The sequence below is a fragment of the Spermophilus citellus genome (assembly GCF_964194105.1).
Source record: "Spermophilus citellus genome assembly, chromosome: 11".
Taxonomy (NCBI): domain Eukaryota; kingdom Metazoa; phylum Chordata; class Mammalia; order Rodentia; family Sciuridae; genus Spermophilus; species Spermophilus citellus.
This window is the reverse complement of record NC_138192.1, coordinates 116,011,511-116,155,689: the sequence shown is the minus strand read 5'-3', so window position 1 is coordinate 116,155,689 and position 144,179 is coordinate 116,011,511. Positions and strand designations below refer to the sequence as shown.

Here is a 144,179-nt window from a genome sequence, read left to right as displayed (position 1 = left end):
CCAAAACTTTCTCTATCATGCTAGGATTAGATTATGCTGGATTTACAGTTTTTGTTTTTCTAGGCTTTGTTTCATACAAATTTTTGTGGATTTTAAACATTAGAAGTCTTAAATATTTTAGGGAAAAAAATACCTCTAGCTAATAAACATCATTAAATCTACTGGGATACTGTTGAAGAAAAAGATCCACTTTGAGCTTTGGTTCTCAAAACAGCTCTTTGAGATATTAGGTGCCCTGCTCAGTACAGAATCAAACTGATTGCATTGATTCAGGTTTCCTCAATGAAACTTTCCATCAACAATGTGCTTAAAATAAAAGTTAAAAGGAAATTCCAACCCTTGATTGTAAACTAAGCAGATTTCATGTTTAGAAACACACAAAAAAAGGGTTTCATTTGTAAAGACAAAAAGAACAATAATTTCTGGTTTTGATGCAGAACCAGAAATTATTACCAAAAAAAAAATTGTGAGGACAACAAATATAAAATTTAGTTGACCATTGTTCTCTCAGTGGAGAAAATTCCACAGTATTTCCAAATGTAGCTTAAAAAGGTCAACTTTAGAAAGCCTGCATTACTCAACATTTCCCATTGAATATTTTGGAACCCTTTATGTTGTGTTTTATGTATTCATTCTTTCATATATTCTGCTTCATGGTGTATATCTGAACAACCTGGACAGTTCTCATTCTGGACAGTCATTTATTTGATCCTGTGAATGGCACAGTGAAAGGAGACCATAGTTAAAGGGACAGATGAAATCAGAACACTCCCATGTGTCCTATGATCAGAAGATGGGAAAACCTTGGCTTCTGCCTTGAGCAACAGTTGACAGTACATTACTAATGGGAATTTGTAGAAATGGCTGCTAAAGTCAAAGTTAAAGCAAATGATCCACGCTGGCCTGGCTTACTGAATCCAGTACAACTTTTATGCTAGATTTCCTTCCTAATAAGTTTAGTGATAAACATTCCTTTTATATGATTCCCTACTTAGCAAGTTCATAAAGGTATGGTACTCTTTAGAAGTTCTCTCATTTGCTGAGGAGCCCAGAGCAGCACATGGTTACCATAGAGTTCAGTCAGTTCCCTAATCTCAGTTTATGACTCTTCTGGATCATCCCTGCTAATCCACACTGGGGAAAATTGTTTTTGTCACTGTCTTCCAAAAGAGTCCATGCCACTGAAAAGGAGGCCAAATCTCCATGCCCTTAAAGAAAATTAAGCCAGGAAGCATCCCCTGCACTTCTCTGCCTAGGCATGAGATTATTGCATGAACCCAAGTGCAACAGTGTATTGCTTTATTTGGGGGACCAGAAATCAATTAAAGGACTACAAATGTGGGAGTAGTGATGTTTAAATAATGGTGCACAAAATGAATAACTGGAATCTTTTCTTCATTTTGTTTTCGGTTTTGTTGCAGTATTATGAATGGAACCCAAGGCCTTGCACATGCTAGACAATGCTCTACCACTGAGCTACATTTACTTCTCTAGCCTTTATAATCAATTAGACTTGTTGGGCATGATGGTGCATGCCTGTAATCCCAGGAAGGAGGATCCCAAATTCAAGGTCAGCCTGGGCCATTTAGCAAGACCCTCTCTCAAAATTAAAAATGAAAAGATGGGGATATAGATCAGTAGTAGAGTACCTGGATTCAGTCTCCAGGATCACACACACACACACAAAGGAATATTTGACTTGTGGGGGAAAAAAAAACAAACTTTAATTACTGTTGTAAAAACTATCTTTATAATACAGAAATTGGTTTTTATAACATGAATATGAAATATATTCTAGGAAGTGGAGGTAACCAGATATAAGATTCTGGCAGCAGCTTCTTTGTTTATTTATTTACTGGGAGTTGAACTCATGGATGAGCTACATCACCATCCTTTTTATTTTCTAAGACAGGGCCTCACTAAGTTGCCAAGACTTGCCTCAAACTTCTGATCCTCCTGCCTCAACCTCCCAAGTCACTGGGATTACAGGTATTGCGTCACATACACCCAACTCTGACAGCGATTTAATAGAACAATCCCGGCTGAGGCCAATGCCTAATAAGGATGAAAATTCATCTGTGGAGGAATTTAGATGATACTGGGAGAAACTGTATGCTGTGCACAAGCCAAATAGACCATTTTCACAACTATGGTAAAGTGTCACATAGTAAAATGTGTTTTTCTATGTGCACTTCAATTTCACGTCAAGAATAGCACAGAATGCTGTGCTAGTCAGCTTTCTGTCACCATAATAAATACCTGAGATAGTCAACTTATTCAGAGAAAAAGGTTATTTTGGCTCACAGTTTCAGAGGTTTCAATCCATGACCAGTCAGCTCCCTTGCCTTGGGCCTCTGGTGGCACATCACCGTGGAAATGTGTGGCAGAGCGAAAACACTCCTCTGATGACTGGGAAGTAGGAAAATAAAAAGAAGCTGGGGTCCAAATATCCCCTCCAAGGGCACCGCCCCCTCAGAGACCATAATACCCCTCCACCAAGCCCCACCTCTTAAAGGTACTACCTACCTCCTAGTAGTGTCATGCGTGGGGACTAGGCCTTTACCACCTAGACCTTTGGAAGACACTTAAGATATAAACTATAGCAAATACCGACACACAGAAGGGAGAATTCATGCAAGATATCTAAGTCCTTGATAGAATAATGCATTCAATTCAGAATGATTACACTATCATTACTTGGGCTCTTATCATTATGAAGGCTTTTCTGCAACTACAAGGTTGTGGTTATGTAAAGCAAGGACCCCAACATTGACATCTAGAAAGCAGCCATCACTTTCGATGTGTGTTCTCTCTTGGTGTTTTTTCTTCATTTTTCTTCATCAACGCTGCTATTGTTGCTGCTTCTTAGCAAGATTAGTAAAAGCAAAATTGTAATCATTGAACAGCACTCTGGCAATCAAGGCATTTAAAATCTTCAGTCTTGGGGGCTGAAGAAAACACTGTGCAGCATTTAGAACTCTGATTAACAAACACAGATTTTCCTGACTTGAAGACGTCTACAATTTCCCGATCAGGTCATCACAGGAGGTCTGACATGTGTTTGTTTCAAAGCTAACAAGAAAATTCTGGTTCTGGAGTGATGTGAATAGTCCAGTGCATTCTGTCCACTTTCATTCCACTCGATCAAATTACCCACAAGGATTGAACAAACACTGTGGCCTCAATGACAGAACCTGGCATCAGGTCATGAATTCCATTCTCATGAAGACATCCTTCATGGCAATACCACCTTTCATGCAGGACTTGTTCATAACTGTAGGTCGGCCTCATTTGTCAAAATTTCCAGGATTTGATCAGGTCCACTGATTACCCAACTCTGGGAAATTCAGAGTATACTAGTACCAACATTCAGAAATCATATGTCCCATACAATGCACTGCTTCATTTGGAAAAAGTGCATATAAACCCCTATTTCTTCCTGAAAATCCCTGTGTGGTGTGGGTACTCTTGGTGAGAAGGCTTTATGAAATTCTTTTCCTTGGCAGGAGATGGGGTAATGGGGATTGAATCCAAGGGTGCTTAACCACTGAGTCACATCCCCAGCCCTTTTTATGTTGTATTTTGAGACAGGGTCCCACTAAGTTGCTGAGGCTGGCTTTGAATTGGAGATCCTCCTGCCTCAGCCTCCCAGACTCCTGGGATAACAGGCATGCACCACCGTGCCCAGTGGCTTCACGAAATTCTCAAGAGAATAAGAGAAGTGCTGAATTGAGTCAAGCCACTGAAGTCCCAAGCATGTTTCAGCAGGGGAATGAGTATCAGCAAGAGGGTTGTACCTTATGTCTTCAGAAGGAAAAATGTTTTTTGAACCCAGGGGTACTTTACCACTGAGCTACATCCCTAACCCTTTTTATTATTTTTATTTTGAGGCGAGTCTCGCTAAATTGCCTCGTTAAATTGCTGAAGCTAGCCCAGAACTTGTGTTCATCCTACCTCAGCCTTCCAAGTGACTGGGATTACAGGCGTGCGCCACCACACCCAGCTCTAGAAAACATCTTTGAATAGTCACACAGAGGACTGAACGTTACACACCCTTCAAAAGTATGTTCTACTCAGATCTTGGAAGATGCAAAGGTCCCCAGCTCCTTGGTTCGTGTTGGGTCACTGCTGTGGAAACCAAGCCTCTAGCAGCTTCTCAGTCCCTTTAAAAACATGTGTAGCTTCCATTACTGCGGAGACAAGTGGATAACCAACAACCACAGAAGACCAACTGAATTAAATCTCTCACTGTTGCCACAGCCATCTCTGCAAGTTATTCCAGCTGTGCTACTAAAGATCAGGTTCCTTTTTTTTTTGCTATAATTTTATATTGACCTTTAAAAAAATAAGGATTAATGAAATCTTCTCAGCTTTTTTTTTCCCCACCATGACCAAAAGTTGAACATGAGTCTGTTTGAAAATAGAGGCAGATAAGTTTAGCTCTTGCACTTGGCTGCCTTCTGGGTGGCGACAACAGAGTCGGGACTACCGTCGCCAGCCACGCTGTGTAAGCAGCCTCTCTGTGTTGTACATTCTACGGTTTTTGACAAGTGCATAATGTCCTATATCCATCTCTACAGTATCGTATGGAATAGTTCACTGCTCTAAAAATCCACTGTGCTTCACCTACTCATTCCTGTCCTTTTCCCCTTCCCCCACACTGTTGGTGACCACTGATCTTTTTCCCTGACTCTATGGTGTTGCCTATCTTAGAATATCAGATAGTTGGAATCATACAATATATAGTCTTTTCAGACTGGCTTCTTTCACTAAGCAATATGTATTTAAGGTTTGATATCTCATTTTTTCATGGCTTGATATCTTATTTCTTTTTGTTGCTAAATAATATTCCATTGCCTAGATATACCACAACTTATTTACCCATTCACAAATAGATGTTGAAAAACATCTCATTCACTTCTAAATTTTAGCAATTATAACTAATGATCCTATAACATTCATATGCAGGTTTTTGTGTGTATACAAGTTTTTTACTCATTTGGGTAAAGGACTGTGATTGCTGACAATGTTTAGCATTGTAAGAAACTGCTAAACTGTCTTCCAAAGTGGCCATACCATTTTGCATTCTTGCTGTCACAGTGTTTTTATTTACTATTAGATATCATCTAAGTAAACAAAAATTAAACCTTCAGATTATTAGCATGAAATTGCTGTTTATATTGCTTTATATTGTGCAACACCAGTTTTAAATGCAAATATAAGAATATTAACTTAGAATCACTGAAATTATGCAATTTGCATTTTGTAGCTCAGACATGCAAATTTATTTCATTCTTGCCAGAAGAGTAAAAATCATGGGCTGGGGTTGTGGCTCAGTGGTAGAGCATTTGCCTAGCATGTGTGAGGCACCGGATTAGATACTCAGCACTGCATATAAAAAAATAAAGGTAAATCGACTACTAAAAAAATTAAAGCAAACAAAAAAAAAAACACTGCACAAAACTAACGCAACTGTTCCTGAGTTACGTGCATCCAGCCAACACTCTCTACCTGAAGGAAACTGTGTTGCCTGGTAGCTCCCTTCCCTTCTGGGTCATCATTTTCATGGGTCAATCATTTCATGGTTAGCTAAAATGACTAAGAATTCTTCCCTAGTCGTGTTGTGTCTCAGAACACTTTCTTTCTGCATTTGAAACAAGTTCTGATTTGAATAGCAAGCATGGTTTTTCAGGGCCATCAGTGCCCCACTCACAGTCGTGTTTACAGGGGACAGGAGTGGGGAATCCCAGTGTTCAGTGAGACTAAAAGCCACCAGAAGTACAATCAGAAGTACAATCTTGTACCCATCTGAGTCTCTGAACTTCCATGCCCAAGGTGTCCACTGAGATTTAGTGCTCATGGGCATCCTGAATGTTTTAAGTGAGGGTGCAGAAAGGAACAGAAGACACATTTGTACATATCTCCTCTGCTCATAATCGTACTCCATTGTCCCATCAGTCTCTGCTTACAACACATGAGTTTAAAGATAAGATTATTGCAGATTTCAAGATGGCCATCAGAGCTTTCAATCAAGCACAAGATCCTTCCTTGTATGAGCCTGTGAGAGCTCACAGGTTGATCACCCATGAAGATGGCCCCAGGTTTCCTTGAACGTTATCTGTTCTGCTCCCCTGCAGATTATAGCTCTGTCCTGACACAGGGGAAGAGAACTTCTTCCTATCAATTTCCTAATGCTCAAGCCAGAACTCAGAACACTATCCCTCTCTCTCATGAAAGCCCATATCAGACATCAAGCCCTACCAAGCTTCCTGCCGAAACAGCTGAGCATCTCCACGACAGCCACCTGGGTCCTCCTATAATCACACATAAGCCACCTGATGGATTTCCCTGACTGCCGTTTCTCTCCCTAATGTCTCCTCAGTCAGCACATACTAAGTTTTCTGGAAAGAAAATCCGAACAGGTTCTTGCACAATACCCTTCAGAGTCCTCCAGATTGAGGCTTCTTCTGACCACGGCTTACAGGATTGTTTCTGAGCTGGCTCCTACCTGATTTACCAGGAACATTTCTTGATGTTCCCCTCTCATTTTGGTGATCCATAAAAATGGAACAACACATATTTCTTTTTATGATTCCCTCGGCTACTCTTAGTCCTCTTAAGTCTTGGTTCTTAAGTCTCCCATTATTGTGTTGATACGACAGCCGTCCTCTAGCACTTACAAAGCTATATCATAACAGCTTCTCTGCATTTCATGCTAGATTCTAAGCTCCAGGCATCAGGACTCTGGAGTACTCAGTGTCTCTAGCACATTGTGTACATTGACTGTCTCACGGTCATCAAAGAAAGAGTGTTGAAAGAACAGGCTCTCCCTGGGCCAGATGTGTCCTCAAGTCACAGGTCATTGAGATAAAAGTTTCTGGGTGAATGATACAGTGAAGCTGAGTGGTACTCAGCCCATCTCCTCATTGCCCTGGGGCCAGCCTTTGCTAACTCACTCACATTCTTTAGCAGACGGTTCAGATTCTTTATTAAAGATTCTTGGGCAAATGCTTCCCAACTTCCCATTTTTCAACAGTCGCTTAGAAGACTGGAGGCTACATAAAAATACCAATCTGCATATGAAATCATAGTTATCAGAGAAATTCCCCAGACCCAGAGAATACACGTGTTTGGTGCTGCCTGGGAGGGGATCCAGTTAGGATCAGTCTAATCTGACCAAGTAATAAAGAGTGAAAAGGAAGTAGGATAATTTATTCCATTTCCATCAGAAAATGTCAACACTGCACATAGAATTGTTCATCAAGAGTGAAAGAGCAGGGCTGGGGATGTGGCTCAAGCGGTAGCGCGCTCGCCTGGCATGCGTGCGGCCCGGGTTCGATCCTCAGCACCACATACCAACAAAGATGTTGTGTCCGCCGAGAACTAAAAAAAAAAAAAAAAAATATTAAAAAAAATTCTCTCTCTCACTCTCTCTCCTCTCTCACTCTCTCTTTAAAAAAAAAAAGAGTGAAAGAGCAAAGCATTTGCTCAAAACTGATTTAACACTTTTCTCAAAGCACCTCAGATGGTTGCAAAACCTTTCTGTGCTGTTAGAAAAGAAACAAGGGGTGGGGGTTTGGGGGGAGCAAGACAAAACAAATCAGCAGCTTGGAGTTGAGAACAAAAAGTCCCAGAATAGGTTCATTTCCACACCACAGTCACTGCAAAACAATTCTTTGGAAAATTCTTTTAGTTAACAAGTCTATTTATCTTGTCTCATTTTATCCTTGCAACAATGCTCCTAGAACCCTTCTGTACCAAGTCTGTCTTCTGCCTGCTTTTGAAGCCTCCGACCAACCATGTCACATTTAATTCACTGTAGGACACTTGTGCTGGCTCCATTCTCAGGCCGTGAGTCCCAGCTGGCGCTCCCATTCACATGTCCTTCTTGGCTCCCTCAGCTGTGAGGGATCTCACTCTTTCCTCTCTGGTCTCTTTGATGAAGTTTCTCTTTGTCTTTGGTGTTCTGCAATTTCATTATGGTGTATCTAAAGATGAGTGGGTTTTATTTATTGAGTTTAGGGTTTATTGTAGTTTCTGAATTGAAAATTTCTCATCTTTCATCAATTCTCAGTCAACTTCTCTTCAAACATTTCCTCACCCCCCATTACCTTTCTCTATTTTCTCTTCTGGAATGCCTCCTCGATATGTGGTAGACTTTTTCATTTTCTCCTAATATCTCTTTCAGTTTTCATCTCTGGTCTCACCATCCAGATAATTTCTTAGCTTTATCCCCAAGTTTTCCAATTCTTTCTCAACCAAGTAGTCCATGGACTACTTAGCCTATTCATGGGGTTTCGATTTTTAATGATTGTTTCTTTTTATTTCTGAGAAAAAGTACTATTTGTTTTATGTTTAAGATCTGTTTAATTTTATTCATTTTCTAGAACTTTTTGTTTTTAAAGGTTCACTGTATGTTATTAGCTATTTTAACATACCTAGTTTATGATCTCCTATGACAGCTCTGTAATCTAAGGTTCTAGAAGTTCTAATCCTGTTGTTTTTTGGACCTGCAGACTCTGGCTCCTATTTTTTCTTTTGTGTTGCATGATTTCAGATTGTGAGCTCATCTTCAGCAGGGCTTTAATCTGGAGAAATCAGTGTAATCAAAGTGTTTGCTTCTAACAGAGTATAATTGGCTCAGACCAAATTTTATGTTATTTCTTAGCCTAGGGATTTCTAGATTGTACAGGAACTATTTATTCAAACCCAAACCCACCAAAAGCTCATGCCAGTGGTTTTGAATTCTTAAGGGAGACATTTTCCCCTTCTGAGCTAGAGCTCAGTTCAAGATAAACAAGTTTTCTTCTCATTTATCCACACTAGAGATTGACTTTTTATGCCCTACAATTTTTAAAAACATGTTGTTCTTCAAGGGTCCTGGCTTTATGTGGAAGTTTCAGTGCCAACATGTCATCTCCCTCTGGCTCAAGACTGCTTCCTATCCCTGGACAGTATTAAAACCCAACCCTCTAACACGAGCTCCAGTACCCCTTGTCCGTGGGAACTTCGAGGGACAACCATTCTCTTGCTTTGCTCATCTCAGCTCCCTCTTGGTATTTAGTTCCTGGATATTTTTTGTGCACTCAGCTTTGTCAATAACAGGTAGTATTTCTTCTTTATAAGTGCTAAGTGCTTATCCTTCATGTTAACTCATTTAATTCCTGCAACATCCCTTGAGGGCTATTCCCAGTTACATTTTCATATAAGGAAATCAAGGTTTGGAGAGGTGAAGTTGTCCAATGTCTCAAAGCCAGTAAGTGAAAAAGCTCAGATTGCAAACTTGGGCATACTGGCTTCAGAGCCCAGGCTGTTCACCAATACTTTTCATTAGTGTCTTATTTAGGACATTTATGGAATTTTCTAGCAGGAAACTATTTTATATTTCATATTGCAGTTGTTCCTCTGCAAGCATCTGAATGAAGAATAGCTGCGTGAATAGGCATGATTTCTGACAAACCAACAGCCTGCGATTATTACTAACTGGTCCTATAGCAAAAAAGTCAAAGCCCATACCAAAGCCCATACCATACATGCGAGAGAAGCCAAAATCCAGGCCCTCTCAGGAACATCTGCTAACTCCAAGTATAGGTACATAGTCAGGGACATTTGACAACATTAGAGTTGTCTGGGACTTTAGAGACAATCTTTTTTGAAGCATGGCCCATGAACCAACTGCATCAGAATCAACCCAAGGTACTTCTTATGAGGCCCTACCCCAATCCAATCAATCAGAACTTGTAGAATCAGGTCCAAGAATATACCTTCATAAACAAGCTCTCTACCACATCCTAATTTGAATGCATCTAATTCTAATGCACCTGTTAGAGAAGCACTCTTCAGTGTTTGCTTTGAGTCCAAGTTCCTTCTCAAGGCATGACCTTGCCAGATATGTCAAAGTCTCACCTTCTTTTAATGATGTATTGTCACACAGTTAATGCACAGACAGGGAAGGAAGATCACAGAAGGGGGTCCTCTTCTACAACCCCATGAAATCTGAGTTCCTCCTATATCTATCACCCTATGGTGTCATTAATTATACTGGCTGCCTGTCTCCCCATAGGCCTGTGAAGGAAGAAAATATTCCCTGGTCAGCTTTGAATCCTTGATACACAGCATAGTACTTAGCCCATAGTTCTCACTGGGTATTCACTGAATGAATAAATTAATTTGAACTGCTCAGTAGCCCTCATGCTAATAAGTGGAACTGGGAGGGTCACAATCCAGGTCTTTAATTATCTAAAGAAGCTGGGAGGGGAAGGGAGGGGGCATGGGGTTATTAATGATGGTGGAATGTGATGATCATTATTATCCAAAGTACAGGTATAAAGACATGAATTGGTGTCAATATACTGTGTATACAACCAGAGATATAAAAAATTGTGCTCTATATGTGTAATAAGAATTGTAATGCATTCTGCTGTCATACATAAATTTTAAAAAATTATCCAAAGAAGGCTTTAAGGGCTGGGGATATAGCTTAGTTAGTAGGGTGCTTGCCTTGCATATAAGGCCCTGGGTTCAATCCCCAGCACCACAAAAAAAAAATTATAATCAAAGAAGACTTTAAATCTTCCAACCACTCCAGTAGTCATTTTTTTCTCCTACTCTTAAAAATCAGATTTTCTTTTTGCCCAAAGGAAGTCTGAGGTATGAGGTGGCAACACACAGCTTCTTTGCCCAATGAGTCCAGCTGAGACACAGGGACTTCTGCACAGGTGCTTAATTGGGAAGGGAGTGAGGACAGAATATGGCAGATCATTTAGAAGCTGTCACAGAATCATCTAGAAGTTAATAGCTTGGAAAGTGATTAAAGGGCCAGCCTCCTCGAAACACAGTACATCATCTTTGGTCCTTAAAGGCAGGGGAGCTGGGTTGCAAAGCCTGAAGCTCTGGGCTGTCTTTCTCCCAAATAGAGCCTTTAACTTGCAGGCTCACACCCTTGAGCCTGCAGGTCCAGTGAAGCAGGGCAAGGAAACCTGATGTCAGGGCAACCAACCCCAATCCCCATAACATCCCTCAGGGAAAGGAACAGCCCAAAGACTGACATCTTTCTGAGGGGCTCAGGCCCATACTGCTTTCTAAATTCACAACAGGGTTTGCCCAGCTCCTCTGTCCCCAGTTTTGAGCACGTGTTTAGGGTTGCCACTCTAGGAAGAAGAGTCCATAGAAGTCTTCTAGTTTGTTTCTTGCAAAACACGTTGTATTCTAGTTTTTTCAGCTGGTTCCTCTGAAGGGTACTGAGATGAGTGCAACTTGAAGCCCACCCTGACCATTCCAATGAAAGACAGACAAGTCTTGCCAGGTGGTAGTTCAGGGCACAGTGCTGGCCAGCAGGGAGGCCTCACAGTCTCCCATCTGAACACCATCAGCCCTTTGATGTTTCTCTGCAGGTGCCCCATGCCAGAGTTGTTGTTTTAGTGCTCACAGGGGCTACGTGATGTGGGGCAGCGAGGCGCTGGCAGTGACCCACTCAATTCAGTGCTATGCAATCCCAGGGCCCTGCACAGAGCTTCACACCCAGGAATCCAGATGCAGCATCAGTTTCCACCTCAGCCCTCCAGTCTTGCCCCTGCCCGTCTGTCTCCAGCCCTTTGTCTCCTTCTCTTTCACCTTTGGCTCACACCTCAGGATGTTTTCACTAATCTGGAAACCTCCTACAATGCCACCACACGGCTGTGGCAGGTGTGCACCAAGACTTCTCAGCCGTCTCACTACCTCCCACCCCACAGGGTTTCCAAGGAACTTAGGAAGCTGGGGTGTCTCAAGATGCCAGGACACCAGACACCAAGTGGCCTGTGTTCTGTCTGTGGATACCTGTGCTTGTTTGTTTGCTTAAATACATTTATTCAAGACAACAGGGAAAGTGCTGCCAGCTCAGTTGTAAGCCGAGAGCCATCAGGCTTTGATTTCTTTCTCCTCATGTCTCAGCTCTGTGAACTATGATTGGCTCCACCTCAAACCTGTTCTCTTCCATGGTGGCCACATGGTGGAAGCAGTCCAGGCTCCCACCTCTAACCCCAGTCCAGTTCCAATGGGCTCTGGATGGTCTAGAACTAGTCACATGACCTAGTCATAGGACCACCCCAAATTGGTGCTATTGCCAAGAGAATAAGATCATCCATTGGCCTCTTGGACGCAGAGTGAGCTCCACTAGGACCAGAGACTCTAAAAGGCAATAAGTTCCTTAAACTGGAAATAGGGCCACCAAAAATAGCAAATGTCTGGAACAACTAACATTTTGAGCGGTATGAACATTTGACATGCATTTTTTTTTAGTATCTATCCCATAAGGTAGATACTAACATCTACATTTAATGATTTTTTTTTAAAAAATTGCCCCACATGGTGGAAGAGAAATGAGAATTCAAGTCTCTGAAGTTGCAGCCACTTTCACACCAGGCTGTATATTAATCACTCTACCACAAACCACTCAAGCTCCAACTCAGGGTCTTTGCGCCTTCTTTCTCCGCTGCATCCAGTTGTCGCCTGACTCTGTGTTCTAACCTCCCATCCCCATCTCTCCACCATACACTGTCTCTATCCACTCCATTTGTTCCTGCCCTGGCATCCCATCACCTGCAGGTGGTCTTCATCACCTCTCTCCTAAAAAAAAAAAAACACAGCAGCTTCCTAAGGGGTGCTGGAGACCCTCAAGGATCACACATTGATGGGCTCTAACAGGACACAGTTCTACACCTGCTTCGTGCACCCTGATTTTTTTTATTTGAGCCAACATTTTATACCAAATTCTTCCTCAAACATATTATTTCTGGTTTCTCTTGAAGAACTGGAAAACCTGGCAATATTGAACCTGCATCACCCCCCCCACCACCACCAATAATGGACAAAACTGTGTGATTTTTGCCACCACACAGTCACATGTCATTTTGCCATGTCCCCACCTTTCCCTGTTCTCCTTAAAAGTTAAATTAAAATGTTCAAAGAAGTTCTACATCCACATGTTTAAGAGTCAAAGTGTGAAAAAGAGAATACAGTGAGCAGTCTGATTTCAACTCTTGTCCCATAGCCACGTGGCTCCCCTATCTAGTAGCCTTCCACAGATATTCTGTACAAACACACACAAATGATAACACACTACACTCCCTGTTCTTTACCTTGCTGTTTTCTCTCAGTATTATCTATTAAAGATTACTTCCTGCGTGTCTGTACAAAAATAACTTCCTCATTTTGATTTTTTATAGTGGAAAATAATTCTATTATGTGGATAAACTATACTAATTTGACTAATGCCCTATTAAATGGACTTTTGGGATATTTCTAATCATTTGCTATTATAAGAATTACATTGACAACAATAATGTCATTATAACCAAACATTATATTATTATATTGTTATAACTACATATAAATATTATTTCACACATAAATAAGAATAAATGTTGGAAGTGAAATTGCCAGGTCAAATAGCTTATGCTAAGAAATAAAGGTTTTCATTGCAAAAGTCAAAGTATGTGATATCAGAAAGATTAAAGCCGACTCTTACTAAGCTTGTTCCACAACACTGACTGAGGTATATTTGGGTTTCTGTGTCTCTTTCACTAGACTATAAGTTCCATGAAGGCAAGAATCTTTCTGTCTTATATAATAATCATTGCATTCTTGGCATCTAACACCATGCCTAGATGATAGGAAGTGCCAATAAACAGTTGCTAAAGGAGAGAGGTAGGCAGGATTATTTTGAATGGAGGTTGGGCCCAGGCCCTAGAGGTCATGCCCAACCAATGCTACATATCAGTATTATTTCACACATAAATAAGAATAAATGTTGGAAGTGATCTCATAGAATAAGGCTTTCAGAAAGTTTCCAAAGTATACCATCAGGGGAAAATAAGAGTAATTCCACCCCAAGGCCAGGCCACAGAAGCTAATACATGTTTCTTTCTGAGACAAGCAGCCATATTGGATGAATTCCCCTAGTTGGTCTCTGTAAAGACTCTGTGAGAGAAGTCAGTCTCTCTCTACTCCAGGAAGGGCAAAGTCAAGCTGGAAGTAGAAAAGACAGTCCATCAGAAAAAATAGCCAATGCTGTGGCCTCATTTTCATTTTAACTAGGTCCACATTTGCTCTCCAGCTTGGCAGAAGGATGTTCACAAATGCCTGTCATTTTCATCCAGATATTCCGCAGATGGCTTCCAGAGTCCCTGGATGGTGTATGTCTTAGCATACCTCTACTCACAGGACCTTCAAAAGGTCTATCCCTAAGCAAATTCAATAAAACAAAATGAACAAGTCCTTGGCACTAACTGGAATTGTCTCCAAACTCAATACTGAGACCTGGTGCACTTTTCAAAATGGAATCCACCAGCAGGCCCTAATGTTGGATATGTGGGATCCATTAATGCACGAAGGCAGGGGGTTGGAAGTGTAGAAACATGATTCTAATGGTTTGAGAACCCCTCCCCTCCCAGTCCAGCAAAACCAACCAAGTTTGGGAGGAGGGAGGAGATGAGGAAGAACAAAGGGAAAAGGAAGATGGAGGGAGAGGAGAAAGGAAGGGGAAAGAAGAGAACTCTTCCCACCTGTGGAGAGGTGGATGAGGCTGGAAGGGACCAGGAGAGCCATGAAGACAAGTGTCCTAACATCTGGATCAGGAGATAGAAAGGAAAGAAGGGGGTGGTGTCAGTCAGCTTTTCCTGACTGTGAAAACACACCCGAGAAAAACAACCTAAAAGGAGGCAAGATTTGTTTTGGCTCACAGTTTCATAGATTTCACTTCATGGTCTGCTGACTCCACTGATTGGGCCTGTGGTGAGGCAGAGCATCATGGCAGAGAAGGCATGGTGGAGCAGAGCTGTTTACCTCCTGCAAAGCAGAGAGAGAGCAAGAGAAAGAGAGAGTGTCTTGGAACAAAATGTACCCTTGAAGGGCATGACCCACCTCCTCCACCTAGGCCCCACCTCCTGAAGTTTCTACCACCTACCAACAGTGCCACCAACTGAGGACCAATCCTTGGACACATGAGCCTTTGGGGGACATTCCAGATAACAGGAGGGAAGAGAATGGAAGGGGAAAGGAGAGGAAGGTGGGGACACGGGAAGCCATGCAGGGATGCTAGGGCCCCTCTGCCCTGGTTGGGGGAAGTCATGCTTCAATCCCCCTGAATCTCCTTCACAGAGAAGAAGGCCTTCTCAGGGGAGGACCACAGAGAGTCCACCAGAAGCTGCTGCCTGGGAGGTTATGGAAACAGGGTCTGCGGGTAGGCTGATTGGAGAGGCATTTCGGCGATGGTTTGCCCTGGTATGTGAAATATTTGTCCTGCTTAGATAGTTGGCAAACATTTTAGAGGCAAAATGGAATTTATTAACAGAAAATATTTGTCAAGGACTTCTCTGTCCTCCCCCTCTCTGTTCTTTCCTTCCTTCCTTTTTACTTTCTTTTTTAATCTTTTTTCTTCCCAGGGTAGAGGACTTCATCAACAAGGGTCTTTCATCTTTGCTTGTGGTTTGGATCCTTAAGCCTGGCTGGAAAGAAGAGGGAAAAGGCTTTAGAGGAAATGCTCACCCTCCTCCCCTGCAGGATGGTATCCTTCTCTAAATGCAAGTGTCATCTTTCTGCCCTGGGGAGAGCCTGAATGGACAGGAAACTGTCTTTCCAAAGGAACTCATTTTTTCCCCCCTGGCATAGGCTTTGGCTCTGCCATTTGAACCCATATACCTGTGTCTGATTCCATAATCCACTACCTAGTAGCCATGTGGCTTTATTCTTTTGTAGCCTCTATTTCCTTAGGAGTAAAATAAAGGAAGAATAAAACTGAATGCTTGTCACTGGTGTGAGGATAAGATAGTATATGTTCAGGGTCTGGTACAGCATCTGACCCAGAGTACAACCTCAATGGACAGCAGTTCTCTTACTTCTGATAAGACGTTGGTGGTAACCTGCTTGCAGGTTGCTCAACCAAGGTTTAGAATTTGGCTGCTTTGGGCATTGTTTATAGGAATGAAAGATCCCAGCCTTTATGAAACCTATGGGTTAACTAAAGGCAGCAAAAATAAATGACATTCATTGAGGGTTTACAAAGGATCAAGTGTTCTAAACAATCCCCAGTATGAACTTAATGTATTGAACCTTCCCAAATCTACTACTGTCCCTACCATTCTGCCCAAGGGTGGCATCTACCTGGTCCAGTGCTGAACCCAGACCTACTGGCTCTCCAGTCTACTTTCTTAACCTGAGCAAACACTGTATCATTGTAACAATCAGAGGGGACCACAGAATTAATCATTTGAGAACCAACTTTCCCAAACCTCGTTCTACAGTAGAGGACAGAGAGCCCAGAGAGACCTGCCCTTGGTGGTGGTGGAACCAGCTTCTGGAATCCCAGGTCAGTCTCAGCAGTATGAAAGGGAGGAGTAGTGAAGCCCTTTGGGGAGAGACTGTGTCACCCCAGCCACACTGCCCTTGAGAACTGCAGGCCTTAACTCAAATTCCAATGGAATTCATTCATAATGTAACTGACCCAAAGTTCTATTTTTTTTTCTTTTGCCAGATACATTTGACTGGGTGTCAAGCACCAGGAATTACATATGCACTGGGGGCCTGAAGACTGCGGGCCCCTCATTTTTGGAACTGGAGGCAGGTGTTGGTTAGGCACATCTCTCATGAGCTGGACCATGCCAGCTGTTGGAACATGACTCCAAAACCACCACTAGGCTCTGTGTATGAAGATACAGAGGAAGTGGGGGGGGGGGGGGCTATGCCATGTCTCTAAAAGAGTTAGAAAAGACACACAATGACCTTGAGAAGCAATAGGTAGCTCTCCATTTTTAAAAAATACTTTCTAGTTGTCGATGAATCTTTTATTTATTTATTTATTTATTTATTTTTATGTGGTGCTGAGGATTGAACCCAGGGCCTTACACATGCCAGGCAAGTGCTCTATCACTGAGACACAACCCCAGCCCTCTCCATTTTTACCTATGTGGCAGAGCCCCAACCATATCTGTATGTATTAGCATAGCCATTACCAGTTTTTTTTAAATATTGGAACACTTCTGCAGCTTTGGGAAATAGTCACTCCCCCGAGCCCCATGGGCCTTCCACCACTCTCCTTCCTGGGATCTTCGCACCTCCCTCCAGCACAGCAGCTAATGAGTTAACCCTTGCCTCTGCTTGGGGCCTCTGGGAGCCCACTCCCACCTTCAGAGTCGCTGTCTGTTCAGATTGGTCTAGGACTAGACTCATCTTTACTGTTTTTAAATAACTTGATTGTCACCCCTAAATGAAGCTGCCCACATGGAATGAGGCATGTAAACAGAGCCACATGGGGTCCATCTGGGGTGGCTCCGAAGAGGACAAATCATGCAAAGGAAATCTGAAGGGATAAGAGATGCAATTTAGTGGCTGGAAGAATGGGGGCCGGACAGAAGCTCTGATTAGGGACAGTCCTCCTGTGGCATGCTGTGGTACAAATGCAGTGTTTAGAGTGGCATGAACGTCCCCTGCCTTCCACTGCCCTCTGTGGCCCTTCCTTGCTTCAGACTTTGGGGACAGGCCTCATAGCCAGTAGCCACATTATTAATAGTCCGTCATCTGCTGGACTCCCTGGGGTTTCCCGGCCAGCAGCACCCTCCCTCTCCTCATTGCCCACACTCTGCTCCTAGATGACATGTGCTGCAAGAATGCAGGTCAGAACTGCCACAAAGGGCTCCCAGAAACCCATGCAATCCTCCAGGCCCAGCAGGGACCCAGAGGTCATCCAGGCAGGGTCAGCTTCAGACCCTCAAGGAGGAGGCTTTGCTCAGATTCAAACATCTTGTGGGGAAAGGACCAGGTTAAATAACTTCTGGGGGATGTAGTGATCCTCAGGAAGGGGTTCCTTGTCAGTCAGTCCTATTCAAAAGGACAAAGAGCCACTGAAGGCAAGAAGAGAGGGAGGAAGGGGTAAAGACAAAGCCCATTCACCCCCCCCCCATATTGCTGTGGAAAGGCAGGGCCTCGGAGTGGTTCCTTCTGCTGGTTCTTGAGCCGGAGAGTCCTGGGCCCACATCTGGGCTCCGCCCTTACCAACTGTCTGACCCCTCAAAGCCCAGTTTCTCATTTACAGAATAGGAATAGTCCAAATGCTCAGTCCTTGTGGGGATGAAGTGACATCATTCATGTGACCTTTGTTAGTCCCCATCTTTTCCTTCATCTCATTAGACTGGGAAGATAAAAAACTATCTCACAAGTTATTTGAATATTCATAAGCTAAGTTGATTTTTTTTTGCCATCTGCTTACTCTCTCCCATGACTTTACCTGGTCTTTTCTTCCCTTGGACTCCCCATTCCTGGTTTTTTCTTGAGAATAAAAGGGCAAGAGATGTCCAAATGATAAGGAGATAATGTCCGAAGGCAAACAGACATACAGAAGGTCTGGTTTCTGCCATTTTCTACTATATACCAAGAACCTTCCAAAAGTTCCTAATGTTTAACCTGCAAGGTTCACCTCTAGAAATCAAAGTGAAAAGATCTAAGCATTCAAAGACTTAGAGATTTATGTATAAGGATGTGACATACATGCACATGTGTGTACAACTTTCTCTCTCTCTCTCTCTCTCTCTCTCTCCACATATATGGAGAGAACTGTGGTATGTATACAGGTGTGAGCCACAGTGCTTGGTTGGGCTGATTTTACACACACACACACACACACACATATATGTATATAAAATCATATATATACATGTATATATGTATATATATGCATATAAAATCACAACCTAAATGTCAAATTCTGATAAACAAATTAAATAATTGAGAGTAAATTCTTTTTTTTTTCCAGTACCAGGGATTTGAACTCAGGGGTGCTTAACCAGTGGGCCACATCCCCAGCCCCTTATTTTGTATTTTATTTAGAGACAGGGTCTTGCTGAGTTGCTAAGTGCCTTGCCAAGTTGCTGAGGCTGGCTTTGAACTCACAATCCTCCTGCCTCAGCCTCCTGAGTTGCTTGGATTACAGGCGGGTGTACCACGACACCCACAAGAGAGTAAATTCTTTATGCTATAAAAAACTATATATGCTAGGACACTATAAAATCATTAGAAATCGAGTTTGGAAAATATTAATTGAGAGAGGGACTCCTAAAATATAAAGGAAAGAGAAAAGTCAAGAGCCAAAACTACTTATTGGCATGATCACAAATACTGGCAGACGTTTGAATACAGACAAAAGGCGGGAAGGAAATTCGCCAGAAGGTGAAGTCTGTTCAGCTCTGAACATTGGCATTGGAAGTGAGTTTTATTTTCATCATTACAAAAGTAATCCATGTCCTTTGATGAACACTTGGAAAATGTAGAATGGTTAAAAAGAAAAAGGGTTGGTTTCCAACTGACCCACCAAATACATGAGTAAGCGCAATGATCAGCACCTGCTCCGCGCTATCCACCCACAATCTCTATCAGCATCCTCAGCAGGCACCTGCACACACAGGCGCACTAGCAGAGATACCTCCAAGGCCTGCAGCAAGGTGCCTGGGGTTGAGAAGATGTCTGTGGGTCTCATGAAGAGATACGCAGAGACTGAGTGCCAGAACTAAGAACATGGTGCCATTTTTACATCTGCAGAAAGCTAGGAGAGGAAGAGGGAAGAATAGAAGGGTTGGACTGTAAGAGAGAGTGAGATGAGAAGGCAAGGCTAGTGGACCCCTGCTAATCCCCATTTCCATTCAGAGTAATGGGCTGTTTTTCCGTTTTTCTTTCTTTTTTTCCTTCCCAGTACTGGGGATTGAATCCAGAGTTACTCTACCACTGACCTACACCCCCAGCCCTTTTTATTTCTTTTGAGACAGAGTTTCCCTAAATTGCCCAGGTTGGACTAGACTTGTGATCCTCCTGCCTCAGCCTCCTGAGTAGCTGGAATTACAGGTGGGCATGACAGTGCCTCTGTGGGTTGAGTTTTGTTTGGCCAAAAAAGGGTGGCTTCACGGGATGGCTGGTATGGGTGCTGTTTTAAGAAAAATAACCGTAACCATGTGGCAGCCTGAGGGACTTGCTCTCTAGAGCCAGGTGCTCCAGTTTTCTATTGCTGATAACAAATCACCTCACGACCTAAAGGTGAGAGGGTGGTGGTCCTCTGTTGTACCCATTGATGTACAGCCTGGGCTGGGCTTGCTGGGGCAGCACATCTCTGCTCCTTTGCTCTCATCTGGGCTGGGCTTGACTGGGGGTGTCCAGTATGTCTGCCCCCAGGGCTGGCACACTGATGCAGGTGTTGCCCAGGAGCTAGGCCAGGGCTGTGGGCTCGCAGCTCGGCTCCGCTCCACATGGGCTTTCCCTCCCCCTGGCCGCTCTGGCTTTCTCTCGGCATGGTGGCTGGGTTCCAAGAGCAAGCGTCTCAGGAGACAGGAAGTGAGAGCTGCCAGTTTCTGAAGGCCTGGGCCCAGAAATTGGCACAGCACCTCTTCTACTGTATTCATTTGTCAAGGAGTCCCAAGGCCAATTCAAGGGGAGGGGAGATAGATGCCACCTCTCGGTGGGAGGAGGGCCAAAGAACTGGGGGGCTGTGTTTTAAAACTGCCATGGACTGCAGGATATAAAATCAACACGCATAAATCAAAGGCATTTCTGTATATCAGCGACAAAACTTCTGAAACGGAAATGAGGAAAAACACTCCATTCACAATATCCTCAAAAAAAATAAAATACTTGGGAATCAACCTAACAAAAGAGGTGAAAGATTTATACAATGAAAACTACAGAACCCTAAAGAGAGAAGTAGAAGAAGATCTTAGAAGATGGAAAAATATACCTTGTTCATGGATAGGCAGAACTAACATCATCAAAATGGCGATATTACCAAAAGTTCTCTATAGGTTTAATGCAATGCCAATCAAAATCCCAACAGCATTGCTTGTAGAAATAGATAAAGCAATCATGAAATTCATATGGAAAAATAAAAGACCCAGAATAGCAAAAGCAATTCTAAACAGGAAGTGTGAATCAGGCAGTATAGCGATACCAGATTTCAAACTATATTACAGAGCAATAGTGACAAAAACAGCATGGTACTGGTACCAAAACAGGCGGGTGGACCAATGGTATAGAATAGAGGACACAGAGACTAATCCACAAAGTTACAACTATCTTATATTTGATAAAGGGGCTAAAAGCATGCAATGGAGGAAGGATAGCATCTTCAACAAATGGTGTTGGGAAAACTGGAAATCCATATGCCACAAAATGAAACTAAATCCCTTTCTCTTGCCATGCACAAAAGTTAACTCAAAATGGATCAAGGAGCTTGATATCAAATCAGAGACTCTGCGTCTGATAGAAGAAAAAGTTGGCTCCGATCTACATATCGTGGGGTCGGGCTCCAAATTCCTTAATAGGACACCCATAGCACAAGAGTTAATAACAAGAATCAACAAATGGGACTTACTTAAACTAAAAAGTTTTTTCTCAGCAAGAGAAACAATAAGAGAGGTAAATATGGAGCCTACATCCTGGGAACAAATTTTTACTCCTCACACTTCAGATAGAGCTCTAATATCCAGAGTATACAAAGAACTCAAAAAATTAGACAATAAGATAACAAATAACCCAATCAACAAATGGGCCAAGGACCTGAACAGACACTTCTCAGAAGAGGATATACAATCAATCAACAAGTACATGAAAAAATGCTCACCATCTCTAGCAGTCAGAGAAATGCAAATCAAAACCACCCTAAGATACCATCTCACTCCAGTAAGATTGGCAGCCACTATGAAGTCAAACAACAACAAGTGCTGGCGAGGATGTGGAGAAAAGGGTACACTTGTACATTGCTGGTGGGACTGTAAATTGGTGCGGCCAATTTGGAAAGCAGTTTGGAGATTCCTGGGAAAGCTGGGAATGGAACCACCATTTGACCCTGCTATTGCCCTTCTCGGACTATTCCCTGAAGACCTTAAAAGAGCATGCTACAGGGATACTGCCACATCGATGTTCATAGCAGCACAATTCACAATAGCTAGACTGTGGAACCAACCCAGATGCCCTTCAATAGATGAGTGGATAAAAAAAATGTGGCATCTATACACAATGGAGTACTATGCAGCAATAAAAAATGACAAAATCATAGAATTTGCAGGGAAATGGATGGCACTAGAGCAGATTATGCTTAGTGAAGCTAGCCAATCCCTAAAAAACAAATACCAAATGTCTTCTTTGATATAATGAGAGCAACTATGAACAGAGCAGGGAGGAAGAGCAGGAAGAAAAGATTAACATTAAACAGAGACATGAGATGGGAGGGAAAGGGAGAGAAAAGGGAAATTGCATGGAAATGAAGGGAGACCCTCATTGCTATACAAAATTACATATAAGAGGTTGTGAGGGGAGTGGGAAAATAAACAAGGAGAGAAATGAATTACAGTAGATGGGGTAGAGAGAGAAGATGGGAGGGGAGGGGAGGGGGGATAGTAGGGGATAGGAAAGGTAGCAGAATACAACAATTACTAATAGGGCATTATGTAAAATTGTGGATGTGTAACCGACGTGATTCTGCAATCTGCATTTGGGGTAAAATTGGGGGTTCATAACCCACTTCAATCTAATGTATGAAATATGATATGTCAAGAGCTTTGTAATGTTGTGAACAACCAATAAAAAAAAAAAAACTGCCATGGACCGGCACAGGCAAGATGAGTGCTGGGGAGGCTGCTCCAGATCATAATGTGTACGTTGAGGTGCTCACAAAAGATGGATGGGATGAGCAGGTTGGGGGGAAGAAATGGCCTGCCTTTTCCTGGGAAAGGAAAGCCCAGTTTTGTTTCCTTTCCTTTCTTCCCCCTCCCCATCGCCCACAGCCTGGTTCTCTTCCACGCTTGAGACCCTCCTTCCACCTCCTGTGTCCCTACAACTCTGAATAACCTCCAGTTCCTGAAGATTCCCAAACTCCTCCAACAAGGACTCCAGGAGTCAGCTCTAAAAGCCAGAAGATATGAAGGACCGCTCTGGCACCTATTTTGTTCAGTTCTCAAAACCATCCTTGGGGAGCTGGGACTGTGGCTCAGCGGTAGAGCGCTCGCCTAGCTCGGGCCGGGTTCGATCCTCAGCACCACATAAAAATGAAGGCATTGTGTTGTGTCCATCTACACCTAAAAAATAAATAAATATTAAAAAAACACAACCATTCTTGGTGGCCACACGTGGGCTCAGAAAAAACTACCAGATCACACAATATTTGGTGGCTAAATTAGGATTTGATCCCAGGAATATAGGATTCTTCAGCCCCTCTGTTTCCATTCTGGTATGTCAGCTTCTGTGAAACAGGCTTTTCCTTTTAGGGAGGTGAAGCACTTTTACCTAAGTAGGGACTGTCTGGAGCATTGCCTGACCCATCGTCTGACTATGACAAATGCCTGTCCTTTGGGCATTGGCCTTGATGAAGGCAAACCACAGAGACTCACTGTTACCCACACCTGCCCCTCTTGCCAAGGCCCCAGAAGTCGCTGTGGGTTTTGTGGCCACAAGATATCTAGAGCCAAGAACAGAGAAAAATGTGAATTCTATAATTTTATCTCCTCTGTTTCCTGGGCCTTATGAATTCCCTCAGAACAATTGACTTCGAAGGCTCATGAAGAGACACACAGAGACTGAGTGTCAGAACTAAGAGCTTGGTACCATTTTTACATCTGCAGAAAGCTCTGTGGGAATTCTTTTGTTATTCCCTAGTCATCTTTGTTTTCTAGAGTAAGCATCCTTAGGAATCAAGGTCAAGGGTACTGGTATTGCCTGAGATGAAATTAGTCAACCATATCCTCTCCTTTTTCCTATAGTGGAAGGACCAAGAGACAGGACATGCAGCACAGGGACTGGCCAGGTAGAATCCAGCTTGGTGAGCAGAGAACGCCAGCCAACTTGCTTCAACTCAGCCTAAATCCCAAACCATCAGGCCCTGTATTTCCCTTGCTGGGGGTATGAAAAAAAACTGGGGAGGAAAGGTATTCAAGACACGCTCATCCTCTTAAGAGAAACCTTCTACTAGCCCTCCTTCCAGCCTTCCTCTGTTCCTTTCCTGTACTTTCTTTATCTGTACATCAAAAGGCATGGATTACTTCTGTAATGATGAAAATAAAACTCACTTCCATGTGCACTCACTCTTGCTCTCTCCCCTCCACAATTTAAAATGTGATATTTTCCTTTTGGGATCATGGGGAATTTCTAACATCTGGGAACCTGAATGAGGTATGTATATTTCTGGAATTTGCCCCATGACTTTGTTCATTTTTTTATAATCTATTCCTATGCAAAGGCAGGGACATTTTCTGCTGTGGTACTGTATTAGCCAGCTTTCGGTTACTCTAGCAAATGCCCCAAATAAATCAACTTAGGAAGGGAAAGGGTTATTTTGGCTCACAGTTTTGGAGACTTTAATCAATGGTTGGTTGAGCCATGCTTTTAGGCAGGTGGTGAGGCTATACATCATGATGAGAGTACATGGTGAAATGAGCTGTCATCTTATGGTGGCTAGGACAGGGTGGGGCCAGGATTCCAATATCCCCTTCAAGGCACACCCCAGTGACCTAACTTCCTTCCACTAGCTCCTACCTCCTGAAGGTTCTACCACCTCCCAATAGTACCTTAGGCTGGTTACTAAGCCTTCCACATATGGGCCCTCAGGGGACCTTTATCCAAACCCTAGCAGACACCAGCCTTGAGAGAGACACTCTACCATCTGATCCCTGTCTGTCCAGTTCAGAAGCAGCATCAGACAGCCCTGGGTTTGTTAAAAGAATTCTTTTTACCCAGAAAACAAATAGGATATTTTAAAAGAGGCATCAATCAAAAAATTGCCTTTAAATTCTTTAACTTCTTGGGGTGGGTGGGGGGAAAGCATTAGAGTGGATTAGTCTAGGATGTAAGCTTTCAGGGAATGATAAAAAATAAACATAGACCATTTGCAGTGGTTCTGAAAACACATCAACTTCATATGTCAAACTATTTCTTTCGATTCAATGCATTTCTGAATACCCTACAGCCCACCTTGGAATAGAGACATGGAATAGTGTTGTCAACAAGTCCCAGTTTATATATATATATACATACACACACATATACATAATCTTGGAGTTGAAAGGATACAATGATAAAATTATTTAAAGACTTTTAAAAAATGTTAATTCTCCTATTTCTACATCTTTATGTCAGTGCAGCAAGAGGATGCAAACAGGTCCTACCAGGCCCCTACCATTATGATACAACCTTATTGAAAAGACTCCTTAGAACTATATGATAAACTACCAAATTGGTGCCAGGTTGGAACTAATCAATACAAAAATAGTAAAGGCATCACAGGGATGGCCCTGAGGGGGAAGGCTTCCCAGAGGAGATGGGTTCTGAAGGACTAGGAAGTTAGAGAGGATCCGAGGCTGGCATTTCGGGACCCGAGCTGGAGGGAGGAATAGACCAACATGTTTGTGGAGGTGTAGAAAGACAGACAAGACTGATCAGAGAAAGAAGAGAAGCCTTGGAGAGGAGCATAACAAAATGACAGGGAAAGAGTAGGGCATGGTGTGTGGACACTGAAAAGCCAGGCTGAGGGTGGTTCTGCTCTCCTGGGAAGTGGTCAGTTGCAGGTTTTGATAGGATGAGATCAAGTTGTATGGAGAAGAATGCTAAAGGCTTCTCCTCTCTCCAGGCAAGAGGCAGCTGGAGGGGCCAGTGGGAGAATTCCTCAGCAAGGAGGGAGGGGAGCTTCTCCAAGAGCTTGGCATGAGGACCCAAGGGAAGCGGAAGCGGAGGGCCTCCTGGTTTGAGTCAGGATGGCCAGGGAAGCACACTGACAGCACTGGAAGCTCAGAAGTTAGAAACGAGGTTGCCTGAAGCAAACCATTTGGTCATTTTGAACAAGTTTATGTGAGACACCTGAACGACAGGCCTCCAGGTGGATCTCTTCCAGAGAGTGCATACCCCTGAGGGGGAGGGCCTGGTTCCCCTTCTAGTTAATTCTACCCCCACCTCTCAGTACTCCAGTATCATGTTTCCTAAAAACTCAGCTGAATCCATAACTCCATCTGCCTGGAGGCAGAGAGTTATACAATCTGTCCAGAGGAAGCCAAAGGTGTGCTCAACACCTGTGTTTACTAAGACTTGGTTGGGTCTCTGGAGACACCAGCTAGTGGTTCCCTTCATGCAGTGCTCAGACTCCTCAATCTTTTTTTTTTTTTCTTTTTGTCCTGGGGATTGAACTCAGGGACACTTAACCATTGAGCCATTTCCCCTTCCCTTTTTGTTTTTGAGACAGGGTCTCACTAAGTTGCTTCAGGTCTTGTTAAGTTGCTGAGGCTGGTCAGACACCTCCATCTTTTTGCAGAAGAAATATTTCTGGAAAGGATTCCATACCAGGCAAAGTCTCATGTCTTGGTTGGGGAGTCAATACTACAGAGAATATTAGAATCCTTGGGCCCAAAGGTAACTTGGAGAGGTTCTGTTTATGTTCTTAATAATGTCCTTCCTGGATCATATGTATTCCAAATAGCTTCTTCCAGCTTGCCTTATCCTTCCACTTTCTTTAAGATACACTTTGATGGATTGTCAAAGTGCCACGGATTGGTCTTCTTGCTTATGCACTCTGCCTCCAGGAGAGCCCCCGTTATCTACTGCTGCAGATTAGCATGGCTTTGGCTGGCAAAGCTGTGTGGGTTTCTGGGCACCAGAATAGCAAGCAGGCTCAGAGGCAGCCAGCATCAGGAATTGAGGAAGGAAGTTCCAGATGGAAGCAGCAGAGTGTGAAGATGCTTGACTACAGGCCAGGCCTGGGACTCGGGGAGAGGGGCAGGGGCTTGGAATGCCCTAAAAGGTTTCAGCCCAGTAGAGAAACTGCTAGAAAAGGCTGAGAATATCAGCACATAGACCCAAAGGAACGTCTGGTATTCAGAGCCAAAGTTAATAAGATTTAGAGATTTATAGAGTCCTCAGGATTGAAATCACACTCATCCTAAAAGTATTAGGTCCGCCATCCAGTGTCCTGCCAAGTTTACCAGCACATTGTTCTCGAACAGAGATGACACAACTCTCGTGGGTCATTCGTTCAGACTCCCTAAGATTTCTATTGCTTTCTGTGCAATATTGAGTAGGAAAGGAAGTCCAATTTCAGTTTTTCTGGAAAATTCGAAGCAAAGAGACAAACATAGAGGAAACAGTTTATATCAATGAAATAGATGAAAGTTAGAGAAGATAATTGGGGGAGGTCTGAGAAGTGAGATAAGGACATAGTCTCAACAGAGTGTCAGTGTCCTTTTGTGAAAGAGACAATCACACCGGGCCTCAGTTTTCACATCTATTCAATGGGAAGACCATTCCATGACTGCTTCACTTGACATTGCAGACAATAAAGTCCATCTGAGATGTCAAAGACCCTAGCACATTGACAAGATCCAGGGAGACCTATGAACTAAGAGAGTATCAGCCAAAGAGAGGGGAACATGAGGCTTCTTCACCCTAGATCATCTTCCAGAAGCACTCTATGGATAGGTGAGAAGGGTCATCAGACAGGACTTATCCTTTTGGCTGCCAATACTCCTTCTGCTATCAGAGAATAACTACCTTCTTCCCACCCAAAGAACTATGACTTAACTGCTCTCGTGGCTTGGTGAGCCCAAACACTCCAAGATTACCTCCCCCACCCCTCAGCCTCCATCAGAAGTCCCAAGTAGCAGGTGCTGACTCCTCCTGAAGGCAAGGACCATCCATGTGGCTGAATAGAGGTTAGAAATGCAATACAAGACACTGGCTTACAGCCAGTGTGAGTCCACTGAGGTGTGTTAGTGGGAGACGGTGAGAGATCAGGACTGGTTTTGGATCTCCTATCTATGCCTCAATCACAGTGGCTCCGATGCTGTCGGTCTTAACTGTTGGAATACCATATATGCTTTTTGTTTGCAAAAACAGTTCTGTGGCACTAAAAAAAAAAGTCTATAAAACATTCGGCTGCACTAGTAAATTTTGTAAAGCAATGAAAGCCCAGAGAAGAAAAATTAATTATACTTAAGACTTCTTTGGAATCAGCTATCAAATTCAGCAGAATAATTCTCCCAGGAAAAGTGCCCAAGCTATTGACCCCAAACCAAAGTAACACGCATGTGAAATCCATCTACCTTTATATACTTAGTGCTTCGTCTTCAGCTTTGCCCATTCTCTTGACTGCTAGGTACTTCTAGGACAGGTAAAGATGCTTCTATTCGGGAAAACGTGTATTCTCCTTCTAAGGTATCGAAGACCCTCCTCTCAGTTCTGCTTTACACATCTTCCACATTTGATATTTTGTCCATCTGGTAGAGCTGGACTATGAACACAACATTGAACAACTATGAACAACATTGAGGTCAGAGATCAGGTCTAATTTCATCAATGTTAAATGCAGTGCCAACAATAATTCAAAGAGCTAAACAGACATTTACTTGAAGGAAGGAAGGAAGGAAAGAAGGAAGGAATGAAGAAAGATATATACATAATCCCTTGTTTTCTCTTCTCTAAGTAAGCCAATACTGTCTTAACAGTCTTTAGAGTTTTTTCTTTTAGGTCACAGAGGGCCAATGCTGTAAATTCTCTCTCAGGGGAAAGCTGGGCAGATGTACTTGGGAACATTTAAAAAACTAGGTTGGCATTGGAGAGGAAACAGCCAATATATTTAGCCACCCATGGCCTGCCAAGGCCTTATTGAGACAGAAATAGGCACTGTAGGAGGAATCTCAATTAAATATTTTTCTAAGCAGTCAGCTCTGGGCTTTGCCTGAACATGGATGCAGAGCTGGGGTGAAGTATGGGACAGAAAGCCAAAAGGATTTTGAGTGGGGCTTCTAAATCATCTTGAGGCTCTGCTGCTTGCGGTGCAAAGCTGGCGGCCTCAAGTGGGTGGGGAGTGGTCCCATCTTCCACAATTCATGGGGAAAGAATTCCTCCTCTCAGGCACTTTGCAGGATCCTTTATATTTGAGAGACCTATCCTCTCCCTGAACTCTCTCAAGCAGCAACACAGAGTTGAGATATTCTTTCTACAGACTCTACCCCACTGTTGCCATTAGTCAGCACTCCCTAAGAATCCTGCTTCATCTGGAAAGTGTTCCTGGAATTATCTGAAGGGAACCAGTGATACTTTGGGCATGAAACTCCACCGTGCATCGCTTATCTTTCCTTTCTTAAAATATACAGCACTTAGTCAACTGGCATAGGGACAAGTACCCCCATTGGTGGGGTCCTCAGGCTAGGCAGGGTGAAGTTGGAAGAGGGTACCTGGGCATAGCATAGACAATCTAGCCCAGTTCAGCTGCCAATATCTACACATGTGAATAATAGCAAATATCTTCCTTTTTCATATTTGGGCTCATACTCTTTTGAAAACAGCTTTTCTTACTTAAAAATGGATCATCAACATTTCCCTGTGTCATTGAGTATTTTACAAGATGAGCTTTGACATCTATATAGCATGGCCTCATTTGGAAGTCATATTTTCTTTAGTCAATCTCCAGCTGTTAGGCATTCAGATTATTTCCTGTTATTATAACATCAAAATGAATACCCTCAGGGTGAGAGTTGTGTTCCTTTCTAATCATTTCAAGAGGCTGGACTGCCTGGTGGTTAAGAACATGGGAGCCTTGGAGCTATTCTTCCCATCTCAATCCCCATGTCATAATTCATTGGTTCTTAGACTTTGCTCAAATAATGCAGTTTTTCTGTGTCTCATTTTCTTTATCGTAGAAAGTATTAATGGTACCTACCTTATAGGGTTGTCTTAAAGATTAAGGACGTTAGTCAATGTGAAGTACTTAAAACAATATCATTTTTTAAAAGACACAATGAGAGAGGAAAGAGAGAGAGAGAGAATTTTTTAATATTTATTTTTTAGTTCTCGGCGGACACAACATCTTTGTTGGTATGTGGTGCTGAGGATCGAACCCGGGCCTCACGCATGCCAGGCGAGCGCGCTACCGCTTGAGCCACATCCCCAGCCCCCAATATCATTCTTAATACTGCATCATCTGTTGAGAAAGTGTTCAACAAACTTAGTTATTACAAACTTTTCCTGCCTTACATCCCCTTTCTTGGGACCACGTGGTGCTGGATAGTCCCTGAGGTCTGGGCCTCAGCAGTCTTCTCCCCTTTCTCTGCATCCTGTCTCACAGGTCTCATCCACTGCAGCCATCCCCTACGCCCTAATTGGTACCCCTTATTCTTACGTGTCACCAAGATCTTACTCCTATATCCCACTTACTATTCATTCTGTGTGGATGTGCCATCATTTCACATTTCCAAGTCCAACACAAAATCCACAAGTTTCTGTTCCCTCTTCTCTACTTCCCTCAGACAGATTCTTGGTTCACTTCTTCCTGCCCCAGCTGGAAACTTCGAAGTCACCTTGGACCCCTTACCAGCCTCCAGCATCTAAGTAGTTATCAGGTCCCATGCATTATTTTTTCTGCATCTCTCCTGGACTGTCTCTCTTTTTACATTTCTAATACTATCCTCCTATTCAAACTTTTGTCACAAAGCAGGTCCTCTTGCCAACCAGCTGTCCCCCACATACACCTTCCTTTGATCACCTAGGAGATGGATTTTTCCAAACACCCAACATTTCCCCCCTCAAGGATCCTCTGCAGACCTCACCAGCTGAATAAAGCCGTACGCCTCCCTGTGCCATTCAAGGACTTCAAAGACCTGACCCCATCCTTTATTTCTAGCTCTGCCTTCTGAACCTGGCCTTTTGTGTTTTCTTAGCCTGGAATGTCCCTTTGCTCTAAATCTGTCTATCCTTCAAAGTATTCTCCTCCCTGACGGCTTTTCTGACCACTGCAGTCCACAATGATGACCCACTATAATTAAGAGAGTAGAGCTACAGGTAAGAGTTGGAGAAACTCTCAAAATGGCTTCAACAATACAGATATTTGTTAGCCTGCTCACAAGGAAACCTATAGATGAGAGAGCCAAAGGGGTGCATGGTAGCAAACACTAACCAGCACCCATTTCTCCCTTCTTCTTCTTGACTTGAGTTCAATTCTGTTCCTGTTTGCTCTTCTCCTTTGGTTGAAGTCTGCACAACTTTGGGTTAGAGAAGCAGACCTCATTCCTAATCCTAGTGAATAGTTAAAGACACAGGTGCTGGAGCCAGAGTTCAAAACTTAGCCTGCCACTTCCTAGCCTCATAGTCAGTCCCTGAGCAAGTTATTTGAATTTCACACTTCCATTTCCTCATATATAAAATGAGGCCATTAATGGAACCCCTTGAAGGCTAGGGATGTGGCTCAGTGGTAAACCACTTGCCTAGCATGTGTGAGACCCAGAGTTCAGTCCCCAGCACCGCCACGGGGGAAGAAAACACAGTACTTTTCCTGAAGCATTACTAATGACATTGAGATAATGTGTGTGAAGCACATGGAATAGTGCCTGGCACGTAATAATCAGCGTCATATTTATGGAGCACTTGCTATTTTTACCCTAACTAGATTAAGACAATCATGGAATTCCTTTGCCACTTGTCCTGGCCTGGTTTGGTGTAGCCATGGATCCAGTGCATGTCAAAAAGTCCTGAGGAGGATCCACTGGAGACCATATGGAGATATTGTCTTAACTCTTGAGGAGATGCCAGCCAGGCACGGGGGCTCATGTCTGTGATCCCTGCTGTTCAGGAGGCCGAGGCAGAGGATAGCAAGCCTGAGGTCAGTCAGGGCAACTTGGAGGGAACTTGTCTCAAAATTAAAAGGGCTGGGGAGGTAGCTCAGTATAGAGAACCCCTGAGTTCAGCCCCCAGTATGGGGTGAGGGGGACCAACAGCAGATTCAGGGAACACTTGCAAGCTGAAGACGGCTGTACAAATGTCAAGTGCCGTGGGCCCGAGGGGAAGCAAGAACTCCAAAGCCAGCAGCCAGCCAGAGAAGCGAGTCAGAAACCCTGTCTCCTTCCTCAGGGCTGCCCTCTTTTGAAGCCACTCTTGAATTGACAGCTCCAGCACGGGTCATCTGTCCCTCTCTACCACTATAACCACAAGCCACTTTCGGATTGATGAATCTTCAGGAAGAAAAATGTCCCACCTCCTTCAAATACCCATGCCTGAAGTCCCACTGTGAAGAGGGCTGAGATGCTACATTTCCATCAAGAACTTGGAGGCTATCTTTCTTTTGACCCAGTCTCTTGAGAACTGTAAAGGTCAAGCAGGAAGATTTTAGAAAACAGTTGTTAAAAACTTGAGTTCCAGAGTCAGTCTTTGATTTAGAATCTAGGGGACTCATTTCTCAGTAGGTAATTGATCTAAGGCAAAGCTTTTAGCCTCTGAACCTCAGTTTCCCCATCTTTAAAATGGGGATAAGTATATCTACCTCACATAGCCGCTTTGAGAAGAGATAAAACATGTAAACCACACAACACTGTGCCTGCCAAATAGCAAGAATCCACCAAGCAGAGGGAAAGTTCTCTGTTCTATTTAGAAAACTTGAGGATCCTAATTCTAGCTCCTCTCCAGTACTTGAAAAGACAGAAGTCTTGGAAAGAACATAAGGAGACCTGGGTGCCAGTTCTAGTGACACCACCATGAACCAAAGGCCTTGGTCATCTTCTGAGCTCCTTTTCTCATCTCTACAGAGGCAGTATGGGGTGACCCCAAGTCCCTCCTGATGCTGAATGTTCTGGGTTATCCCACGACAAGACTTCAGAGTTCTTGTTTCTCTGGTCTTCAGAAGTGCTTCTGGTGCTGTCCTTGTCCCGGCCTTACTCCATGGAGCTCTCGCCATTTCAGATGGAGACACTGTGTCTCCAGCTCAGGTAATGCTGTTGCTGCCCTTTCTCTTCCACCCAGGGCTCCTCTGGGTTTCCCGGAAAGTGTCCCTCCCCGGGTCCCACTCCCGAGGCCTCTGTGTTCTCCCACTTTCTTGTCTCCTACTCAAATTCCTGGCTCTCTAAGCCAGGTAGGAAAGCTGTTTCGTTCGACCCAAGCTGGCACTTTCTCAGAACCTCCCCTGCCTCTGGCACATTCCTTGAGTTTGGGCAGGACCCAGAGAGCTAGAGAATTCCTCTCCCTCCTTAGCGTGGGTCCCCGTGTTGGCATGCCAACAGCCCCAAATATTTAAAGCAATCATGAAAATGAGCTCAGAGTCCCATGCCAGAGCCTTGAAAGGAATTAGGCTAAAAACAGGACAAAGGAAGAGGTGAGGCCAAACGGAAAATGCCATGAAAGGCAGTGCCCAGCATGGCCGGGGCCCAGAGCTCTCCTCGCTGGCTTCATTCATCTGCAGCCAGCTCTGTGCTGAGCACTGCAGAGACAAAGATGAATGAATCACTATCCCGGCCCTTAAGGAGCTCCCAGTCCAGTCAGGCCACATAGACAACCACAGTACAGTGGGTGAATGTGGACAAGATGCCCCCAAGGGCACAAAGGAGCCATCGAGGAGGGAGATAGAGGCTCTCCCCAGGGTCAGTGATGCAACTCCCAGAGCCTTGGCCCAGGTGTGACTTAGGACAGGTGTTCCCCCAGGGACAAAGCAGAAGACGTGCTTCCAAGCACAGGAGAACCAGCAGCTGCAAAGTCATAGAAGCACGAAACCGGGTGGAGAAGGGAGAAAGTGCTCATGCATGACTGCTTTGTAAACTGTAGAGACCCAGCCTCTCCTCTGGGCATGTTTATGCACATGTAATGCATAGGACAGAGAATGGAATGAGACCCAGCCTACAAGTTAAGATTTTAAAAAATACTGACAGAGGTGGACACTTGGATGCTTGTTGACAGAGGGAATTTTGAGCAGAAAGCCTTTTTTTTTTTTTTTAAGAGAGAGTGAGGGGGGGGAGAGAAAGAGAGAGAGAGAGAAAGAGAGAGAGAATTTTTTTAATATTTATTTTTTAGTTCTCGGCGGACACAACATCTCTGTTGGTATGTGGTGCTGAGGATTGAACCCGGGCCACACACACACCAGGCGAGCGCGCTACTGCTTGAGCCACATCCCCAGCCCCAGAAAGCCTTTTATCATAAGGGGCTCTAAGCACAAGCCACACATCTGGGTAAGGGAGACTGGCAGCGCCATGTGCCTGAATGTCAGCACCTTCTTGTGATCAATCCAGGGAGACTCCATGCAGGAAGGGAGATGGGATTTCCCACATCATTCAAATGATGGAAGAGAGTTGGCTTGGCAGCCTGGGAGGGCTGGCAAGTGCCCCAGGACCTGGCACAGCTCAGGGGAAGTGCCAAGGTCAAAAGCAGATGCCTGAGTGGAGGAGTTATAAGTCAGGAAGTCTGGAGACCTCCTGCTTACCAAGAGGAGATGGGCAAGGTGGCAGGCCCAGGGCCTCATCCTGCCAGAGCACTGCTCAACCCTCATGTGGGCAGGGCTGGGGGAGCAGGGCTTTGACCTGAATCTGGGGTGCTAGGCAGCCACAGTGAAGACTCCAGGTAAGAAATGAGCAAAATGAAAGCGACAGAAGCCAAATGACCAGCAGATGCTATAAAGAAGGAACGCCATTGTGACCAAGAAATCTGCTAATAATGTGGTATTCCTCAGCAATGTCACCACTTTTATTTCCTTAAATGGTTCTGACATGTACTAAGCAACATGGGCGAGACTATGCTAAGCTTTACATGCATGGACTCCTCAGAACAACCTGAAGACAGCAGAATTCTGACAAATTCCATTTTACGGAGGAAATGTTCCTGAAGAAGGCAAACTTAAAGTCCAGGATGCCCTAAAACCAAGCAGTGTACATTAAGTAAGTAGAGTTTCATGAGCTAAAGAGTGTTCCCCACAAAATTTTTATGTCAACTTTCTAACCCACAGCACCTTGGATTGTGACTGTATTTGGAGAGTCTTTTGAAAAGCAAAGTTAAATTGAGGTTATTGGGGAGAGTTCTAATACGATATGATTAGTGTCCTCAGGAGGAGATGGGGACCCAAACAGGTACAGAAGGAAGGCTGTGTAAAGATAGGAAAAGGCAGCAAGCCAAGGAGACAGAACTCAGGAGAAACCAACCCTGCTGACATCTTGATCTCAGCCTTCCCCTCCCGAACTGTGAAAAATCAACTTCTGTTGTTTGAAAGCCCTATTCTGTGGTGCTCTAATATAGCTGCCTGGGTGTAGATAGCAATGACTCAGGAGAGCCTTCGAGAAACAAGTCTGCAGGGTGTGCAGGGGCCTGTGCAGAAGCGCTGGCCACCTGCATGTCTGTGCCTTGCCCTAGGCTGTGGGGAACCCAGTGCCCCTTACCATCCTCAGCTGAGCTCTGAGTGGCAGGCCCCAGATGGCTCAGAGTTGTGCGACAGCAGCACAATCGCTGCTGTCTTCCTTAATAGGATCAGTCTTGAAAGCAATGAGCTTCAAAATGCATCTAAATCTAAACCTTTCTACTCTACAGACCTTTATTCACCAAACTGCATGCCCAGTTGGGTCAAGGGGCGGGCCAGTATTTCCACCTGGCTTGAGAAGCAAAATCAGTACCCAATGGGAGTCACTTTCTCACAGGAAATAGGCTGAGTCCTGAGGATGAACCCCATGAAAGACATTAGGAGGGGTCAGTAACCAGGTCAGGAGCCACTGTGTCTGGGCTCTCGGATTCCTCGAAGCAAGTTAATCATTAAAGGGGACAGGCAAAAATACAGTCTTGAGGTTTGGATAAACTCAAATTGGTCTATCCAGAGAGTGGGGTGGGGAAGAGGGTTTCGAGAATTCCCATGAGACCTACTGCAGGTACTCTGTGGAGCCACGCTGCATCTGAGTCTGCCATCAATATGGGCAAGCACAGGAGGACAGAGGAGTGAGGCTCCAGGTCCAACACGTGGGAAGAGGCATCCTGTGGCCTTCAGGAAGTTGTATTTGTGTCAAGAGCAGACTTGAAAACAGGTACAAGCTACTAGACAAACAGAAAGCTAGGCAAAGACAAGGACCTGAGTGAAGAACTTTCTGGAAGAGGCACTCCAGGTGCTAGGATCTAAAGAGAAAGGACACAGAGCTCAAGGACAGAGGAGGGTGCTTTGTCCCATAGAAAGTATAAGAAACAAACTCAAGGAGCCAGAGCGGGCAGCAGGAAGGAGGCCCTTGCTGAGGAGGTTAGCACTACTAGGTGGGAATCTGAGCAGCATCTGGAGATATATGTCTGCATGTGTGTAGTGGCCTATGGTGCAATGAGCGGATGGCATGCACGTTCAGTGGGCGTGATATGCATGACGTGTGTGTGTACCTACATATGTGCGGTACGTGGTGCACATGATATGTGTGCATGCATGAACGTGTGTGGTGTGTGTGCATGTGTGGTGTGTGTGTGTGCGTGCATTATGCATGTATATATTCATGGTATGTTTTGCGTCCGTGTGTGCGCATGTGCCTATGCATGCACCCTGGCACTTTAGCGGTGAGGATAATTTGGTCGAATGTTCCTGGTGAGAAGAAGTCAGGCTCACAGAGCCAGAGCTAACAACAGTGGGGTTTGGAGGGAGCTGGGGGAGTCCAGCAGGCGCCTTCCCTAGCAAAGGAAGAGCCAGGACAAAGGGTCATGAGAGAGGCCTGCTAGATTTTCAGTCAGGCCTACAGTGCCAAGTTTCAGCCTAAGTGATACTCAGATGTCTCGTATTTCTATTTATCATTTCCATACCTACTTCCAGTAAGCAGAGCTTGCCATCTGCACAATGTCAGGCCAAAGAAATAAAAACCGAGAGGAAACTGCACTACAGCGCAGCATAATCGGTCTGATCCACCTGGGATATTAGTGGAGACATGTGTGTCTTCACTCATCTGAGGATTAATGTCCTGATTGTTTCTACGCAGGAAGTTTCCCATTTAGTCTGGCTGAGAGGCAGCTCCAAAACGAACCATGCAGGCAGTTTTCCGGTCTCACCGAGCCTCCCTCCCCTGCTCCTAAATCACCTCGCTCCCCAGTCGCTGCAAATGCTTCTCACGTGCTGACAGTTCACACGGTTCAAGACAAGAGTCCGGGTTGGAGCCGGAACCAAACAGTACAGGGAGGAGGCAAGTGAGATGGTCGTTAAGTTAAGTGACAGGGACAGGAGGTGCAACTGCCTGCTCTTCCCAGCCCTTTCTCATCTGGTCCTGTTGATGTGTCCCCTGCAGTGGTTTACCTCAGGTAAGTCATGTGAACTCTGCAAACCTTAGTTTCTTTCTTTCTTTCTTTCTTTCCTTCTATATTTTCCTCCCTTTTCTTCTCTCCCCCACTTTCTCTTCCTCCCTCCCTCCCTTCTTCCCTCTTTCCTTCCCTCCTTTCTTTCTTCCTTTCATCTTATTTATTTGTAATACCAGAGATTAAACCCAGGGAGCTTTACCACTGCGCTACATCCCCAGCAACCCCTCCTTTTTTTTTTTACTTTAAGAAAAGATCTCCGGCTGGAGCTGAGGCTCAGTGGTAGAGTGCTTGTCTTGTGTGTGTGAGTCCCTGGGTTTGATCCTCAGCACCACATAAATAAAATAAAGGTATTACGTCCACCTACAACTAAAAAATTTTTTTAAAAAAAGAAAGAAAGAAAAGGTCTCATTAAGTTTTTGAGGCTGGCTTTGAACTTACAATCCTCCTGTCTCATCCTCCTGATTTTCTGGTATTACAGGCATGAGCCAGCCATATAAAAAGCAGGCTTAGTACTGCCTACCTTAGAGAAGATTAATGAATTATTTAGAAAAAGCTCCTAATATAGTACCAAGCACACAAGAAACGCTTTGAATGATAGTAATAGCAAACGCTTATATTGTACCTCCTGCTTGCCATGAGTGATTTTAAGCACTTAATATATTTAATCAATTCAATCCTCACAACCCTGTTAGGCAGCCTCCACTATTATCCCCATTTTACAGAAGAGGAAACTAAGGCACAGAAAGATTCTGGAAATTTTCAAACATCACAGAGAGCTGGTATAGCTGGAATTCAAACTAAGGCCCCAAGATATCTAGGAACAACAGTTAACCATTAAATGCTGCCACATAGCAGCCTCACCTGTACTAAGCTAGAGGTGGAGGAGGCTTCCCTTACTGAAATGGGCTTTGTGCACCATAATTCGGAACTGAAAAGAGGTCACCTAACTGCTAATTTTACATTTGAAGAAAACAAGTGGAGGGACATGACCAGGCCAGGGTCACACGGCTCCTGCTGGGTGCTTTGCCTTGCGCTGTTTCCACCACACCTCTCTTTACCCCAGGAAGGCTGCCTCTGGAAGCCAGGGAGGAATTAAGGACACAAAAGCACATTTGAAGAATCCACTGCCATGCACAGCAATTGCTTCAAAATGAGAAGGTCTCACTTTGTCCAGAGGAAGATCTATTTACGTGAGCCTCCACTCCCTCCTGAATTCAGGCAGCCACAAGTCCAGTGAAGAGGGAGCAATTGTATGAATCGCACCCCACCCTGCACTTCCCAAACACACCTATTACCTGCCATATTCCCACCAAGGGATAGTTGCTCATGTTGTTCCTGAGCCTGAATCTCCCATCCCTGTCCCTACCTAATGCCTAAAGAAGCTCTCCTTAGGTTTCAGGGGACATCTGGAAAGGTGCTCTCTCTGTGAAGTTTCCAGAACATTCTGGGCCAGATGGATTTTCTGAACTCCAGAGACAGGAAGTTCCAGCCCTGTATCAGCCAGGCCTAGGTTTGTGTTCTCCATTCACAAAGGTCTGGGTCTGTGACCTTTAGCTACTACCTAAATCATTTCCCTGTCTCCATTTCACTACTTCTCAAAGGAAATAATAACAATCCATTTCTCATGGGCTTATAAATAAGATTCACATATATACAGAAAGAATTTAGCACAGGGCCTAGAGTTCAAAAAATGACACACAATGGCTTCCAAAGGTGTCTTATTGCCACATGCTGTTTTGCTAGTTGCTTGGGTTTGCATCTTATCTCCCCCACTAAGATATCTCTCTTTGTCAAGTTCATTTTTCCATTCCTGTGGCACTTGAGCCCCTACAGTCTGCACTCTGTGAGGGTGTGCTAAATCAAAGTGAACTAGAAACAAAAAAGATGAGTTAATTATAGCAAAGAGCAAAAGGCTATAGTTTTGTTGGAAGCCTATGATGATTGTCATTATCCATAGACTTCCCAGATTCTGGGAGGCAAAGAAGAATGGAATATCACTATCCATTCTCATTACTAGTGTGATTAGAGATTAGGCTGAGAAAAATCAATAATAATAATAACCTCTACCTATCAAGGACTTCAAATAATCCATATCAGTCTCGGGTACTCTTTACTTCATTTATTGCTTACTAAAATCCTATGAGGTAAACATTCTTACCCCCATGTAGGGATCGGACAACTGAGGTTCAAGATCAAGTCACCCATCAGAGGTCAGATGCCAAACATGTGGCCGAGCTAGGGTTTAAGCCCAGGTCTGTCTGACTCCCAAGTCCACGCTATATGCTAGAGTCTATAAACTACCTTCTGCACGCTGACCTGGGCCTAATTTTGTATGTCCATCAAACTAAGAAGGGGTTTATATTTTTAATTGTTGAAAAATGGTTAATATTTTACACCACTTGAATATTGTATGAAATGCAAATTTTAGTGTCCATAAAGTTTCATCAGGACTCAGCTACATCTGCTTCTTTCTACAACGTCTGGCTGTTTTTGTGCTTGAACAGACAAGACAGGGTGTTTGCAGGAGAGACTGCATGTCCATCAATGCCTGAAATATGTACTTTCTAGTTTTTTACAGAAAAGTTTCCTGACCCCAGCTCCATGTCATGCTGTCTTACAGATAAACTTACTGCCAAGAAAACGTCCCTTTTCATAAAAAGTCATGCTTCAAAAAGGGCATCCTTCCCTGCAGCAATAAAAGTTGGGGTTTGGATTCTGACTTGATGCATGCCTAGCCAGCCCTGATTCTTGTTGTCACCCAGCTCCTGATGGGATTTGGAAGGCAGAGCCACTAGCCTCCAAGAGGCAGGGACGACAGGCCAGAGCAAGCCTGGAAGCAAAGGGTAAGGGATTTAGACAGAGAAGCCAGCTTGGTTTCATGAATTCCTTTGCCCCCAGGATTCATGGTTTCCTGCCACATCTTGTTCAGCTGTGGATGTGCCCAGGCCCAGACAGGGTGGGCAGGCTGGAAACAATGAAAGCATGGGGGTGCCAGGCCCCATGATCCTGTATTCAGCCTCCACCCTGACCATGGGCAGAGGCCCAGCTCTGCAAATCTGACCCCACACCTACCTGCCTGAGACCTCAGTCTTCTGGTACATAAAATGAGAGGTTGGCTGGGCTACTCTGGGCCCTCTGCCTCCTGCACCTGGCACCTGCCTTCTGCCTGGAGCAGGCTTTCTCTTTTAGCTTCATATACTCCCAGGCCAGTGTCTGCCTGTGGGGGAATTCCAAAGGGCAGATTTTGCTTTGTGGCATTCTTTCATCCAGGGAGTGCTTTTGAGCACCTGCTGTGTCCAGCTTTGTAAAGATACTAAACAAGCAAAAGCAATGGCGCTTCCTTTTTGTTTCCAGGTCCAAGCTGTGCAGGTGAGGAGCTACAGAAGCATCCCAGCACTCAGATTCCTTGAACAAACTCTGAGCACAGGTTACAGACTTGGCACGCTCCAGGTGCCTTCGTCTCCATACTTTTGCTTTAGCTACAGACCAGGCCTGTGACCCAGACCCATTTTTCAGATGAGAAAATTGACTCTGAGAAGTTGCCTACAGATCAAATGGCTATTAAGGATGGAGCTAGGCTTCAATGCAGGTCTCGCTTATTCCAAAACCTGTGCATCTTTGAAAAACTGGGCTGCCCCCTCCACCAGGGTGTCATTGGGTACCCATGTAGGTATAGGATAGAGATGTTAAAATAAATTTATTGGGGGGAAATTATTTAAGCCTTTAACACAACAGAAAGAGCACATATCAGCAATCAAACTTCTTCTAGAACAAACTATTTTAATCACTGCATGATTTTTTTTCTTCCCTAGGTCTCAGTTTCTCCATCCATAAACTAGAATGAAGAAGCTGGACAAAGCAATCTCAAAGCATCACCTACTTCCCTTGCTTCTCCCTGTACCTGCTGCACAGGTGCTATGCTTGGTTACAGGATTCATAGTTCAGCTCTGGTTCTGAATCATAAAACTCAACCCAGTGGATTCTATCAGAAAATTTAAGGAGGGTGGGGGGCAGGCCCTAATAAAACTCAATGGTTAGGCTATATGGATTCAAACATCAAAACTGTTTCAGGAAAAGATGAAGACAAAGATGCTACGTAGATGCTGTCTTTCCTATTTTATTCCATCCTGCTTGATGTTTATGGAATTCTCTTTCCAAAAGTATCTTAGGTTTCTGTTGCATTTGAGTTTTCAGAATTTCCAGAGGCAGGGTCATTGAAGAACCTGGGGAACAGGTGGCAGAAAGAAGAGAGAGGCCCTAAGGATGGGAGGGATTTAGGCAAATGGCAAAGATTTAAATAAAAAAGTAAAAAAAGAAAAAAAAATTGGGGGAATGGTGAGGTTATCAGTTGTTTTTGATGGAAATTATCAGGAAGTTAAGGAGAGATTAGAAATATGGGTATCCTGAGTGCTATTAGCAAATTAAAAATGTGATTTGACACCCCAATAGCAACAAGTACACTGACCACTCAGATCTTGGTTTCTAATACCTTTGTCCTATAAAAGAAGAAGAATTCCCTGAAGAAATGCCTGATTGTAGTAAGACTGTGGCAAATATTCAATAAGCCTGAAGCATCTTGTAATGCCAGAAAGTAATGAAGTGCTCAATATAGAATAAATAAGTAAAACCTACAAGCCAGGCACTGTGGCACATACCTGTAATCCCAGCAGCTCAGTAGGCTGAGGCAGGAGGATTGTGAGTTCAAAGCCAGCCTCAGCAAAAGCGAGGAGCTAAGCACCTCAGTGAGACCTTCTCTCTAAATAAAAGAAAAAAAGGGGGTGCTGGGGATGTGGCTCAGTGGTCAAGTGCCTCTGAATAATTAAATTAAATTAAATCTATAATGATGGGAGAATGTCAAAGGGAAATATGAACCAACTGAAAGAGACTCTAATGGACAAAGCTGGAAAATTTTGATCAGTAAAATAAAGTAGTACATATAAAACAAATATCCACAAGTCCACACTGATATAAATATATGATTGAAAAAATAAATCTCTCATTTATCTCTTATAGGAGAATCCCAAGTAACTTATATGGATACTCTGCCCCCAGAAGAGGGAGCATAACTCCTTAAGGGTGGCCTGTGAAGAATGACCTCCCTCCAAAGAAGAAAGCATGGAAAGAGAGCAAAAAGGGATTGCATGGTGAAGAATCCTGACAAGCACTCTCTCAACCAGGTGATCAAGGTCAACATCGATAGCAATTGCTCACGTTGCTCCGAGGTTATAAAAATGGCACTTAAACTCTGTGGTCTTCCTGTCCTAGAACCCAGAACCCCAATCTACTCATGAAACTAAACATCAGACAAATTCCAAAAGTGGGATATTCTACAAAATACCTGACCAGTGCTCCTTAGAAATGTCAAGGTCATCATGACCATTATGATATATCTTTTTTCTGTTTGTGGTTCCTGGCTCATAACTCCCTCTTAAGAGCAGGCCACAGAAACTAAACTTCTCTTCCCCAAGGCAGGTTTCAAAAATCCTAATCTTCACCTGACCATAAAGAAATTCTCCAGCAGGACACAGTAACACATGCCTGTAATCCCAGCGGCTCAGGAGGCTGAGACAGGAGGATTGCAAGTTCAAAGCCAGCCTCAGCAACATCGAGGTGCTAAGTAACTCAGTGAGACCCTGTCTCTAAATAAAATACAAAATAGGGCTGGAGATGTGGCTCAGTGCTCAAGTGCCCCTGAGTTCAATCCCTGGCGTGGGAAAAAAAAGAAAAAGAAATTCTCTGACCTACCATACCTGATTAAGTAAGTCATAAGACCCTCATTTCAGAAAGGATCCTGCCCCATACCCCAGAGAAAGGGATGCCGCACAAAGAAGCCAAGAAAATCTGAATTGGTAGGGTTTCTCCAGTCAGTCTGTTAGCATTACATTACACCCTTTGTGTCCAATCACATTTATTTATTTATGTTTATTTATTTCTCTCTGTGTGTGCTTGTGGTACTGGAAATTGAACCCAGGATACTTTACCACTCACTACATCCGGGCCCTTTTCATATTTATCTTAAGACAGGGTCTTACTATGTCTCCTAGACAGGCCTCAAACTTGAGATTCTCCTGCTTCAGCCTCCTGAATAGCTAGGATTATAAACAAGGGCCACCATGCCCAGTTCCAATCACATCTCTATAGGGTTGTCTGTGTTTTGATCATGGTTATGTGATGAAGACTACATAAAACCCCCCAAAGACAGGGTTCAGATAATTTCCAGAGAGCGGAAGGATCCTGGAGGGTGAGTGTGTCCAGAGAGTAGAGAACCTCCACCCCTTCCCCCATTCCTTACCCTACGCATCTCTTCATCTGCGTTCTTTGTAATAAACTGGTAAATGTGTTTCTCTAAGTTCTGTGAGCTACTCCACCAAACTTAAAAATTCCGAGGAGGGGGTTGTGAGAACACTAGTTTATAGTTGATTAGCCAGAAGAACAGGTCACAAGCTGAGGCTTGCAACTGGCACCTAAAGTAAGTGGGGCCAGTCTTTGAGACTGAGCCCTCAACCTGTAGGATCTGATGCTACTTCCAGGAAGAGTGTCAGAACAGAAGTGAATTAGAGGACAGCAGCTGGTGTCTGCTGCAGACTCAGTGGCTTTCTTGCTGGTAGGGAGCAGTCTTCACATACCCGCATCACAGAAGTGGCCTGTGTTGAGTAAAAGAAACTGAGCTAGTTCTTCCTCTGGGTCTTGAGAATCATCAAAACAAGGAAAGTCTAAGAAAGTGTCATGGCTGAGAAAAGTCTGAGGAGTCATGACACCTCAATTTAATGCATCCTGGATGCCACAGTCATGCAAAAACCACAATAAAAAAAAACTGATGCCAGAAAAATAACCTGTAGTTCTTTGATAGTTTGGAGAAACACGTTTAACTAGCTTTTTTCCAGGGCAGAAATCCAGTTATTTGTACTTTGCTCAATTGTATATATGTAACAATTATTAACAGTTGGGACCCATGAATAGAAAAAAGCCATTAGGTAAAAACTAAGGAAATCTGAATAAACAATGGGCTTTATTACATGGCCATGTATCAGTACTGGTTCAGTAATTGTAATAAATACAGTATGCTAAGTAAGATGTTAGTAATGGAACACCATGTATATGCTCGCTTAATTCCAGATAGTTTAAGTATCCCTAAATCCCAAACCCGTCAACATCTGAAACTTGTTGAGTGCTGACATGATGCCACAAGGGGAAAATTCCACACCTGACCTCATGCGATGGGTCACAGTCAAAGCACAGATGCACTAAAAATTTTGTGTAAAATGACCTTTAGACTATGTGTTTAAGGTGCATATTAAACATAAATTTCATGCCTAGTCTTGGGCCCCATCCCCAAGAAAACTTCCCCATATATTATGCACAAGTATTAAAGAAATAAAATACAAAAGTCTGAAATCAGAAACACTTCTGGTCCTGAGCATTTAAAATGAGGGACACTTAGCCGCTCAGGCCTCAGCTACACAGTGGCAGCTCTCGCATATCTGGGACCAGAATAAGAACCATGATGTCTGATGCATCAACATGAAGCTTCAGTTTGGGCCTTCTTTTTTTTTTTTTTTTTTTTGGTACCAGAGATTGAACTCAGGGGTACTCAACTACTGAGCCACATCCCCAGCCCTATTTTGTATTTTATTCAGAGACAGGGTCTCACTGAGTTGCTCCGTTCCTCAATTTTGTTGAGGCTGGCTTTGAACTCTAGATCCTCCTGCCTCAGCCTCCCCAGGCGGTGAGATTACCAGCATGCACCACCACTCCTGGCAAGTTTGGGCCTATTCTTTAATATCCCTTCCAGCTTCCTCATTCTGGTTGGGGCTGTACTCAGGGGTAGAGAGCTTACCTAACATGTTCAATTCTCAGGTACCATAAAAAGAAAAAAAAAAAATCACAGACTTCTTTACCTCTCCTTTTAACAGATCTCAGCCTCAGACCATTCTGTAGACAACAGCATCCAGGACAAATATAACAGTATTTTTTGTTTTACTTTCTTTTATTTTGACAGTCACATTTTATTTATGAAAAAATATGCTAGTTTTTCATTTATAATAACAATAGAATGTTTCCTTGGTAAATAAATTTGGTTAAGCTGGGCATGGTAGTACAAACTTGTAATCCCAGTGACTCAAGAGGATGAGGCAAAAGAATCGCATGTTCATAGCCAGCCTCAGCAACTTAGGTAGACCCTGTCTCAAGATAAAAAAAAAATAAAAGGGGCTGGGGATGTGACTCAGTGGTTAAGCACCCCTGGGTTCAAATCCCAATACCCCTACACCCCAATTTTTAAAAATTTTGTTAATAATATTAAATGATCACTTTCACCCTGATATAGAAAAAAAAAGCCATAACTTTGCATACAGTTTGATGTTGCATGATGGTGAACACATTGTTGCTGGTAGGAATAAAAGTGGGTACCCTCTACCGAATTTGTAAATACATATACTCTTTTACTGCATGATTCTGTGTTTCAATTTCTGTTGATTTAACCTTCAGATGTACTTACTGTAGTACTCAGCTCAGGCTGCCAGAACAAAATACCACAGATTAGTATTTTTGGCCTGAACAACAAAAATTTCTCACAATTGGAGGCTTTAGAAGCACAAAATTAAGGTGCTGGCAGTGGTGGTTAATTTTAGTGTCAACTTGACTGGATTAGGGAGTACTTGGAGAACTGGTAAAGCATCATCTCTGTGTTGTCAGTAAGGGTATGAGAGGAGACTGGCATATGAGTTGGTGAACCGAATGGGAAACAATATGAATGGTCATCACCCAGTGGGCTGGGGGCCCAGATGAACAAAAAAGACAAAAGGGATGGCAATATCCTCCCTCTCTCTTTTCTTCTCTTTCCCTGTCCTGAAAACCGGATACCCATCTTCTCCTGCCCTTGGACATCAGAACTCCATGCTCTAGGACCTTTAGACTCTATGACTTACATATGAACTCCCAGGTTCTCAGGCTTTTGGTCTTGGACTGAGAGTTACACGGAGCTTCCATGGTTCTCAGTCCTGTGCCTGAACTCGGCTACTAGTATTCCATGGTCTGCAGACAGCCTGTATAGGATCTTCAGGCTCCCAAATCACAACAGCCAATTTCTCTAACAAATCCATTCTTACTAATCTAGCTAGCTATTACCTATTTGTCTCCTCCTAGTTCTGTCTCTCTGGAGAACCTTGACTGAAAACATGGGCTAATTCTGTTCTTGGGGAGAGTATTCTTCCTGGCTTGCAAACCATTACCTTCTCATGGTGTCCTCACATGGCAGAGAGAGAGATCTCCAGTGTATCTACCTTCCTTCACCAGGCACAAGCCCTAACATGTTAGGGCCCATTGCTATGAGCTCATTTAGCCTTCACCACATTTTCACTATCTCCAAACACAGACAGAGCAGGAGTTAGGGCCCCAATGTATGAATGGAGGTGCAAATATTCAATCCATAATGCTCACATACAAACATAATGGAATCTGTCCAACCTTATGGGCTGAAAAATACACTGATAAAAGAAGGAAAAACAGGGGTCAGGAGCAGTGGTGCACCTATAGCCCTATCTACTCAGGAGGATGAGTCGGGAGGATGACTTGAGCCCAGAAGCTCCAGGCCAGCCTGGCAATGTCTCATTTGGTGTCTGCTTTTGACAAGGGAGACCCCATCTCAAAAAAAAAAAAAGAAAAGAAAAGAAAAGAAAAAGAAAGAATAGAAAAAATAAAACTATTATTCACAGGTTGTGAGGTAAACAAGAAACTGGATTTCAAGCTCAGCTCCCTCACTGAACAAAAAACATGTGAGGAAGCCAAGCTGCTGGTAAGGGCTGTTGGCAAGGCCAACTGGATACTTGTTTTGGGGAAAGCTGTATACCAATCCAACACATCAAAATAAATAATTTTGTCCATGCAAACTCAAAAGCAAGTTTTGCTTTTCAAGTTTGAACATCAGTCTATCTGGGCACTGTGGCAAATGCCTATAGTTCTGGTTTCTACTCAGAAGCCTGAGGCAGGAGCATCGCCTAAGCCCAGGAGTTTAAGGCCAGCATGTACAGCACAGTGAGACCCCATCTCAGTAAAAACAATAATAAATTTGTGGTCACTTATAACCCCTGGATGTTTATTACATGTTCTTTGGGATTCCTGCAAAATACAACAACCTTAGCTGAAACTTTACATCGGAAAATTTTAAATACAAAGTTTAATAATAAAGAAGACATAAGGAGAAGTTTTAATTCAACATACCTTAATTTTGATCTTGCAGCATTCTTTGAGTATCTTTTTTTTTAGAACTTAGAAAGCCCCCCAAAGCTCATATATAACAGGCACTATAGCCAATGATAACAGAGAAGGAATCCATACCCACCACCTTCCAAACCAAGGTACCTCTGAAAACATCAGATGTTTTCTGATGTATAGACCCTCTACACACACACACACACACACACACACACACACACACACACACTGTCAAAGAGATGGCCTCCTACCCACCCCCTTCAACACAGATTTTGGTCCTTCACAGAGATGACATGACACGAAGCCCTCCCCAATCCAAATAACCCACAAGGAAAGGGGCTGTCCCTCCCTCTTTCAGCACCTCTCATCAGCCCTTCTAGCAACTCTAAAATCACCAAGGCTCTAAATATAACCTCTTTCCAAAGTTTCCAGAATCACTAGTAAGTAAAACAAATGGGGAAGAGGCACTCCTTAAAAGCTGACCCAGGCATGAGTAGGGAGAAATTGAGACTGTAAACCAGAGAGTGCAGACTGATGCCTGCCCAGCCTCTGTTCCAAGAACACAGCCCAGCCGCCTTCCTGAGCCTCATTTTCATTCTCATTTGCGATGGGTAGTATGGGGGAAGCACGCTGGAGTGGGGGTCAGAGGTGGGAGTATACATACAGATGAAGGTGAACCAAGGCTGAAAGTGGCCAGATGGCCAGTATGAAAAGCTTGCAGTCATAGTCACGCCTTCTCTTTCTCTCTAGGGACCCAAAGGAGGATTGCAAGGCAAACAAAGACTCTGATTCTGTTTTACAGGATGTGGCAGCACATTACTGCTGTGTGACCACCCCTACTCTTACATCTCAGAGAGTTCACAGGGAACAGAGCCACCCAATCAGACGTGCACTTACCCGTCCATGGTATGTACAAGGGTCAATGCATTATTCATTGATTGCATCCGCTTATCCACTTAATTAATTCCTGTCTTGCTCAATGCCCAGCCTGTGCCTATCAGGCCCATCTAGAGCAGGCCCTGTGGGTACCAAGAAAGCAAGGTCCTTTGCTAGTCCATGCAATCAAATATAATAATGATAAAAATACCAGCTAACATGCATAGGCCTCTGTCTTTGCTCAGTATTTTGTAGAGCACTCCCCTCACCTCATCTCTACTCAGCTCCTTGAGATGGAGACTGTTATTTGCTCCATTTTCAGATAGGGAAATTGAGGGCAGGGGAAATTAAATATATTCTTGGAGTCACATAGCTAGGGGACAGTCAGAATCAGGAAACCCAGGTAGTGTAGTTTGAGCCCAACCTCCAAACCAGTCCCCTCTGTTCCCTCATTAGCTATTTGTCTGCTAGTTGTTGGGACAAGGTTAGTTGGTGACTTTGCTCATGATCATCACAGGATGAGCTAGACATCCTCAATTGGTCCTCAGGTACTTCAACCAGCTACATATTTCCTGTTCCTTCTTAAGTTATTAAAGAATTAAATTCCAGCAACATTAATTTTCCCAGATCAAACTTTTCTGACATTCACAGCCTAGATGAAGTGACCTTCCCGTGTGGTTGCAAAAATCAGCCACCAGACCACAAAGCATTTACTGTATATCTATTTGTGGACTTCATAGCTAGTCTTCCTCTACTAGAAGGAGGTTCTACCCCCGCCCCACAGGGTTGTGTCTTTTCTATGTTCCCACCATCTAGACCATGGATTAGCAGAGTTCAAAGGATATGGGATAGCACAGGTGAGCTGGGACACCAGGATATGGGAAAGAGAAAGTAAACTCTGTGATGTTCTAGTACAAGGACTCTCCCACCCTAAGGTGAGCCATAGTAACTGTGTGAGATTGGTTTTCAATAAATAAAAATTTTGATTTTGATTATGCTTTGGGGATTTCAAGAAAGCATTTCAAGGAATAGGCATCAATAGATACTCCTTATAGTGCTGTAGAAGGCTCTTCTAGTTCTTTATATTAAATTTGACATCTTGGGAAAGGTTTTTTGATTGGTTCATGTAAAAGGATCACTCACATTAAGATCATCTTTGGGGCTGGGGATGTGGCTCAAGCGGTAGCGCGCTCGCCTGGCATGTGTGCGGCCCGGGTTCGATCCTCAGCACCACATACCAACAAAGATGTTGTGTCCGCCAAGAACTAAAAAATAAATATTAAAAATTCTCTCTCTCACTCTCTCTCCTCTCTCACTCTCTCTTTAAAAAAAAAAAAAAAAAAGATCATCTTTGCCCATAAACTGTATTACTCTTGAATGGTATCTGGTCACCTCCCTAGGATTATCATGGTAACCCACACTATTAAACTCACAGATGGCTTTCTTTAGTCATGAAACATGGGCAGCAGTGATCTGAGTCACTTCCTAAGGGTCAGTTATATGTTTCATCTGCTGGGTTCTGGAACAGGGACAATAATAATAGCAGAGACCACAGCTGACCCACAACAGATACGAAGTATGGGTAAGAAATGGATATTTTGAGGTTGTTACTGAGATATAACCTGGCTTTTCCTGACTCAGGTCCAGATGCCCACTTGGTTCCTTATTTATAATCAACAAAAGTGTTCACACACAAGTAGTTTGATTTTGTGACTTTCCCAAATTCAGAAATACATGCCCTTTATGGGTCTCAGTTTGGTATCCGTTAAACAGTGAAAAGAATAGTAACCTAATGATAAATATTTTAAATTTTCATTGAATACTTATATGTCAGGCTAAACACTTTAGAAAAATTATCTATTTTATCCTTATAATAACCCATTAAGGTAGATATTATTATTATTACCCTCATTTTATACACCAGGAAACAGAGGCCTGGAGAGGCTGGAAAACTTTGCCTAGGGACACTAGAAATAATTGGATATAAAGAATGATCTAAGATACTGAGAATTTTTGAAGGAAACCAATGGTCTGGTGCCAAAGCCTGGCCTCTTGACCTCTGTCTGCACTGAAGCAGATCATGTCTAAGACCATATCTACCTAGAAAATGCTAAGAATCTCCAGCATTGCCATATGGTCACAATTACCCCATGTCTTCAATTTTGAAAGCAAGACCTTTCTTCACAACCACCCTACTTTTGCAGGGTGGTACTCTGAATGACTTAGAAGAAGATCTCAGAAAAAAGGAGTGACTGCTCTTGTCCAAGAGGTTTTGCCCCCTGCTAAGGAGAGAAGTCCACTATATTCCTCTCCAAAGTCATAGTCTTACTGTGAGAAATGTGCCACCAAAGCAGAAAGCCTTTCTGCTCTTGCCAGGAGGTTTTATAAGGGTATAAAAAACACGTACTAGAGAAGTGGAGGCTGGGTGTGGGGGTGTAAACTCAAAGTGTGGCTCTGGAGTCGGGGCTACAGTCCCTCCTCACAGGGCATTTTGTTCACTTTATCCTACTAATTCTCACAACAGGAGTTCTCAGGCCCCTGAGAAAGGAACAAGAGGCAAGAATGGCCCAGGATCTGACTCAGGCCTGTAATCCCAGAAGTTTGGGAGGCTGAGGCCAGAATATCATGAGTACAAAGCCAGTCTCAGCAACTAGAGAGCCCTAAGCAATTCAGTGAGACCCTGTCTTTAAATAAAATATAAGAAAGGTTTGGGGTTGTGGCTCAGTGGTTGAGTGCCCGTGAGTTCAATCTCTGGTACCAAAAAAAAAAAGAATGGTTCAGGAAAAGAAGTCCTGTTCACAGAACAGCAGTGGTGGCACACAGCCAGACTTCCCACATCCTGTGCCCAGTTAGACCCTGCAACAAGAAAACTCCCATGTCCTTCCATGCCTGTCCCCTTCTTCAATTAGGCAGAAACCCAAGACATTTTTGAGGGGACATTTTCACTCTCCGTGGCCCTTCATCTATCTTAATGACCCATCTTTTGCAAATGAGAAGATCCAAAAGTCCAACTGACATAAGAAGAGACTGTTTGCTTCAGAGGAACAGAAATGTCAAACCAAGAACTCTGGTCTCAGTCCTTAGGCAATAATGAATCCCTCATCTTCAACCTGTGCCAAAGCAACTCTGAACTCTTAACCCCGACCCTGCAACTCACACACCAACAGCACTCAATACTGGGATCTGTCCATCTAATGATGGACAGATCCCAGTATTGAGGCTCTGACATCATCCAGTTATCTAACTATGGGCAAATCACTTCACTTCCAAGGACCTGCATCTCCTCTTAACATGATGGCACTGGATGAGATGAACTATAACTATGCCTCCTGCAACATGACTGGAGAAGTGTGGTCTGTGATTCTGGGGACAACATTGGCAAAACTGTCTTGTGGGACTATTTGCAAGACCTGCACCATTGGTTTACCTCTTCCCATCCCCTCTCTCCCTAAGAGCTGCTGGAAAAGCTACTCTTTCCTATCTTCTGTCACTCTGCCTACCTCCCAGTCATACTCAATTCTCTTCCTGCCCCCATGTGTACAACCTATGGATGGGGAAGTACAGAAGGATGCCACCAAATGCCAGCAGCTACTTGGTTTTGATCCTCAGCAATTCTGGAAAAGAGACATGGCTGAATCGCTGTTGAATATCTGTGAATTCCACTCGTCTGCCTTCCTGTCTTCTATTAGCAGAGTTCAAAGAGATTTGGTTCCATTTTGGCATCTCTAAGAGAGTAGAATTGGAGCAGGGAAGGAACAAGATGAGATTTTTAGGAATCTAAGCAATATGATTTGAGTAACCTCTTGTGTTTTCTCCAAAAAAGTGTTCCACTGACAGCTGGTGATCAATGACACCCATAGGTTGGAGAGGTCACTTTACCACCAAAGCCTTTTAGCCAGGCTCTATGCCCTGTGCCCTCCACTCAGAGGCTCCTCGCCATGCCACTAAGTTCCTACTCCCGCCTCAATTTCCTGCAGTCCTCCCCTAGGCCCCCAGCTGATCTTGGCCCTGACTCATTGGTGCTGACTCAACAAAGGAAAGCAGACCCCTCGGGCAGCCTGACGGTGGACTAGGGCCAGAGCCTGCAGGAGTGGGCGAAAAGGCAGGCAGAGGCGGGGAATCCATCAATCAGCTTGTCACCAAGTCTTTGCTGAGCCCCCCTGAAGACTTGGTCCCATGCCGAGCTACACAGTGGGGGTCCCAAAGGAAAAAAAAAAAAAGAGAAGGGCCTTTATTTTGTGGCAACTAAGGATACAGAGATTGAGCTCCTTCATTTTGGGGATCCTCAAGCATGGCACAGTCTTCCCCACCATCATTCATGGAAGGGGGGCTGTGAGCTGCCAGTGGAGGCTGACCCAGGAGTAGGAAAGGTTGGAGAGCAGTAGCCAAGGAGGGATTTTAAAGCTGTATTTGAAAAGTTTTAGACATAAGACTCAGATAATATCAGTCGTTTTTAAAAGATGGGAGCGCATCAATGAAAATTATGGGGGATTTTAAAGCTTGCCCCAAGTCCACTCCCTGGACACTGTCATTGCTACTAGCCTTCACATTTTTCCCTCACGCCTGCTGAGTATGGGGTAACTCCTCTGAGTAAAAGCAGTGTTTCTACAATGTCCCTTCCAAAATGAACCTGCCATGTGACTCTGAGATACTGTCTTTTAAACCTCGATTGCATCTACAGAGGGGAATAGAGGACCATAAAAGAGGTGAGGCCACAGAGCAGATCTCTGGCATGGAGGGCTGCACTGTGGAGCCTACAGCCCTGAGAACTGGAATCCTGACACAACTACTTACCATTCATGTAAGGGAACTTGGGACAGTTTTTCGGTTCCTGGGCCTGACTCGTCTAGCCTTGTGAAGAGGAGGAAAGTGGCAACATCAATGGGCATTGCGAGGACAGACATGACTGCCAGCATGCCAGGGCCAGCCCTGCTAGGGAAATGTGTGAGCACTGAATTAAGACAAAAGTGGGGAGAAATAAGCTGGGGATCACCAAGGGAAAAGTCACTTTCTCATTCTTCTGAATTCATCCACTTACCTTGATGGGTGAGACTTGTCAAGGGCTCCCTCTGCTGTCCATTGCTTATATTTCTCTTCATATATACAACATGATGCCCATATTCCACAGTTTGGGGCACAGAGTGAGCATACACCTTGGGTTAATCAGTGGAATGCTATTTGTACTTTGTTAACATTATCTCTTTCCATTCTGTTATTTTTCTCTAATTTTATGCCTTTGGCCCCCATCTGAATTGGCCCTCCTGTTATCAAAGCCACGTGCATTCTGGATCTCAGTTTCCTTATCTGTAAAAAGAAAATAAACATTCTGTGAATGTTTCAAGCTAGTAAATGACAGAAATGGAATTAGATAATATAACTTCTGGGTCCATAACATTTAAACTTCTCTAATATTCTTTTTTGTCATCTGTAAAATGGTGAAAATTATCACATTCATCTCATGCGTTTGATGTTGGGAGAAGGGGAGACAATGCAGGAGGAAAGGAGACTTGGCAACAGAAAAGAACACTATAAACATTAGCCATAATATTAAAGCACAGAGTGTTCGAGCACAGTATGGCTGGTGCTTAAAGTAGAAACAGGATGTGACAATAGATGGTGTTGGTGAGATAAGCAGGAGTCAAGCCATGAAGAACTTGTAAATACAGTCCTTCAGTTACTCAGTGCGGGGCCATTATGAAGAATAAACGAATTTATAGAGTTCACAGCCATAGAAAACAGCTCACAGCAAGGGGCATACCCTAGGTACTGCTGATACATTAGGTATTCCTGAAGGCTTCCCAAAGTTAATCATGTCTTAGAGACTAAAACAGGAAAGGATATGACAAAAAGAGCCTTGAGTTAATGAGTTAAAAGGATAGTTGCTTGGAAGGAGGAGGAAAAGTACAAAAAACTTAGAGAAGAAAGAACATCAGGAAAGTAAAGGAGAAACCTGTCACCTTTATAATACTGGTCTTCAACCTTAACAAATTACACCATTACACACACTGAGCTCCCACTTACCAAAAAAGGCCCTTCTCTCCTCCTGACTTCCCTCCAAGTCATGCATCCCATTGGTTCTGTCAACAAGTAGTGCCATTAGGGTGCCTCCTTGTATCAGGATAATCTTTTGACCCATTTTTGAGTGCCAGGCTCTTACTTAGCTTCCCCCATTGGTTCATATCTTCATTGCTCTAGTTACTCAATTACAAAGTCCAGTGTTTATGACAGTGTGCTTAATTTTCCTCCTGTACTGATCTTTTTTAAAGGGGGGGGAGGGGGAAACTTTGACAAACCTAACAATGTGGTCAGAGACCTGCACAGTTTAAGAAACACTTGACAAACAAAATCTCATTCAATAATACATCTTTTAATGATAAATTATCATTATCAATGCAGAAGAGTTTTGTTTATACAATTTATAAAAGTAATTTTTAACATTATCAACAAAATGAAAACACTGTTAGCATTTTTCTCTTCTACCTAGCTGATCCTAGAAAATATGCCCTAATTCATCTCAATTATTCATCTGTGGAAAATTTGTCCCAGAAGTCTTTCTTTAGTCTCCTTTTTTCTTTACCTTAGTCAGCTTGACCACATTATAACATTATAGGAATTTAAAAGGAAGTATGAATTTACTAAACTGTAATTTTACATGCTTTTAACCTTTCATATATGTCCTTGGGATGAATCCTCTAAACCTTCCACTTAATTCTCAGCAGGCTGCGTTCCTTTCTTTTGTTTATGTAGTTCCACCCTCTAGTGTTACATATGATGTTTGCAGCCAATACATGCTGACAAGTTTGTCTGATTTGTCCAAGGAATGAGTAATCTCTGCAGATAAGTATCTTCCTGATTTACAGATTAGGTTCCCAAAGAATTTATGTAAATTCATTGGATTCCAAGGCCAAACTACACTATAATAAATCTTCAAAATTAGAACTGTGGACTGCACTATGACAAGTTATAAAGGAATTTTTCAAAATCAGTAGACAAAACAAAGTGTGAATATAATGATATACATATGATAATTATTGTTTTCCCCTGCTGACATTTTTAAGGTGTACATCAATGTTTAATATCAAGTCAGGGAACAAAATTGAGTGTCAATTCTCAGATCAAGGGATTGGTTGTTTCTAGTTCAGCATATTTTTTTTTTAAACATCTATTACTGCTACTTCTTGAGCTGAGTCTTGATATTTTAAGTGTTTACTTCATATATTATTTAGAAATTAACTGATTTACATATTGTGACTTATAATGACCACAGTTTGCTGGGTTGTCTTGTTCTTTGGCATTGGCCTTGGAGAATTTATCAGTTCTCCTTGATTTCTGAGTGTTTCTCTAAGTTCTTTATTCTTTACTCCTCAAAAACATTTTTAAAGCCATGAGTTCCTACTTATCTAGTGTTTCACATCAACTTTAATGGTCCAGATATGGTGAAAAATCACGTACACAATTTTTGTATGTTTATATTAATGTCCCTCTTTATGTCTAGTGATATATACATTTTTTTTCTTTAAAATCCTTTTTTTTCCCCAGGTATTCCTATAGCCTTTTATAAATTAGTGTTGCATGTGGCATATCTTTTTCCATTATTTTAATTTTTGAGAGAGGTTTTTTTTTTAATATTTATTTTTTAGTTTTCGGCAGACACAATATCTTTTTGTATGTGGTGCTGAGGTTCGAACCCGGGCCGCACGCATGCCAGGCGAGCGCGCTACTGCTTGAGCCACATCCCCAGCCCCCATTATTTTACTTTTAACCTTTCTGTAGCTATATGATTTCGATGTATCTATCTATATTTTATTTATATCTAATTCCTTATACTTTAGGTCCTTAATCCTTATACATTGGGTATATAAGTCAATCTATCTTTTGAGATATTTACCTATTTTTATGTAATGCTATTATTGACACATTAATATACTACATATACATGTGTGTATAGGTATGTTTAATCCACCATTGATGTATTAACTGTCCAATCATTCTTTTTTCTCTTCTGATTGCTTTATAATACTATTTCTGATGTATTGTTATACATTATAAATTGAGTTATATATCGTTATTAATAACTACCAGAGATTACAACATATTTGCTTTGTAGTTTGACCTCTTCCTGAATACAGAACTTCAAAACATTTTAACACTATTTACCCTTTCCTTATCTATAAGCTGTTGTTTTTCTACATTTTAATATTGCTCCCAAAGTTATTGTTATTATTCAAATAGTCAATATTAACTTGTATTTACTTATATATTTCCCCTTTCTGTTGACTTTCATTCCTACTTATATTTTCCAGTGTCTTTCATGGATTACTTTCTGTGGCATGTGTAGGTGTATTAGTGATAAACTCAGTATTTTGTTGTTGAAAACTATATTTCATATAAGATATGATCACTGAATACAGAATCTGAAGCACTCTGGAGGTAAAATTCATTGTCTTCTGGATTCCAGATTCCATCATCATTAAGAAGTCAACTGTCTTAGTGCTTTTTCTTTTCTTTTTTAGCACTGGAGATGGAACCCAGGGGTGCTTAACTACTAAGCAATATCTCTAGCCCTTTTAATTTTGAGACAGGGTCTCACTGAATTGCTTAGGATGAAGTTGCTGAGGCTAGCCTCCAAATTGCAATCTTGTCTGCCTCAGCCTCCAGAATCACTGGGATTGCAGATGTGTGCCACTGCATCCAGCATAGTGCTCTTCCTTTATCGGCTGCTTTTAGGCTATTTCTTTTTAGTATTCAATAATACTATTGACATTCTTTGGCATGATTTGTGTGTGCATGTGTGCTTATTTTAAGGAAGGTCTACAAGAATTTCTTGAATCTGTGGCTTGATCTCTCATTGGTTTTGTAAAATTCTAGGCCATTATTATCTCACCTCTCTCCTCCTTTAACTCCAATTACTTGTTAGAACTTATTCCTGTAGCTCCTATATGCCTCCTACACTTACTTGTTCATTTCCATTGTTTTTGTGCTTCTGGATTTATTTTTTTCTGGGGGGCGGGATAGGGGGGTGGTGCTAGCCTTCAAACCCAGGGGTACTTTACCATTGAGCTATATATCCCCAGTCCTTTTTTTAAACTTTGAGACAGGGTCTTGGTCTAAGCTGCCCAAGCTGGCTTTGAACTTGTGATCATCCTGTTTCAGTCTCCCAAGTAGCTGGGATTATAGGTGTGCACCATTGTGGCCAACCTAGATTTGTTTTGACCTACCTTCCGAATAAATTCTCTTAGGCTGCATCTACTCTGCTGCTGGATCCACCCATGGAACTCTATTTTAGTCATTAAATCACTTAATTCAAGATCATTTTTTAGATAAGTATCAGTGTTCTATAGCACAGTAGAGTTACAACAGTTTACAAGAACTATATATTTAATAAAGAATCGGAAGAGTTTTGAGGTTCTCAACACAAAGAAATGATAAATATTTGAGGAAAATGTTAATGACCCTAATTTGATCATATATATTACATATTTGTATCAAATTATCAATGTATTCTACAAATAAGTACATTTTTAAAAGATTCTAAAACAAATTTTTTGTAATGAAATTCTCAGTCTCTTAATATTTGTCTATAAGAAACATTTATTTTTAAGTCGATGTTTGATAACTTATTTGGACACCCTGCGAGTCTGTTTCAATTGTCTATTGTCTTGTCCCCTTGAATGCCTAGTTATTTTCACTAAAGTCCAGACATGATATATAAAAAATTATTACAAACTGGAATTTAAAGTATTTTATTTTCAGAAAGGATTTGCATTTGCTTCCTGTAGGCAGCTAGAGCACTATTAAGAATTAGCTAGACTAACTAAATTCAATCATGGATTAAGATTATTTGGAGTCATCTTTAGTCTCTACGAGGGCATTTACTTCTTGTTCACTCCTACTTCTAGGATGCAGCCCTTGGGAGTATGACTTCACACTGGGTCGCTCACAAAAAATAAAAGCAAGAGATAATATCCAGGCAAGAATCAGGGTAACTTCAGAGAATCTCCTAGACAGCAACCCATGGTCTTTTACTTAATATACTTTCACTAAAGGAAGGGCTGCATCTCAGATAGCCACTCCCTGTTATGACTGCTCAATTTACAAATGCCTAGAAGAAATACTTTGTTTCATCACTTTTATTGGCTTGTGTCATGTGATCATCTTTTCATAGCCAAAGGAAAGTACTGTTATTGCCAGACCCTGTCTCAAAATTAAACAAATAAAAATAGTGGCTCAGTGGGTTCAATCCCCAAAAGGAAAAAAAAAAAAAAAATTAAGAAACCTACAGTGGACTGATGAAGCTTTCCACAGCAAGTAACAAGAGTCATTAACACACTGAGGCCTAAAGGAATAAATCTCAGTAGTTGTTGTAATAGAGCAAAGACCACCTAATGGGAACTATGGCCTTTAATAGATTTTTTTTTTGGTGGTACTAGGGATTTAACCCAAGCCTTGTGTGTGTGAGGCAAGCACTGTACCAACTGAGCTATATCCAACCTAATAGAAGTCTCTCTTTAAAGCAAGGAGAAGCAGGAAAAATAATTATGACTCCACTTTTGGATATTCTGCTGGTACTTCTCACTTTTTGAACCTACCTAGAATGCAAGGACAAGGGAGTCCATCCTTATAGATCATATAATATAGGAGAGAAATCTCCTAGAAATCTACCACAAAACTGTTTAGCTGGGTGTGGTGGCACATTCCTATAATCCCAGCAAAAGTTCAAAGCCAGTCGCAGCAAAAAGCAAGGTGCTAAACAATCCAGTGAGACCCTGTCTCTAATAAAAATACAAAATAGGGCTGGGGATGTCAGTGGTCTAGTGCCCCAGAGTTCAATCCCTATTACCACCCCCGCAAAAGACAATGTAAGTAGAAGACCACCTTTCCTGCCTGTTGGTTCAGTGGTATACAAAACCCAAAATAATCAACATATTGACTTTTTAAATCCAGTCAAAAATATGGTCCTAAGCCAAACCCTAAAAAACAAATACCAAATGTCTTCTTTGATATAATGAGAGCAACTATGAACAGAGCAGGGAGGAAGAGTAGGAAGAAAAGATTAACATTAAACAGAGACTTGAGATGGGAGGGAAAGGGAGAGAAAAGGGAAAATTGCATGGAAATGAAGGGAGACCCTCATTGCTAAACAAAATTACATATAAGAGGTTGTGAGGGGAATGGGAAAATAAACAAAGAGAGAAATGAATTACAGTAGATGGGGTAGAGAGAGAAGTTGGGAGGGGAGGGGAGGGGGGATAGTAGGGGATAGGAAAGGTAGCAGAATACAACAATTACTATTAGGGCATTATGTAAAATTGTGGATGTGTAACCGACGTGATTCTGCAATCTGCATTTGGGGTAAAATTGGGGGTTCATAACTCACTTCAATCTAATGTATGAAATATAATATGTCAAGAGCTTTGTAATGTTGTGAACAACCAATTAAAAAAAAAAATATGGTCCTAAGAAAAAAGTAGGCAGTAAGCACCAGAACCCCTGAGCTCATTAAATTCAAGGTTGCAAGCTAAATAGAAAACAAAAAATGCCTTCAGACAACTGGCCTAATCCTCAGTGGGTACAGTCTCATATCCCATCTGATTTCTTGACACATCCATCCTGGCTATTGGGAAGATGGCACCATATAGTGGTAGACTGAATTACAGACATCTTGTAGGACAGTTACCTTATGCTCAGTAAATTTACTCCAGGTAGTATATACCCAAGTTTTCAGAGCAAGCCAATATCCTAAAGCATGCTGTCTCTCGTAACCAAATGACTTTCTTTATTCCATACTGTCAGACTATACTGCATAGGATACCACAATGACAGATAAAGCACCTGCAGACATACTGCATGTATGAAAGACAAATCCATACCTGTGTACAACTCATACAGATTATTTACTTTAGTGGGTAAGTAGTGCTGATTGAACCTTGCACATGCTAAGCAGGTAGTATCCCGCTGAGCTACCTGCCCAACTCAATGCCTGTCCTTAACATACTGTTGCTCTTTGCAATGATGGCAGATGTCCAATGTAATAACTTGGCTAGATGGTACCCTTTGTGAATGGTACAGCAGCTCTGCCTTTGTGAGGAGAGGTCCATGTTTTAGAGCTCATACACAGGTTCCATCTCTTACTACCATGACTGTTTTGTTCATGGGCTTTTTGAACAAGCAACAAGTTGGTGGCTGGGGAAAATAGCTGATGTTCCCAGAATGAATTATTTCATCAATGAGAGCAATGTCCATAGTTCTATTTAGAACCTTGAATTAGCCTTGTTTTTACTTCTTGTTCTTGAAATTCTGACCTGTTTGTTGGCCAAACCATTAGCCACTGCCTAAGAATCAGTATAAAGCTTCACCTCAAATCATTTTTGCAAAACAGATCCTACCTTTTAAATTCTTCCCACTGGGAGAACTGTGCTTCACCACTTTCTACCTATGTTCACTTTCAGCTGATGCCAGAAGTATGTAGATTCACCCACCCCAAAAAGGTATTCATAAACTACTTAATTTTCTTACATGTAAATGGAACATCATGTATCTGTCAAGTTGTTGGCTTGAACAAGACAGTACTCTTAGTGACTCGGGCTAATTCCTAGCAAGGTAACACAGAAGACCTCAACCATGATTCCAAACCCCCTAAATACTCTATTCTACAAGGCATTTTACAGCAAACTGCAACAGAGTGCCCAACTAGTTAGGCAGTGTGGCTACATGGTGCACTTCAGGGCAACTAAAGTTAATTCAACTCTCAATACTGACTAGAAATTGTAGCCACGACTTGGAAATTCCTATGAAGACCTGTGTCAAACACTATGAAATAGTCTAATTTGTCCCTCATGGTACCACCAATCACTGACCCACAATACCAAATGATGCTTCACAGGAAAAAAAATCAGTAGAGTACAAAATCTTGTTAAAAAAAAAAAAAAAAAAAAGACCATTTACTCATTACTTAAGCAGACCAAGTGCAAGGAATTATGCTTGGTACTGGGTACACTACAGTAAGCTAAATCCTGTTGAAACAATAACCTAAAACAAAAAAATCTAACACATTATTTTTATGAGTTTAGAAGAGATTGACCCAGTCAAGAAGTACTGCCCTGAGGTGATATTTGGTGGAGCAGATGAAGGAAACATCTGTGTATAAGCTATTTGGGGCGGGGGTCACTAAAGGGCAAAAGCAAGATTTATCAGAAAGGGGTTGATTCAAGAAAAGTCACAAAGGTCTTTATTCTAACAGTAAAGGAAATTCATGTTTTATAACCTTTACATTCATGAAGAATTACTGATTTTGGAGTCCCTACCACAGATGGCTTAGACATGGCTGAGAAAGAAATAATAACCACCAGAACTAATCATAACTAGTAAACTCCTCCAAGGAACTTACACTTTTGTTACAATCTATATGAAATTGAATTCAATCTATGAACCCTTGTGTGAAAACTAAACAAAAGGATGGCAGACACATTCAAAATTTGTTATATAATTGTTTTACATGTTCATGTGCACTCAAATGAAACACCAAGAGAGGCAATTTATGTATATCCTTTGTGTATTTTAGCATATTTTACCTTTAAAACAAATTTTGTACAATATCAATGTATCTCGGAGTAGTTGAACAGTGTTTTAAAAAAACAAAAAAAGCTGAGTATATACTAAGCCATAAGACTTAAGTTTCGTGCTGTTATCATCTGACTACTGAAGAAAAAAGACCTGAATTACAATAACCCATCTAGCAAAATTTTCCAATTCAAATTAGAAGGGCTTCAATTTACAAATCTTTTGAAAGGGCAATTTTATGCAATTCACATCAGAACATCCAGTTAATACAATTAACAAACAAACCACAATTTTGCTATATGGTAGAACTTTCTACTGGTCTTTCAATTCCTTCAGTCTTCTGATTGCAGACTTGACTGTGACGGCAGAAGTGGTGCTGTGAAGAAAAATTCAGTTCCCGATAAATTAAGCATATTAGAGTATAAAATGTCAAATAAAGCTACCTCATCGTTACAGGAAAATCCTAAAGACTTTCTTAACTTCTGGAAAAAGACTACTTGCAGTTAACCCAAAGATTTAACTAATATTAAAACTATTATTCAGAAATCAGAGGCTCACAAAACTATACTATGGCATCTTTTAAGAACCACACCTTTAGGCTCTTACAGAATTAGAAGGCAACTGCATATAACTAATCTCTTAAACAGTATTTTTTTTAAAAAAGGAGAGGAATAGCTTGCCTAAATTCATCAAATGGGAATACATAGAAGAAATGAATAAAGTTTCAAGCCAATACAATAAGATAGTTTTTTTTGGGGGGGGAGGGGGGATTGTTACTGGGAACTGAATCCACAGCTTAGCACATACTTAGGCCAAGTTATATCACTGTTACCACTAAGCCACATTAGCCCCCTGTAACTCTGGCCTTTTTGAGACAGGTTGCTGAGGCTGGCCTCAAACTTACATCTTACTGCCTCAGCCTCCCAAGTAGCAGGGACTATAGGCATATAAAGATCAAACAATTCTTTAAGCTTTTTCAAAAAAGAGAGATATTAAAATGACTAGAGTTGAGCGAGGTAGCACAAACTTGTAATCCCAGAGACTCAAGAGGCTTAGGCAAGAGCACTGCAATTTTGAGGCAAGCCTCAACAATTTAGCAAGATGCTAAGCAACTTAGTGAGACCTTGTCTCAAAAAGGAATGGGCTGGGGTTGTGGCTCAGTGGTAGAGCGCTCCTCTAGCACGAGCAGGACCAGGATTCGATCCTCAGCACCACATTTAAAAAAAAAAAAAAAAAAAAAAAAAAAAAGGAATGGGGATGTGGCTCAGTGGTTAAGCGCCCCTGGGTTCAATCCCTGGTACCTGCCCCCAAAACCACCACCAACAACAAAAATCGAACAAAAAAGTGACCACAAATATTTAGAACAAAATTCAGGAAAAGTCACAAGACTATTCCATGGCGGGCTTAAGAATGCTCATTCACTTTACTATCGGGGCCAAGTACTCTTGACATCATTTTACTGTTTGTCACCACAAATTAAAACGAGATGCTTAAATATACATCCATATTAACATTTTAACATTTTCCACTATTTCAGTTGAAGGGCAAAATTAACTTAAAAATACATACACATCATATTGCATATGGCTAGTTTGTTGCGGACAGCACAGATCTACACACTGGCTTGAGTAAAAAGTCAGGCTCTGAGAATTCAGAGTCAACGAACAACTCCACAAGCCTTTAAGGACAGCTATAATTTCTGGAAATGGATATACTGAAGAGTCAAAACAAGCAATACCAGCACAAATATATATGTGTGTATATATATATATATATATATATATATATATTCCCCCCTAATAGTATTACCTGGCCCTGTAGGGTCACAATGGTAAATAAATCCAAACAACAACAGAGGTATGAAGGTCCATATGGCTTCAAGTTTCCATATAGTTTTAAACCAACTGACCTCTTAAAAACTATCTTTACAAAAACAACTTGCAGTGCAAGCCAAGGTTCTGTACAGACTCAAGGTATCAGCAAGGGACCTGCAAAATATCACAACACTAACAATGACCCCAGTTTACAGGATTTCAAAGCATCTCACAAAATTTTATTTCAATAGTTTTATTTCTATTCTTTGAATGTAAAGTAAACCATGACACTAAAGAATTCTGGGGGAGGGCCCCCCAAAGCATCTTTACTCTCCTAACCCATCAGGTGCAAAAGAGGCCTATGCTGTTCCCACAGACTTTTAAATAACAAAAAAATGGACTCACTTGTAGGTCCAGGCACCACCTGCCACTGTTTTCATGCAGGAACCACAGTGCCAGATCCCCACAGCCCGTCTCTTCATCTTGGTCTGCAAAAGAATCAATTTGTCACTATGAATCAAACAAAACCCTTTTTATCTTGCCAGCTTCCAGGAGCTTAATTTGTACACAAGAAAACCAACTTAAGCACCTAGTAAATGGCCAAATATTTGTTAAAAGGATGTTATTAGATGCGGACTATCCTTTTTATCCTTCAGTTCCTCAGTAATTTTGTTTAAATGAAGAACATTTCCCAAAACCTAAGGGTACCACCATGCTCTCATTTCACAAATGTTAATTGACTGTATGCGCAATCCCCAGTGCTCACCAGCACTGTTTATAAGCCCCCTTGGAGAGGAAGCCTGTCCCCTCCCCAGATCACCTTACTTTGCCACAGAAGGAACATGTGTACTTGGCGTGCTGGCTGATTTCGATTTTCTTCACCATTTTCCGGAGGGAGGCACCGTAGCGGGTCCCATATTTACCGACGATTCCGACTTTCTTAGTGCGTTTAGCCTGTGGAGATCGAGGAAAGGGACAGACCAATGACATTTAGAATTGAGACCCAGGTCCCGGTGTCTCCACACACATCTCTGCCACCCCTCAGCCCCTCCTCTGTGACCTAGTTTTTAAAAAATTAAACCCGGTGAAACAGGGGTCCGGGACGCGCCCAAAGCTCCGAGAGCCTGGCAAGCTGTCCCTGCCCCGCCGCCTCGGCGTGTCCCAGAGTCAAGTCTCCAGAAAAGGCGAGGGCATAAAGACTGGAAAGGGCTCGGGGAAGGGCTCGCGGGCCGAGGCGGGCGCGGAGAAAAAGCGAGAGGACAGATGCAGACGGATAAACACTTACGCTGCAAGAACTATCACACTCACCATGTCGCCGCGACCTAGGCCCGAGACCGAAGAGGAAGAGATGTTGTGCGCAGGCGTAATTTAGAGGGGCTAGCGGAAGTGACGATAGGCCTCTCTAGGAACTGAGCTCTATGGTCTGGAGGTTTCCTTGAAGTTATTCTCCTAGAAAGGCCTCCTTGCTATCTCTCCTGGAATGTTTAGGGTGGCTAGAGTCTCTCCACCAGGTTTACCGAGACTCACTAGCTGAAACGACAAACGTCGAGCTGAATTACGTTCACATTAATTCACATATATTCCCGGCTCCATTCTCTGCGCAAGGAAGTCAGGTTTTAAGTGACTTAGTGCACTTGAATTAAAGAAGTGGTGCTTAAATCTTAGGTTTGTGACTCCAAATCTCATGGCTTTCCCTACTATCTTATGCGTTTTAAAATCATAAGCTCCTGTGCAAGATGCTGGCACTAATCCTGAGTAGAATCCAAGGCTTCTGTCCCAGAGCAAGTTGCATTCCTCCTGCTAGAATCCCGTAGTCCCATTAATGAGTTATGAAATTTCACTCATGAGGGCTCTGGAGCAGAAGGAGAAAGAGCCTGAAGTTTTCTGGGAAAAGTTGGATACGTTATTAAGATAAAGAGAGAAGGTGTCATGTAATGTTTAGGAACATAGGCTTTGGAATCAGACTGTCCAGCTTCAAAGCGGTGCTCTACTATTTACCAACCCTGACAAGTTGTTTTATTTTTCTGCATATTGTTTTCCTCAGCTGTAAAATCTGGATAATTATAGCATCTACTATACGAAGTTGTTATGAAAAGTTAAGGAATTAAATGTGTGAAGTGTCTGAAACAGTATAACACTATATAATTGTAACCATTAGTATTATTATTCAGATGAAGAATGTGAGGCTTAGAGAAGTTAAGAATCTTGCCCAGTGTCACACAGCAATAAGTAATGAAGATAGAACTGAAGTCTATCTAGATCTATCTGATTCCAAAGTTAGTTCTCTTAATTGCTGATATGTGTTAATCCAGCTAATGATTATTTATTGTACTGAAAAAGCAAAGTAGATTGACTTGGAATCAGGTGCCCAGCTCAGTTCAGGCCAGGCTCTCTAACTACCTTGAGGTAGGACTTTGGCTTAGCCAGTCCCTGAATAGAGAACCTCACCACAACTTCCCAACAGCCAACATATTTATTTACAATGAGAGAATGAACCAGACAACCTCCAAAGTCCCATCCACTTCTATCTTTTATAGTTCCACCAAGCGCTTCCAGACTGTTGGAGCAATAACTGGCCATGAAATTTGTGTTGTTACCAACATCTTACCCCCCCCCATTTTTTTTTCCAGTATTAGAGATTGAACCCAGAGAAGCTCTACCACTGAGCTACATCCCTCCCCCACTCCCTTTTTTGAGACAGGATCTTGATAAATTGCTGAAGCTGGCCACAAACTTGAGAACCTCCTGCCTCAGCCTTCTGAATAGCTGGAATCACAGACATGTACATGTCATTCTATACATTTTTAGGAACAAAAGCAATTCCACTTTTATCCTCCCCAGTCTGTTACTCCAGTTTTGGCTATGTAAATCCAATGAGGAAAAAAAAAAAAAAAAAAGCAAAAAGTGTTCTGTTTATGGTAGTGAATAGTAGAAATAATTAAATCAATTTTTGTGTGTATATATTTCTGAAGTTTCTAATTATTTTTTTATGATGAGCACATAATTATTTTATAAGCTGAAGAAATTTCCATTTTAACATAATTCCACAATTTCATCAGCAACTAGTACACCTAACACCTAGATAAAAACCAGAGTTCCTTAGAGAAATGGCTGATTCTAGAACTGCAGCAGGAAACAAGGCAGTATGAGCCTGGAACATTTTGTAGTACCATACAAGTAGGGAAATACTAAAAAAAAAAGCCAGAAAACCCCTGTGCTGACTGGAATGTCAAAGAGGTGAGCAGACTGAAAGAGCTCCCAATGGTTACTCAGGAGGCTGAGCCAGGAGAATCATAGGTTGGCCAGAATTTCTCAGAACTGTCAGGAAAGGGAAGCTGGAGATTCTGTCAAAGTCAAGAGGAGTCTGAGGTGACATGATACCTAAGTGTGTACTACAGTATCCTAGAACAAAAAGTGAGACACTAGGTAAAAACCAAAATCTGAGTAAACCATGGGATTTAATTCATAATAATGTGTCCATATTGACTTATTAATTGTAATGGATACACACACACACACACACACACACACACCATACCAAGGTAAGGGGTCTATTAGGGGAACCTGGGTGAAAGGATACACTGAAACTGTTACCATTACCTCCTCAGTTCTTCTATAAATCAAAAACTGTTCTAAGAAATAGTCTATTTAAGCCCCTCCCCAGATCATCAAAATTCAACTCCAGGAAGAGAGGGCCTTTGTTGTTCATCTCTGCATCCTAGGACCTCACCCAGAGTCAGGGGTAATGAATATTGTTGAATGAGCACTTGTTCCCTTGCAAGGTCTAAAGGTCATAAGTTTATTAGAGTTTTATGTTTGGATTTCTCTACCTTACAAGGTCAATCCACTTAAGTCAGAATGGAAACAAGAGTTTAGAGATGTTTTAGCCAAATTGGAAACTTAGGTCCAGGAAGGTCAAAGGAATTGCCTAAGGCCACATGGCCAATAAGTGACTTCCAAACTTGTGTTCTACCTATTGTACTGCAAGATTCATGTTTCCAAGTCTGTTTCCTTAACTGTACAAAATACTATAATGCTCCAGAGAGTCTTGGGAAGATAAAATAAGCATCAATAGCTACCCAGTGGGCCTCCTCTATGGTGTCTACTATTGTTGAAATGCTGCTACTGCCTGATCTCCAGGTCTCTTGATGCCTTTAATCTCATCTTCTCTCTGCCATACTTGAGGGACTACAGCAAGTTTGTTTTCTGCCTTCCTTAAAAATATGCCTATTTCCTTTCTTAATTTCTTTAGCTTGGGCACAATAAGACTACTGGGGTCACAGGAATGGCTTCCTGGGCCCACAAAGGGAGCTGAGTGTGCTCAAGTTCCACCTTCTATCTTAGGCACCTCCTCCACTTAGGGTGGGAATAATGGAAAGTTCTCTATCCAAATTAAGCCTGCTCTGGAAACTGTACATTAAAACAAATCCATATTCATATTGGTGCAAATAAACAGATCTTGGAGAGTGGAGAAACAAGTGCTTGCAATGGTTCTCCTGTTCCTTGAGTTCATCTGACCTTAGTAGGTGGGCAAGTACAGCGGCCTTGTGCTGGAGAAGCCCAGGTGGAGCAGAGGTAAGCTCAGATCATCATTTAGCAAATTTATTCCTACCTCCTGCATAGTCTCCTAACTCTGGCCTTCAGGGGGTCTGAGAGAGAGAGAGAGAGAGAAGGGAGAGTGCATCTGGAAGAATGTATAACAGCATCTGAAAATGAGACACTCCACAATAGGAGAAAATTGCTCATGTTCAGAGCAATTTTGTCAAAACTGAACAAATCTCTTTAAATAGCAAGCTTGAGGATGTACAAATAGCACTCTCATGAAATCAGCTTTAAGTGACTTCAGAAAATTGTGCCTCTCATAAAGCCTCAATTTGTCTTATCTACAGGCCAATAAATCTCCATCCACATTAGAGGACCATCATGTGTAGAGAATGTTTGTTGCAATGCATTCCCATAAAGTCTCAGCAAAAATCTCTGCTGAGTCACCTCTGCTCTTCAGGGACGCTCAAATATCACTTTTTGCCTTTAGAAAGATAAATAAGTTTAAAGTCATTTCCAAAGAAAAGTTCTTTTAGCTGTTGAGCCAAGCAGTTCTCCTGGGCCATGTGGTACATAGTTCTCGAAAGAAATGTTGAGAGGAAAGCGTCATCCCAATTCTTCTTATGCTGGAGACGCGAATGGTTTATTCCCAAGTTTCAGGTGCCCTTGTCAGAGAAGTGCCAGGTGATTGCACACATGAGTGAGGACTGCACAGCACTGTCCAGAGTCCTGTGGGCCAAAGGCCCCGGGCAAGAGATAGCACAGGAAGAGGAGGCAAAGCCTTCAAAGATAATCCTGAAAACCAAGAAGGAATCAAGGTGCCCAGAGTGGATTTAGGCACACATATTCTTTCATTTCTTCCATTTCCCCTCAAATTCACTTTAAAGTAATTCTAGTTGTGCTTGCCAATGGGCATTTCACAGAGCATTCACACAGACAATGAATCGATCAGGTAGAAGCAGTTGCTCAGTAAATCATAAATGTGAAATGTGCCAATGTGAAACAGTGTCCAAATATATTATGTGAATTGAGCCACTTAAGTATGAGAAGTTTGATACAATTTTTGTGAAAACATTCTATTCATATATGGAATAAATTACACATGGTTCCATCCTAAATTATTCACATTAGTCATTACCTCTAGGAAGTGGGGCCAAGGAGTGGGGAGGAGAAGAGCATAGGACTTTCATTTTTTAACATATAATATACATTTCTAGATTAATTTTTACATGAGATACATAATATGGGAAAGAAAGCATTGCAAATTAGCAGGTGAAAGGAGTTATTTTCAATAAGTGGTGGTAAGGTAATTGCATCTCCATTCAGAAAAAATTAAAACTTGACCTTATCTTACTCCAAGTATGAAATCAAACTCCAAGTAGATTGTAAACATTAAAGGCAAAACAAAAAGGTTCTAGAAGATTTTATTTTTTATAATATTGGGGTTACTGATTGCATGGGTGTTTATTTTATATTTGGTTAAGCTGTAAATTGTTTTATGAACTGTTTTGTATATTATATTTTATCCCCCAAAAGGAGGGGTTAAAAAGAGAGAGAATGCCCAGTACTCAATAAAATCTGCTGAATGGGAGTAGAGAGGGGAAGATGTGGACATAATGTTCAAAATCAAGTAACTGTTGGCTGCCATAATACCCAAAAGACTTTGACTCACAGGTTTCTCAGTGCTTTTTGCTGTGATTAGGAATCCATTTCCTTCACTGAGAACCCACAGGAAAAGACAAACTAAAAAAACAAACTAAAAACAGATACATGAGATGGCTCCAATTAATCCTTTCCAAGCCTCTTATGTAATCCTGAACTTGGTAAGAAGTGAGAGGATGGGGTAAATACAGGATGGAATTTCTTTCTATACCCTTGGAACTTAAAAAAAAAAAACAAAACAAACATCAAGATTCCAATAAACAAAGCCAAGCATGATGGTGCATACCTGTAATCCCAGTGACTCTGGAGGTTGAGGCAGGAGGGTCTCAAGTTGGAGACTAACTTCAGCTACTTAGCAGGCCCTAAGCAACTTAGCAAGACTGTATCTCAAAATAAAATAAAAAAAAATTAAAAAGGGCTGAGATACAGCTCAGATGGAAAGTGCCCTTGGGTTCAATCCCCAGTACAAAACAAACAAACAAACAAACAAAAACTCTCCAATACAGGAAGAATGCATAGACAAAAAAACAAAGATGGCATCTTCTGCTGTATTTTTTCCCAATGACCAAGGAAAAAGGCTTATCTGAAGTCAAGAAGAAAAAAGACATGATGAATCCACATGTTATGGATTATGGCAAATGGGAGATCTTGGGGCTTCTTGAAGCATCCTGTACAGTGCTAGAGGCAGAAATTAACTGGGGTCACTCGAGTAATAAGTCTTAGTAGCTGGCCATGGTGCTGTAATCCCAGCAATTCAGAAGGCTGATACAGGAAGATCACAAGTTCAAGGCCAGCATGGGCAACTAAGTGAGACCCTTAGAAAAAAAAAAAGAACTGAAAATGTGATTCTGGTTAAGCACTCCTGGGTTCAAACTCCAGTACCAAAAAAAAAAAAAAAAAATGGTTTAGTGATCATGGAGAGGGAAGGCAAAGAGACTTTTAGTAACATCTTTTTTTAAATGTGTAGATGATCAAAATAATTTTATTTACTTTTTATGCAGTGCTGAACATCAAACCCAGTACTTCACACATGCTAGGCAAGTGCTCTTTTACTGAGCTACAACTCCAGCCCTTGGGAATGTCTTTTAAAGGTATAATCAACAGCAGGGATAGGAATGGAATGAGAGGGCCCAGATTTCTTCATTCCAACTGGTGCTTCTAAAAAACACAATTTGGTGTCTGTATTGAGCTGGGAAATGGAGGAGGAAAAGGAATTAGTGTGAAATCCTTTTTTTTTTTTTTTTTTAAAGTTTTTTACTCTCTATTTAAATAAATCCAACTGGCTTATACTGAATCCCACAGAAATGGTTGGATGGTTCTTGACAAATTTCAGATAAACATTTGGAATGGTCTAACTTGCAATACATAGGCTACATGGTCTAAATACAATTTGCTCTGGAGGACTTCAGGGTCATCTCAAAAAGAGTTTTTCTCCAGCTGCCAAAACGCAGGTCCAGCTAGAGGCTCCATGGGTCATATTTACTAAGACCACAGAGGAATGGTGGTTTCAAATGAGTGCTCAACTGCAAGGGACAAGGGCAGGCCCTCCAAATTGCAGCCACTGCCCTAACATGACAAGATGCCTCTGTGAGGCAGGCCCAGATTCAGGAATTTAACAATTGTCAGTGACTCTCCTAAACCACTGGTATAGATGTCTCTAAAATTAAATGCACCAATTGTATTCTGAACACATTTTTGGACTGAGAAAAAACTATTAATAGGTATAGAGAATGAGACCCTAAGAGATTTAAAGAACTCAACCCAAGCACAGAGGAGACTGAAGAAAAGCTGCATGAAAGCCCCACTCAGGGGCTGAGGGTACAGCAGATAGGTAGATGCATTGCTGGAGATGTCCATAGGTCATAGGTGAGTGCTCCTTAATGGTTCTCAAGCTGTGATATAAATGCATAGAGCAGAGGCCATGGGCAGGTGGTAGGGGGTGGGCAAAGGAGAAATGCTCCTATTTGAAGTTCTCCCAAGATCCTTGATTCAAAAACTTTTCTGCTTCCCGGGCCTTAACTCATTCCAAAGATCCTTCCCTAATGTGTACGATATCTCTGCCACTGACTGTCCACCAGCCACCTCAAACTTAGCAAGTCTGTTTCCAACCTGAGTTCACCCTGATCCCAACTTTCCCCTTTTCTTATCTCTAACTACTTAGTGCAGGCAAAACCTAGGTCCCAGCGTCTCTTCCTCAAATACTCCATTGTCAGTCTATCTGCAAATCTTTTCTGCTTTCTTTTCAAAATCTTCTTGGCTCCCAGTACTTCTTATCTCCTTCATGTTACCCACACTCAGCCACCTGCTGGTATCCATCTCACAAGGGGCACATGCAAGAGCTCAATAGCTTCTCATCTAATTGCTCCCTCTGCCTATTGTTCTCGTTCTGTATCCTACACACAAGCCAGTTTGAAACTGTTTTTATCTTTTAAAAATATCAGATCACTTCATACTCTGCTCAAAACCATAATGTGGCTTCTATTCATAATCAAAACTAAATCCAAATTTCTTACCAAGACCTGGGTCCTCTTGTCAATCCCTTCAGTATAATTCCCTATTATTCTCCACCTCTTCCACTTAACATTCTACTACCTTTATCATTCTCTAAACCTGAGGTGTCCAACGTAGGAGCCACAGCCATATGTGGTTCTGGAGCACTTGAAACACGGTTAGATAGAGATGCTGTCACATATACATTGGATCTCAAAAACTTAGTAGAAAACAAAAATTATATTGCTCATTAAAAAAAAAAAATTAAGTCCAGTACAGTAGCACATGCTGTAAACCCAGCAACTCAGGAAATTGAGTAAGGAAGATTGCAAGTTCAAGGCCAGCCTGGGCAATTTATAAGACCCCATCTCAAAATAAAAAATAAAAAGGGCTGGGATATAGTACCCCTTGGTTCAACTCCTAGTACCTAAATAAAATTCTTTTTTAAGGGCTGGGAATATAGTTCAGTAGTATAGCACTTGCCTAGCATGTGTGAAGCCCTGGGTTCAATCCTCAGCATCACCAAAAAATTTTTTAAAATTATCTATGTTGAAATAATAGCATTAATAGTATATTGAATATATTGGGTTAATTATATTATTAATTTTATCCTTTTTTACTTTTTAAATGTTCTATTAGAAAAATTAAAGCCATATTATGTGGCTTGCATTATACTGCTATTGGATGATGTTGCTTTAAACCAGAGCTGGCAAACTATGGTCAATGTGCAATGTTCAGCCCCCAGCCTGCTTCTATAATGCCAGAGAGCTAAGAATGTATTTCATATTTAAAATGTGTTTTTTTTTTGTTGTTTTTTTTTTTTTTTTTTTTTTTTTTGGTGCTAGGTATCGAACTCAGGGCCTTGTGCTTGCAAAGCAAGCACTCTACCAACTGAGCTATATCCCCCACCCTAAAATGGTTTTTTAAAAAATCAAAAGAATAATCTGTGACACATGAAAATTAAACAAATTTCAGTGGTCATAAATGGAATTTTATTAGAAAAGAGAACTTATACTATTGCTTCTCCCATTAAATAAGCTCTCCTAAGGCACATATTTTTTCTCTTGTTCAGCAAGTTATCACCAACACCTAGGATAGTACGTGGCACATATTAGGTATTCTGTAAATATTTATAGTCATTAAAATTTTAAGATCTAGATGTTGGGTTATGTAGGGAGCATTACTTAAAAGAATATGAATCACCACTGTTACAAGTCATTTTTTGTCTCCTTTTCCAAGCTGGAAGAACTAAGATTAATTAAGCTCCAAAGCAATTCCCCACCTACTAACAGGAATGGAAATGCTGGTGTCCCTCTGGTCTTGGAGAGACACAGGCACTGCTGATGACAAGAGAAACACAGGTTTTATTGACAAAATAACAGTTTATTTTTATGAATTCACGATTCCTAGTACTTTTTTGGGTCCCTCTTAAAAGGGAGAGGTGAAGCTGTCCCAGTTATCAAAAAATTCAAATTTACTCTTCTTTGGCGGACTGGCAGTCAAGGCGCTTTCATCTGTGTCTCCTGGGTCAAAGGTCTCTGCTGCCTCCAGCAGCTCTTTGTCACTTTCATCCTTCTCAAAGGACTTCTGGAATAGGTCATAGATCGTCTTCTGCGTTGGGTCCTTCATCAGAGATAGAAAAGAAAAGATAAGAGGAAGAACCCATTTCCTAGGCTCCAACACTGACCCTCCTCCACTGTGGCTGGTGAGAGAGCTCTAAGGTGAGAGATGGCATATTTTAATCCATCACGGAGATACATAGTAACCAGTAGAGACCATTTCAACAAACTACCACTAATGTTGCTTCCTGCTTCCTGACATCTTACTGTCTCTGTGCTCATTAGATTAGAAATAAAAAGAAACACAAAGAAGCTGCTTTTACACTATAATTTATCTTGGTATGTTTTCTCCCTTTTAACTTCCCACATTAGTTTTTCAGTATCGAAATAGCTCCCAGGATCTCATTACCTGCAAAGCCTTTCTAAACTGAAGGGTTAGTTAAACTGTAATTCTGTGTGTTCAGCCATGGATTATGCCTCATTTTCAGGGATACCTGTCCCTACTTCTGATGGCCTTAAAGCTACAAATGATCAAGATGTTCACCAAATGCTTCTATCCATTATTGGCAATGGCGCAGTATTAAAACTAGACCCAACAGTGACAACATGACACATGACAGGCTCACCATCACCCCTGCTGATCTCTCCCAAGTCTAAATTTCCAACCCTGACCATTTCCAATCCAGAGGTGCATTTAACATCTCCACTGACATCCATAAAATTAAACTATTTAGAATTAAAATTCTCTCTCAGCTTACTCCTACAGCCTATCTTTGAAAGTCGACCAACATTCTCATTGAGCCTCTACTTGAAACCACAGGGTATCCTGAGTCCTTAGCTCATACAAGTTTCTCTCCTGTTCTCTCAAGTCACTCTTTTGACTTAGACCACGTCACTCGTCACTTAGCACTTGCAGAGTACCAAGTTACCAGAGCTCAACTTCTGCCTCAGGCTTCTTCCCAACTCCATCAGCCCCAGGTTCCTGCCAGCTTGATATCCCTTCAGGCCACCCTTTAGCAAGATTTCCTCTGTCATATCATTGTGTCTTCTTTACCTTATCAAGTTTAAAATTGGTTCCCTAGCTTTGCAGTTCTTTTTAAATTATTTTTTGCCTTTTGGTGGCACTGGGAATTGAATCCAGGGGTACTACACCCCCAGCTAATTTTGTTTCTTACTTTGAGATAGGGTCTTACTAAACTGCCCACACTGGCCTCAAACCTGTGATCCTCCAGACTCAGCCTGCTTTTATAAAAAAAACTTCTTTTACACTATATTTATCCAGGAGTGGCTGGGATTATAGGTGAGTACCACTGTGCCTGGTTCCTCACTCTTCCTTTACAGAATCCCTCCACTTTGATAAAATGAAGTTCCTTGAAATCTGATTAAGGGAACATGTCATGTAAGAACTCTAGATTATTCCATTAACTATACCCCATATCTCCTGCCTTTCAGAATCCCAGCCTCTTGGAGCAGGGGGTGAGTGATATTAAAGACCATTAAGGTCAATCTAAACACATTCCTCATGCCTTCCTGAAGGATGTACTCCTCAGCTTCTTTCTGAAGGGGTGCATTGTCAAGGAAGTGCTGCCCTGTGAGATGGCCCCTTCTCAGTAGAAATACCTTTTGAAGCACATTGAATTATGATGGCAACACTATGTGCTAGCTTGGAGCATGCATAATTAATTGGAAGCAATTTCAAGATCAGATTAATATTACATTTCCCCTCTCAAAAGGAAGCCTATCTTCCGGAGACATCTATAACCTCTTTTGCTTTTGTCTCCTAAAAAGGTGGCAACATTTTATTTTCCTATTTAATAAAATTTTCATTTCTATCTTAAGAAAATAAGTTTATAAAGTTAGTAATAAAAATAAATGCTGATACGTCTCATTTGCATTATCTTGCACTTATACTTAGGTATAAATCTTAGCCAACTCAGGGTAACTGATGGAAAGACAAGAATGAGAAAAATGACTTCAAATGAGGATACTTTAGAACTAGTGTTCTTTCTTTTCCAAGGGCAGATAATAACCTAGGTTCTATAAGTATATTCACCACTCCAACTGAATTCAAGTTCTTTTGAGAGCTTAATAATAAGGTTGTCTTAAAATTGCCTTTACTGCCATTGCCTAAAAGAATTATTTACAGTTAACATTTAAATTAAATATGACCTGAGTCATATTTGTCCCAATAATTACTTTAGGAAAAAAAGATCTATTTGTTGAGTAAATGTAAGTGAATAATCAAATTCTCAGACTCTTAAGTCTTAGAGTCACCTATAAGATTTTGTTTATTTAATTCAACTTTTTAATTTGTTTGGGGGTGCTGGGGACTGAACCCAGAAGTTCCTTACCCACGAAGCTATATCTCCAGCCTCTTTTATTTTTTATCTTGAGATAGGTCTCACCAAATTGCCCATGCTGGCCTCAAACTTGTGCTCCTTCTGTATCCGTCTCCTAAGTAGCTGGGCTTATAGGTGTGCACTTGGCTTAAACTCATCTGATGCTCGATCAGCAATTGTAAGGAGGCAGGCACCTGCCTGCATGAGGCTCAGACTTGACCCAAACTGTCCTGTTATTCATCCACAAGCCCCAGTCCAGGAGCAGCACCTCCTGAGTAGATATCTTCTTAAGCAGCCACCTGAGCTTCTGAAGGCAAGTCAGACTTAGGGAATCTCTGAGTCTCTTGCTCCCTGGTGTTTCACTGAAATGGGGGAGCAAGAGGCAATGGCAGCAACCAGGCTGGAGTGTGCAGCCAGGGCAGATGAGGTGAGCCCAGCACTGTCCTCTCCAAAGGCCATGAAGCCTCTGACAAGGCACACCGAGTCATGGAAGGATGTTCACTGGCCTCTTTACACTCTGTTATGAGGGGCTGATGTCACAGAAGGAATGCTGGGCTAAGTTGAGCATATTTGTATCTTGGGCTGATTCTACGGCCCTGTGACTTTGTGCAAGTCCTATTCTCTGCCATGTCTCAGTTTACCCACAATAAAATGGGGAGATACTGACAATAAAATGGAATGACAGAGGGGAAAATGTTCTTTGAAGCAGTGCTCTATTTTAAACACTTCCTATTCTGTGCTTGGGAAAAACTGGGCAGTAGTCCTGCTGAGTGGTATGTACCTCTCACACCACTAGGACAATTACCACGGGGAGTTTTCCATTAATTTTGAATGGCCTGATGGAAGAGGCATCATTTGGCAGCCTTGGTTTTTAAGAATCTGAGGGCATGTGAGAAGCATCTAGTAGAATGCATACATGGACTACAGGCCCATCCTTTTCAGCTCTGGGCTGGGGAAGGTCCCCAGGAGTGAATCACACCTTTCCATTCAGGACCCATGGGCCCGGCAGACAGCTTAATGCCTCCCTCTGCCCTAGAGACAAGGAGCCATGGCTGCATTTACCTTGTAGATGTAATCAGTGGCTTCTGTCATTTCTGAGAAACTGGTTTCAGAAAGCCCAGCTTCTCCCAGAACTTTAATCTTCTCTTGAATCATGGGCCTGTGGGGGAGAAACAAGCTGCAGTGAACACAACCTACTCAGAACAACCCTCCTGGTTCTGGTGGGACTACCTTGTGTTAACTGTTTCACATCTGAAATATTTGCCCCCTCTCAGTGGTAAAAAAAAAACCTCTCCAATTTGGGGTTTCTTAGTTTCGGGGTCAAAATTCTTTTTTAATGGAAGATGTGCAGGAAATAAACGTTGCCTAGTTACAAGAAAATTTTGAACCTGGTGAGGTTGTGAGCTGCCCAATTAAAAAATCCATTGAAGTGGCCCCCATATCCTGCAAAACTTGAGACCCTAGTGGAAACTAATGAGATAATCAAAAAACTTAACACTAGGAAGGGAAAAATGGGATTGGGAAAAAGCATGGTGGGAATTTTTGCTTAGGCAGTAGACACAAACCTCTATAGTTGAAAATGTGACCCAGCAAAATCACTAAATAAATGATCCACGGTGAGCCCCTCTTCTCCGTGTCCAGCAAACAGTAAGATGTGGCCTATCAAGCCATATATTACAAAAGAGGAAAGGAGGCTGTCTCCTGTCCTAACAATCCCTCATGGCTGGGAACAGAGTGTTTTATAAACCAAATCCCATCTGTTTCATCATTATCAATTCCTAATCAGTTCCTCTCCAGGACTCAGGCCAGTGAGGAAGGAGTCAGCTCCCTTTATTACTACAAGATTTCCTCCAATGTCCTGCGAAACCCCGAGAATGTTAGTGACAGAGGTCAAAAGTGGTCCAGATGAAAGTTGGAGTCATTGCTAACGAATCTTCTTTGTGGATTCTCAAAGCCCTCAGCAAGAACAGAAGCACTTAAAAAGCAAAGAAAGCATATCCTGTATCCATCCTTGCTCAGCTCCAAATCTAGTCACCCAGCCAGGTATACCAGAGGTAGTCATCTGCAGTGCCTTTTGCCACCAGGTAGTGAATGCCCACAGAGTTGGTCTGCCCGATGCGATGCACCCGGTCCTCAGCCTGGATCAGCACCTGCATGCACAGGGATCAAGGCAGCTAGGTGAAGGCCTGACACAGTCCAGCCCACCATGCAGTAGGCCTCTTGTTCCTGAGCCCCACCTCACCCCTTCCTCCTCAAGGCATTTCACAGTCTCTTAGAACTGTAGACAACTTGCCCTCTAACAAAAGAACTAAACACAACCCTGGTTGGACCTAGAAGCTGCAGCAGTACATCTGGGAGTGGCTTTCTGGTGGTGAGCACTGCACTAGGTGCTGTGAGTGGAGAGCTCACAGAGACTCCGCTGACAGGCTGGGTGCAGATGGGCAAATGACAGAAGCCTGGCACATTTCCACTTCTTGTCTCTGTGAAATGAAAAGTCACATTCTAATTCCTAAAAACAGGGGCTGGGGATGTGGCTTAGTGGCAGAGTGCTTGCCTACCATGTGTGAGATCTGGGTTCAATTCCCAACGACAAGCAGAAAAAAGAAAAGAAAAAGGTAGAAACATCACATTCATACATGAATAGAGGGTGGTGTAGTGTCTTCATATAATAGTAAGTTCCATAATAAATAACTACAATCAAGAGCACTGTTTTTGTTATGAATAGCTTCAATCTCAAAGTCCACTAAGTTGCTAAGGTGTGGCCAGTGAAACCATACCATATCAAAATTTCAGAGGGGAAATAACCTTTTTTCTGAAGCATAGGAGGAAATTTTATGAGTTCAAACAAATGATATATCTGTTGCCACAGCAGTCCCTTGATTAGTGTGACCAGGGATACATGGTGGTGTTCAGGGAGCACCAGGACTATTACTATTAAGCCCCCTTGGCTATAGTAGCTCACAGCTACAGTTAATAAAAGAGGCCTGGGTGGAAGGCCAGAGGCCTGGGCTGCTCCTGCCACCATACATGCCCCCTGGATGTACAGCAATGGGTCCTGGCTTGCTGCTTGGGCCCCTCCACCTCCACTCAGGTTTTTTCATTGATAAAATGGACTCGATAATCCAGTTAGCTGTGAAGACCTAAAAATTAGCCAACAGATGTGCTGGCTTAACAAGGAGTGAGAACCGACCTGTGAGAGTCTAAACATGATTAGGAGGGCAAGTGGAAACAGAAAGAAAGACAGTGGCACTGGGGAATGCCCGCAGAAACCACGTCTCCCAACTGACACCGGCTCCCTCACTGCCCCCGCCACCAGCATGCCCAGGGGCGGTCCAGTCTACTATTCCTTACCCCTGGGTTCCAAAAGAGCTCGGCAAACACCACCAGGTCAGCGGAAGAGAAGGTGAGGCCCATGTTGGCAGCAGTGATGGACAGCACTGCCACTGCGTGCCTCTCGGACAGCTGAAACTGCTGGCACAGGTCCTCTCGGTCTGCTGAGGGAGTGGAGCCATCGATGCGGATGTGTGGCACTTGCTGTGCGGAAGAGGGGGGAAACTGAGGTAGGCTGCAACAGCACCTGACTGTGGCCATATCAGCCACACCCAATCAGGGCCCCAAGGGCCAAGCTGCACTGCTGTTCAGCCCTCTGCTTTCAGGGTTTTGCTTTTTTAAAATTAAAATCTGTATATTCACACAACATTGTAAGAGAGAATACAGGATCCTCTGTGCCAGGCTCCATGACGTGGTAACACTTTGTAAAACTATGGAACATGTCATAACCAGGATTCTGACTTGGATGCAGTCTGCTGGTCTTCGGGTTTCCCATGGTGTGTGTGTGTGTGTGTGTGTGTGTGTGTGTGTGTGTATTTTTCTACAGTTTTGTCACTTTGGTAGGTTTTCATGTATTTACCTCCACAGTCAAGATATGGAATGGTTCCAACATCATAAGGATCCTTTTGTGGCTATTTTAGAATCATGCTCACCTCTCCTCTCTTTCCCCATCCTTCACTTCTGGCAGACACTAATCCATCCTGCATTTCTAAAACATTTCATTTAATGACTGTTACAGAAATGTAACCAGAATGTGTTACTTTTTGGGATGGACTTTGTTGACTCAGCATTGTTCTCTGGAGATTCAGCCAACCTGCTGCCTACATTGGTAGCTTGTTCCTTGTTATTGCAGAGAAGTAATCCATGGTACCTATGTACCATAGTTCAAAATCTCCCCTACTGAAGGACATCTGGGCAGGTCCAATGTGGAGCTACCACACTTAAAGTGGCTAGAAACATCTGTATACAGGTTTTTGTGCAACCACAGTTTTCATTTCTTCATGTAAAGCCCAGGGGTCAATTGCTGGGGTGTATGTAACTGCATATTTAGTTCTGCATTTGTTTTAAGGAACATTTATTTGTTTCAAATGATAAACAATGTAAGAAAACAGAGTTATTAGTAATCTTACTAACCTGTTTTTTTTTGTCCTTTTTTCTCAATGTGTATTACCATACTATTTTTTTTCCCAATAAACATACTGTAAATGAAGTAAACTACTTAAAGTTTTCTAAAGTCTTATTTTTAATGGCTATATTTCATTATGTGACAATAGCACAATTTAGCCATTCTTCTATTTTTACAAATACAGAGAGTTTCTAAATTTCCCTAAAAAGGAGTGGTTGGCAGTTGTCCATCAACAGGTTAATGAGTTGAAACAAAAAACAAAAGAAAACAAAAATCCCTGTGGGATATCTACACAATAGGATTCAGCACTAAATAGGGATAAACAAGGATGAATCCCAAAATAAACTAAGGAAAAGAAACCAGACCCCCCTCAAAAAAAAAGAGTACATACTCAATAATTCCACATTTTAAAAAAGTCTAAAAACTATAAACTAATCTGGAGTCATGTACTTTTTTTCTAGTCATATACTTTCTATTCCTACTGAGAGCCATGTAACTGTCATTATTTGTTTGTCATATAGTTGCTATTAGTCTCCTTAGCTTATTTCCTTATATTAATTTTTTTTCAAATTGCCTTACCAAATATGCCAAATGTACAAAATAACTTATAACACTGCTATGTGTGTAACAGAATGAATTTGTATTTCTGGGTAAATTTAGACAAATTTTCCTTTGCAACTTTATCCCCACCCCATGATTAGTCACATGTTCATCTGTAACTACTTCTATACTTCGGGTTTTAATAAGGATCTTTGATTCATTTCAATTCACTATGGTAAATACTAAGGTAAGTTTCATTTAAGTCTTCTTCCCTCCTCAACTACCCAGCCAAATACTCAAACTTTATGTGTCAAGTAAATTAAACTTGATTTGTAATGATCCTTGATTATATGTTTACTTTCCATTTATACAACTCTCTATACTATTCCACCCACCTGGCCACCAGTTCCTGGACCTGCATGACTCAGTTTTAATTGCTGGTGCTAGTATCTTAAAAGAGATTTTATATATCTGGAGGGACAAGTCTTCCAACACTGCTCTCCTTTTTCAAGGCTTCCTTAGTTCTCTCTCCTGATTGTTTTTTGAGATGTACTTCAGTACATAGTAACAAGATGCCTCCTTTAAACAAATCCAGTTGTAATTTTGTTAGAAATAAATTAAACTTACATATTAATTTGGGAAGGACTGGCATTTTTATACTTTTTAACTTTCTATAGAGGAGCCTGGCACAAGTCTTTCCAAGTCTCCATCAGTTTCTATAATTTTGGGGTAAGATTAATAGGCATTATTTTTTGTTATTGTGAACTTTCCTTCTCCCCATTACATTTATTAATTAGATATAGTTTAAAAAATTGTTTTAGTATATTTATTTGGAATCCAAGAACCCTACAAAGCTCTTATGCCTTCTAATATAATAAAACTAATACAATAAACTAATATAGTATATTAATAAACTAATAAGTTTTCTAATATAATAAAAATAAATAAGTTTTCACATGTAAGTTTTCTAATTAATTGTCTTGGGTTTCTTGAGAACACCCATGGCTCTAGTTTTAACCCCAGGGTTATAGCTTTGAATCTTACTGGCCTGCTTTCTGCACCATTTCATATGCAAAAATCATACCAGAAATCTGTCTCAAAATAAAAAAAATAAATAAAATGGCCTGGGGATATAGCCTGAGGTAAAGCATCCCTTGGTTTGATCCTCAGTACCAAAAATAAATAAATAAAATAAGTGAATAAATAAATCTGAGAAACTACCCTGGACAACAATGATATCTAGTAAAACTGAACATGAACCTACCCAATGACCATGCAAGATCATGTCGAACATACAGAAGGCAACAAAAATATACAGATACAAATATATATATATTTGTGTATATATATGTCTATACATACATACATACATATGTGTATACATATATATGCACATAAACATACATATGTATATATGTATATATATTTGTGTGTGTGTGTGTATATATATATATATATATATATATGCATATACACACACATATGTATATAAATACTCAGATAATAGCAAGCAAAAATCATAAATATGTCCCTCAGCGGGAGGACAGGAAAACTGCTATGCAGTCATCCCAGGAGATGCTACTCAGCAGCTAAAGTGTAGGAACCATATGTCACAAGTGGGGGAAAATCTCAAAAACAATGTCTAGCAAAAGAGCAAACTGCGAACTCTAGGACACTTACACTATGCTACCATTTATGCCAATTTAAAAACATACACAAAAGGGAACTATTCTTTAAGGATACAAACTTTCAGAGTAAAGTATACCAATATGAAGGGGAAGAGTCTACGCTAATTTCAGAATAGTGAAATCATCTCGGGGAGGAAGGAAGAGGAATGGACTCAGAATAGAGGGTCCTAAATGTTTCACTTTATTTGCATGGGCAATTTAGTAAGACTCTGTCTCAGAGTAAAAAGTAAAAAGGGCTGCTGGGCACAGTGGCACATGCCTGTAATCTGAGCAGCTCCAAAAGCTGAAGGCTAAACCACTTAGCAAGATACTGTCTCAAAATAAAAAATAAAAAGTGCTTGTGGGTTTGGGGTTGTAGCTCAGTGGTAGAATACTTGCTTAGCACATGTGAGGCACTGAGTTCAATCCTCAGCACCACATAAAAATAAATAGATACAATAAATAAAGATATCATGTCCATTTACAACACACACACACACACACACACACACATATACACACGCACACACACATATATATACACATATATACATACACACATACACACACACACATACACACACATTTTAAAGGAGGGCTTGGGATGTGGCTTAGTGGTAGCGCCCCTGGGTTCATTCCCTGGTACCAAAACAAATAAAATACAAGCAAAACACATACACTTTCTTTCTCTCACACATACAAACCCACCCAAATCAAAACAAAACCCCCTTGAAATGCAGTAAAACTTTTCATTTATTAAGTCTGGATGGTAAATACATAGGTGTTGTATATTACTATGTACCCTCGTGTGTTAAACGTTCTACAGTTATAAACAATGAAGAAAGACAAAAAGAAGTTTATGGTCCTAAACTTAACCAAAAGTGAAAAGGAAGTAAAAATAATATGTGTTTGTTTTTAAATTTTTATTTTATATATTTTTTGGTTTTTGGCACTGGGGACTGAACCCAGGGGTTTTTAACCAATGAGCCTGTTTTTTATTTTTTATTTTGAGACAGGGCCTGGCTAAGTTGCTGAGGCTAGCTTTGAACTTGCAATCTTCCTGCCTCAGCCTCTGGAGCCACTGGGATTACAGGCGTGCACCACCTCACTCGGCACAATGTGTAACATCCTTAGAAATCCCTCCAGATATCTTTTTTGTTCACTTTCATGAGAGTTATAAAACTCCATACTGAAATGCACATACTGCTGTGTGTGATTAATAAAAGCACTTAGTAATGAGGAGGCAAAGGAAAGAAAAAAGGACATTCATATAATACTTGTCTCAAAGGAATTATTTTTGTCCTCGTCAGCTCCGTAGTTCTGTGTGAGGAATAAAGGAAGAGTCACTGGGGTGATCCTAAAGCAAGATGGTTTAGAGCACAGAGTAAATTAAAAGTGACAAAGCTGGGGAAGTATTCTGACGCCACTGTGATCCTACGACTAAGAACTCTTCTTCAGAATGTTTCGGCAATGTTCCTGGAAACCATCACCTCACTTGTTTGCTTAGACCTGAACTAAGCCTTCTCAGAACAACTTGACACATAAATTCTTTTTGCTGAATTTCAAAAGGAGCTTACCTTTTTCTCAAGTTCCTTAGTGATAGCATCCAAAACCACCTTGTGGTGTGCAAATACTAGAAACTTCTCTCTTCCACTTTCCAGGAGGTCCAGGATGTATTCACTGCATTTGATAATGACAAGAAAACAGATTAAACATAGTAAACACAGATTCTAGTGAGATTAATTAAAGAGACCATATCGACAGCAGGTATTTTCAAGGTACTTGCCTTCCCCAGCTCACCTACTCCCTTGTTTGAGAGGTGACCTCTGCCCATCTCCCTCATACCAGGTCATATGAACAGAAGTAAAATGAGCAGTTGCACTGAAGCCATCTTCTGCCATGTGCAGGAAAAGCTCTATACTTTTATCCATCTCACATACAAAAATAAATTGAAGTATTCCTATGCTTCATGGGTCTCTGGCATGTTACTAAAACATTCTTACTAAACAGGGGCCATGGAAGATAATTAACTGTTTTCACGTTAATTATCATGAAAGCTGTTACTTTCATGATAACCTATTTTCTATACAAATTGAAGTGTATAAAATAAATGTGAAATACCTAGATAGTGAGTTCAGGGATTCTTGATAGTACATAAGTTTCTGGAAGCTCAGTACTGAGATATAAGTAGCAATACTCAGTACTGAAATATAAGTAGCCTTTCCTGGGTTCAATCCCTGGTACCAAAAAATAAAAAATAAAATAAAATACAAACAAAACACATACACTTTCTCTCTTTCTCTCACACATACCACCCCCCCCCCATCAAAACAAAACCCCCTTGAAATGCAGTAAAACTTTTCATTTATTAAGTCTGGGTGGTAGATACATAGGTGTTGTATATTACTTTGTACCCTCGTGTGTTTAAACATTATACAATTATAAACAATTAAGGAAGACAAAAAGAAGTCTCCAGCTCTCTGCCATTTGCATCTCAGATGACAGAGGCCACAATGATGACTGAATTATTTTCCAAGGCAAAGAAATACGATGGAGAGGACACCACCTGCTTGTCTTCCTTTTAATTTACTTTTCCCCCATCCACTGTGTTTTTAGTTAACATCCTACTTATTTTTAAGCATGGGCTTAAAGAAAGCCTGCTGCTCCTGGGGAGCTGTATGGTGGGAAGCCTCCTAGCCATCAGATCCTCTCTAGGCTTCCCCTGGGATCAGCATCCAGAGGGTTCATAACCCAAAGAAAAGGAAAGTCAGCACAAGGGACCAGTGCTCATGGCTCTGGGAAAATAAGTTCCCACAGCCACAAGAACACTTGCCCTGCCTGAGGTCTCCAGACAAGAGCATGTCCAGGGCCTTCCTTAAGGAAGGGCAAATCCCAGCAGCTTCCAATTACAAGCAGGTATGGAAGGGTACGACTGCCTCCAAACACCTAAGAATTATTTTCAAATAATATTAAGAAGGACCAAGGTTGGAGTTCAATTTCCTTAACTGATAACAAACCAAATCTACTTTAATTATTTTCAGAGACATAAAATTTGCCATGATATAAGTAAAAAAGTTTATTGTTATAGCACCAAGAGTCACAGGGCCATGAAATCAACTTGGTGAACCCATAAAAACCTCTGGCCCTAATTTTCCTAATGCCTCTCTCCCTCCACATCTGACATGCTTATTGCTCTTGCTACAAGTCCCTCGGTTACCAGTCTGGAAATATCTGCTGACCACAACCTAGTCTGTTATACTAAAGATTCCCATTAAACTGAAAACAGACAACAGAGGAAACTGAGGTTTTTAAAAAAGATTTACAATCTAATTTCCACTAACCAAATAAATGTGTGACTTGGTGTCCCAATGACTTATAGGAGATATACTCTGCATTTTAAAATGTGAATTATTCTACCAGTTCCTTTCTCTCTTTTTATTTATTTATTTTTAAGTACCAGGGATTGAACTCAGGGGCACTCATCCATTGAGCCACATTCCCAGCCTTATTTTGTATTTTATTTAGAGACAGGGAATCACTGAGTTGCTTAGTGCCTTGCTTTTGCTGAAGCTGGCTTTGAACTTGCAATCCTCTTGCCTCAGCCTCTTGAGATGCTGGGATAACAGGCATGCACCACCAAGCATGACTTATTCCACCAATTTCACAGGAATACTATAAATATGAAATAAGTTAATAGAGGTAAAATGGTTTGTAAACTATAAAATATTGTACAATTTATCACAGGATTTTTGAAAAAGTATGTACATGGTATGACCAAAGTAAAAGGTGAAGTGGTAAAATGGCTCAACTTAAATTCTCAGGGAGTGGGGTGGCTGTGGGCGAGGTACCTCAAGAGAGAGGCACTGCAGACTCTGAATTTTGTAGGTCACGGGCGAGGGAGCCAGGCAAAGAACTCACCCCTTGCCCTCTGTTACTCAGAAGCACATGAGAAATGGCTTGGTGGGGGGAAATTCAGATTAGTTTCTGAGAGAGATGCTTCCAGGCCATAAAAACCACACCTGGAGTTCATGAGTCCTATAACAGCATCATAAATGAAAAGAGCAGTGCCCAGGGGAGAAGGAGAGACAGTCAGCAGGCTTCCTGTGGGACATCCAGCTCTCAGTGAGGCAGGGACTGCCCCCATGGTTAAGGGCAAGGAGGAGGTCTGCAGGCCAGGGGGTCTGGGGGCTGAATGGGAATGTGGGGCAGGGGGGTGTTTCTCAATTTATCCAGCCATCTCAGTCCCCATAGCCACTCTTGCACCAGTTGACCCACACAAAATCCATTTTCATTGTAATTTAATCACTTGGCCATTATGCTGCCAAAGGGAGGGAGGGAGGGATTAAACCAGGCAAAGTGCACATCATTAGAATTGCCTCAAGTTACCCATAGTGAAATTTGAACAATTGAGATTTTTTTTTTAAAAGTCAGTAATAATTCTAAGAAAAGAAATTATTACTTCAGCTTTAGTTTAGGCAGAAAGGGAACTAAGTGTGTCAATGACCACTCACCCGTATCTTTTTTTTTTTTTTCTTTTTTGAGTAATGGGGATTGAATCCAGGGGCACTCAACCACTAAGCCACATTCCCAGCCCTATTTTCTATTTTATTTAGAGAGAGGGTTTCATGGAGTTGCTTAGCACCTTGCTTTTGCTGTGGCTGGCTTTGAACTCGTGATCCTCCTGCCTCAGCCTCCTGAGCTGCTGGGATTATAGGCATGCACCACCGCACTGGCTCAAATCTTTTGAACAAACTTTAACCTTTGTCTTCCCCCCCCTCCAAATAATGGCTGAAGCCTAATGTCTTTGGTGAAGACCAGAATATCCCCAAAGGCAGCTTCTCCCTCTAATTGTTCTCCTAAAAGCAAGTGATCACAGTTCTCCTAGCAAAAGAAAAACTCTTCCTTTTTACATGTGTGTCAAGTCCACCTTCCCTTTGAGTAGCCTCAGCCTACTTGGGTCAAGACAGGCTCTTTTGGGGACCCAAGCACAGCCTGCTGAGGCTCAAGTTACAGGGTGACTAATGCTGTGGGTGATGAGGCCACAGGGGATAAAACTTGTTTCCAAAGCAGTTATAATTCTAATCTTTGATCACTTCTTAGCCATAAAACTATCCTGGCACACTAAAATAATAATCATTTTAATTTTTATAGACAAAAGGGAGAAAGAAAAGGATAGGTTGACACATGATGACAACTTACATGACAAATGGGATTTTAGCTTCAGCTGTTCTGTTGAAGAAGACAATGAGGGCTTCTTTCTGCTGCTGTTTCTGTTGAAAGAAAGGTTGAGAGCTTGAAGACCACTCTTGGGGCTCTGGGATAAGCTGACCAACTACTGCTACTCAGCTTTACCAACACTCAACACCAGTCAATGGAGTCAGAGACCCCAGACTCTGACACTGACTGCTTCCTCTTGGCCAAGTCATAGAAACTGCCTGGGCTCAGGCAGAATCAGCGTTACACCTACCCTGTCTTTCTCTGAGAACTGCTGGAGAAATCTAATTAGACAAGTGTTGAGAGCCACAGCCGAGTCGAATGGCCCCTGGCATTTTGCCAGAAGTAATGGTTGAGGGCTGGGGATGTGGCTCAAGCAGTAGCGCGCTCGCCTGGCATGAGTGTGGCCAGGATTCGATCCTCAGCACCACATACAAACAAAGATGTTGTATCCGCCGAAAACTAAAAAAAATAAATATTAAAAAAAAATTCTCTCTCTCTTTAAAAAAAAAAAAAGTAATGGTTGAGAGGTGAGCCATTAAGATGATGCTGGATTGATTCAATTGTATATTAGACCTTTACTGTCTGGTAATAAATAGGGTGCACAGCCCGGTGGGGTTCCGGGAGAGTTCCCGGGTACTCTGGTTGGTGGGTGGTGTTCCTGGGGGCCGCGCGTGGGTGGCGGTTGGGGAGTGTGCGTGGACTGCGGCAGACAAAGAACATAAAAGATCTTCTGAAAGGCATTTCAGGTGGGGCTTCACCACACGCATCAGACTCATGGGATCCACTAAGATGTGGCTGTGGCCACTCACATCTATTTCCTGTAGTTCAGTGACAACTTATGTATGGGTTTGCCCAGCTTGTTTTCTTCTGTCAAATGGTGTCTGTGCCCCACTGACCAGGCTCACCTCTGTCCAAGACTTACTGAAATCACTTCATCTTGCTTTGACTGTTCTAATATCATTTCAAAACCAATACTCATGTGTTTTCAGCCTGCCTCCTAAAGAAGGGACTTCACTACCTGGGAGAAGAAACCATGTTCTCTATGGTTTGTACCTAAATTAATCCCACCAAAGAGTTCCATATATATAAAGAATGCTAACGCTGGAGACACTCAGCTACGATCACTCTGACCTCCCAGCAATGCTCCTCCACCATTGGTAAGGCAGTGCTGTGGTCCTATTTAGTGAAGTACTATTCAAAAGAGTGACTGAGGGCTGGGGATGTGGCTCAAGCGGTAGCACGCTCGCCTGGCATGCGTGCGGCCCGGGTTCGATCAGCACCACATACAAACAAAGATGTTGTGTCCGCCAAAAAATTTAAAAAAAATATATTAAAACTCTCTCTCTCTCTCTCACTCTCACTTAAAAAAAAAAAAAGAGTGACTGAAAATAACTTAAAGGTCCAACTAAAACAATTGACAAAACTATAGTATTGCTATCTGAGAAAACACAATACAGTCTTTAAATACTATATTTTAGCTGACATGGGATGGTGCATGCCTATAATCTCAGTGACTTGGGAGGTTAAGGCCACAAGATGAAAATTGCAAGTTTAATGCCAGCCTGGGCAGCTTTGCCAGACTGTCTTAAAGAATAAAAAAAAAAATAAAAAAAGGAATCTCCATACTGCTTTCCATATTGGCTACACAATTTGCAGTCCCACCAGCAATGTATGAGTGTACCTTTTCCCCACATCCTCACCAATACTTACTGTTGTGTGTCTTCATAATAGCTGCCATTCTGACTGGAGTGAGATGATGTCTTACAGTAGTTTTGATTTGCATTTCTCTAATTGCTAGAGTGATGAACATTTTTTTCATATATTTGTTGATTGATTGTATATCCTCTTCTGAGAAGTGTCTGTTCAGGTCCTTAGCCCATTTGTTGATTGGGTTATTTGTTTTTTTGGTGCATAGCTTTTTCAGTTCTTTATATATACATTAGAGATTAGTGCTCTTTCTGATGTGTGAGGTATAAAAATTTGCTCCCATAATGTAGAAAGCAGTATGGAGATTCCTTGGAAATCTGGGAATGGAACCACCACCATTTGACCCAGCTATCCCTCTCCTCGATCTATTCCCAAAGGACTTAAAAACAGCATACTACAGGGAGACAGCCATATCAATGTTTATAACAGCACAATTCACAATAGCTAAACTGTGGAGCCAACCTAGATGCCCTTCAGTGGATGAATGGATAAAAAAAATGTGCATATATACACAATGGAATTTTATTCAGCAATAAAAGAATAAATCATGGCATTTGCAGGTAAAAGGATGGTTTGGAGAAGATAATGCTAAGTGAAGTTAGCCAATCCAAAAAAAAAATGCCAAATGTTTTCTCTGATATAAGGAGGCTGACTCATAGTGGGGTAGGGAGGGGGAGCATGGCAGGAATAGATAATTCTAGATAGGGAAGAGGGGTGGGAGGGAAAGGGAGGGGGCAGGGGACTAGCAAGGACGGTGGAATGTGATATCATTATCCAAAGTACATGTATGAAGATATGAATTGGTGTCAACATATTTTATATACAACCAGAGATATGTAAAATTGCGCTATATATGTGTAATATGAATTGTAATGCATTCCGCTATAATTTTTTTAAAATCAATAAAAAATTAAATAAATTAATTAAATAAAAAGGGCTGGGGATGTAGCTCAGTTGTAGAGTGCCCCTGGTTTTAATCAAAAGTATTACACACACACACACACACACACACACACACACACACAAATGAAACAAAACAACAATAAAAACAAAACTGTTTTAAAAAGAACACTTAACAATATGGAAAAGTCTTCCGGGCAGCTTTGTAACTTGTTTTTCTTCCCACTTGATGGGTGTTTGTATGATCTGAATCTGCTTTTAAAATACATATACATATATGTATGTGAATATATATACATATATGTATATATACATATGCATATGTATATGTACATATACACATACATATATGTATATGTACATATACATATATCATTATCCAAAGTACATGTATGAAGATATGAATTGGTGTCAACATATGTATATGTATATATGTATATGTACATATGTATATGTTTATGTACATATGTATATGTTTATGTATATATATTACTTATTACATAAATAATGTATCATATATATTTGGTTTATTTATAGGTATACACAAATATATTCTGTGACTACTTATATATAGGTATATATGAATGTATTTTAAACAAAGTATACATATTATAGAAAAATATCCAAATGCTAAAATTATGTGATAAAAAAAGATTTTTTACGGTACAGCAATAAAACAATAACTAACATTTATGCACTACTTATTATGGGCCAGTCAGTGTTCCAAGATATATAAGTGCATTAACTCATTTAATAATCAACATTGCTATGAGGAAGGTACTATTGTCCCCATCTGCAGAGATGAAGGGAATTGAAGCAAAATGTTGAGTGATCTTGTCACACCACTACTAAAAACTGTGTAAGTGCTTGACCACTGAGTGACATTCTCAGCCCTATCCTACTGCATTTTAAATGTGGGAGAAATCAATAGCTTTAGCTTATAAAAAAAAAATCACCTGTAATCACTGGTTACAGGCCAGAATATTTTAAATAATCTGAATTCTTTGTTTCTGCCTCCTAGACTTTTATTAAATTAGATCCACTGGAGTTCTCAAATTATTTTTCTGTGTTGGAAATTTGAATGGATTGCCAAATGACAAGGGTGAACAGATATTGTCACCAGGAAGTCTGCATTGACTTGCTCTATTTTTCTGCTTCTGGACTTGCTGCTCAAAAAATGGCTTTAGACTAAGAATTAAGAATGATTACAGTCAGCTTTCCTCAGCTTGTGAAGTAATATCTATTATTTCAGCTGAAAAATGAGAAAAGGCTTTCATTATAACATTATATTTTATAAATTGGCAACTTCAACTTGGCTTCTGTGACTTGAAGCATTTTTTTTTTTTTTTAATGTCCTCCTCCAGATGGAAAAGTGTGAAGAACAAAAAATTAACTCCTGACAGGCTGTTCAGCAGGGCTCAGCGGAACCCACACCAAAAGCAAAACTGCAGGGAAATAGGGCTAAAAAAGTAGCGACAAGAACCAGTGTGTGGGGTACTCAGTAGAGGACAGAGGCTTGACCCAATCAAGAAAACACCATTACCCATTTTAACTCTTTGAACTTGTTTGGGATTTCACAGCTGGCCAGGGTTTGGAAGGGATGTCTGTGGTCATCTAGTCCAACCCTAGCCAATGCTGGCTCTGGTTTCTGAAGGAAGGGCGATGCTCCTGCTTGGATTCATGGCTTACAACTGCACCATGTCAGTGGCTTTAGTAGTAGAAAGGTTTTGATGGTCCAAAGCAGAAAGCACACCAAGTTCACTTTCTACTCAGATCTATTACAAAAATGAATTTACATTAAAGAGCACAAAAGAGCACCAAGATTTCAAGGACTTACTATCAAAAAGAATTTAGTATCTAATTTCAGTAATACACTGAAGGTAATGTGCACCAACTCAATTTTTATCTTTCAGACATAGGCAATTTGTCTAAGACTCCAGGGAAGCAGACTGCAATTCTCAAGTGCTGGATTGAGAAGAGCTCTGGGCTCTTTCTCAGCTGGAGTCTTAAAACATTACACTCTAATTTGGGCTTTATTTTCATAATCTACAAAACAAAGTTAAGACTCCAGGGAGTTTTTAAGACAAAGATGACAATCACACAATTGGCAGGACCCTGAGTAACTGGCTCTGTTCTTATGTTCTTCCCAGCACCAAGGCAGGTTGTGGCTCCCCTTCCTAGATACAAAAATATTAAAACATCCCCCTAAATTTAAGGGACCAGAAGCTGTAAAACATCCAACATTCTTCATTTTCATGGATTAACTTAATTTCATATCACCAATAAACTCTAATATTAAACTTTCAGGCTGCATCTGAAAAAAAAAAAAGTTTTTTTTCAAATGTTTTTCAGTTGTTGATGGACCTTTATTTTTTATTTGTTTATATGCAGTGCTGAGAACCAAACCCAGTGCCTCACACATGCTAGGCAAGTGCTCTACCACTGAGCCACAGTCCCAGCCCAAATATTCAGATCTTTGCATTTAAAAGAGTTCATTCCTGAATTTTTTCCCCATGAATATATTTACTGTGAGAGCTGGGTGTGGCAGCACATGCCTATAATCCCAGTGACTCTGGAGTCTGAGGCAGAAGGATTGCAAATTTGAGGCCAGCCTGGACAACTTAGGGAGGCCCTAATCAACTTAGCAAGACTGTCTCAAAATAAAAAATAAAAAGAACTGGGGATGTAGCTCAGTGATAAAGTAGGAAAAAAATAATAATTATTATTATTATATAAGGGAAAAAATGAGAAAAAAACCACTTATTACATTTTTCTTGTTTTTTTCTTTGTTTTGCAGGGTTAGGGATTGAATCCTGGGCTTCATGCATACCAGGCAAGCACTCTACTACTGACCTACATTCCCAGCTCTCATTCACTGAATTTTTATCTCAACCAGAAAAGGACTATCAAGATTGATTTTAGCAAGAGAGCACCTATTTCTACTGAAATGTAATTTTTTCAGGGGGTACCAGAGATCAAACTCAAAGGCACTCAACCACTGAGCCACATCCCCAGCCCTATTTTATATTTTAGAGACAGGATCTCACTGAGTTGCTTACCACCTTGTTGCTGAGCTGGCTTTGAACTCGTGATCCTCCTGCCTCAGCCTCCCGAGCTGCTGGGATTATACTGAAGTGTAATTTGAGAACACAGTTCTGTATGTCCACATCAGTACTTCTGAACTTTGAAAACTTCACAGCAAAGATATTATGCTTGCTCATTTCCTTGGGACCATCCGGATTATCATATGTAACACAACATAAATTAAATAGTGTAACAATTTACCAGTGCATCTTCTATACTATCCTATTTCTTAAAAGTTACCAGTTATCTTTGCTCACCACCAGATAAAATAACAGTAAAAACATTGCACATTTTATCTGCTGTCATTCTAATTTACTTTGTAATATCCCAGAAGGCTGAGATCTCATTTGTATCTAAGTTTCTTCATATGGAGCAATATCAAACCCAAGTAATGCTTTGTGATTATGTCAAAAATTATAAATTATTGTTACTTTCTTGCCAATGAAAACTACAAAGTTTTATCCGAAGAGGACAAAAATGAAAGTAGTATAGATAAATTCATAGCACGTAGTAGAGTGTAACACTGAAGACAAAATAAAAGTATATTGAGGGCTGGGGATGTAGCTCAAGCGGTAGCGCGCTTGCCTGGCATGCGCGCGGTGCTGGGTTCGATCCTCAGCACCACATACAAATAAAATAAAGATGTTGTGTCCACCGAAAAACTAAAAAATAAATATTAAAAAATCCTCTCTTTAAAAAAAAAAAGAAAGAAAGAAAAAAGTATATTGAAAAGATAGAACGGCACAGTGGGAAGAGCCCTAAATCACTGGGGTAAAAGCCAGTTCTAGCCTTGCTGCTGCCATGGAACAGCCATGAGACCCCAGGCAAACTGCAATCTCTGTGAGCCTGTTTTCCTTCTCTGAAAAATGGGGATGCCTGCTTCCTGCCTACCATAAATAGCTATATCTAAGTAGGATTCAAAAGGTTTAAAGGCTTAGCCAGTGTGGTAGCACACTCCTGTATCCTAGCTAGCTACCTGGGAGGCTGAGGCAGAGGAATCACAAGTTCAAGCCCAGTCTGGGTAATTTGATCAGATCTTGTCTTGAAATAAAATTTAAGAAGGGCTGTGAATGTAGTTCAATGGTAGAACACTTGCCAGTATGTGCAAGGTCCTCTGTTCAATCCCTAGTACCTCCCACCACACACACACACACACACACACACACACACACACACACACACACACATATACAGGTTCAGAGGGTTTGAAAACTCTGTTTTGTTATATAAATGTCCATTTGTTATTCTAACACAAACCAAAGGGAAGAGCTAGAGGGTTAACATGTATCAAACACATGTAGGACAAATTTTCTAACAACTGTTACAATATCAAGGCATTCTCAAAATACAATAAGAGTGAATTTCAATTTTCTTTAAGGTATTCAAAATTTTTTATATCACCTTCAGCTCTCCGAGGTTGGAAAAGCCCAAGTAGTCCCAGCCCCAGGACATCTGGGGATAGAGACCAGGTTAGACTGCTCACAGGACAGGAGCAAAAGGCAGAGATCCCTCTTTGCTCAAGGAACTTCAAGTGATAGATGAACCCCATATAAGAAAAAGAAAGGAAAAGGAAAAAGCCATTCTGCCACTGCCCTAGAGTTATTTGTATGACCACAGGTTAGCAGCGATCCACACAAATATAAAACCACAAATTAATAAGAGATTTTCAAAACAGATCAGATAGGCTGAGAAATAAACTGGCTGGCTCTTCCTGCCCAGGGAAGTGGAAAAGGTGCTGGAAAGGCAAGTTCAGAGAACTCAGGGTCATGTGCACAGAACATTTTACAAAAAGGAACCCCCGTGGACATGTCTGTTTCCACATCCTTCACCAGCCCCACACTCACAGTCTGGCCCTGGGTCATTTCCATGGCTGCAGCATCCAGGGTGGCTCTGGCTCTGGCACTCATCCGTCCTGGGGAGACCACCACCGTCTTGCGCTGTTTGGCTGGCAGCTGGGAAAGGACGTCAGACTTGAGGCGTCGCAGCATGACCGCTTCTTCCAGCAAGAGCTTCAGCTCTCCGAGGTTGGAGGAGCCGGAGTAGTCCCAGCCCCAGGACATCTGAGGATAGAGACCAGGACAGACTGCTCACAGGCCAGGAGCAAAATGCAGGAATCCCTCTTTGTTCAAAGAATTTCAAGTGATAGATGAACTCCCAGATAAGAAAAATAGGAAAAAGAAAGGAAAAGGAAAAAGCCATTCCACAACCTGGCACTAACCCTGCCAGCTCCAAATGCAAAAAGTCCAATAACTCGTGCTTGTTTTATTAAAAGACAGAAAACTCTGCTTATCAGACTATTATTGTATATTAAGTAGAGTCATAAATCTTCCCCAAGGGTTCCCCTTCAGAATTCACTGTACTATGTAATAAACAATGTCAGTAATATCTGTATTTGAGACTTAGAAGGATTTAAAAACTACTATTTCTCAATATCGGTTTCAGCACCCAACCAAGTACAACACAGTTAATGCAACTGCAGTCTTGCTGTGGGCGGTAGAGGCTGAAGCTTGGCAAGAGGGGCCAGAACACAGGCTTGTGTCAGTCTGGCTGAAATCAGAGGGTTCTGGGGAGTCCTACAAAGTCCTTCACAAACATGATTTCCTCATTTTGTAGCTCCGAGGAGGCAGTGAACTCAAATGTCCATGCCTTCTCACAGGGCTAGGGAAGATATTAGCAATTAAAATAAAAACCTGGGAGTAATTCAGCAGAACACTTGCCTAGCATGCATAAGGCTCTGGGTTCAATTCCCAGCAATGCAAAAAAAACAAAACAAAAACCAATCAATAATAAAATAAGACACCCTATCCTCCACTACAATATTGCTGGAGACAGGGTTGATTTCCACAGACTTTGCACAACTCTGGTGAGCCAGTGTGTCTGCTGCTTTGCATTGCTAGCTGCTCTACCCCCTCCAGCTCCACATGCCCTGGACTGTGAGCTGCCTGAGGACAGGAGATAGGCTTGCTAGCTTCACATGGCCCAAGGGTCTACCATAACAGTGGAGACAGGGTAGGATCCTGTAGATCTATATTAAATAGAGAATAAAGAAATAAATGAATCAAAGCTGTTTCTTGGACTGGGATTGTAGCTCAGTGGTAGAGCACTTGCCTAAAACGTGTCAGGCACCGAGTTTGATTCTTAGTACCACATAAAAATAAATAAATTAATTCAATTAAGGTATTTTTTTTAAAGCTGTTTCTTCTTAAAAAGACAAACAAACAAGCAAAATAACACCTCAAAATTGTACTTGGGATGTAGTCCAGTGGTAGAGTGCTTACCTAGCAGATGTGAGGCATATATGTGAGACATATAAGGCCCAGGGTTCAGCCACAATACCACAAAAGAAACAAATAAACAAATAAAAAAGCAAAAAACTTCACCCCTCTGAAATCAACTGAAAGTTCTCAGCAAATACCTGAGACAGCCAGGAGATAGCAAATGAGCTCAGCGTGGGTGTTCCCTTCTTAATGCATGAAGCTGGAGGGGGTAGGGGTGGAGGGGGGGAAGCAGTCTGCCTTTTGAGCTGCATTTAAAAAAAAATGTTGTGACCAGGTGGATATCATAATTAATTTGGGTATTATGCTCCTAAGTTTAATATTGTTACCTCTTAATTTTGCAGGTTAAAATCCCAAATATTAAACATTTAAAATTGGACTTTGGAATAATCATAATCCAACAAGCTCTTACTGAAAACTTACTCAGACACTGGGCTGGGTAAAAGGAACCATGAAGAGACTCTGCGGTAGGGCTGGGATGAGAGCAGAGGAGGGAATGGGAGTGGTCAAGGTTGATGCCTGTTTCAGATGTGAGAAACTGGGAGGGGCAGGCTTGAAAATGAGAACCCAGGAAGGGAGAGTCTAGAGAGTAGAGATGACAAATTCTACATTCAGCTCCTTCCATCATCAGCTACAGACCTATCTAGTCAAAGGAGAGATCTTAAGAAGTCGAATATTTGCAAACAGGATGATAGTACAAATCACACATGAAAACTCTACATACTCAATCTAATCTGGATTAATCCATGGGCAAACTGAGTTGCAGAGTTTGTTAAAGAAGTGTATGGTTTTTGTTTTCTGCTCACTGTTGTCCACGCTGATCTCAAACTCCTGGGTTCAAGCAATCCTCCTCTTTCAGCCTTCTAAGAGGCTGGACTATGGGTGTGTACTATCACACCTAGCAAAAGTATATGACTTTTAAATATATTTAACAATTTGAGAAATTTCCTGCCTCAACAACCAGCTTTGCAATTAACTTTTCTTTTTCTTTTTTTCCTGATTTCTGTTGTTTTATTCAATATTCTTTTTTTAATCTCCAAGTTTCCATATAGGCTATGATATTTTATTGAATTTTCACAATATTTAAACTCATATTGACTGTCCTTGTTTTTTATAAGATTGCTATTTTGAAGAGCATTGGGAGGAAATTAGTAATAAATCCTTTTTTTAATTGGTTGTTCACAACATTACAAAGCTCTTGACATATCATATTTCATACATTAGATTGAAGTGGGTTATGAACCCCCAATTTTACCCCAAATGCAGATTGCAGAATCACGTCGGTTACACATCCACAATTTTACATAATGCCCTATTAGTAATTGTTGTATTCTGCTACCTTTCCTATCCCCTAACTATCCCCCCTCCCCTCCCCTACCATCTTCTCTCTCTACCCCATCTACTGTAATTCATTTCTCTCCTTGTTTATTTTCCCATTCCCCTCACAACCTCTTATATGTAATTTTGTATAGCAATGAGGGTCTCCCTTCATTTCCATGCAATTTCCCTTTTCTCTCCCTTTCCCTCCCATCTCATGTCTCTGTTTAATGTTAATCTTTTCTTCCTGCTCTTCCTCCCTGCTCTGTTCATAGTTGCTCTCATTATATCAAAGAAGACATTTGGTATTTGTTTTTTAGGGATTGGCTAGCTTCACTAAGCATAATCTGCTCTAGTGCCATCCATTTCCCTGCAAATTCTATGATTTTGTCATTTTTTAGTGCTGCATAGTATTCCATTGTGTACAGATGCCACATTTTTTTTTATCCATTCATCTATTGAAGGGCATCTGGGTTGGTTCCACAGTCTAGCTATGGTGAATTGTGCTGCTATGAACATCGATGTGGCAGTATCCCTGTAGCATGCTCTTTTAAGGTCTTCAGGGAATAGTCCAAGAAGGGCAATAGCAGGGTCAAATGGTGGTTCCATTCCCAGCTTTCCCAGGAATCTCCAAACTGCTTTCCAAATTGGCCGCACCAATTTGCAGTCCCACCAGCAATGTACAAGTGTACCCTTTTCTCCACATCCTCGCCAGCACTTGTTGTTGTTTGACTTCATAGTGGCTGCCAATCTTACTGGAGTGAGATGGTATCTTAGGGTGGTTTTGATTTGCATTTCTCTGACTGCCAGAGATGGTGAGCATTTTTTCATGTACTTGTTGATTGATTGTATATCCTCCTCTGAGAAGTGTCTGTTCAGGTCCTTGGCCCATTTGTTGATTGGGTTATTTGTTATCTTATTGTCTAATTTTTTGAGTTCTTTGAATACTCTGGATATTAGGGCTCTATCTGAAGTGTGAGGAGTAAAAATTTGTTCCCAGGATGTAGGCTCCATATTTACCTCTCTTATTGTTTCTCTTGCTGAGAAAAAACTTTTTAGTTTAAGTAAGTCCCATTTGTTGATTCTTGTTATTAAATCTTGTGCTATGGGTATCCTATTAAGGAATTTGGAGCCCGACCCCACAATATGTAGATCGGAGCCAACTTTTTCTTCTATCAGACGCAGAGTCTCTGATTTGATATCAAGCTCCTTGATCCATTTTGAGTTAACTTTTGTGCATGGCGAGAGAAAGGGATTCAGTTTCATTTTGTTGCATATGGATTTCCAGTTTTCCCAACACCATTTGTTGAAGATGCTATCCTTCCTCCATTGCATGCTTTTAGCCCCTTTATCAAATATAAGATAGTTGTAACTTTGTGGATTAGTCTCTGTGTCCTCTATTCTATACCATTGGTCCACCCGCCTGTTTTGGTACCAGTACCATGCTGTTTTTGTCACTATTGCTCTGTAATATAGTTTGAAATCTGGTATCACTATACCGCCTGATTCACACTTCCTGCTTAGAATTGCTTTTGCTATTCTGGGTCTTTTATTTTTCCATATGAATTTCATGATTGCTTTATCTATTTCTACAAGAAATGCCGTTGGGATTTTGATTGGCTGCAATTAACTTTTCAAACCACTACAATTTACATTTTAAGTACTTTGCATGTAAGTGGATATTTACTAAGTATCTGAGTTTTTTTTTTTCCTTAAAAAATAGTTTAAAAATATAGCAAACAGCCAGGCATGGTGGTGCATGCCCCAACAACTTAGTGAGACCCTGTCTCAAAAGGGAAAAAAAAAGGTCTGGGGGATGTGGCTCAATGGCTAATCAGCCCTGGGTTCAATTCCTGGTACCAAAATAAAATAATAATAAAAATATAACAAATAATCATGAATTTGCATAGCAGGGATTTGCCCTCATAGATGGCTGATGAGTAGCTATAACCATTTCTCTAAGTATCAGTGTCACTGATACAAATAGGGGTTCAATGTATTTTGATTTGATCACAAAGCAAGAATCACTCAGGTCTGAAAAAAATGTAAATTCATAAATGGAGATATTGACTGCAATGTATTTCTGTTTACAAGGCTGCCCTTTACATTTCTGGAGAATTGCAGCAGCTGTGTCCAGGTACTTGCTCCACTGACTGTATTCATAGAACCAATCTTGGGTCAGAGGCTCCGGCCTACTGACCAGGCAGTGATGCACTGAGTCACCACTTATGGGCAAAGGCTCGATGAGAAAGGTCCTTACAAGGCATCTTGGGATCACACTTCCACTCTACCTGCTCAAAGGTTCTCCTTCACCTTTCTGCACAGATAGGACTTTTCTTTTACTTCATATTCCTCCCATGCCAAGCAACCTTGCCACCTTATATACTTTGTTGCCTCTGCCTATGGCTTCAACTGTAACCCACCTTAGTGCCCTCCTCTGGAGCTAACTTCTGGCATGGACTTTCCTTCTACAGTCCCAGCACCATGCCTTGTACAGGAGCTATTAATTAAGGCCAGACCTGCTGGTTCTCAGAGCTCCACACACCTGCACATTAGCTGGTGGTCTTTTTCCTAGAGAACACTGACTTGGAATCACCACAAACATTGAAACTAGGAGATATTAATTTCATTTCATCTTGCCCTTGAGAATACTCCAAGGTTGGGGTAGGGGGTAAACATGAACTAAAATCATGTTCCATTCCCTGATCCTTTTTCCTCAGTTCACTTAAACCACTGCCAAAGAAAGGAATAGAGATTAGATGTAGAGCCTGGTGGTAGAGCACTTGTCTAGCATATGCAAAACCCTGGGTTCAATACTTAATACCACCAGAAAGAAAAGTAGGGCCTGGGGATGTATCTCAATGGTAGAGCACATGTGTGCAAGGCTCTAGTCTGATCCCCACTACCAGGGAGGGGGGTGGGAGGGAGAGAGAGGAGGAACAGAAAGGTAAGTGTCAGAATCAGGACAAGGGATGGGTGGGCTTAGAGGAAAGAAAGAACAAATACCTGCTTGGCATCACAGTAGCGAAGTCCAAAGGCATGAAACTGAGGGAAGAAAGTTGGCTTGACTGCAATGATCTGTGTGTAGAGCTCTGCAGGCCGGGACATGGCTGGTGTGCCTGACAGTAAGATCACCCTCTTGGCAACCTAGAAGACAAACAGCCAAAGGTGCCCTGAATACAGGGAGAAGAACACAGGGAGCATCCAAAATGCCCGTGAGGCAAAAGCTAGATGCCATAAGAAATAGCAAAACCTCCTGGCATTCAGCCTGACCATCTTCCTGGCCTCTCACTGCTGGCAGTTCTCAAGTTCAAACATTACAGAAACAAGGGTAGATCTAGATTCCAAAGATACTCAATACCAGCTTACTACAGACCTTCGAGTGGTGGACAACCTGGGATCTCTATGCAGGGCACTAGGAGCCGTAGGACCTAATGGAGATGCCGATATGGTAAGACATCTTCTCCTTTTCGTAAGTCCTTCCTGACTGCCATCACAGCACTTAATAGTTTCTTTTCCACCTCTCCAACTAGATGGAAAGCTCCTTGAGGTAAAGGACTAGGCTGGGTTCCCTTTATTTCCTGTAGCATTTGGTACCTGGCACAAAGTTAAATAATCAGGAAGTATTCACTGAATGCCGAGAAAAATTCAGAAGGAAGCTAGTTAGTGTCACAAGGAAGGTGGAGTAAACACAAAGAATATAGCACTGGAACCAGAAGTGGGAAAGAGCGGCAGGTCTGAACTTCTGAATAGATTTCTGACATTCAAGTAGAATTTACTATAAAATAATGACACTGCTATGACCTGAAGGAAGTGACAGAGATTGCCTGTGTATATAGCCTCTATTTGATGTTCTTTAAATGAAAAAAAGGACTTCCCCATCTTCACCTTGGTTCAAGCCTAGAGGTCCCTGACTCCAGCTCATTTTGCAGTTAATAGGGACTTTAAGTGGCAGCACCCAGATCCACATTCCTTAATTCAGCCCAGGTCTGCAGCAGCCTGGTCAGCAGTGTGCAGGATGGAAATAGTCAATTTTAATGATGTTCTCCACTACCCTAACAGAGACCTGTCCCCAAGGAGATCAGACCCAAATCCTGCACCTCTTGTAAAAAGAAGAGAAAGAGGTTGAGACTGAAAAAGTTCCAGCTCTGTTGGAACTTCATATCACCACAAATTACTGAAGAGAAAATTCACTTCAGCTCTGGGAAAGGACCCTACCTGGAGTTCAGTTGTCTAGAAACAGCTTCTTAACCACTGTAACCTTGAGCTAATGACAGTAATATAAGGCAATCACATTGAGTAAATCTCCTCCAGGAGGAAATTAGTTTTTTAAATGGATACACTGCCTCAGGAAAATAAATAAATAAAGGTGTAGCAATGGGAAGAAAAATGATTCCTTATAAATATACAATATATACAATTCTAAAAATGCACTTTTGCCCTCTCAACCACTGCCAATACTAATTCCATTTTGAAGGGGCAGCTATGCATTTCATCAGCTATAATTTTCCACAGTTCAATTACTTGGGTCTTCTAATTTCCTGCACGGTTTAATGCAAACTCATTAAAATAACAATGGGCTTCCTTAATGAAGTCTGTTGCATCTCTCACCCTGGCTTAAGACCATTTCAATGAAAGGGACAAGATGAAAAGGTTCTATAGATAAGAGAAAATCTGCCAGGTCCCAAACCCACTCCCCGTGTGGCTGTGCTTGCCCAGGACAGAGCCTGGGCCAAATCAGCTCGCGCTCCAGGGTCTCCTGCTGGATATTTATAGGCTGTTAATATAATACTGAGTCACTTCTCTCATATACATCCCAGACCAGAGTGACAGGAGCTGTGCAAATGGATGTTGGTGGGTGTTAAAAAGCACAAACAACAGTACAGATAGAGAAAAAGGCTGGCTCTGAAAAGAAAGCTGCACAGCATATAATCTGATTGACTGAGCCTGTTCCCTGCTCAGTCCCAAAACGTTCAATTTATCGTCACTGTCATCTGTAACGCCTTTAATCTATACCCAGCTGCAAATGATTTATATGATTTATGTTTCCATCTTAGAGAACTTCCAAGCTAGGAAAATATAAATGCATAAAGCCAGATAAATCAACACCAACCTGAACACGACAGTTAACCAGCCTGGCTAAGGAAAAGTGGCACCCAAGAAAGCTCCAATGGAACAATGGGAAAAAATAATCTCTGCTTGGTGTGATTCCTGAGCAGACACTGTTGGGGGCAGATAACCTTCAAAGATAGGCTTGGTTTCTTCCTGAGCTGGGTGTGGGAAAGTCCTGCAGATTAGGTTGCTAGCAGGATAGTAGGTCAAATTAACCAAGAGAATCTTATGTGGTTATTCAAATAGATAACCTTTACGTAGGTTTTAAAATATGAGCCCAGAGAATGTTCTACTGCAGAGAAAGGAGATGAAGTTGTTTAAAACAAGTTCATACAAGAAGCAGTTTCAAAATGTTTCATCACTTTTCATTGTTATCTCTCTTTTTTTTAATTCCAACTGAGCCAATAATTTGTTTGCAGAATTATTCTGATTGGCTATAACATCCTTTACCAAGACCTAGGCCAGAAATAAAATCATGCTCCCCAAAGCTCAGTCCCATTCTTTTATCCAGTATTACTCCTAACAGTCCTCTAAATAAAGCTTATGCAATAATCTCAATTTAGAAATAAGACAAAAAAAAAAAGACAGGTAACATCAAAGAGTAGACCACATCCAGACTACCCAATTGTCCAACACTCATTAACCCTGACATGGCAGGGACACTGAAGCTATTAAACTAGTATAGAAGTCATTACGCAATCTTCAAAAATAAGGACAGTGGCAAGCACAGCTTAGAGCAATTGACCGAAAGCAAATTTAGGGGCTGGGAATATAGCTCAGTTGGCAGAGTGCTTGCTTTGCATGTACAATTCCCTAGGTTTAATCCCCAGCATCACAAAACACAACAACAACAACAAAACAAAAACAAAAACACAACAACAACAAATGCAAGATCAGAGTGACCCCTCTCCCAAGGAGAAACAGCAAAATCCAAGGCCTGAGAACAGAGGAAAGACCCTTAAGCAGATAAACCCAGAGATGAGAATTTGGGAAGGGAACTGAGGTTCTGTGCTTCATTTTGCCCCCAGGCATCGTTTTCCCCAGGACAAAAGAGACCAAACCAAGACAAACAGCATAATTATGGCCACTGCTGCCCAAAGCCATCCCCAGTACCAGCCAAAGGCCACTTAACACTCAGTGATACCTAGTGAATGGCCTTTTTGAGCCTCTGATTAGGTCAGCATATTTTGTGTAGGTGAAATGATTCCTCTAGGTCCTCACCTGTGTTCCAAAAACTCTGAAAGGTACTGACAGGACTAAACTGATCTGCATGATAATAGGGCTTTCAAGCTACACAACAGCATTTCGGCTACCAACGAAATTGTGATGCCACAGTTCAGGCAGTCCTTGGGTTAGAACAGACAGAATGAAGACGGATTACAGGCGTATTGATTCAAAATACCAATATGCTATAATGAGAATACAGCAAATGGTGTAATTCTAGCTGATTAATGTCATGCCATCATCAGCTTCAAGGCTCGCAAACCACTCGTGGACAGGTATTAAGAGAGCACGCATGTGAAAATTAAATACTAAGGTGGATTTATTTACTCTAGAAAACAGTCTATTTCTGTAAGTATCAGATGCCAATAATTTCCTTTTTAAGTCTGACTCTGTAATGAACTTGAGAATAAACCAGAATGGCTAGGCCCAGGGGCTTCACTTGTAGACTTGACACAACAGGGGAAAAAAACAGAACCAGCCAGCTGATGGCCCTCTCCCCTCTGGCCTGAAGAAAGCACAGAGCACAGAGCCATCTCTTCCAGATGCAGGGGACTGAATTTTCTAGTGCCTGCTTCTGTATCTTGAGAAGACAGTCACTGCAGCATTGTAAGAGCTATGATTTAGTTACAAATCCATCAAAAGGGAAGAGATTCATATTTGATGGATTTATACAATAATGCTATTTGTAAAAAAAAGAGGGAGATTCTTTTGGAATAATAAAGAATGATTTTCAAGATACATTATTAAGGAAAAAAAGGCAGGTTTAGAGCAGTGGCGGTAGGACACTCTGAGGGAGAAAGGAAACACGCACACCCACACTGTGTGGGTGTGGGCTAGTCCACAGAAGAAAACTGGAAATCTGGTGCCTATGGCTGCTTGGGGAGAGGGATGAGACAGGATCCTGAGGTAGAGGAAAGATGTAGTTTTGTACTACAGTGTAAAGATGTAGTTTTCCTTCCTTTCGCACATTTGAACGAAACATCTATTTGAACTACTCTAATAAAAAAAGAAAAAGAAAAGCCTGAGCCTTTTAGCCAATCTCTCATTAACTTATCATTAGAGATATAAAAAGCAGTCTACTCACAGGAAAGAGAAACAGTATTTATTAGGAAAGGATGGTGGGATTCCAGGGGCCTTTTCTCTTTTTTTTTTTTTTTTTTTAAAGAGAGAGTGAGAGAGGAGAGAGAGTGAGAGAGAGAGAGAGAGAGAGAGAGAGAGAGAGAGAGAGAGAATTTTTAATATTTATTTTTTAGTTCTCGGTGGACACAACATCTTTGTTGGTATGTGGTGCTGAGGATCGAACCCGGGCCACACGCATGCCAGGTGAGCGCGCTACCGCTTGAGCCACATCCCCAGCCCCGGCCTTTTCTCTTTAAAAATTATATTTTTGTTATTATAGTGGTTTAATAGCAACAACAACAAAATCAGTATAAACAAAACCAATTACTAACAAAAAACCCAAGCACATACACTAGATGCTCAAAAGAGAGATGATAATCCTCAGAGCTGGTGTCCGGTGGGGGAAGAGGGCCCTGATAGAGGTTGAACGGGAATGAGAAGGGTTCTGCCTGGCCAGGCTGGACTCAGAGGCTCCACCAGACAGTACGATGAGAACCAAGAAATCCTGCTTATAGGAATTTGTCCTGATATGATAAGCAGCCAACTACGTACAGATGGATGACGTTCACTGCTCAATTATTTGTATCAACAAAGAAGGGTAAGGATCAAGGCCTGACGCTAAAGGTTAACCTCCAGGGTGTTTTACACAATGGCATGCTCTACATCACTAAAAACTTCCATCTTGCCCTACAATTGGCATGTCAGAAAAATAACCAATTGTTAACAGTGGTTTTCAAGTTTTAATTTTGTCGTTTAGAGTTTTTTGTTTTACCTACTTTCATACGTTTACATATACTGTATACTTACTTATAGACTAAGCCACTTGGTTTAGTATTAATAACTCAGGCAAACAATGCTGTGGGGGAAGAAAGAGGTCCTCTTTCCCATGGGACAAGGATACCAGTTTCTTATGAGCTAACAACATGACTTCTATATGCTGAATGCTGACCACTTACAAAATTCACATTTCTGGTACAATATAGTTCTGCTATCTCACAGCTATAAGATAATATGAAACACATGTGCTGAAAATATTTTATGATATTCATTATCAGAATATAGATTTTGGTTTAGTTTGAGTACTAGGGATTGAACCCAGGGGCACTTAACCACTGAGCCACAACCCCAGCACTTTTTATATTTTATTTTGAGACAGGGTCTTGCTAAGTTGCTGAGGCTGGCTTTGAACTTGCAATCCTCCTGCCTCAGCCTCCCGAGTCACTGGGATTACAGGCCCATAATATAGTTCTAAAAGATGTACTTTTAGAAAACAATCGAATGGCATTCAATTGGCCCATTAGGTGGCTTTTCAAAGACATACTTTGCTTCTTACCAACTATCTCCTTATTTCCAAAGCATTCAGACTCATTTCCTTAAAACATTTAGATCAGTGATTCTCAATGGGTTTGGGAAGCGGCTGGCTGGTAGGAAACATCTGGAGACAATGTTAGTTATCAAAGCTGGAAGTCCTACTGGCAGCTAGTGTGCAGAGGCCCAGGATGCTGCAGACATCCTACCATGCACAGGATGGCCAAAGAATCATCCAACCCAAAATACCAATAGCACCAAGGTTGAGCAACCTCTGATCTAGATAAAAATATAGCAAAGAGAGAGCAAAAGGCTTAGTGAACAGAATTACAAGGGAAGCCCTGCCCAACTCCTTCACCCCAATCCTTTCATTGCCCAGCACTATATGAAGTCAATATTACTTCAAGACACCTTCATGGACAGCAGGCCATGTTCATAGCTCCTACTTAAAAATATTAATTCACCCACGACCTACAGCAAATGTAGAGTAATGTGTTCTTGTCAGCAGTTTAAAGATTTGTTTTAAATATGTCACTTTGAAATCTACTCAAGATATTAAAGATGTATGTGTTCCAAAGGCCTGGCTCAGCAGCACATATTTCAGAACCTACTACATAGTTCTGAGTGCCCAACCAGACAATGGCTACCTTAACAAGGCCTGCTAAGAAGCTTTCATATTACAATTTTAATGATATGATCTATCTACTGTGCAATCCTTTTGTCATCAGAGGTACAGATTTAATTTTAGCTTTGTCTATAATTCTGGAACCACGGTACTAAGACCTATTAACATATTTATAAGTTAAACATATCAAAGCCTCTCCAAAGACAGAAAGACATTTCATTTATGTGTCCATAAATGGCTATCAACATATAAATATTTATAGGTATATCAGCAGAGAATCAAGCCTTTTAAAGTAAAAGGCTTTTATTTTTAGATTTGTAGCATATGACATAACTCTGCCTTGGAAGATGTATCTTATCACCTGTTATTCCTTAATAAAATTAAAACTTTAAAAGAGTAGACATTCATGTTCCGTTTTTGGGGTGGTGGTATTACAGTTTAGATATGAGGTGTTGCCCAAAAGCTTGTGTGTGAGACAATGTAAGAATGCTCAGAGGCAAAATTAGTCAAGATTATTAAATCTATTGACCTAGTCAGTGGATTAACTCACTGATATGGATTAACTGGGTAGTCAATGAAGGCAGGTAGGGTGTGGCTGGAGAAAAGGTCACTGGCAATGTGTCTTTGGGTTTTACATTTTGTTCCTGGTGAGCAGAGCTCTCTCTGCTTCCTGGTTGCCACTTTCTGAGCAGCTGTCCTCCACCATACCCTTCCGCTATGATCCTTTGTTTCACCTCAAGCCCAGAGCCATGGAGTCCACCAACCATGGACTTCATTAACCTCTGAAAACATGAGCCAACACAAACTTTTCCTCTGCCAAGTTATTCTTGTCAGGTGTTTTGGTCACAGTGACACAAAGCTAGCTAAAACAGGTGGGAAAATTAAATTAATTGTCAAATGCTAAATTTCACTAACAGCAAATCTGTTTCGCTTAGTTTAGGCAAAAGTGGAAGCTCTTTTTAGGCACTAAAAGCTGCAGTTTCAAAACACTGGGGTGACACAAAGGCTGCCTAAATAGAATGCAGGATAAACTTGAACTTCTGTTGGCTCTATATCAGCTAAAGTGGGTTCCTCCAAAGCCACTGTGAGACTTCTAACTTGCATGAGAGAAAATGCTACTTTCATAATCCATCTTCACATGAGGAAAAAAACTTACCCTAAGGAAATTTGGTGCCTACCCGCACTGTGAGGGGTAGGGACCAAGACACCAACAAGAATGCCAGAGAAACAGAGAGCCTGGACTGCACACCAGACATGTGCAGGGAAAGACCTGACCCTACACTTCATACCCGCCCCTGCTCTGCTCTGAATCAGAACTCTCACAAGTCCAGGTGCTCAGGGACTAGTGCAGAACCCCACAGAAAAGAATGTGAACAGCCAGTGCTCCCATGAACCAAGGAAGCCCAGAGAGCACTGAAAGGTGACCAGCTTATAAGGCATGTCTCAGTTCTGCCAGTCCTTCCTGCTGATAACCACTGGCCCTGGCTGGTCCTAGATTTGGATAAGTCAACTTCTTTGGTTCCCAATACCTTGATAGAGGTGACTCAGATTCTTCTGAGCTGCTCTGTGAATAAGCTGATAAAGGTTATCCCATACCCAGGAAGGAAGCCAGAGAAGGATTCTGGAGTCCTATTCCAATTTGGCTTGTGACCCTCAACAGGACTTCAACTGGACTACTGGGTTCTTAGAAGAATGTCAGGAAGGAAAATGGAACTGACACCAAACCCTAAGGAAAGCTGCCCTCAGTCAATCCTGAATCCTGTCCACCTACAGCTCACAGGCCTGGATAGCAACAGCTCTACAAGGACAACCACATACCTGAGCAATACCACAGGTTTCAAGGCTCAGTGGGCACAGACCCCAACTCTCCTCTCATTGGCACTCACCTTTAGGATGGGCACAGCTGCTCGACAGCGGGCGGTCTTGATGTTTTTGAGGAAGTGAGATTCATCCTGAAAGAAACAGCTGTGTGAGTGAACAAGGCTCAGTTCTGAGTGGGCAGAGGGAGCCTACCTTAAGCTTGATCTTGGCCTGGCATTTTCCGTGTGGATGTCTCCCATGCCATGTTCTCATTCAAGGAGATGAAGCAGGGGACCCAGGGAAGGACTCAGGGCTCTGAAGCAGCTTCTTTACTACACTCTAGGCAAGTCACTACATCTCTCCAGGCAGTGAATCCCTGCCCCCTCAGAGGCTGCTTGGATGAACAAAAAACTGAAAATCGATTTGCTGCTTCATAAGAGGCACCTCACATCTGTGTGGCACAGGACTAAGATGTACTAAGGACCCATCATGTGTCCAGTACCTGCCCTAGGGGCCAGCAGTACAGTGAGGATGTTGGACACTGATCAGTCAGTATTACTACTGGGGGATGTGAATGAAGCACCGTGGGGACTGAGAAAAAAAAGGATGATCCTGTCCTCCAGGAACAGGCAATCATGCCCCGAATATGACAGCTCTGCATTCTGTGTATAAGGAAACACAAGACTCCATCATATCTCCTAAAGACAAATGAGTTACTACAAATTATTAGTACATGAGGGTAAATTTTCTAGGATGGTACACATTCTAATTTCTTGCTATGTGACTCTGAAAAGCTAACTGACCTCTCTGTGGAGCCAGTTTCTCCACCTGCAAAATGGGTATAATGATAGCTCTTTTTTTTTTTTTTTTTTTTTTTTTTTTAGAGAGAGTGAGAGAGGAGAGAGAGAGAGAGAATTTTTTAATATTTATTTTTTAGTTCTCGGCGGACACAACATCTTTGTTGGTATGTGGTGCTGAGGATCGAATCCGGGCTGCACGCATGCCAGGTGAGCGCGCTACCGCTTGAGCCACATCCCCAGCCCCATAATGATAGCTCTTAACAAATGAGGTTGCTGTATTTGTGTATGTATGTATGTGTATACACACACACACAAATAATATTGTGCATATATTATGTATATATTTCCCCCCCTGGTGGTACTAGGGACTGAATCCAGGGCCTTGGGCATGCTTGGTCTTACACACAGAGCCCTCAGATCAGTCCTGCCACTTAGCATTCCATGTAGCTGTCCTATGACTAGGGGTACTAAAAAGACTCGGCTCTGTCTCTGGAGAAATCTACAAGGACTCCTGTTCCATTTCAGCTATGATGAACAAAGAGATCCTCAAAAGCAGAATGGAGGGAAGCATAAGATGCCCCCAAAGCGTTAAGATAGACACTTTGACTCTAGTCACAGAAATGTGGAGTGTAACAGTCATGCTCTGGCTTCATGTCAAGTCCTCAGGACAGTCATGAGATTTCTCTCTTTATAGAGAAAATCAAAGAAAGTGCAAGGACACAAAGGGACCAGACCCTCAGACTAATGGGTGAAAACGTGTCCCAAGCAATGGCTTGAAACCAAAGCTGCTTCTAAGAAGCATGACATGACAGGCTTGTCACTATATTCCTTTCTACCATGTTTCTTTGAAGTCACCAGAAGACAGGGCTTTTACTTCACTGAAGAACAAGCCAACGTTTGCCAAAATATATCATGGCAGAAACAGAAAATCCAATTCTGAAGCCAGATGCAACCAGCTTTAATCAATGATCCTCTACATTGTTAGCTTTATGTCTGGGGGAAATGATCATTACTCCCACTGTCAGCTCCGTTAGCTGTGAAGGGATAACTCAGGAACAAAAGATGATACCTGCTCTGGGGGCTCTGGGAAGATCAGTGGTTACACTTCATGCAAGGGGACACACAAGAGATAAAGGTGTTCTGCTTCTAACACCCAGAGCCATCGTCTTCCACCCTGGAATACCCTTTTATGTTTTTTGAAAATTTTTTGTGCTACTAGGAGTTGAACCCAGAAACTTGTGCATGTTAGGCAAGTAGGATATTCTGCTATTTTCATTTCACTTGGATGCTGACAGTTTTTAAAGCTAGTGAATTTGTGCCAAACTACAAATGACTCCCTCAAAGACTTGTTACCCTTACAGCTTTGAAAAAAAAAAAAAGTACATTTGTGTTTGCTTATGCCAAGAACACAGTGTGGTTCTCATGTCCAGAACATGGTAAGAGATCCCCTGAGGTCAGCAATTGTCTTCTCCTTCTCTTGTCTGAGCTCCCAAAATGTTTTTATTTGGGAACTATGTTGACACATTCAGTTCTGAAAGAGCTGGCTGGGTACCAAGTCTGCCCAGACTTTCCTCATGAGTGCATGAGCCGTGAAAGAAGGAAAGCCAGGAAATGAAAGATGCGCTATGGGATCTGGGAGCAGGACTCTAGTAAAGACTTCTTTTTAAAAACTTTTTTAAAAGTCCCATAAAAGGTGCTTTTTATGTTTGTTGGTTTGGTTTGGTTGGGGATGGGGCAGGGTGTCTTTATAATGGTTGAAAGGAAACTTATTGAACCACTTTGACAAAATGGCACACCCTTGCTGTCCAGGCTGCTGGCCTAGAGCCCCAGGTGGTCTCGGGTCAAGGTGCTGGCCTCCTATGCAGGCTAGAAATCCTAGCACAGACACATTCAACCACAGTTTTAAAATGTTCCCCAGGAAATGATATTGGCCAAATTATATTATTATGTTGTATGCATGTACAAATACGTAACAACAAATCCCATCATTATGTACAACTGTAATGCACCAAAAACCAACCAAACAAACAAAAAACCCTGTTAACATTTTAAAAAAGGGGAAAAAAATTTAAAAAGCTCCCCAGGAAATTCTAATATGCAGCCAGGGTTGAGAACTGCTATTTGAGAGGAATGCAATGCCAGCTCTCCACAAAATAAAAACAGTGATTTCTGTTCCCCAGGAAACTGAGAAAGACCCAATGAGATTACAGATCCCTCTAGGAATTTCTAAGAGATTTCACAGAGATAAAATACTTGAAGACTTTGCAAGTCACTTACAATGATGACAACTTTGAAAGGGGTCTTTAGCTGTTTTTCCAACTTGCTAAGAAGGTCAAAACTGACAATGTTGACCAAGCCAGCTGTCAGACGGCCCTTCCCAGTTATTACCACATTGATCTGATCTGGGCTCAGAGATGGCAGCCACTGAAGGAATGCCTGTGGATGACAAGGGAGAACAAAACACAATAAATAAAGATCAGCCAGCCCTTTCTGGCACTCTCAATATGGACTGATTTTATCATTTCCTGAAAAGTACATCTGGTTTCACTCTCCACACCCCCTGCATCTGCCGGAAAAAAAAAAGCCTTGTTATCTCTACCTCCCTCTAACCCACCTGCCCCCTCATTGTCCACTGACAGGACACCCCCTCCCTCGTCAGCAGGTACTTGTAGTGACTCTGGGTTTCATCTCTGTGGTCTCAACTAGACAAGAAGTTTCTGCTGGGGAAGAATGTGATTCTTTCTAAGAATTTTATGAAGGACTTAGGAGAGCAATGAAGGCAAACTCCATTTACTGATGATGATGTAAATATTTATGTAAATTTATGTAAATATTTTCTACAAACACAACTGCCTCCCCACCCCCTCACCACCCCCAAAAAAACCCTGCTCTCCCCAGCAACCCTATAGCCTCTCGTCAAATTTGCTCCCTGGAGCCAGTGGAAGGTCACCAGGCACCACATCAATGCTGGGTAACCATGCACTTTCCAGCACTGCCTGGGCTGCACTGTTCTGACACTGGGGGTGCTGGCCTTTTCCCTAGTCTTGGTACTGCCTATAACCATCTCTCTGACTTCCCTGGAACTTCTGGGGTGCTTGAGGGAATCTAACACACACAGGTTACTGACTGAATCATTGCTGTCCACAGGTGTTAGCAGAATTCAGAACACAGATAACAAAAGAATGTATTGTTTCTACACACATTTTTTAAAGTTTTTGCCTTCTCTTTGGTTAGGATGGCACATCTGGGATCAGGCTGACCAGCAGCAGGAAGAAACCATGCTATATGGAAGCGGGAAGAGACAAAAGTCAGGAAGAGCTATGGCTGATGAGCTAGGTCTTCCTTCTCAGCTGTGTTTGCTTACAGAGATTTGATAACTCAGTGTTCACATTTTTTAGGTTCTCAATCCATAAGGTGACTTGGGTGACAGTGAACATCCCACCCATACCACCCTCTATAGAGTGCAAAAGAAGTCAAGAGGGGCCTTCAAATCCCACACTGCTCCTCACTAGCAGGAGACATGGTACATAATCCATCTGACATTTAGTTTACTCATTCATAAAACTGGTCACTGCCTTGTGTTATGGGATTAAGGGAGCAAAGCTATTTTGGGAAATAAAGTCTGGGGCAGATGGAAGCTATTAATGTGCATACAGAGGGAACAGAAGTACTGAAAGTGTCTACTGTTGGACCAACTGATGTCCCTAAGGTGGTGAATCCTGGAGTTTCTTCCCCAAAACATAACCTGACTAATTCAGAAAATATAAGCCTTGCCAGCTTAAAATAAAAGGATGCCAACTTCTTTCTTTTCCTGTCTTCATTTGAGACCAGAACTTCAAAGATTCCAGGCCTTGTCTCCAAACCATTCTTTTGTTATTCTAGCACCAAGGAAAATCTTTCTTAAGATTCCAATACAATGTTGTGTCCGCCGAGAACTAAAAAATAAATATTAAAAAAAAATTCTCTCTCTCTCTCTCTCTCCCCTCTCTCACTCTCTCTTAAAAAAAAAAAAAAAAAAAAAAAAAGATTCCAATACAAAGAGAATTAACCTGCTCCCAGGTGAAGCGCACAGAGGACGGTACCACAACCAGGAGTGGCCACTCCTTCCGGTAAAAGGCCGCTATGCAGATGGCTTGGATGGTCTTTCCCAGGCCCATGTCATCAGCAAGCAGCAGGCGACCTCTTTTCGCTATGGCAAAACTGCAAGCAGACAAAGGAAAGTCAGTAGCTTAGTACATGTGTTCCAATACAATCCATTTTCATCAACCTTACTACTGAAAGCAGGCTGCTCTGAGCAGCATGGGCTCTACTTGCAGCAAGATTTGCTCCCAAAAGAGGAAAGTATAGGTGCAGATTAGGGGGCAATATAAAAAACAGAAAGAGGGAGTCAACACAGGGAAAATGTGGAATGGTGGTCAAGTAGCAGGGAGAAGACCTAGAAGACAATTTGGCTATGGGAGCCGAGGGGCAAGGTTCCAAGAGAGGACTCATGAGGGAGGAGGTGTCAGCAAGAGGAATCAGAGGAGGGAAGGTTTCAGTGACAGGAGCCAACCCACACAGAGCAGAGCGCGGGCAGATGAGGGAACATGAAGGTGGGGCAAGCTCAGCTGTCCATCACCAGGGCAATGACTCACTTGGGAAATCTGCCCAGGAAGAACCGACAGAAAGACGAGTCAGAGGGGTTAAAAATAAAGCTTTCTGAAGATCTGAGTGCACTTCATATGCATATAAGCAGAGGGCAGAGCTGGCAGAGACAGAAAATGCTAGAGAGGAGGAAGATGCACCAGGAGTAAGTGTCTGAGAGGGAGCTCAGCCTCAGCACAGGGTTTTCCTCAATTAGCAGCAGCCAGGATCCTGAAGCCTTAAGGTCTACAGATGCTAACAGTGTGCAGATGTGGAGGATTTCACCATTTTGGAGCCAGAATGGTCTGTGTTGGAATCCCACTTCCATCACTAAGCAGCTGCACCACTTTACGCACCCCTATGCCTCAGCTCCCCTGACAGTGAAGAGGGAATAATAGCAGTGCCTGCCCTCAGGGTGGAGGGAGGACTGAAGGAGACAATATTCAGTGCACTTAAGACAGTGCCTGGCACCTTAATAAGCACCAAGAAGTGGTTACATTAGAACTATTATTCCACAAAAATGAGAAAAATATTCAAGACACAAACAGCAAAATGACTTGCTTGAGTCACTAGCAAATCAGTGAGAAGCTAAAAGGATCCCAAATGCCAAACATCTGGTCCCTTGCTCCAAACTCCAGTCCTTTCATCTAATTCCTAAAAACTGACATTTGCCCAGAAACCTGATAATCAGCTGGTAGAATAGCTCTTTCTTTAATTCTCCTGTAGTAAAAAGAGAAAATACCATCTTCTAACCTGTATCTGGTAGGGCATATGAGGATTCTAAGAGGCACTTGGCCTTTCTGATTTCCTGGAAACATTGTTTCCCAGGAGGGAAACTAAGCAGCAGCTCTCTAGGTACCTGAAGCTAGCATGCCCAAGGCCCAGCACCATGTACGACAAAGGTGTCATGTTGTAGACTTCCCTGTCCTCCCAACAGCATCTACCTGGGTGAGAGGGAGTGTCCCTCCCTGTAGCCCCAGCCTTGGCTGCTGGGAGGAGGAAGAAGAGTGCCACTCTCCTGTCCCCTACAGGACTGGTCGCCCCCTGCACACCTGCTCTATGAAGTCTTCCCATCCAGTTCTGGGATCTACCCACAGCACAGACAAACAAGGAAGGCGGGTGTGAAAATTTCATCTTTTCATTTCATTTTCTGACTTGCAAAATTGGTGGCCAGGGAGGACAGGCAGTACATAAGAAACAAAATCCACAGAGAACAGCACTCCCTTTGAGTGCCTTTTGTCTCAGCCTCCTCAGCTGTGCCACCCACAACTCGCAGATGGCTTGGTCCATCTGGTCATTCTCAACGCAGAACAGACCCCTGAACTTTGCATTCTTTCCTCTCCCCTGCCCTCAGGTGGCCCAACTAAGGAACAAAGTGTCCAAAGCATGAGAACAAAGAAAAGGTCTGGATAACAGAGCAACACAGCCAAATGCATCTTCTCTAATTTGGTATTACGGGAAAGAAAGCGCTTCAGGCGTCATCAGAAACCACAGAGCCTCAATTCCATTTCTGAGTGACTTTGAGTAAGTAGCTCTTTCTGGTCCTGGATGCATTCATCTGCTGAATGGAACCAGTTATATATTAGTGGAAGCTGATATAAGATTCTGCTCTATAAATATCAAGGTATGTTTGACACAGTCCTTATATTAAAAAACAAAGATAGTGGAATTGACAGCCTACATCCCCCTAAACTAAATCTCTAACCATTCAGAGACTGAAAGTTAAAATCTGAATTTAATTAGAAAGCTTTGAAGAAAGGCTACAAGGACCATCAGCAGCTTTACAACCATACAGTGTGAAAAAGATGAAAGCTCCTATCCACAGTCCAGTCCTACGGCTACAGCTGTGGTCACATGCACATCTGTCTGGGATGTCTCACACACATACCTCCCTCAGGGTAATGGTGTGAGCTGGCAAGACCATCATTCACCAAGTGCCAAAGGATATCTAACAGAGCATGAAGAACATGGATACAGCAGAAGGGCTGCTCAGAGGGTGGGGCCTGGCCACCTGTCTCAGGTCTAGTGAAGAAGCCAGAGGAAAAAAGATCAAAGAATAAGCTATCCTGAGCCTCATGAAAACAAGGCCCGAAGGACACCTCAACAGATGAAGGATTGAAATGGCAAAGCAAGTAGTTATTCAAAGTAGTTCTTTTAAGAGAGATGGCAGTTGGAGGGGAAAGGAAAAAAGAGGTGTCAGGCAGGGCTGGGACCACTGGGTTACAAGGGCAGCTGTGTCCAAACAGTACATAGAGAAGAGAATTCCCCCAGAGTAGTAGCTGAGCTTATACCAGAGCACCACACTCAGACTATAGGCAAGCAGTTTTACAGTTTGTCAGCTCCACTGAGAACTTGGGTTCCCTCCCTTGCATGGGCTCTGTCTCCAGCCATGCTGCCTAATAACAGCTCTAACTCCTATTACTTTTGGATAGACCATTGAGACTTCCTCTTTTCACTCCTTCAAATCCCATATTTTATGAGAAGGCAAGTTGAAAACTAGCATTTACTTCTCCCAAGAAACTCTGGGGGAAAATGGTCAGGACATGACTTGATCTTTTTACTTTCTATAACAAGGTCACCCTGACTTTCCACTTTCAGACCAAGTAATTCAGGTGTCATAGGCCCTACCCACTGGATCCAAGGGTGGATTTAACCAGCAGGACTTTATTTTATTTATTTATTTATTTATTTATTTATTTATTTTTTTTTTTTTTTTAAAGAGAGAGTGAGAGAGAGAGAGAATTTTTAATATTTATTTTTTAGTTCTCGGCGGACACAACATCTTTGTTGGTATGTGGTGCTGAGGATCGAACCCGGGCCGCATGCATGCCAGGTGAGCGCGCTACCGCTTGAGCCACATCCCCAGCCCCACCAGCAGGACTTTAAGCCTCCAAGTCCACGTGACTGGCTCCAGCATCACTATTAGACCCAACGACAACAGTGTGAGATCCATCAGGAAAAATGGGTTTCAGCTGGGTTGCTGAGCTGATGGAAGGCGAAGCCCAAAACATCACAAGCTGTCACTAAAAGGAAATGTCTGGGTGAGAATAGTGCAAACCAAGAAGAAAGTAGAGTGAAGAGAGGACCAGAGAGTCGTGATGAGATCTTTAAACATGATAGATTTTCTATCATGTACAGAGAGAAATTTCTATTTAAGCTACTTTGAATAGGGTCTCTGCACACCTGCAATCCGGAGTCCTGGCTAATGCATGGAAATTGTAATCAGTGGTTATAATAAGGCTCTGGTAACTGTGCACCTGATTGTTTAATGCCTAGATGTTTTTAATCACCCATGCAAGATGAGTATCCAAAAAAGAGGTAGCATCTGAATCCAGTCCCTGGTAAGTGATGAAATTCAGAAATTCATGCAAGAGAGTGTGAAAGGAAGATCAAGAACCTACTTGACTCCAGCTCTCTGAAAGGGCATCAGAGTAGACACGAGCTTGGCATCCACTTCAGAAAGGTCTGCCTCAGGGACCTCAACAGGTTGGAGAGATGTCTTTTCCAGCTGAGAAGCAAATGCCAGGGTGAGAGTCTTGGGCAGAGGATCCAGCTGAACTTGTGGGAGGCAGCGTACCCTTGTAACTGGAAAGAATAGAGGCATGTCAGCCAGAATGGTCATGCCCAAGAGACATGGGGAAGAAGAAAGGGCTTCAGATGCACAATTCAACAAGTTCTGCCACATGTCATCTTCTCAAAAAGGCCGGATGCAAACTGGGATCTGACAGCTGCATACTAGCATAGTACATGAACCTAGAAAATTAATTTTCTCTCTGTGTTCCTTGATTTCTGCAAATAAAGCACTGGATAATGCAAAACTGACTTGGTAGACTACACAAACACTGGAAGAATTGCCAAGTATTTTTGTGATTGATGTTTTTAAATCTAAAGTAATCTTAAAAAATTGTCTTGGTTTTCCCATTAAATTCAATAAACACCCATATTAAAACCTCAGCCCTGGAAGACTCCTAAAAAAGCAAGTCTTAAGCAGAATGAATCTCGCCTTATTTCCCTTCTTGTGCTTTGATGGTCTTGATGTCTGAGAAGGCAGCCAACTCTAAGTCACCTGCTGTCGACAGCTCTACACAGGATATTAGGTGTTCCCAAGGAAGACTGCTAGGGCAGCAGTGCTGCCTACAAACATCAAAAGGCACAGTTCATGCAAATGCCTCAAACTGATAAAAACACACATTTTGACCCTTTTCATAAAAAAATAGTTATCTCTAAAATATCCATTAGTCTGAGTGTGAACTTATACTCATGATCCCCTTTAGCGGGGGTCACTAAGTTAAGGCTTGAGAGCCAATTCAGCTTAATGCCTTTTTTGGGGGGGAGGGGGAGGTATTCTAGAGATTTAACCCAGAGGACTTTACCACTGAGCTATATCCCCAGTCTTTTTTGTTTTTTATTTTGAGACAGGGTCTAAGTTGTTTAAGGGCCTTATTAAGTTGCTGAGGCTGGCCTTGAACTCACAATCCTCCTATCTCAAGTCTCCTGAGCCACTTGGATTACAGGTGTGTACCCCCATACCGGGCCAGTTGCCTGGTTTTTTAAGATAAAGTTTTACTGGACCACAGCCATACCATTCAATTCTGGATTGTCCATGGCTACTTTCACACGACAATGGCAGAGCTGAGCAGTTCAGACAGAGACCCACATAGTCCAAAGCCTAACACACTTATTATTTGGTCCATTTTTTAAAAAAAAAAGTTTTATTGTGTTGGGGATGCAACTCAGTGGTACAGCATTTGCTTAGCAAGTACAAAGTCCTGTTTCATCCCTAGCAACACACACACACACACACACAAAAAAAAAAAAAAAAAAAAAAAGAAAGAAAAAAAGAAAGAAAGAAAGAAAAAGAAAAACCTACCAACTCTGGCTAAAATTAGAGTATGCACTATTACTTAGAGTGACTCTTTGAGTTTAGGGCCCTTTACTTTCCTTTCAAGTAAACTGATTCTAAACCCTTTACAATGGATGGAGAAATCTTCTAGTTAGGGCCATTAACCCAAGTGGGAGAAAAAGCTTAATTAGGATCCATACAGAAATGAAAGCAAATAAATTGTACCAAATTTGCTTCCTGAAAGAATTTAGCCTCACCTGATTTTAAAATTAAGAAAAAGAAGGAAAAAAAAATTCACACGTTTATTCAATAGAGAAACAAAATAAGTGAACCAGAGATTAAAAAAAAAAAAGTTGATAAAATATGACTGACCTAGATATCCCTGGCAGCTAGTCACCATTAAACTCTAATCACAGTCTGCTATATGTGGGCTGTATCTTAAGATGTTCCCTTTTATCATTTGTCTTAAAAAAAAAATCTAATTAGAAGAGTAGCCATTATTTACAGATCTTAGTTGCTCTTCCTCCATCATCTCTTCAAGGGCACCTAGGAGTCATAACAACCACCAGTGGGCTAATTGCTCTTAGGTACCCAGGAAAGGATACCAAAAAGAAAAACAATAAACATTTTATTTCTACCCAATATTACTTGAATTCTAAGGTTATTGGTTCTCTATTCTAGAGTCAGGTGTGATCAGATGTGTTCTTTTGGAGGGAGAGGGTACTGGGGCACTCAACCACTGAGCCACATCCCCAGCACCCTATTTTGTATTTTATTTAGAGAGAGGGTCTCATTGAGTTGCTTAGCACCTGACTTGGGCTGAGGCTGTTTTTGATCTCGCAATCCTCCTGCCTCAGCCTCCAGAGCCACTGGGATTACAGGCAGGTACCACTTGCAGGGCTGGATATGTTCTTAAGATCCTCACAGGTATTCCACGTCTTCAGACCCAACCATTAACTCTTCACCTCCAAAAATACCTATGTGAAGATGGAGGGCTGAGCTATCACTGCTACCTTCAATTCCTTTGTATTTTCAATATATTTAAATCCATTTTTGTCCTTCATCAAACATAAGTACCTGTTATTTCTGGAAACAGTTTCCATGAACAGAATCACCATGACAGGAAATTAGGGAAGGTTGGCAGCTTTAATATAAAACACGCTGTCCATATTAATGTAGAAATCCAACTTGTATCTCCAAATTAAATCTGAGCATGCTGATCTCTGCACACTCCAGGAGACTAAGCACTCCATGCACTTGCAAAAACTATTTTCATTTTAATCCTAGAGATCTTCAGAACTCAAATACCCGATGAAAGCTAAAGGCTGATGTGAAATGCGGTACTTTGTAAGCACTATGCTCTTTTAGCTATTCCAAATGAGGGCATGGGGTGGGGGGGATACATCTACTGTCTCCAAAATCCTTTGCTGCTAGTTCAGCCAGCTGGGTGTGCTTGTAAGAATGCACCATTTGCCATTCTTGTGAACCACTGTCTCTACTGTCCTTTCTTTGATGCAGAGAGATGACAGGAATGTGTGCCTGGCTTCATGAGTCACCTAGAAGTCATTTCTATGAAAAACTCTTTGGCAGAATGCTACTAGCCACACAGCTGAGAGATGCAAATGTTTTCAAATAGCAGCTGACAAGACAAGATTGTTGAGAACCCTTCTGGACTGTGACAGCCAGGAGAAACAAAAGGCCACATGCCAATCTCACTGCAGGCAGAAGGACACAAGGCACTTGAAAAGAGAGCAGGATAGCTTTTAGGTTTACTTTACTTAGAGAAAATAACCGTTACCATGCCATCAAAGGGCATTACATACTCGGGTCTTATGGCCATTTCTGCATTAGTTTAACAAGCACGTGCTCACTAGCTCGGGTCAGTGATCTAATTTCACACATGAGGGAGAAGACCTCAGGGTGGGGAGGGAAATACACATTCCCCAGGCCTATGGTGTTAATGACGGAATCAGAAATAAACTGAAAACTGTGCTACATTTTACAATGCCTTCCCTCCCTGGCTTCTTAGTTGATGAGCTGGCTTCTAAATTTCCTAATGGGTACTTTAAGTCTTAACTCCTGTGAGACTTTGTAATGATAAGAAAGCATGTAAAAACTCTAAATCTAGAATTCTTAACTCAGGATCTACGGAATTATTAAAGTAAAATGCAAACTTATATGTGTGTTCATTATGTGCACTTTTCTGGATGAAGAACCAACCATGTTCATTAGATAATTTAAGGAGTCTATGGCCCACAAAAGATTATAAATCACTATATAATGCTATATGTCAGAAGCCATGGTTTTTTAGCATTACATTCAAATGCAAATGCTATAAGTATCCTGCTTTTTGTCACTCCATAAAAGTCAGTCTTTATAGCTAAGATATTTATGTATCTTTCTTGGTTGAAAAACAATGAGGTAAGAGGAAAGAACTAACTCTCATTTCTCATCAAAAATTCAATTTTGGTCAAATAGTTCCCGCTGAATCACAAGTTGCAAATAGCAGCAGCCAGAGAGTCTGATGGACACCGGCCATCCTCCTGTCTCGGTCAGCATTTACTGATACTAAACAGCATCACCTCATATTCAAAATTAACCTTGAAGTTTACAGCAAGCCCTTCCTCAAAGACCCAAAAGCCTTTTCCTTATATTTAATTCCAGTCAGTAAGAGATAAAGATTAAAGATTAGATTCCTTTTTCTTTTTTTTTTAAACAGAAGGGACAAATGGGACCCAGGATGTTGACATATCTATACAGGACATCACACATTAAGTCACAAAATGGGAGACACAGAGAAGGAACCCAGCTTGTTATTCTTCCTTAAAACCCTTGGGGCTCGAATTGTGGCTCAGCAGTAGAGCGCTCGCCTAGGATGGGCGGGACCCAGGTTCGATTCTCAGCACCACATAAAAATAAAGGCATTGTGTTGTGTCCATCTACAAAAAAGATTCAAATTCTGTCTCTCAATCTCTCTCTCTTTAAAAAAAAAGAAGAAAAAAAAAACCCTCATCTGAGGGGCAAGATGGTCAGCTCCCAGGGCTGGGTCAGGTCTCTTCTGGCTGATGGGCACCAAAACATGTCTCCTCCCACTGTCCAGGAGGCCCAGCAAGCCCACAGGGGGACAGACAGGGGAACACACGGTGCTACTGCACACCCACTGCAGAATCACCAAAGCTTGGAAGATGGACAACACTGGCATTCTAGTTCCAGGACAGGTCAAGATTCGACCATGCCCCTCTATCTCAGGCATATTAGAATTTTCTGCCCCATCTAAGCAGGGCACACAGAAGAAAATTGATAAGTCCAACTGCCCAACTGCATCCCCTTCTTCTTTTTTGTGGGGGGACCAGGGATGAACCTAGGGCATTTAACCCCTGAGCCATATCCCCAGTCCAGTTTTTAAAATTTTGAGACAGGGGACTTGCTAAGTTGCTTAGGGCCTTATTAGGTTGCTGAGGCTGGCTTTGAAGTCATGATCCTCCTGCTTCAGGCTCCCAAGCCACTGAGATGACAAGCATGTACCACTATGCCCAGCAAGCATCCCCTTCTCTTACCAGTACACATACCTCCTTCCTCTGGTCAGCCTCTGCAATACCTGTTAAAATGCTGAAGTTCCCTGGTCTAAACTTCTGTGTCTAATAGAATGCACCTCATTATAAAACTGATAACCACTGAGACTACTTTCTTAAGCTGTCTGTTCTAGAAGTAAACTGAGAGCCTGTTTGTAGAGGCCATCTAAGGCCTCTCCCCTAAGCTAAGCAATCCCAGCTCATGATTGATTCTTTACATCCGCATCACTTCTATGATGAAGGAAGGTTTTTAGGCCTCAGGGATTTTAACAGCAGCATCACACCCTGAGGGATGAAGAACAATATGTCTGCGTGGGCTGTCATAAAACCACTATGTCAGTGGACATTAAAAAAGTTGCCTGAGAACATCTCACCTTTACCTACCCTGTCCTCAGTCATCTGAAGTTACTACAGTAGAAGAAGACTCTTCAAAGACATTAAATTTAAAGACTATTAAGTCTTAAAAACAGGACAATATAAAAATAGCAAGGTGGGGGGCTGGGGATGTGGCTCAAGCCGTGGCGCGCTTGCCTGGCATGCGTGCGGCCCGGGTTCGATCCTCAGCACCAGATACCAACAAAGATGTTGTGTCTGCCGAAGACTAAAAAATAAATATTAAAATTAAAAAAAAAAAATAGTAAGGTAGGCTTCTCACTCAGTTTATTGTGTTCTTCCAAGAGAAAGTTCCATTTCCTGGTATTGGCATCTGTAATGAGAAGAAAAAACAACACTAAGCCAACAGGACACATGGCCCTCCTGCTGGGTCAGCATACTCGCTCACTCCCTGGCTTCCTAACCCTCCACTAAACCGTAGTGACAGGGATGGTCACATGCTGGGCACTGGGGATAAAGAAATAAAGAGCACTTGCCCTTGAGGCATCCACAACACACCAAGAGGGAGGACTGCAGAGATGATAATGATCATGGGTTGTAAGGGCTGTGATAAAAGATGCTACAGGACACATGACTGAGGATGGCTCAGGTCACAAATGCCCTGAATATCCAAGATGGGGATGACAATTGTAGCTCACATTTACTTGGCACTTACTTTAAGTCAGGCACCATGCCAAGAAAAGCCCTGGTGCCATCTTACCTGCCTCACAACTCCATGCAGTGGGCTCTGAGACCAGCTCCATTTCCACATAGGAAACAAACTGCATGTGTTCAAAGTGGTCAAACCACCTACGTTCAAATCACAGCTCTGCCTCTTACTGCTGTGTGATCTTGGGCAAGCTCTGTAATACCACTGTGCCTCAATTTCTATATCTAAAAGATGAGGCCACTACAGGGTTATTGTGAGGATTACATGGAATTTACATGTAAAATGCTTATAAAAGTATGCATTGGGTTGGTGGCTCAGTAGTAGAGAACTTGTCCAGCACATGTGAGGCACTAGGTTTGATCCTCAGCACCACATAAAAATAAATAAATAAAATAAAGGTATTGTGTCCATCTACTACTTTAAAAAAAAATTTATATTAAAAAAAAAAGTATGCCTGGAAAATAATGAACATTCAGAAAGCTGGTTCTTTTTTAATTTTTTAAATATTTTTTTAGTTGTCAATGGATCTTTTATTTAATTAATTTATTTATATGTTGTGCTGCAGATTGAACCCAGGGCCTCACACACGCCAGGCAAGTCCTCTACCGCTGAGCCACACCCCAGCCCCCAGAAAGCTGGTTCTTAAGATATTGCTATAGTCACTATTATGTCATGTGCTCATTAGTAAGTGTAGCATAAATTACATACAATATTAACTAGAAGGGGGAGCATCTTACTACCCAGCAGTGGCTAATTTTTTAATTAGAAGGATTTCCCTACTAATTTACTATTTGAGAAAATCAAGAAGGTTTGGATTTTGTAAATGCTATCTGAGCAGCAAAAGTCAATTCCCCCTCTAAGGTCATTTCTAAAGAAAAAAAGAAAAAAGCATAATGGACATAGGCCCAATTGAGGAAGGTAAAAGTAACAAAGCCTAAGTGGCACTGATGGGAGGACCAGACCAGAGATGGTCTTGAATGTAGGGGCAGCAGAGGAAGCCTCTGCCCGACTACAACTTGTTCTGATGGCAGCAGAGCAGCAAGTGGGGAAATCCATGAGGAAGAGCTGTGGCCAAGAAGCCCACCCTGGTTTCTGGAAGTCTGGGTGTGCACAGGATGGGCTATTGATATTTTAGTTCTATCCACTCACCATATAGCAGGCCAGGTTGGGAGCAATTTCAAAAGCGGGTGGTAGACACCCATCATGTGTTGCCTTTTAAAGATCACCAACCACCAGCTAAAGCCAAACATCTGAGTAGACGAGGAGCAGGGAATCCCAGGTCTCACATGAGCAGCTCACTTCATGACCAGGCCTCCCACACCCAAACCCTGCTGAGCAGCCCAGGCTCCTCAGCTAAAATCTTCGCAGCTAAGGAATGGTGACTTCTGGTCACCATCTCAAGCTCCCTGGAGCCCAGGCTCTGATCGAAGCTCTCAAGAGCAGAGATTCCACAGTGACATCTTCCGTGACCTTGCCTGGAATGGGGGCCTCACAGGCATGATGTTTCAGGGTTTGTTTTCTACTTGCCTAAGGAAAAGACTAAAACCCTCCCAAGAATGGGAGAACATTAATCTATAAAATTCAGATTGTTTTTTAAAAACATCATGGGCTGAGCTGAGGAGGAAACCCAGGATGAGCCCAGGAGTCTAGACTCCAAAGTTGCCCCTGTCCTATTCTGAATGGGCAGCTTTTAAAGAACCTCACACACACACACACACACACAAAATAAATAAATAAATAAAGCAAAACCACTCTACTTTAGCCAGTGTTTTTCAATCTGGTCTGATTATTAGGTTTGCTTGAAGATTTTTAAAATCTTTTTAAAAACCAAGGCCCCAACCCCATCTCTGACCATTGAAATAAGCACCTCTGGTTGGGAAGGAGGCACCAGTGTGCCTAAACAGAGAAACTAATGAGCAGTCAGAGAGCAGACCCAGAAGTATTTTCAGACTGAGGCACTGTGTTCCCCTGACCAGCAGCAGGACCAGGGAACTTGTCGGAAACAGATTCTTTTTTCTTTCCCCCACTCTAGAGCTACACAATCAGAAACTGGTGTCTGATAAGCCATATTTTAACAAGTTGTACAGGTGGTTACCATGAATGCTCAGGTTTGCAAACCACTGCCTTCATCTACAAAAAGGCACATTTTTAATGGCAACCAATGTTTTTATGTTCAGATAAGGCTAAAATGGAAATACATACTTTTTAATGGCTTAAAAAGGAATTTATGTATTTGTACACAAGATGACACAGACCAGGTGACTAGGGAAAATTGTGGAGTCATATCTCAGGAGGCCTTAAGAATAAAACAGTCCCCACTATGTGTTCACCATCTGGAATAAGTGTCATCTTTCTATAGCAAAGAGGCAGAACTAGAAGGTACGATCATGTGCTAGTGCCCAGTGCACTAGCACATGCCTGTAATCCTAGCAACTTGGAATGCTGAGGCAGGAGGATGCATGTTTAAGGTCAGCCTCAGAAATTTAGGAAGGCCTTAAACAACTCAGCAAGACTCTGTCTCAAAATTAAACATAAAAAAGGTTGGAGATATGACTCAGCAGTAAAGCACCCCTGGGTTCAATCCCCAGCACCAAAAAAAGGTAATTTTTAAATAAAGATAGAGACACTTCACTGGGATTACAGACCAGTCTATAATCACACAGAGACCAATTACTTGCCATATTTCCTGGAATCCATCTGTTTAAATAGAGCGATCAGGTCCTCTGAATAGCTGACGTCTACCTCGAATCGGGCCCGGGAGATGAGCATGCATCTCCCTTTGACAAAAGCAAGGGACGGAGCTGAAGGAAGGCTGGCGTATTCCCCAGAGCTGCCACCAACCCCTTCCAATGGCTCCAGGGTGACTGTGGGGAGGCGCTGAGCAGCTTTCACTGTGAAAGAAGAGAAAAGAGACAGAAGTGACAAGGTGGACAACTCTGGGCAACTTTAGTGTGGCCTAGGGTGACAAGGCAAGCAAGAAAGTAGGGTAGGGACAAGGTATGTAGCAGATAGGTGAGAAGAGATACTATTAGGCTAGGAAGGCTTGCAAGTGTCCTTTAACTGGGGCTTTAGGAATTTCCATACTTATTGAATGTGACAGGTGCACGATGCACACCTGTAGTCCCAGCTATTTGGTAAGCAAAGGCAGAAGGATCTCTTGAGCTCAGGAGTCTGAGGCCAAACCAGGCAACATAGCAATGCCCCTCTTAAAATCAACACACACACACAGAATATAATTCTTCTGATCAAGTTTTTTAAATTAAAAAATAAAGAATTCAGCAATTAACAAGGGGGGAGAAACAGTTCACTGGAATAAGTAAACTTGGGTAATTTCTGATATAGTATTGGAGAAGCCACTGAAGTCAATACAGCACAAATCAGCCATTTAAACCCTATTCTTGGGTCACTACTCTGACATTGGCTTGGAGAATAAGGGAATAAGAGACAGGACGGACAGGCCACAAATGAATGTTTCTAAACATAATTTCATGTATCATAGTTGCATTTTGTGGATCAACAGATTTGACTGCATACAACCAAATAGAAAGAAACAAACTGCACCAAAGGGCAAGACAACTGAGTAAAGATATTTCCAAGAAACAAAAACAAATCTCATGCTTTAAAAAGTATTAAGGCCATGAAATAAAATATATATATAAATGTAACCAACTCAATACAGCAGAAAAAATGACTAGGAAACACTGGAAGGAATGTTCAACTTCACAAATACTAGGAAATATAAGAAGTTATTTTTTATTTACCAAAGTTACAGAGGGAAAACCAATTAGACATCTGCATTGCTAGTTGGGAATAAAACCTCTGGAGAAAACTTGGCAGTATACACATCAGCTCTAAAAAGTGATCATAATGATCCAACTTCTGGGAATCTATGCCAAGTAACAACTGAAAACAGACATATTCTTGTTCATAGAGATGCTCCTTATAGCTGGCTGGAAGACTGGGGAAAATGGGAGCAAATTAAGCAGTAAGAAAATGTTTCAAACAACCTGTGGCATATTCATACACTCAATGTTATGCAGTCATTACTATTTTTTAGAAATTCTGGAAAAGGCAAAAGTTGAAAAATACTATTACATTCAATAACATGAAATCATTTATTGTTTGTTTTTTGATACCAGGGATTGAACCCACAGGGGCACTCAACCATTGAGCCACATCCGCAGCCCTTTTTATATTTTATTTAGAGACAGGGTCTCTCTAAGTTGCTTAGGGCCTTGCTAAGTTGCTGAGGTTAGCTTTGAACTTGCAATTGTCCTGCCTAAGCCTGAAAAGATGCTGAGATTACAAGCATGTGCCACACCATCTGGTTTCTGAAATCATTTTTTTGAAGGTCACAAGGGCACATTACTGTAATGGCACCTGTGTTTGCATCACTCAGAATTAACTGTTAACATTAATTAAAATAATTTAGCAGGGCTCTAAGCAACTTAATAAGCCCGTGTCTAAAAATAAAAAAATAAAAAATAAAAATAAAAATAAAATAAAATAAAAAGGACTGGGGATGTGGCTCAGTGGTTAAGTGCCCTTGGGATCAATTCCTGGTACCAAAGTAACTAAATAAATAATAAAATAAAAAGGCTTGTGCTGAAATAGTATATCAAAAGGCAAGACAAAAATTACATACAAATATAAAATTTGTTTCTTTTAATGCAAAATAAAAGGCTGGAGGAAGAAAACCAAAATGTTAATAGTGGCTAAGTGAGGAGACTATAAAGCATACTTTTTCTTCTCTATTGTGTTAATGCTCTGTGTGTACTATAATGAGTGTGCAGTACAGATAAAGCAAAATCTGGGGCTGAGGTGGATCAGTGGTAGGGTGTGCGCCTAGCATGTGTGAGACACTGGGATGGATCCTCAGCACCACAAAAAATAAATAAATTAAATAAAGGTATTGTTTCCATCTATAACTTAAAAAAAAAATTGGGGCTGGGGATATAGCTCTATGATAGAACATGGGTCTAGCCTTTGCAAGGATCAGGGTTTGATACCAAGTACTGAAAAAAAAAAAATCTGTCTATTAAAATGACAGAACAATCATGAACTATATGAAAATTAGAAATACAATGACAAAGATTTCAAGGCAGAAATGCCAAATAATTCAGTAAACTTTACCTAAATGCTACATAGTGAATTTTGGGCCCAATAAACTGTTTTCAAAAAATAGATGATAATTCCAGAAGGTGAGGCAGGAGGATTACAGGTTCAAGGCCAGCCTCAGCAACTTAGCGACCCTGTCTCCAAATAAAAAATGTGGCTCAGTGATAGAGCTTCTCTGGATTCAATCCCCAGTACTGCAAAAATGCAACAAAAATACGTGGAGCATTACAAAAAGCAACCATACCACACAGAAAGTCTAATGAATTTGCAAAAGCAGAGTCATCTCTCACCAAGCATCTTGGTCAGAAAACAGAAGTGAAAAAAAAAAAAAAAAAAAAGAAAGAAATGAAACCTGATGCAGCGGGAATCACTGGTTTCAAAAGAGCAACTATGAAAATACCAGGATGTCAAGACCAGAAATCTTTTTTTGGGGGAAGGGGGAACCAGCCCTTTTTTTTTTTTTTTTTAATTTTTAATTTTGTGATAGGGTCTCACTAAGTGGCTGAGGGCCTCACTAGTTGCTGAGGCTGGCCTCAAACTTGCAATCCTTCTGTCTTAGTCTCCCAAATCATAGGGAGATGTGCTCCACAACTGGCAAGACCAACAATCTTAGCCCAGAGCAGTGGGTCTCCTTCCAATACGGTACAAAAATGGATTAAAAAGAGGGCTTCCTACCAGCTGTGTCATGGGCTGAATTATGTCCCTCCAAAATTCATGCTGGATCCTAATTCCAAGTACTTCAGAATATGACTGTGAGATATAGCCTTTAAAGTTACATGAGGTCATTAGGGTGGGCCCTAATCCAGTATGACTGGTATCCTTTTAAGAAGAAAGACCCCAGAGATTTGGCCATGGGAGGACACAGAGAGAACTGTTCATCTGCAAGTCAAGGAGAGGCCTCTGAAGAAACCAACTCTGCATACACCTGATCTCAAACCTCTTTCCTCTCAGATTGTGAGGAAATATACTTCTGGTGCAAACCCTCCATCCTTACCCCATCTGTGTTAAGACAGCCCTAGAAAACTAATGCACCAGAGGTTACCAAAACATAAGAACAAGACAAGTAGCCAAGGCCAGGAGAGAGCAGGAAATTCTAGAAACTGTACTGCTGACCTCAAAGAATTCTGCCTCATGCCCCAAATCCACACAGAAGTGATCTGAGCATGTATGCTATCTTTCCCTTTTTTGAGCTGGGCAGGGGAAAGAACAGGTATAGAAATGGCTGCTAGGAAGGATGAGTAAAACAAGAGATGAAAGGACTTGGGGCTGTTTCATTGACAGAAGAATAGGCTAGGGGGCCAGGAAGAGGGGACAAAAACTTTCACACAGGACAGTCAACAAATGCTCCAAAGAGAATGGTGTATCCAGGGGCTAACAACAAGCAGACATAACATTGACTGGCTCCTGCCAGGGCAACCCTTCCCAGCACCTCTCTAGCCAGAGTACTATGGGATCTGGGGCTATGTGCTAAACGGTGACCTTTCTAGGAGCAGGGCACAGCATACTGCCTGTCACTGGCACTATCCAGTGGAAACATGCACTCTATGGCATGAATCTCAAAGGTAACTTGTAGGCTGTGTGACCCTGTATTAGCTACTCATCCTTTCTGGAACCATTTCCCCATCCATAAAATGGTTGTTATAAGGAGTTAGCATAACTTAGGGGCTTATAACACTTAATGCAAAGAAGGGACCATAAAATGATAGCTTTTAGCTGACTGTGGTGGCCCATACCTAGAATTCCAGTGACTTGGGAGGCTGAGGCAGAAGGATTGAAAGCTTGAGGCCAGTCTCAACAATTTAGTGAGAACCTGCCTCTAAATAAATTATACAAGGGACTGGGAAAGTATCTCCATGGTAAAGTGCCCATCCTCGGTGACAAAAAAGAAAAAAAAAAGTGCTAGCTCTTTTAACATAAGCAATGACCTTTGCTCAAGGAGCCATCTCCTTAGGTTGGCCACAGTGGAAGGAGAATGAGGAGATGCACACCAGGAGCTAGACCTTTTGGTGCTAGGATGGCCCTCCAGAGGGACAAGGATGTACTCACTTACTCAAAGCACTGTAGTCAGACATGCTAAAGTCCCACGTCTTGGTGGCAGGATCTGAAATAAAACAGAAGGCTGATGACTCTTAATTTGTACTTGAACACTTAATAAAAGTTTGTTTTCTAGGGCTGGGGATAAAGCCAGTTAGTAGAGTGCTTGCCTCGTATGTACAAGGCCCTGGATTCGATGCCCAGTACCACAAAAAAAAAAGTTTATTTTCTGAATAAATGCCAAGGTCAACATAGTTGACCCACAAGCCCCTTCTGATTTACAAAATCTCTACAGAAGTAGCAAATAAAGGTAATTATTTTGTTTCACCTCAGGCCTGAAAAGTTATGGGCCTTACTTAAGAAGGCTGAGGGCAGTTAAGATGAGAACTCAATTTCTCTGAATCCTAGTGCAAGTCAGGTAAAGCAACATTTAGACCAGTCGTGCTGAAGTGTGGCCAAGCTAGCCACGTCTGGCTCTGCCCTCCAGATCAATCAACCTAGCAGTCCTATTGATTTTAAAATGTGGGGGAAATCTACATTTTTTTTAAACAAAAGTTTTTAGGCTTAAATCCTGCAATACATGCAAAACACCTGGCAAAGAAACTGGCTTCTTGGTAAATATTCAGCTATTCTTCCTATGGCCATGCAGTAGATCCTCAGTTTGGCAGCTGTCTGAGGCAATGTCTATTATAAAATAGAATAAGTTTTAATAACTGGATGGACAGAATGTGCCAATGCACTCTTAGTATTTATGAGAAACTGTTAGATTAGAAGAGACTCTAAAAATAGGAAAAACATCTGCAGAACAAAGGACTCATTACCATAACTTCTGCTGGGCAGACTCTTAAACACTGCGAGGAGCTGCTTATTATAGCCGATCTGCACCCGGAAACGATCTCCATCCTTTATGCATTTTCCCTGTGTAGAGCTAACTGCTTTTTGGAGTGAGGTCCCCAATTTCTGTTGGAAACTTCCTTCAGTCCTGGATGTCACACCCCCTGAGCCATGATGGATATCAGACATCCTATGCCCTGAAGCAGAAGTTTTCACTGCCTTGGCCTCTAATTTAGGATCCCAGGGACATTGTCCAGAGGAAGAAGCTGGTGTCTCCTGGGAACTCTTTGCTTTGACCAAAGGCTCATGAGCTGTGTTAGCAAGGGATGTTGATTCGATCTTATGTGAAGTCTGAGGATGACCTTGATCTAACTTATAGCTCAAGAGGAACTGGTTATGGACATTTGGAGGACTCTGTGCCAAAGGTGGAGAGAGTTCAGCAAGAGTCTTTTGCCTTGGTGGGCTGTGGCTTGGGCAGGCTGTGGACTTCTTTTCTTGGCTCTTCCATATCCCCGTTGCCTGCTCGGGTGTACTGAGCTGAAAATGGTGGGAATGATGAGGTCTTTGGTGACCCTGAGATGAATTACTGAGATTCTGTTGATTGAAAATGACACCATCGTTCACTTTCTTAGGAAGCTCTTTTGGGAGATTTTGGGAATAGCCTTGCTTGGACTGGGAAGGGTTGGCAGCAAGAGAGGAGCTCAAGGTTGTGCTCGTGGGCTGTTCTGCTGTTAACTTCTCGGCTCTACGAGCCAGAGCCTTTTGTCGATTTTCTTCAATCTTTTTCCTCTGCTCCTCTGTAAGGGTCAAGGACATTTTAACAGGGAAATGCTTATGCAGTAATGTTGACCTTTAATTGAAAAATTGGCAAAAGCTGTCAAAGAAAAAGATTGAAATAAACATTAAGTATGGCATACTCCAAACCTTTACTTTAACAAGCTTTTGTCTCGGGAATTGCATAAAAGCACAACTAAACTGTATATTAAAATTTCCTTTACAGTTTAAAAAAAGTGCACACACACACATGCAGGTAGTAGGTAGCATATGCAAATATAATGATCCTGATGACAAAGCAAGCACAAAGTTAAAAAGGTATTTCAATTGCAATATTTTTCTCATTCTCATTCCCATTCCCAGCCAGTTATCAGATCCCAAGAAAGTTCTCCTGTGTAACCTAAATCCATCAGATAATGAGAAAGGTGACATTTTAAACTACAAAGGATAATGGATTCGACAGAAATAGACCAAACAACCACATACCATGGTGTGACACTTTCTAATAGTCTCTTTCCAGCCTGGAAGAAGAAAAACAGCATTAGTCTCACATACACCACACACTCTAACTTCCCCTTTGCATTCAATTCTATTATCATCCCTGGTGAATCTATCTGTATGAGACTGAGCGCAAGACAGAGCCACGGGTATTAGTGTCTGACTTTCAAATGCAAAAGCCAAGTGACTCTCTCAGAGAAATAAGAAAAAAAAAGTAATGCTCATTTTGCAAAATCCAGATGGCACATAAAGATGTAAAGAAAAGGGGCTGGAGTTGTAACTCAGTGGTAGAGCACTTGTCTTGCAAATATGAGGCTCTGGGTTCGATCCTAGCACCACATAAAAACAAATAAAGGCATTGAGTCCATATACAACTAAAAAAAAATTTTTTTAAAGATGTAAAAAGAGTGAAATTCAACAGTAATCTCACTAGCCACAACCTATTTCAAATTCAGAGTACAGTTCAGTTCTGAATGTTTTCCATGACATACTCAAAAGATACAGGCATTTATTACCAAGAAGGATCGTCCTATACATTTGTGCTCAGAATTTCCCTTCCACATTTTCCTACGGGCTGGGCCAATTTTACAATATTCTGGAACCAAGGAGCAGGACACCCATTTCTCCAGCTTCCACGCAGTGTAAGCCATGCAGTGCTCCTAAGCTGACGTCAGGAGTACTTGAGTAGCACAGTTAGGCCTCTGAGAGGAGCTGGAGGGCTCAAAGGTTTCCTTCCCTGATGGGGCTCCCTTTAACCAGAGCCCCCCAAAACATCGACCCTCTGAGACGTTACACTTCCTTCAACCACCAACATTTAGGAAGGATTAAGAAGACTTTGTTCCCAGGGCACGGCAGCTCTCAGTCCTCCTGGGTAACACCCCCTGCCTAACTTTCCCACCAGGGCTCTCCTGCACTTCCGAACTCCCCAGGTCCAAGGCCTGATGAGTTCATTGCCTCGCTGGACCCGAGAGGTGAGGCCCTGAGATGAGAAGTCCCACTGAGTAGCCCCAATCCATAAAGCCATACCACTACATAGCTCTTCGGCCGAGGCGCGCCTTCGCCCCACCCACTCCTATTTTTCCGCTTGGGTTTTCCCGTCCCTTTGGTCCCTTCCCTCCCCCAGGCTGACTTTTGGTCTCGTCCGCCTCCATCGCCCTCCTCCCCGCGCTCTGTCACCTAGTGAGGCCTAGAACACTAGCCGCTTTCGCAGCGGACTCCGAGGCCCAAGCGCGTCTTCAGAGCCCTCCCAAGGCAGTTTACTCTCTGGCTGGACGGTTAGAGGATCGGGAACTCCAGCGCTGCCAGTTCAGCCGCCTTGTTGCAGCACCCAGGCCTGAGGACTTGATTACGATCGAACTACTCTTCCCAGCGGGCAATGCGGTTGCAGTTCTGCTTCAGATCGTGGGAATGATAAGACGGGTGCTGCGTGGTCTTCTGGGATTTGTAGTTCATCCAGGAGCCTGGCGAGAAGTAGAAGAGTCGCAACGTCAGGGGCGGGGCCTAGTTCTCAGTTTTTCAAAAGGCTAAACAGCTCAGGATCCTGGAAACCTGGGATGTTGGGGTTTCCAAAGCTGGAGTTTCTCTGTTAGAGCTGTTTCCGCAGGGCATTCCAGACAGCCAAAATGATTTGGTATCTCTTAACAAAAGTATCTTTCAGAAGGTCTATTCCTAGTATTGCAATCCTAGCAATTTAAGCCCCACCGCTGCTCCAGCCCCCACCTTCCTGGACCAAAGGAGAATTAGCAATGCCGTTATCATTGTTATGTTGTCATCATTGTCATCATCAGTTATATTGTTGAACATTAATATGGACTATCTCATTTAATCCATACTACAATTTATGGAACACAGATTATTCTTATCCTCATTTTACAGATAGGGAAAACGGAACCAGAGCTATCCCAAAACTTTCTCAAAGCTTTATTAGGCTAGTTTATGATTCTGATTCCGAAGCCCCTGCTTTTATTGGACACTCTTAGAGTTAGTTTACCCCATTTCTGAGCACAAACACCTTTTCCCTTCTGCAATCAACTCCATTATTACTCATGGTGGTATCTTATTCTCTCATTTATGTACTGGTAAAAATTGCTTTGATTCTGTATTCAGACATTGCTCATTTAAAACAAAGAAATAGATCTCTACTTAAGGATTTGAAAAATGGCCAAGATATACTAAAAAAAAAAAAAAAGAGGAAGAAGAAGCATAGCAATATGTAAATAGCAATGTGTGCAGTTTGTTCCATTAAAAAAAGAAAAGTAAAAAAAAAAAAATCCCCTTCCTTATAAATGCATGTAAACATGAGAAAAAGGTGTGTGGAAAGGAAATGCAAAAGCTCACCAAGCTATTCAACATCTAGGTAATGTAGGTAACAGCCTTTTAAACTATATTGTTTCTGAATTATTTGAATTTTCTTTGATAATCATGTAGAATTTGTGTGACTTGAAACAATCATTTTTTTAAATGACAAAGACACTGGTCTATCCTATGGTTCTAGAGGATAGAGCATTCAAATTTCAGTTTTGCTTTTTTTTTTTTTTTTTTTTTAAAACCACTGAGCCATATCCTCAGCCCTTTTTTATTTTTATTTTGAGACAGGGTCTCACTGACTTGCCTAGGGTCCTGTTAAATTGCTGAGACTGACCTTGATTTTGTAATCTTGTGTTCCTCCTGCCTCAGCCTCTGGAGTTGCTGGGATTACAGATGTGCACCACTGTGCCTGGCTATCAACTCATTTTTTTTTTTTTTTTGGTCCTATAAACAGTGACTGTGACTTTATTTCTTATTTGAAAAGAAGCCAGGTGCAATGGCATGCCTGTAATCCCAGCAACTCAGGACTGGTATGCAACTCAGCAGTAAAGCACCTTGGGTTCAAGCCCTCAGTACCGGGGAGGGGGGGAAGGTAGAAAACAATACCACATAGTTAAATCTCCTTATTGTAAGAGTTGGATTTGAAATATGGTAATATTGGGAAAATGCTTAGTGAACTGTGAAATCCCAGAATCGATGAGAGAGGGGTGTTGCTATTTTTCAATATAAATCTTAGATCTTTCATTTCTCTACACCCATCATTCATTTCCTGCTATAAAGTGTGACTAGAAACTAAACAATGAGCTCCCATCACTGCCCTTCCTGCCCCAAACAGAATCAGTTCATTTGCTAAAAAACAGTGCTGTGCACTTTACCCATGCATGGGTAAAGTCCTTACCCATAGGACAATGTGCTCATTCTCCTGGACCTCAGTTGTCTCACCTATAAAATATGCCCTCTGGTGCATGCTAGGAGGACATGAGATCAGTGGATCCTAATATTTAATGCTAGAATTTCTATAAATTCAAGGACCTTACCCCCAGAAATCCAATTTGGTAAGTTTGGAATTGAACTAAAATTGTGATTACATTTATATCTCTAAGAATTCAGTATAGGTCTGGGGTTGTGGCTCAGTGGTAGAGCACTTACCTAGCATGTGTGAGGCACTGGTTTCGATTCTCAGCACCACATATAAACATATAAATAAATAAAGGTCCATCAATAACTAATAAAAAATATTTTTAAAAATAATTCAGTATAAAAATCATATTCAGAAGTAATAAGCCCATACTCAACATTCACATTTTTTACTTCGTTAACAGCTTTATTTGCTGAGATCATACTGTATGCAAAGCTTTTTTTAAAAAAAATTTCTAGGCTGGGGATATAGTTCAGTAGGTAGAGTGTTTGCCTGGTATGCACAAAGCCCTGGGTTCAATCCCCAGCACCACAACAAAATAAAATAAAATCATAAACCTCAGTAATTAAATTTTTTTCTATACAGAAAAATTTTCAGAAATTCTTAAGGTAATTTATATTGAGCTAGGTATAGTGGTGCACTCCTATAATTCCAGTGACTCAGTAGGCTGAGGCAGGAGGATTGTAAGTTTGAGTCCAGCCTCAGAAACGTAGCAAGATCCTAAGCAACTTTAGCAAGACCCTGTTCAACATAAACAACAACAATAATAATAAAATATAAAAGGTTTGGGATACAGCTCAGCGCTTAAGCACCCCTGGGTTCAATCCCTAGTACCCCTAACCCCCCAAAAAGGTATTTTATAGTTGTACATTGAGTTCCAATTTAACTCTGAGTTTCCTGGAAGCTAAAGCAAAAGAATCAAGAAGTCATCTGTGTTCATAGCTCAGTTGTGGAGCATTTGCCTAGCATGTGTGGGCCCCTGGGTTCAGTTCCCCAGCATCACACACAAAGTCAAGCAATCACACAAGCCCTGCAAGTGTATGCCCAAAGCTCACAAACATCAGTCAGCTGGATAGTGCCAATCTGATCTGAAGTTTGACCCGGTTGTCCTAGAAACCGAGGAACAAAAGGACCTATAGTGAATGTTTTGTAAAGCTAAATTATTATTATTAAATATACAATCTTTAGTTTGTTTTGTAGTTTTTAATGTTCAACTGGCTTTTCTTTAGCAAAGTGCTAATGGTTTTATAAGCACCTTTTTCTGGCAAAATATAAAGTTGTTTTCCCCTCTTTAAAAAAAATCCAATTACGTTCAGTCTGTAAATCCCACAATGTAGCACTATTGTAAGAGAATCTAGAGGTAAGTTCAGTTATGTCCCTTCCTTGGGTTACAGTATTTAGAGAATAGAAGTCAAATAGCTAGAATTGCCAGATTTAGCAAATGTCCCAAATATTTGTCCCACATTTTGCATGGGACATGTGTATACTAAAAAAGGATCCATTGTTCATCTGAAATTCAAATTTCTGTATTTTATCTGCATTCATAAGAGCAGTCCATTCCTATTGAGAGAGGCTCAGGAGTAAGCTGACCAGTAAACACAGGTGCATTGATAGACGATTCACAGATAAGTGGATACATTGAATTTTAAAGCTAGAAGGGGCTTTATTATTTTTAAAAATTTATTTAGTTTTTGGTGGTTCTGAGATGGAACTTAGCCTCACGCATACTAGGCAAGCGCCCTTCCACTGAACCACACCCCTAGCCTAAAGGGTTCTCTATGGCCTTGTTTCATAAGTGAGGGAATAAACCCAGATCAGCTGCTGGTTCACATGGTACCTCTATTAGTTCAGGTTGCTGTAACAAAATACCATAGAACAGACAGCTTAATCAAGAGAAATTTATTTTCTGGGGGCAGGGAAGTCCAAGGTCAGATTTTGTTTCTGGTAAGAATCTCCTCCTGGATGTATCTTCACTTTGCAGGGGGAAGGTAGAGGAGAGGGAAGGAGGGAGGAAAGAAGGGGCTAAAGAGAGACGGAGGGAGGGGGAGAAAGCATGCCTTTTGATGTCTCTTCTTATGAAGATTAATCCTGTCATGTCAAAGTCCCACTCCTTATGACCTCAGTTAACCTAATTACCTCCCTGTAGGCCCTGTCTCCAACTGAGGGTTTGGCTTTGAACCTATGAATCTGGGGAAAACAATTCCGTTCACAGCAGAGCATTAATGCAAGGGCCTCATGCTCTGCCAAAGCAGGGAGTGCAGGATTCAGATGGAAACAACCAGATTCTCTCCTTCTGGAGTTGGGTCTTAAAGATGATGTGGTGAGAGGCAGCCCAGGGTGACCTTGAATGGAAACTACTCCTTAGTTCTTGCCACCCACTTTCCAGAGTTCCCCTGGCCCTGTCATTCCTGAGTCCTGATTCTGGTATTCTTGTGAACTACTTTTAGCCTTCTTAATTTTGGAGGGAGAAGGAGGGGCATAATTAAGCAAAACATCTTTGGATGTTACTTACATCCAAAGATGACCAAATTCTACCTCTTTTTGCAGGGAGGGGTGTACTAGGGTTACCAGGGACAATTTACCACTGAGCTACATCCCCAGACCTTTTTTATTTTTTATTTTGAGACAGGGTCTCACCTAGGTTGCTTTGGGCCTTACTAAATTGCTGAGGCTGGTCTTGAACTTGCGAACCTCCTACCTCAGCCTCCCAAGCCATTGGGATTATAACTTGGCAACACCACTTCTGCCTCTCAGTTCAGAGTGCCCCACCCTCCTTCCCTTCCTTCCAATAGTCAGCTGAAGTTTTGCTATGAAATATAGGCACAAAATGGCAATGATTTTAAAAGGACCCAAGTGGTGTGACTCTGTGGTTCTCAGGTTCAACTCAAGTCCCTTAGGACTCCATGGCATCATCTCCGGGTTATCTTGGACTCTGGGTCCCTCGAGAACAACTGCTGTGTCTAAGACATATTCTTTCCAGTCTCTAATTCTGAATTCTCCACCATGGATACTCTGGGGCCTACAGAGTATGATAGCAGTGTTGCTGATACATTTCCAGAGAATCTTTCTAGTTTCCTTTTGTTGATCCATATAGTAAGATTCAGAGGGACCTTAGGGAGTGTCAATCTGCCTTTAGAGGTAAGGAAACAAGCCCAGAGAGGTTAATGGGACCTAATCTACCAGACCAGGCAGAGGCCAGGCAGGAAGGAGGAACCCCAGTCTCCTAGTCCTTAATTAAATGTACAGACAGTCACTGCATGCCTGCCCTTGCCTGACAGCCTGTGTCTGGGCACCTACAACAGATGACACCTCCCTCTGGAGCTTCCCTGCTAGGATGGAAGTGCTGGGCTTCCCCCTTCCTCCTTTGCTGATTCCCTAGAGGGCGTGACAAGCCTTTTGGGAAGGGATTTTTGACAGCCATCTCAAGGGTATGCCATCTCTCAGGTTAATTACACCTAGAGTGTGGCAATGAGACTGCGAGCAGATGCGAGGCTTTGGGTGGAGAAGGAGGCTATTCCCTCCTCCCGAGCTGCCTGACAGCAAAGTCACTTGCATATCCAAAGCTCGGAGGAGCAATGTGGTTTATAAGCCAAGAGATTCACCTTCCTTAGCAGTTGTTCCCTTCTGATGGTCTTAATTGCTTTGCGTCTGACAGTTCAGTTTTCCTCCCTCCTCTTGTCTTCCCCCCTCCCATTCTCAATGTAGTATAACCACAGAACCTGCAGTAGAATTTCTACTCCATTTGTTCCATGGTCTGGTGTGAGGGTGCCCCAAGTGTCTTAATTTCTCTGACTGTTTGGGCTTCGTGGCTGTGATTACTTCACAAGCCTCCCTCTCAAATCTGGCACATTTTCACGACTTTGTACACCCTTTGCCAAAATACATCCCCCTCTGCACCCTGCTCCACTGTTCTCAGACTTGTGAAATGTCACTTTTTTTGGTTCCTCCAATATTGCAAATTGCACTTCATTCATCCATTCATTCATCTATTCACTTAATGAAAATTCTAGTCCCTAGATGGGCCACTCACAGTGTAAAGGCACTGGGGCTATAACAGTGAATAAGAACCCAAAAGCTGGGTGCAGTGGTGCACACCTGTAGTTTCAGCAACTCCAGAGGCTGAGACAGGAGAAGCCAAGTTCAAGGCCCTAAACAATTTAGTGAGACCCTGTCTCAAAATAAAATGGCCTGGGATGTGGATCAGAGACAAAGTGCCCTGGGTTCAATTCCCAGTACAAAAAAAAAAAAAAAAAAAACCCAAAATATTCACCCCAAATTGTTACCCTTTCTTCATAGAATTTAGTCTAGTTAAGAAGGCAGAGTCCAAAAAAAAAAAAAAAAAAAAAAAAAAAGGAGGAGGAGGAGGAGGAGGAAGGAACAAATAAACAAAGTGATAAGTGGTGTGCAGGCGCAAGTAGGGACAGCTGAGGGAGCTATTTTCAGGGTGCTCAGGGAAGGTGGCCTCAGGGAGCCACTGAACTGAGACCTAAGGAGAGGACTTAGCGAAGCAGATCCAAGAGGCAAAGGCAATCTCAACTGTACAGACAAGCAAGAATCGGGCATGTTTAAGAAGCCGAGAGGCTGGCAAGGCTGGGGGGATGTGACAGCAGGAGAGCAGCAGGTAAGGCTGCAGAGGTAAGCAGCACAGGCAAGCATCAGGTCCTGCAAATGTAGAAAGAAGTTCAGCTTTGGTTTCGAGAGCAGTGGGAAGTCACCTAAAGAAATGACACTGGAATGATGTGAGCTCATGTATGCCTCAGGAGATTGCTCCTGCTGGAGTGGAGAAAGCCCCAGAGGAAGGCAGAGTGCCCATAGGAAGACCGTGGAGGAAGCCATCCCAGGAGTCTGGAGAAAAGAGAGTAAAGATGGGACGGATAGCCAGACTGGAGTCTTAATCTGTTTCTGTCACTAATAACGCAATACCACAGACTAGGTAAGTTATGTAGACAAGATGCTTATTTGGGCTCACAGTTATGGTCCAAGTTCAAGGGGCTACATCTGGTGATGACCTTGCTGGCAGAGTCCTGAGACAGCGCAGGTAAGACAGGGAGCATACGTGAGACCTAGCCAAATGGGCTTGCATAGAGACCCACGCTCAAGAACCCATAACCTACTAATGCATTAACCCATTAATCTCACTAATTGTTAATCCATTCTTGAGGGCAGGGCCCCAATCGCCTCTTATGAAGGGATATTAATTATTATGATGATATTAATGATTATTAATTCTCTTAATATCTCATAACAAGAATTAAATTTCAACATGAATTTCAGAAGGGACAAATTATATTCAAGCCATCGCAGAGGGAAACTCCATAAGCTCCACCTCTCCATCTCAGAGAGCGTCAACCTCTGGGTCCCGCACACACTCATGCAGACCTCTCCATTTCCTGTGCTGGACATGAGACTATCTTAGATAGTTGAGGTAGTATGTGGAACTTTCTCATAGACCATTATTATTGTTTTTTCATATACTAGACAGCTTCTTTGAAGAAATATGAATTAGAAAAATTTCATTTGTTCATGAATATGAAAGTTTAAAAAATGAAGGCAAAAGGAAGCCTAGTAGCTTGTTCAAGGATATAGCTAACATTGGAGCCCAAACTGGATCTTAGGTGTCCTAGTTCCTACTGCTAATAAGTATGCTGCTCTGTATATCCCACAACAGAGGCCAGCCACCACCTTTTCCCCAGTAGTTCTATTCTGGATATGATTTTGTTCATCTCATGAAAAATTTTAACAATTGTCTACAAATGTGAAAATTTAACACTGGATTAGATGCCATTGGCCAACTGCAATGTCCCAGAGGACCACAAGAGGGCAGATAATATCCCATGAAAACTTGTTGGTGTCCTCTGTATCTCCTGAGCCTGTCCCGGCTCATGTCTTCTTGGTTCTGTATGTTAATACTTGGTCTCTTCCTGTGTCTTTATTTCTTGTTTAATGTTACATCTATTTGCTTTTTATCTTTCTCTGCTCCTCTGCATCCAGTCTACCCATAGCGTGGAACAGAAGCTTATTTTCAGTAGTTTGCTACTTGCTTTGCGTTGCTTCTGGTTTTGAGTTCAAGTCGTAACGGGAGGACAAGTGAAACACTTTCCTAGCCTTTCTGCATCCTTTTGTTTCACTTTTTTATTTCTATGGCCACCAATTTCCTTCTCCCCTTATAGCTGAATGATATCCAATAGAAAAAGAAAAGGGTACCCACCCTTGAACAAAATAAAACAAGACAGGAACAACGAAAGGACATTCCGTTGTGGAGGAATTTCAAGAGTAGGAGATATTTTAACAGGCCTTGGGGCCTGCAGCCTGTCTCCATTCTACCTTAGGCAACGTCTAAATAGCCACCTGAAGTGGGATTCTATGGATCTGGGGATCCTTCACTCAGAAATTTCGCATTTCTTATTGTCAGGAGTTTCCTCTCAGTGTCTATTCCAGATTCTCTGCAAGTTCGGATTTGTTCTGTCCATGGATGGGAGAGAGATGGGAAGGAACTGCTGGATACTTTATGCTATTGCTGACCTAGGCCAGTCTCTGAGCTGCAGGTTCAGACATTAGGGTGATGAGGACACAGAGCTCTCACAGCCAAAAGAACTCTTCACATCTGCATTTGATGGAGGCACTCTCGGACTAAATCAGGGAGAGGGATCCATTCCATTCATCATGAATGTAAAGTATCCTAATTGAGCAGTTAAGAGCATGAATGCTTTCTAGGTAGTTTACAATAAGGGGCCTCCTGCTCCTGGATGCAATAATAGAAAACCACCAGCCATCAGCTCCATCTGGGAAGGAGCATTAGCATCCCAACCGCTCACCTCCTCGGTCCTTAGCACTAGCTTCCAGGAAATCAGCTCCCTCTTAGCAATCAGCTCAATATTATTCGAGTTTTTATTTTATATTTATCTTATAAGCTTCTGAAAAAGCAGGCTGTTTTTTTTTTTTTAAACCCTACATGTGAAGCAAATCGTATGTAGCTCAGTCTGTATTCAAAGCCTTTCAGAATTACGGCACAAGCCTCCTCTTCTGGATATAGAAGTAAATCCCCGCCCCCCACTGCCCTGCTTCCATTAAATGGACAATTACAATTCCAAAACTCCTTCCCAGTGCCCTCCTCCAGCTTGCCATAGACACATCCTCCCATGCTTGCAGACAAGTGAAAACACTCAGTTCTTTGCTTTAGTTTTTTTTTTTTTTTTTTTTTTTTTTTTTTTTTTTTTTTGTACTAGGGATTAAACCCATGAGTGTTTAACCTCTGAGCCACATCCCAGAACCCTCCCCCCGACCTTTTTTAAATTTTGAGACAGGGTTTTGCTAAACTGTTTAGGACCTTGCTAAATTGCTGAGGCTGGCTCTGAACTTGTGATCCTCCTGCCTCTGC

General features: G+C 41.9%; 2 protein-coding genes and 1 long non-coding RNA gene across 4 annotated transcripts in view; all 3 read right to left on the bottom strand.

Moving 5' to 3' along the window:
- LOC308631009 overlaps positions 1–2,410 on the bottom strand; it is a 7,149-nt gene extending 4,739 nt beyond the window's left edge. Inside the window, exon 1 of the long non-coding RNA XR_014018086.1 lies at positions 2,305–2,410. This is a non-coding gene — a long non-coding RNA (uncharacterized lncRNA). The remainder of the gene's footprint in view (positions 1–2,304) is intronic.
- A 59,340-nt stretch (positions 2,411–61,750) lies between these two features.
- On the bottom strand, positions 61,751–64,821 carry RPL37A (ribosomal protein L37a). Its single transcript, XM_081261433.1, has 4 exons — positions 64,803–64,821; positions 64,320–64,448; positions 63,900–63,982; positions 61,751–62,056 (listed from the first exon to the last, which is right to left on the bottom strand). The coding sequence occupies exons 1-4, from the start codon at positions 64,803–64,805 to the stop codon at positions 61,993–61,995; spliced, it is 279 nt and encodes a 92-aa protein (XP_081117559.1). The 5' UTR covers positions 64,806–64,821; the 3' UTR covers positions 61,751–61,992.
- Positions 64,822–73,169: 8,348 nt separating this feature from the next.
- Positions 73,170–134,956, bottom strand: SMARCAL1 (SNF2 related chromatin remodeling annealing helicase 1). 2 transcript variants are annotated; one of them, XM_081260944.1, is made up of 18 exons: positions 134,752–134,956; positions 133,564–133,598; positions 132,291–133,177; positions 131,486–131,536; positions 126,996–127,208; positions 123,931–123,981; positions 118,262–118,445; positions 114,287–114,437; positions 112,515–112,673; positions 109,524–109,589; positions 101,256–101,396; positions 95,502–95,717; positions 87,949–88,019; positions 84,327–84,429; positions 79,438–79,620; positions 78,136–78,236; positions 77,149–77,245; positions 73,170–73,811 (listed from the first exon to the last, which is right to left on the bottom strand). In XM_081260944.1, the coding sequence occupies exons 3-18, from the start codon at positions 133,117–133,119 to the stop codon at positions 73,617–73,619; spliced, it is 2,811 nt and encodes a 936-aa protein (XP_081117070.1). In that variant the 5' UTR covers positions 133,120–133,177; positions 133,564–133,598; positions 134,752–134,956; the 3' UTR covers positions 73,170–73,616. The 2 variants fall into 2 exon arrangements, with proteins under 2 accessions (XP_081117070.1, XP_081117071.1); XM_081260945.1 differs by lacking the exon at positions 134,752–134,956 and adding an exon at positions 134,602–134,679.
- Between the last annotated feature and the right edge of the window lie 9,223 nt (positions 134,957–144,179).

Coding starts and splice junctions, on each gene's coding strand:
- RPL37A (XM_081261433.1), bottom strand. Junction 63,983..64,319: donor CATGTTCCTTCTGTGGCAAA/GTAAGGTGATCT, acceptor ATTCTTTTGCAG/ACCAAGATGAAGAGACGGGC. Junction 62,057..63,899: donor GGTGGTGCCTGGACCTACAA/GTGAGTCCATTT, acceptor TTTTCTTCACAG/CACCACTTCTGCCGTCACAG.
- SMARCAL1 (XM_081260944.1), bottom strand. CDS start 133,119: ATGTCCTTGACCCTTACAGAGGAGCAGAGGAAAAAGATTGAAGAAAAT. Junction 114,438..118,261: donor TTTCAGAGAGCTGGAGTCAA/GTAGGTTCTTGA, acceptor GTCTGCTTGCAG/TTTTGCCATAGCGAAAAGAG. Junction 78,237..79,437: donor AGCTCTTTTGGAACCCAGGG/GTAAGGAATAGT, acceptor CTGTGCATGCAG/GTGCTGATCCAGGCTGAGGA.